This window comes from Cibotium barometz, chromosome 24 (assembly GCF_041138505.1).
Source record: "Cibotium barometz isolate CiBa-2024 chromosome 24, ASM4113850v1, whole genome shotgun sequence".
NCBI classification, from domain to species: Eukaryota; Viridiplantae; Streptophyta; class Polypodiopsida; order Cyatheales; family Cibotiaceae; genus Cibotium; species Cibotium barometz.
The window spans coordinates 45,579,682-45,723,860 of record NC_141069.1 but is presented as its reverse complement, the minus strand read 5'-3'; the positions used below and the strand labels follow the sequence as shown (position 1 = coordinate 45,723,860).

At 42.1% G+C, this 144,179-nt stretch overlaps 1 protein-coding gene across 4 annotated transcripts; it reads left to right on the top strand.

Moving 5' to 3' along the window:
- Positions 1 to 38,943: 38,943 nt before the first annotated feature.
- Positions 38,944 to 119,683, top strand: LOC147625363 (RNA-binding (RRM/RBD/RNP motifs) family protein). Of its 4 annotated transcripts, none has more exons than XM_086818689.1 (12): positions 38,968 to 39,182; positions 40,478 to 40,978; positions 41,937 to 42,038; positions 42,203 to 42,348; positions 115,379 to 115,488; positions 115,607 to 115,691; positions 115,918 to 116,002; positions 118,502 to 118,555; positions 118,891 to 118,959; positions 119,064 to 119,129; positions 119,218 to 119,286; positions 119,395 to 119,683. In XM_086818689.1, exons 3-12 carry the CDS (start codon positions 42,027 to 42,029, stop codon positions 119,533 to 119,535), a joined length of 837 nt encoding a protein of 278 aa, XP_086674815.1. In that variant the 5' UTR covers positions 38,968 to 39,182; positions 40,478 to 40,978; positions 41,937 to 42,026; the 3' UTR covers positions 119,536 to 119,683. The 4 variants fall into 4 exon arrangements, with proteins under 4 accessions (XP_086674813.1, XP_086674815.1, XP_086674816.1 ...); XM_086818690.1 differs by having other exon boundaries at positions 39,041 to 39,182; positions 40,569 to 40,978; XM_086818687.1 differs by lacking the exon at positions 40,478 to 40,978 and having other exon boundaries at positions 38,944 to 39,182.
- Positions 119,684 to 144,179: the final 24,496 nt, after the last annotated feature.

Below are 144,179 nucleotides of genomic sequence, written 5' to 3'. Positions count from 1 at the left end.
CAAGCATGTGCATCTCCCATATGGCCAACTGTCACCTCTCTAAACTTTGCAGATTGGAGAGGTAACACTTGCACTATATGAGCCTGCCAAGAGGATTCACCATCCTTCTTAGCATCACTAGAACTACATCCAACTTTAGCACTCAAGCCACCCTGCTATGCCCTGCCTCAAAGTAGTGAAAGCACATATTTTCTTTCTTTGATTTCTTGTACAACTGTTGTTTTTGGAGTTTTGTAGGGTTTTTCTCTCTTTTTTTTGTGGTTTTTTAGACCAACATGTCCCTTATTACCTCGAAAGAATTTTCTTTAAAATTTTGTATCCCCAATCCTGTTTTTTATCTGCTTTCATCTGCCTTCAACCAGATTTTGACCTACGAGATATATCATCTAATATCTAAGCATATTTTATTACCTCATCAAAATCCTTAGGCTATACATAAATCTCGTAATGTGGGTCAAGACCTCACATGAACCCGCGAAGAGTTTAACTTCAACACTATTTCTTGATAGTTCGAGATAAAAACTCTTTGTGGCATGCTATCTCGAACTCTACCCAAGTACGAGGGTGTATGACAATATCGACTAAACTCATCCACCATTTTATGCTTTACCCTATCAAGAACAAACTTGCCTTGATGGGCCTCACATTCTCTGGCATATGCATGAGGTTATGTAAGTCTGACCACTTCTATAAGAAAATGTTAATTGCATCTTTGTTGTGTTCCTTTTTCTCTCTCCCCAAATCTTGACGTTTTGAGATCCTTGAAGATCCGAGTAGACGCTAGAACAAACTCTATGGACTGCTGCCCTATGGATATCCCAACCTCTTGCTCTGGTGAGAAGTAAAATGTACTCTTCTCTGCAAGGGCGTAGGTGTAACCTCTATGGGGATGCCTATTAATTGATTTCAAGATATTTGGAGGTGCCTTTTATTTTTATCATCTACCAGGATTAATGTGTTTAATCAAGTTGTGTGGTGCTGGTATGATGTCTTCTAGGATTAATGTGTTTAATCAGCCAATATGATATGGTCAGGATTAATTTATTTAATTAGCTATGTACACTAACTAATATTATTATGGATGGAGGCAATGATTGAGTAGTAGATTATGTGTTAATCTCGGATGGAACATGTTGTGGACCACTATGGGATATTTTGGAAGACATGTGAACACCGTTTATGGTTTTATATTTTGGCATTAATATTATTGTAAGACAAGCCTCATATCTTCGTAATATTTTTGTAAGGCTAAGGCCTCATATCTTTGTACATATCAAATAGTATTTTATACTTTTGGTAGGCCCAAGAATTTTAATTGTAGCTTGCTATATTTTTGTAGAGCTTTTATGCTTAAAAAACTCAAAAGAACTTGTGCTTTGTTTTTGAAAGTTATCTTTTTGAAAAGTAAGCTTTTTCTAATACATATGAATATGGTGAGTGGTACAAGGGCCACACTCATCCCAGGGGAGATTCAACCCAATCTTATGTTGACGGCAACCTTCTATTCTCCATCTCACTTTGTTTATTTAATTTCAATTATCAAGGTGTATGATTTTAATTTGTGCAAATGTATGTTATGCTCTAACTTTTGTGTTGAGAATTAGAATTTATTTTCCCAAGGTCTTGAAGGTCCTGACAGTAGTATTAGAGCTTTGGGGATCACTCAACAAGAAGGATATTTGTATAAAAATTCAAAAACAAGGTTTACGTAATTTATTTAGTGTAAAGAAAGCCAAAGGTTTGATATTTGTGAATTACTAAAGCCTCAACAAATCAAAGGAGAATTATCATGGGAAAAAGAAAAGCTTGCAAAAGCTTGCAATAAGGGTTCAAGTACTTGGAAAAAGACAGGAGCTCTTAAAAATCCAAAAGGTTGGATGGTTTATGGAAATTTTGTGGACCATTGGATGAAGAACTAGATCAAGGGCTAGAGATTAATGCCACCTTTTCTTCAAAAACCACCTTTCAAACCAAAACCACCCTTCTTCTTGCAAAACCACTTTTCTCAATCTTCAACCCCTTAAAGATCAAGCAATATATATGTAATCAACAAGTCAAGAGATTCATCACCCTAATCTCAAAATTTCTAAACCTCTAAGTGTGACGATTTGCATATTCAAGGGCTTCTATTTTTTCTATCTCTGACGCTTTTTCTCTTGTAGCCCCAAGGGTTGCTTTGCGTTGCCACCGACTTCTCTCTTTAATTTTTTACACTTCCTTTTATTTTGGTGTTGGTCGCCAATTTTCTTTCTTTCTCTCTCCTTGCAATTATCACCGGCGAATTCCTTTTTCTTTCTCATTGTGTGTGCTGCTAGGCAGCCTTATTGCAAAAGCTTCAAAGCTTTGCATTAGGTGAAATATGGACTCTCATTTTTGTCCCTTAAGGATTTCCACACCTCCTCTCTCTAGAAAAATGGGCTCATGGTGAAATTTTTACAAATCAACTCAAAAGTGAGTAGTTTGGACATTTGGAATCTACTCTTCGAGACCTTTCCAATGATATATAGTATGATAAGCAATTTTGAATATTCAAGAAGTCCCCAAATTGGTGATGACATGGCATGTGACATTTGGAATCTACTCATCGAGACCTTTCCAATGATATATAGCATGATAAGCAATTTTGAATATTCAAGAAGTCCCCAAATTGGGTTACATGCCACATCATCACCAATTTGGGAACTTCTTGAATATTCAAAATTGCTTATCATGCTATATATCATTGGAAAGGTCTCGAAAAGTAGATTCCAAATGTCCAAACTCCGCTCACTTTTGAGTAGCATGCCATGTCATCACCAATTTGGGGACTTCTTGAATATTCAAAATTGCTTATCATGCTATATATCATTGGGAAGAGTAGATTCCAAATGTCCAAACTCCGCTCACTTTTGAGTTGATTTACAAAAATTTCACCATGAGCCCATTTTTCTACAGAGAGGACGTGTGGGAATCCATTTTTTCCTAATTTTTTTTAAAAAAATTAGAGCATTTTTATGGTTAAAAATATATTTTTTATATATTTTTGTGGGTTTTTCCGTGGGTATACAATCAAATTTCTGTCGATTTTCTGTTGAAATTCAGTAGGGGGCAGCATGTTGATGCATGGAATGCTCTCCCCTGTGTGCGTGGGATCCTCTTCGTCTCTCAATTCTGAATTTTCCTCTCGTGTGTATAAACCTCTCTTAAAAAACATATTTTTTTATTAATATTAATCATAATTATGATTTAAATATGATTAAAAAAGATTAATTAAAAGTTAATCCTTTTTCTTGATTAAGATTAACAGAGAAGGAGAGGGAGTGAGAAGGAGGGATTGAGAAGAGTGGAAGAGAGGAGAGAGGGGAGAGGAGAGGGCTCCTCCCTCTCCATCATTCTCACGACTGCAACACGGGGGGGGGGCTACTCTGCGCTGGGCGAAAATCCCCACCCCCCCAAAACGTTTTTTTTTTTAAGTTTTTTTTTTAAAGCTTAGTTAAAAGGTTCTTTTTATTTTTACCTCTTGGTGGTATGGGACACCAAGGTTAAGGTATATGGTACTCCATTATATTTCATGTGTGTAACCCTTGGGCTGAGGGGTGGTTGGGTGGTAGACTTTATGCTTGATTTATGCATGTTTATGCATGTTGATTATCAATACGAGGTGAAGAAGTGCAAAGTTAAAACGGCTGAGGATGCTATTCAGGCTGCTCAGGTTTTTCATAAGATAATGGTTGGCGCCAATTCATCAAAACTAGCATCAAGTGAAAAGAAACCCACGTTCACTTATTCAAACAATGGACAAAAAAGGAAATCGGTTTTCACACCAAAACCAAAAAATGGTGACAATGCCAGCAAAGTTTGTAAGGAAAAACTCACATGCTTTAAGGGCAAAGAGAAAGGGCATACAAAGAAATTTTGTCCTTTGAATGAAGCTACAACAACTTCGGCGCCTGGTCAAAAGGCAGCACCGAAAAAGTTTATTCCAAAGAAATATGTATACATTACAGAACTTCAAGGTAAATTCTCTGAAGTTAATGTTTCACATCTTGAAGAAACCCAATGTTCAGATTGTACTTTCAATAAAGACGTTTATGGTCCAAACGAATTATTTCGAGTTTATGGATCTGTGAAAGGACATCAGGTTCATATTTTGTTTGATCCTGGTAGTACTCACAATTTTGTTGATAATATTGTGGTACAGAGGATGAAGCTAGAAACCATGCAGAATGATCACATGTACAAGATTAGGATGGCTGGAGGATAAGTCCAATTTTGGGACAAGAAGGTGTCAAAATTACCATTAGACATCCAATTGTACTCAGATAGGCTTGATTTCCATGTCATGAGCTTGTGTCATGTGGATATAATTTTGGGAATGGAATGGTTTCATAGCAAAAATAAGAATTTTTCTATTGATTGGGTCAAACATTTGATGTCTTTCCATCACAATGGAAGCCTTGTAACTCTTAAAGGAAACATTGTTGTACCCAAGGAAACTTTTATAAAAAATGAGCTGGAATTAATGGAAGATATTAAATTTAACTATAACATTTTTTAGTTGGTTATGGATCCAGTGTCTTCGTGTATTCATTTTGATGCAAACACTGTTTCTTTAGATGTTTGGGAAAGTAAAGTGTTAAGTTCCATTAAAAGGAGGTAGCCAAACAATTAGCTGAATATTTGAGGATGGGTCAAATTAGACCAAGTAAGTCTCCTTAGGGTGCACCAGTTCTCTTGGTTAAGAAAAAGAATCAAGGTACCTGGAGGATGTGTATTGATTATAAATGTCTTAACAAGTTTACAATTAAAAATAGACACCCATTACCTAGATCATATGATCTTATTGATAGGTTGCATGGAGCTAAGTATTTTACAAAGCTTGACTTGTGAACTGGTTATCATCTGATCCGTATAGCAAAGGAAGATGTTCCTAAAATTGCTTTTAGGACAAGATATGGCCATTATGAATTTTTAGTGTTACCCTTTGGTCTCACTAATGCACCAGCAACTTTTCAATAGATGATGAATGATATACTTTGAGATCTGTTAGGAAACTGTGTGGTAGTTTTCTTAAATGATATTTTGATATACAGTAAAACTTTGGATGAGCATGAGAGTCATCTTAAAGAGGTTCTAGGAAGGCTTAGGAAGAAAAACCTGTATTGTAAATTATCTAAGTGTAATTTCTTTAAAAAGGAATTGTTATATTTAGGTCATAAGATCTCTCAAGATGGCTTGAGTATAGATTTGGATCGGATCCAAAAGGTTTTGGAATGGCCAGTTCCGCGTACGGTCAAACAGCTAAGATCTTTCTTAGGTTTTGTGGTATCAAAAATCTGTTAAGGATTATTCAAAGTTGACTTTACCTTTTACCAATCTTCTTAAAGGTAAAAATAAAAAGTCCAATTCTCCAATTGGTTGGAATGATAAGCTACAGGAAGCTTTCAAAATTTTGAAAAATAAAGTTCGAGATGCTCCTGTGTTAGCTTTGCCAGATCCTAGCAAACCTTACATTGTTGAGTGATGCTCGTGATTTTGCAATAGGCGCAGCTTTATTCCAGGACGGGAAACCTGTGGCCTTCGAGAGTAAGAAACTCAATGATGCACAGACTAGGTACCCAGTTCAGGAGAAAGAGTTGTATGCAATCATTTATGCTTTAAAGGCATGGAGACAGTATCTTTACGGGTCTCAGTTTATGGTCTTGACAGATCATCAATCTTTACAGTATATTTGTGATCAATCGGACTTAAAAGGTAGAAAATCCAGATGGACTGAGTTGATGTAGGATTTCGATTTTATGATTAAATACAAAAAGGGTAGCTTAAATCGCATTGCTGATGCATTGAGTCGAATTGGTGAAGTTAATGAACTTTTCTTCACTGAGATTACTTCTAACTTGTATGATTCACTCAGGGAAAGATGCAGTACAAATATATTCTTTGGAAAATATTAGAATTTGGCAAAATCAGGTTCCAACTCTGAAGTAGATCAAAACCTGGTGAAAGGAAAAGCCAACCAATTTTTTCTTCAAAATGGTCTTTTATTCCAAAATGATAAGGTTTGCGTGCCGGATGTGCCGAAAATTAAGTTAAGGATCCTATTTGAGTGCCATGACGCACCATCGACAGGACATCCTAGCATACAGCGTACCTTGGCTTTAGTTAGAAGGACATTTTATTGGCCAAAAATGAAAGATTTTATAAAGAGTTATGTGGTCCGATGTCATCAATGTCAAATAAATAAGGCTGAACACCTTAAAACTGTTGGGTTATTACATCCTTTGGATATTCCGTCCAGAAAGTGGGAAAGTATTTCCATGGATTTCATTACGGGACTTCCACATACCAGCAGGGGTCACGATGCCATTTGGGTAGTCGTGGTGGATAGATTGACAAAGATGGCTAGGTTTATACCCAGAAAAATAACAGTTAAAGCTTTGGGATTGGCGTACCAATTTGTCGAGCAACTGTTTAGACTATATGGTCTACCTTATGATATTGTGAGTGATCGAGACTCTAAGTTCATGGCTAATTTTTGGCTGGAAGTTTTTAAGAAATTGGAAACAACTTTAAGTATGAGTTCCTTTGATCATCCGCATTCTGATGGGCAAACAAAGCGGGTGAATGAGGTTGTAGAGGATATGCTTCGTGCATATGTCTATCAAATTGGGAAAAGTATCTTCCACTTATGGAATTTGCCTATAACACTTCTAAACATACGGCTATAGGTTTTAGTCCGTTCATGCTTATGTATGGGTATCAACCCACAGCACCTATTGATGTCGGTCTTAAGGACATTGAGCTTGATGCATCGAGGGATTTCTTGCGTGATATGCAAGAAATACTGATCGAAGCTCAGGATTCTATCAGGAGTGCTCAAGATAGAGCACGGTTTTATGCTGATAGAGGATGCTCATCTCAGTCTTTTGAACCAGGAGCATTGGTTTATTTAAAAGTTCCTAAAGACTCTCAGACTTTATCAATGGAAAAATGCTCGAAATTATCTCCTAGATTTTGTGGTCCATTTTGACTTATACATCAAATTGGCATGGTTGTGTATGAACTAAAACTGCCTCCACATGTTAGAGTTCATCCAGTCTTTCATGTCAGTAGATTGAAAGAGAAGCTAGGAGGTGAGGATAACACAATTACTCCTCAAGAACTCGTTGAAGTCGAAGATATATCTTATGTTCCACACGAACCTGAAAAGGTACTTGAATTCAAGGAAAGGAAACTTCGTAGTCGACTAATCCTTGAGGTTAAAATTTTGTGAAAAGATAGAGAAATAGAGGATTCGACTTGGGAGTCGGTTGAGAATGTTTAGCGTAGATTTCCTTCTTTTCATTGCAAGAAGGCAATGTTTTGAGAGAGGGGAAGTATGTTATGTGCACATTATATGTGCATATACTAGGAGGCTAACCCACATTAGGCTTATCAGCATGGGAGCATGAGAACAAGCTCTAGTGGAGCATGGGTTAGGACTAACTTTAAGGGTTAAGGTTAGGGTCAGGCATCCAAGGGTCACTGGGGTGCTAACAGCAAAAGTAGCACTTCTTGCTCGGGGCATGGTCCCTCACTCGGGGCCTCGCCTACATATATCCTAACAAGAGACTAATCCCTCAGTTCTTTCCAAAACCAAACCCGAAAAAACTTCCCTTGCCCGAAAAGCACGGGCGATTCCTCCAGGATATTTTTACTCTAACGTAGTCAAGAGCCTTAACTAACTGAACTGATCTGACCAAACCCGTAAGTCCCATAGTCAGATCAAGAAAAAGACTTGCACTTGGATCATAGAGACCAACGCTTTTTTCCTCATTGAGAGGCACAGCCGTTGATTCTTTTCCATAGAACAATTTTTATATGGGATTTACTTCATCTATCGTACCATAATGGAATTGAGTCTCATTTTAGGGATCCATCAGTCCAGCCTCACCCAATCCAGTCCCGTGGGTTAGCCAACCGTCCAACCACTGTAGTGATGGGATCCATTTAAGAATTTGGTTAGGTTTTATCCCGGGTACCAGGGAAAAGAGTTCCTTGGCTCCCTAGTCGGATATTCGTGCAAACTTAGAACTAGTCACACCACTTACACACCCAATATGAAATTGCCTTTTTCACAGATTTAGCTGTCTTTAAAACAATCTTTTAATGAAACGATAGTATCACTGATCATAAAACTCCAAAATATCCGGTTGAATCCTAATTTCTAATTTTTCCTTCATCGGTGTACCTATGGCATCATTGGTAACCAAAATGCTCACCACACCTGTTGTCCACTCAGGAGCCTTTTCGATAGTTCCTAGCTCATAGTACCCAGCAATATTTTCACTTATAAAAATCAAAATGGAATCTCCGTTGAAGATAAGCAAGATCAACTAACAGATCCATATAAAAGAGCCATGGAGTCGTCCATTGAGGACGAGTCCATTGAGGACCAGCAAGGTCAATCAACCAGATCCATGCCCAAATTCAAAAAACAACTCTTACTCCTTGTTCTAATATCTTCCCCGACGCACGTGTGGGTATCTTTGGCACCCTAGAGCCCGATCACCGTATGGTCAACACCCTCTAGGATCCTTTCGCAGGTCACCTAGCGCTTCACTCATAGGCCGCTTCCTTGGTCCCTCATCTACCATACCGAAAGCTCACCATTTAAATCGATCCGAGGGGCTGGTCAAGACCTCGGCCGACCTTGCTACGTGAGACGTCCTCCATTCTCAGCTGTTGCAACTTTATCAGTTAGGTCTCCACGACCTCATTCACAAGACGATCAAAATGCTTCCCCAGCATTCTTGACATAAAACAGTCATTTAAAAACAGGTCATAAATACAATTTCTATTAACGAACTCTCATCTTTCCACATTGTTCCACATCAATCCTCATTATTTAATCCACATCCATTTCATATGTATTCCCATTCTCATCCAATCACATCATTTTCATCTCATCACATCTTTTCTTATTTATCCTCATCAGATCTCATCCACTCGCATATCTACCCATATCCACATCTCATCACATCACATTCATTCACATCTCATCCATTCACATCACATCACATTCATTCACATCTATCCCGTTTCACATCACATCACATATCATCCATTCACATCTATCCCAATTTACATCACATCACATCTCATTCATTCACATCTATCCCAAGTTACATCACATCACATCTCATTCATTCACATCCTGATTCACATCACATCACATCTCATCCATTCACATCTATCCCAATTTACATCACATCACATTTATTCACATCACATATCATCCATTCACATCTATCCCAATTTACATCACATCACATCTCATTCATTCACATCCTGATTCACATCACATCACATCTCATCCATTCACATCCCATATCATTCATTCACATCCCGATTCACATGACATCACATCTCATTCATTCACATCACCATCCCATCACATACATTCTATCCACATAATATCATATCACATCTATCCACATCATATCTCATTCATACATATCTCATCTCATTCATCCACATCCATCCAATCGTTCGCATATGTACAACTACCCACATCTATCTATACATTCATATCTATCACTTCACATCCACATATATTCATGTCACATCACATCTCTTTACATCACATCACATTCTTTCACATACACATCCACATCCATTCTTTCACATACACATCCACATCTATTCTTTCACATACACATTCACATCCATTCTTCACATACACATTCACATCCATTTTCATCACATACACATCCACATCCATTCTTCATATACACATTCACATCCGTTCTTTCACATACATCCACATCCATTCCTTCACATACACATGCACATCCATTCTTCACATACACATTCACATCCATTCTTCACATACGCATTCACATCCATTTTCATCACACACATCCACATCCATTCTTCACATACACATTCACATCCATTTTCATCACATACACATCCACATCCATTCTTCACATACACATTTACATCCATTTTCATCACATACACATCCACATCCATTCTTCACATACACGTTCATATCCATTCTTTTACATACATCCACATCCATTCTTTCACATACACATCTACATCCATTCTTTCACATACACATTCACATCCATTCTTCACATACACATTCACATCCATTTTCATCACATACACATCCACATCCATTCTTCACGTACACATTCACATCCATTTTCATCAGGTACACATCCACATCCCATATCATTCATTTACATCCCGATTCACATGACATCACATCTCATCCATTCATTCACATCATGTTTCACATCACATTACATCTCATCCATTCATTCACATCTATCAAATTCACATGACATCTCATCACATCTATTCACATCACATCTCATCTCTCCATTCTGGCGTAAGACAGTCCTGTAAGAAAACAGGGTTTCTAAGCAAGTTTTTAGTTTGATTTTCTTTTGAATACAAGGAGTATTTCTTGAATCAGCATCCCCAAAACTTCTTGATCGAAAATTCTGAATTTCATACCAGAATTCCTCGAATTCTATAACCTTGATCCACATATCAATTTAAAGGGTCTCAAACTTAGTTTCAGATTTGGCTGAGTTTTGAGTGTATTTTTCTAAACTGGTCACACCTTCTTTCCTCGAAACAAACGAAAGAGTTTAGTCTTGGTCATAGTTTCGAGAACACTTTTGTAATAAAAAAAACTCCTTTATGCATCTTTCTATGCATAGAAATCAAATTTAATAAGAATAACACTTTTGTAATTTAAAAAAATCCTTTATGCATCTTTCTATGCATCGAAATAAAATTTAATATGAATAACACTTTTGTAATTAAAAAAATTCCTTTATGCATCTTTTTATGCATAGAAATCAAATTTTAATAATTAATATCAGTGATATCCATGCATATTCATAGGTGAATATGTACATGGAGTAATTAGAATATTTCTTTTAGATGCAAAAATGGTGGGAATTACTCTTTTGGAATAACATAAAAAAAACTTTCTTTTTCACAAAATTCTGGAAAATTTTGTCCTAGAACCTCCTTTGTATGGCTGAAAATTTCTCATTTTTATCTTTCTTTATTTAACTTAATTAACCCAATTTAGAATTATAGCACTCTAATCTACATAATTTTCTAAATTCAAGAGAGTAAACAATAAGAAGAGTTTAATGAATCACATAGTTAATCTTTCTAGGATTGAAAAAGATTGGAATGTAAAGAAGAGAAGGGGGTGGCCTTTTTATCAAAGGCATAGCATTTGAATTTAATTCAACATTTGCAAAACATAAAAATCAAGAAAACCATAGATTTTTCATTGAAAATTTGTAAACAAAGTAAGAAAATTAGCTTAAATAGAGCTTGTAAGCTCTCCTTTGGCTTGAGGGATTGAGGGTTCTACTCTTATTTGAAGCAATAGTGGCCACCAATTCACTTTGGAGAGGATTAGGCCAAAAACAATTGAATTATTAAAAAATTCAATGTAGATGGCTCAGAGGACAGGAGTAGTGTAACAGTGCATAAATACCATTAAGCTTTTACAAAGGGGGAGGCTTCTATTTATAGGAAAAAGTGAGCCTCTAACCAAGCAAACTGATTCTAGAATTTTCCAGATCAGTTTGGTCAATTCTTGACCATTTTTGGGTCAGTTCAGCTTACTTTTTGGATCTAGTTTTGAAATAGGAGAGAGGAGAGATGAAAATATATCATTTTATTGATTAAAAATTGGGGGTAATGATGAGAAAAAGGCGCCTACTGCATGAGGGGAGATCCCCACACTGAGGTGTCAGAATTCAGTTTTTTTTAATTTCTTTTCTTTGGTCCTTAGTCCACTCTTCATCTTATGTGAGCATTTACTCATTTTTGGGGGGTTTTTCTTTTATTCTTCAATTTATCTCCTCCCTACACTTGGATTGATCCAATTGGCCCATAGGAACCTTAATTGGACCATAATCTAAAAATTTATGAAAATCTGGACCCTTAGGCTAAGGTCCTTTATACCTATTTTCAATTAATTCCAATTGCACATTGGAAAGTTCTTTTTGAATTTCTGTTTCGGGGGAAACCATTTTAGACACTAGGAGGATTTTTTATATCCAAAAATGTCTCAATTTTGAATTACCTCCCTCTAGACATTTTCTCTCTCCAAGCCAAAACAAGATCTTTCTTTTATTTTAGAGAGGGGAATAATTATAAAATCAGAAGGGGAGGTTCTTACACCTGCACAACTCAAAAGCTGGAGGGAGGAATCTTACATCCTACCCCACTTAAAAAACGCGAGATGTCCTCATCTTGCAAACTAGAGGACAACTCTTTCCCTTAAGATCCAACTGATTCCGGGATTCCTTATAGTCTGGTGAACCCAAGAGAATCCTAGGATAAAGATCCCTTATATAGAACGCATCATCAGATAACAATTCATTCAAATCATATCATTCATATCTTTAACACAATAATGGTCCATTAGACCAAAATTTCCATCTGAACAGTCCTCCATGGGAATTTCAATTATACAGATTTTTAATTTGTCATCCCTTAACCTGATCCACTGGGTCAAGTATTAACAGTAGCAATCTGTCAGCATAATCCACTAATCTCATAGTGATTTGCTGAAGTCATTATCGTCATTCTAGTTACGAACATCATCACAGGGACTCGTCCCATTCATCCTCATTGTGGTTTTGCTCAGCTTATTGCTTTTCAACCAAAATTCAAGAATCATCGTTTTTCAATCAAAATCCAAATCAACTCATCAGTTCTCAACCAGAGTTTTAAAATCATATCAACCACATTCGAATTCATCATCTGGATAGCATTTATGCTTATAATTTCAAGGTCTTAGATTTACTCGTACATACTGCCAGTAAAGAGCTACAATTATACCCTCGGTATATACGGGTAGTCACGGTCCTTGGAACTATAAGGTAAATACCATCATGTCTAGGCCTCAAGCAAGTCAGGGATTCCATGCAATTGCGGTACTTCTATCTGAAGACCCAATTACTAAATTATGAATTTCGATCTGAATATCAATTTATATGAATTTCATCACACATTTCTAACTTTTTACTACTTCATAAATTTTTGACATTTTTGGCTTCTCGATTGATCCACTTTAGCCAATTCGCTCTGATACCAGCTGAGAGATCCCTGTCTCCCCACCGTGCAATGAATTCTGGGGTGCTAGCAGCGGACGTAGCACTTCTTACGTGGGGCAGGGTCCCTCACTCGGGGCCTCGCCCACGTATATCCGGATAAGAGACTAATCCCTCGGTTCTTCCAAAACCGAACCCAGAAAAACTTCCCTCGCCCGGAAAGCACGGGCGATTCCTCCAAGATATTTTTACTCTAGCGTAGTCAAGAGCCTTAGCTAACTAAAGTGATCTGACCGAACCCGTAAGTCCCATAACCAGATCAAGGAAAAGACTTGCACTTGGATCATAGAGACCAACGCTTTTTTCCTCATTGAGAGGCACAGCCGTTGATTCTTTTCCATAGAACAATTTTTATCCGGGATTTACTTCATCTATCGTACCATAACGGAATTGAGTCTCATTTTAGGGATCCATCACTCCAGCCTAACCGTCCAGTCCCGTGGGTTAGCCAACTGCCCAACCACTGTAGTGATGGGATCCATTTAAGAATTTGGTTAGGTTTTGTCCCGGGTACCAGGGAAAAGAGTTCCCAGGCCCCCCAGCCGGATATTCATGCAAACTTAGAACTAGTCACACCAGTTACACACCCAATATGAAATTGCCTTTTTCACAGATTCATAAAATAATCTTTTAATGAAACTACAGTATCACTGATCATAAACCTCCAAAATATCCGGTTGAATCCTAATTTTCAATTTTTCCTTCATCGGTGTACCTATGGCATCATTGGGCAAAAACCAGAACGCTCACCACCTGTCCACTTAGGGGCCTTTTCGATAGTTCCTAGCTCATAGTACCCGGTAATATTTTCACTTATAAAAATCAAAATGGAATCTCTGTTGAAGATCAGCAAGATCAACCAACAGATCCATATAAAAGAGCCATGGAATCATCCATTGAGGACCATTAAGGTCAATCAACCAGATCCATGCCCGAATTCAGAAAACAACTCTTACTCCTTGTTCCAATATCTTTCCCAACGCACGTGTGGGTATCTTCGGCGACCCAGAGCCCGAGCACCGTATGGTCAGCACCCTCTAGGATCCTTGGCGTAGGTCACCTAGTGCTTCGCTCATAGGCCGCTTCCTTGGTCCCTCATCCACCGTACCAGAAGCTCACCATTTAAATCGAACCGAGGCTGGTCAAGACCTCGGCCGACCTTGCTACACGAGACGTCCTCCATTGACTCTCTGTCAGCTATTACAACTTTATTAGTTAGGTCTCCACGACCTCATTCGCAAGACGATCAGAATGCTTCCCCAGCATTCTTGACATAAAACAGTCATTTAAAAATAGGTCATAAATACAGTTTCTATAACAAACTCTCGTCTTTCCACATTAATCCACATTTTTTAATCCACATCCATTTCATATGTATTCCCATTCTCATCCAATCACATCATTTTCATCTCAGCACATCTTTCCTCATTTATCCTCATCAAATCTCATCCACTCACATCTACCCATATCTATATCCACATCTCATCTCATCACATCACATTCATTCACATCTCATCACATCTCATCCATTCACATCACATCACATCACATTCATTCACATCTATCCCGTTTCACATCACATTACATCACATTCATTCACATCACATATCATCCATTCACATTTATCCCAATTTACATCACATACATTTCACATCACATCTCATTCATTCACATCCCGATTCACATCACATCACATCTCATCCATTCACATCCCATATCATTCATTCACATCTTCATTCACATGACATCACATCTCATTCATTTCCATCACCATCCCATCACATACATTCTATCCACATAACATCACATCACATCTATCCACATCATATCTCATTCATACACATCTCATCTCATTCATCCACATCCATCCAATTGTTCACATGTACGACTACCCACATCTATCTATACATTCATATTTATCACTTCACATCCACATATATTCATGTCACATCACATCTCTTTACATCACATCACATTCTTTCACATACACATCCACATCCATTCTTTCACATACACATCCACATCCATTCTTTCACATACATCCACATCCATTCTTCACATACACATACATCCACATCCATTCTTTCACATACATCCACATCCATTCTTCACATACACATTCACATCCATTCTTCACATACACATTCACATCCATTCTTCACATTTACATTCACATCCATTTTTATCACATACACATCCACATCCATTCTTCACATACACATTCACATACACATTCACATCCATTTTCATCACATACACATCCACGTCCATTCTTCACATACACATTCACATCCATTCTTTCACATACATCCACATCCATTCTTTCACATACACATACACATCCACATCCATTCACATACACATCCACATCCATTCTTCACATACACATTCACATCCATTCTTCACATACACATTCACATCCATTTTCATCACATACACATCCACATCCATTCTTCACATACACATTCACATCCATTTTCATCACATACACATCCACATCCATTCTTCACATACACATTCACATCCATTCTTCACATACACATCCACATCCATTCTTCACATACACATTCACATCCATTCTTCACATCCATTTTCATCACATACACATCCACATCCATTCTTCACATACACATTCACATCCATTTTCATCACATACACATCCACATCCCATATCATTCATTTACATCTCGATTTACATGACATCACATCTCATCCATTCATTCACATCCCGTTTCACATCACATTACATCTCATCCATTCATTCACATCTATCTGATTCACATGACATCTAATCACATCTATTCACATCACATCTTATCACATCTATTCACATCACATCTCATCCCTCCATTCTGGCATAAGATAGTCCTTTAAGAAAACAGGGTTTCTAAGCAAGTTTTCAGTTTGATTTTCTTTTGAATACAAGGAGTATTTCTTGAATCAGTATCCCCAAAACTTCTTGATCGAAATTCTGAATTTCATACCAGAATTCCTCGAATTCTATAACCTTGATCCACAGATCACTTTGAAGAGTCTCAAACTTAGTTTCAGATTTGGCAGAGTTTTGAGTGTATTTTTCTAAATTGGTCACACCTTCTTTCCTCAAAACTGATGAAAGAGTTTGGTCTTGGTCATAGTCTGATTCAAGGTTCGAGTCGGATAAGATTTTTCTTGAACTATCTTTCTCGAAAAGGTTTGATAATTCAGTTACTATTTTACTGAATTTCTTTCTTTGAATATTCACTTAACTGATTTCTAAATTAGTTACGAATTCCAATGAGGAATAAATTAATCATTTATCTGAATATTTCGATCTCGATAGATTTCTTGAATTTTCTTTTTACAATCCGTGTGAATATAAAACGATAGAAATTTCTCTCTTAGAGTATTTAATTATTCATTTATCAAATACTCATAGAATTTAGGCGAATTCTAATTTTGATATAAAAAATCTTTATGCATCTATTTATGCATAAAAATCAACTTCAATGGGAATAACACTTTTATATAAAATAAAAATCCTTTTATGCATCTATTTATGCATAGAATCAAATTTAATAGGAATAACACTTTTAAAATAAAAAAATTTCTTTATGCATCTATTTAGGCATAAAAATTAAATTTTTAAAAGAATAACGCTTTTATAATAAAAAATTTTCTTTTATGCATCTTTCTATGCATAAAAATCAAATTTAATAAGAATAACACTTTTATAATAAAAAAATTCCTTTATGCATCTTTCTATGCATAAAAATCAATTTAATAAGAATAACACTTTTATAATAAACAAAATTCCTTTATGCATCTTTCTATGCATAGAAATCAAATTTAATAAGAATAACACTTTTATAATAAAAAATTCCTTTATGCATCTTTCTATTCATAGAAATCAAATTTAATAAGAATAACACTTTTGTAATAAAAAAATTCTCTCATGCATCTTTCTATGCATAGAAATCAAATTTAATAAGAATAACACTTTTGTAATAAAAAAAATTCCTTTATGCATCTTTCTATGCATAGAAATAAAATTTAATAAGAATAACACTTTTGTAATAAAAAAATTCCTTTATGCATCTTTCTATGCATAGAAATCAAATTTAATAAGAATAACACTTTTGTAATAAAAAAAATTCTTTCATGCATCTTTCTATGCATAGAAATCAAACTTAATAAGAATAACACTTCTGTAATAAAAAAATTTCCTTTATGCATCTTTCTATGCATAGAAATAAAATTTAATAATAATAACACTTCTGTAATTAAAAAAATCCTTTATGCATCTTTCTATGCATAGAAATAAAATTTAATAAGAATAACACTTTTGTAATTAAAAAAAATTCCTTTATACATCTTTCTATGCATAGAAATCAAATTTAATAAGAATAACACTTTTGTAAAAAAAAATCCTTTATGCATCTTTCTATGCATAGAAATCAAATTTAATAATAATAACACTTTTATAATTTAAAAAAAATCCTTTATGCATCTTTCTATGCATAGAAATTAAATTTAATAAGAATAACACTTTTGTAATAAAAAAAATCCTTGATGCATCTTTCTATGCATAGAAATTAAATTTTAATAATTAATATCAGTGATATCCATGCATATTCATAGGTGAATATGTACATGGAGTAATTAGAATATTTCTTTTAGATGCAAAAATGGTGGGAATTACTCTTTTGGAATAACATAAAAATAAACTTTCTTTTTCATAAAATTTTAAAAAATTTTGCCATAACCTCCTTTGTATGGCTGACCATTTCTCATTTTTATCTTTCTTTATTTAACTTAATTAATCCAATTTAGAATTATAGCACTCTAATCTACATAATTTTCTAAATTCAAGAGAGCAAACAATAAGAAGAGTTTAATTAATCACATAGTTAATCTTTCTAGGATTGAGAAAGGTTGGAATGTAAAGAAGAGAAGGGGTGGCCTTTTTATCAAAGGCATAGCATTTAGATTTAATTCAACATTTGCAAAACATAAAAATCAAGAAAACCATAGATTTTTTATTAAAAATTCGTAAACAAAGTAAGAAAATTAGCTTACATAGAGCTTGTAAGCTTTCCTTTGGCTTGAGGGATTGAGGGTTCTACTCTTGTTTGAAGCAAGAGTGGCCACCAATTCACTTTGGAGAGGACTAGGCCAAAAATAATTGAATTATTAAAAAATTTAATGTAGATGGCTCAGGACAGGAGTAGAGTAATAGTGTATAAACACCATTAAGCTTTTACAAAGGGGGAGACTTCTATTTATAGGAAAAATTGAGCCTCTAACCAAGCAAACTGATTCTAGAATTTTCCAGATCAGTTTGGTCAATTTTTTTCCATTTTTGGGTCAGTTCAGCTTACTTTTTGGATCTAGTTTTGAAATAGGAGAGAGGAAAGATGAAAATATATCATTTTATTGATTAAAAATTAGGGGTAATGATGAGAAAAAGGCGCCTACTGCATGAGGGGAGATCCCCACACTGAGGTGTCAAAATTCAGTTTTTTTTAATTCTTTTCTTTGGTCCTTAGTCCACTCTTCATCTTATGTGAGCATTTACTCATTTTTGGGGGGGTTTTCTTTTATTCTTCAATTTATCTCCTCCCTACAATCGGATTGATCCAATTGGCCCATAGGGACCTTAATTGGACCATAATCTAAAATTTTTAAAAATCTGGACCCTTAGGCTAAGGTCCTTTATACCTATTTTCAATTAATTCCAATTGCACATTGGAAAGTTCTTTTTGAATTTCTGTTTCGGGGGAAAGCATTTTAGACACTAGGAGGATTTTTATATCCAAAAATATCTCAATTTTGAATTAGCGCCCTCTAGACATTTTCTCTCTCCAGGCCAAAACAGGGTAAAACAGGATCTTTCTTTTATTTCAGAGAGGAGAATAATTATAAGATCAGAAGGGGAGGTTCTTACACCTACACACCTCAAAAGCTAGAGGGAAGGATCTTACAATGAGTTTATGCCTGATTTATGCATGTTTATGTTGAGATATCGCTCATCTCTAGTGAGGCGGTGGACACTGATGACCCGCCTAGGGGATAGGCCCCACACTTACACCACTGGCATGGTTGGTGAGATCATGGGTGATATGCGGCCAGTGGGATGACAAGCTGTGTGTGACAGCCTCATAGTTATAGCGCCAGCTCATTTAGTTGGGTTCACACTATAGAGAACCCTAGTATGTATTTGGTTGAGTACCTTTCATATGGTGTGTACTCTTATCTTTGTATATAGTGTGTTGAGTGTTGAGTGAAGAAGAAGAAGATTTTTCAGCCTCTCACCTTGTGTGTTCTCTATTAGGATTTGTTGAGTGTGTGTGTGCTTGTAAGAGCTCAAGCTCTCTTCTCCCCTGCATCTTTTCATGGTATGAGATCCTGGTTCATGCTAAGGGCTGAGCTGCAAGCAAGAGAAGTACAGGAAGCGGTACGAGGGTAAGAGCTTCAACTACTCTTCCCTCTTTGTGTTGGTGACTACACCCTTGTCAGGAGCTCTACAGGAAGCACCGGCAAACGATCTCTGATTGAGGAGCTTTCTTCATCACGGGAGTAAAGCTATAGGGCAACTATACTGTCTTAGCGGACAAAATTTTAGGGCCAAAAACGCGTTTCGGGCGCGTCAGGACCTCCGTTTTTCAGAAAGCATGCGATTTCGAGCACTGTGGGTAAGTCATTGATTCTCTGGCAGAACTCTGTTTTAAGAACTGCAGAAAGACAGATTGGTTGTGCAGACACTGTGTGTGCTACAAGGAGGTCAACAGTTGCCATTGGGTGTATGTATGCACATTGAGGTCATTGGTTTGTGACATTTGAGTGTACTACAGTACCGCTGCAAAAAATACAGCAGTTTGTGCAGTTTGTGTAGGACAAACCAGAGTGCTATTTCTAGTAAATTTGTGTGTTTGGCAAGATGTCAAATGATGGCATAAACCAGATTGTTGCTGAGAAGCTTGATAAGAACAACTTCCATGCTTGGAGGTTCAGGCTGACAAATTTCCTGATGGGAAAGGGCTACTAGGACTATATAGAAGGTGAGCATAAAGAGGCACCGGAGATACCGGACATCAATCCGACTGCTGCAGATGTGAAAGAGTTCAAGGATTGGAACCAAGGAGCCAGAAAAGTTATGTATTGGCTCTCTATCAGTATGCAGGACACCATTATTGGGCACATACAGGATACCAAGTCTCCCAAGGAGACGTGGGACACCTCGGTAAAACTCTATGAAATGAATACCAAGGCACGAAAGATACAGTTGAAGAATGAACTTCATATTGTGGAGAAAAAGAGTATGTCTGTGAATGACTATGCATTGAAGATAAAGGGTATTTGTGGAATCCTTTGCATATATTGGTGTTTCAGTAGATGATGATGATGATAAGGTAGAAGTCTATCTATGTGGTCTCGGGCCACAATACAAGGCATTCAAGATGTCTATTCAAACTCGAGAAAACATTCCCAATTTTACAGATTTGGTGTCTATGTTGATTATAGAAGAGAAGAGCTTGGGTGAAGACAAACAGTCTTCACAAAACAAAAATAGTTCAGAGCAACAAGCCTTCTACACAAGTTCAGGAAGAGGACGAGGTAGAGGAGGCCGTGGACACGGCCAAGGAGGTGGCCAAACAGGTAATCAGAATTACGGCCAGCAGCAGCAGCAACAACAGTCCCAGAATTCACAACAACAACAACATGCAAGTGGAAGAGGCCAATTCAAAGGCAGGGGGAGTCAAAGAGGTCGTGGAAATTAGCAAAGGCAGTACAATGATACACGTGGATGATTTTATTATGGTAAGCCTCCACATGTGCAGGCAAATTGTTATAAGAAGCAGGCTGACATGCAAAATGGAAAATTGCAGCAAAACAACTATGCATCCTCGAGCAGCCGTAATGTGGTCCAAGATATTGAGATGTGGCACAAACATATTGGGCATGTGAACATACAAAAGTTGAAGAATATGCAATCAAAAGGCATAGTTGGTAGGCTGCCCAGATTCAAATATGATGGGAGTATGCATGTATGTGATGCTTTTGCCAGTTTGGAAAGCAAGCAAGGTTGCCATTCCCTAGAGAAGGCAACATGAGCAGCAGGCCACTTGAGATTGTTCACAATGATGTATGGGGGCCTACACAAAGCACATCCATTAGTGGCAGCAGGTACTATGTAACCTTTATTGATGATTATATCATGATGACTTGGATCTATTTTCGTAAAGAGAAGAGCGAAGTGTTAGTAAAGCTCATGGATTTCAAAGCATTTGTAGAAAAGCAATATGGTTGTTGGATCAAATGCTTGAGGAAAGATGGAGGTGTTGAATACACCTCACATGCATTTGAGGACTTCTTGAGAAAGAATGGCATTAGAAGGAAGCTTTCATGATGCAGGTACACACCTCAGCAAAATGATGTTGCTGAGAGAAAAAACAGGGTCATTTGGTGATGTGGCTAGGGCAATGCTGAATGAGAAGAGCATGCCAAACTTTTATTGGGCAAAAGCATGCGCCACAACAGTGTATTTGCTTAACAAGACACCTATAGTTACCATACACGAAAGTACACCAGAGATACATCTTATTGGATATAGGCCAGACATTGGGCATCTAAACGTGTTTGGTAGCATTGCTTATGTGCATGTGCCAGATGAGAAGAGGAAGAAACTTGATCCAAAGGCAGAAAAGTGCATCTTTGTTGGGTATGCACAAGATTGCAAAGCATACAAATGTTACAATCCAAATACTAGGCAAGTGCTCATTTCACGAGATGTGGTGTTTGATGAGCTTGCTAGTTGGTACAAAAAGCAAAAGATGAGGATGCCATTGCAGTGATGATGATATCAGTTCATGTGGACTTGCCACCACAAGCAAGTTCTACTTCTATGTATGGGCCACAAAAGTCAAGTGGTAGTAGTGTACGTCCATGGGGTCAGGGCATTTGAGGCATGATAGTGGAAGCACTAGTAGTAGTGCTATGGACAAGGAAAGAAGAAATTTAAAGGTATTGGCATTACAGGATATGAGTCATCTAGCTTAGAGAGTTTGGATGGAGAACTTGGCATACCAGGATATGAGTCATCTAGCTTAGAGAGTTTAGATGAAGAACTTGGCATACCAGTCTTACGCACACTAGGTGTGCAAAGCAAGAAAGATATGTACCTCCACATGCTAGAGTGACAGGTGTACAGAGTGATCCACAGGCTTTACAAAGATCACATAGAGTCAGGTATCCAGTTGACAAGTTGACATACCATGGTTTTGCTATGCAATGTGTATATATGACATTTTTGGTAAAGCATGTGGAACCTACATGCTATGCAGAAGCTATTGGAAAGCATGTACAAGAAAAGGAATTGGATGAGGAGATAGACGCATTGGTTCATAATGATACTTGGGATTTGGTTGCCTTACCACACAAGACAAGAATGTCATTGGCTATAAATGGGTTTATGAGGTGAAATGCAAGTCATATGGCTCGATTGAGCGTCATAAAGCACGACTGGTTGTTGCTAAGGGTAATGCATAGACGCAAGGCTTGGATTATGATGAGACATTTAGTCCAGTGGCAAAGATGGGAACTGTGAAGTTAGTTATTTCCATGGTTGCAGCAAATGGTTGGGAAATGCATCAAATGGATGTCAAGAATGCATTTCTAAATGGTGATTTGCAAGATGAAGTTTTTATGGAGCGGCCACAAGGTCATGTATGCAAGTTGAAGAAAACACTTTATGGGCTGAAACAAGCACCTCGTGCTTGGAGTGATAAGATAGGCCGATATCTTCTCTCTATTAGGTTTCAGGTTTCTATGGAAGATTCTTCACTGTATGTGAAGAAGACACATCATGGGATTGTTGTGGTTGTCATCTATGTGGATGACTTGATTCTAACAGGTGATCATGCTACAGATATTATGCATGTCAAGAAGGCATTGAGTGGGTAGTTTGATATGAAAGACTTGGGTGATTTGAGGTATTTTCTTGGCATTGAAGTGGTCAAAGATCATGGAGGAATATGGCTAGTCCAACATCAATACACATTGGATATGTTGGCTAGATATGGGATGACTAGGTGTAAACCCATGAGTACACCCTTGTGGAGCAAAATGTGAAGTTGAGGGCTAATTTTGGTGAAGAGTTAGAGGATCCATCTATGTACAGGAAAATGGTTGGCAGCCTTATTTACATGGCTATTACACGACCAGACTTGAGTTATGTTGTGGGGCTAGTGAGTCAGTTTATGCAAAGCCCTAGGAAGTCTCATTTGGATACAGTGAGACAAATCATGTGTTATGTAAAGACCACTGCACATTATGGTCTTCTTTATGAGCATGGTAAAGGCTTAGATGTATATGGCTACATAGATGCACATTGGGCAAGTAGCTTTTATGAGACAACAGATCAACTAGTGGTTATGCCTTTACATTTGGGAGTGCCATGGTGAGTTGGAGTAGCAAGAAGCAACTCACTGTTGCGTTATCTAGTATAGAGGCTGAGTACAAAGGAGCAACCATAGCTGCATGTGAAGGCATATAGTTAAAGAAACGCCTAGCTGATTTGGGTGAGCTTATTGAGGGCAAGGTTTTCATACACTGTGACAACATGAGCAGCATACAGATGGCCAATAATCTAGTTTTTCATGTGCGGACCAAACATATAGAGGTCCGCTATCACTTTGTCAAGGAGAAAGTGTTGGATGGTACATTGGATTTGAAGTATGTGAAGACTGAAGAGCAGGTTGCCGACATATTTACGAAGCCACTTGGGAGAGAAATTTTGACTACTTCCGTACCATGTTGGGAGTACATGTGATAAGCTTGAGGGGGAGTGTTGATCGCCCAACCTCATCTTCATCTATGGCTATACGTCATGAGCTTGAGAGGGACTATTGAGATTACAAGCTCGATGATAGCTGGAGCCATGCACGATATGTGCTAGCATGGTAGACAGTAGCATGTGTGTGACAATAAATGGCCGCGTCTAGCTGGCCACATCGTGTGGACATTAGATAGGGTTATTTGGTGTGTGAACACAGCACATGTAGTGTGTGGTGTGTAGTCTTCTTCCATTATCTATAGATGACCCCATGGCTCCCTCTATACAGAGACTAAACACACCTCACTAATTGTCGACCGACTGGAGATACACTATTGCATCCAGGCACAGAAATCAACCTCCTTAATAAGGATGTGCTTAGTGATGCAGATCCTAATGATAGATTCAAGGTTGATGTCTGGGAGGAGCAGGAGCTCTCACACGAGTCTATTTTGTAACTTTTTTCCAGGACCCAAACCTAAGAATAAAATCAAAATGGAATTTTGACCCTCCTTAGGAGTTTGCACCACCTTTTAGCCTCAAATTTGGCCACTCCTATTACTAGTGTTGCATCTCCTATACCTGTGCAAAGAAGAGTACGGTTTACTTCTTCTCGGCGCAGGAGGTTGGGACTTCCATTGGGCGATAGTCCGTAGAGTCTACCAAGCAACCCATAGCGTCTCTTCAGATCTTCAAGGATCTCAAAGCATCGAGATTTGGGGGAGAGGAAAAGAAACGCAACAAAGACGTAGTCAACATTTTCTTATACAAAAGTGGTCAGACTTACATAACCTCAAGAATATGCTAGAGGATGTGAGGCCCATCGAGGCAAGCTTGTCCTTGATGGGCAAAGCATATAAATGGTGGATGAGTTTGGCTAATAGTGCCAGATGCCCTCGTACTTGGTTGAGACATCATTCTGCAAAGAGTTTTTACCAGTTAATAAATGGCTTTCAAGTTAAAATGAGTTGAAAGGTAGGAAAGCTTGGTAGGCAAAGATCCTACAAGAGTTTAACCTTTAACTTCGTTACCAAAGAGGTAAGTTTAATATAGTAGCGGATGCACTGAGCCGCATGCCAATGGTGAATGACCTAAGCTTTACCATATTCAAGAACAAGTTTTTGGATTCACTACGTGGTTTGTGTAAGTACGATCCATCTTATTTAGAGCGGTGGTGCGTAGATGAAGATCATGCACTAATCATGTATTAAAATTTTATTAATCATTTGTAGTCTATCATGCAGCTAGATTTTATGTGCAAGTGTGTACAAGATTATTTTATATACGAGTGTGCACAAGATTATTTTATGTGCGAATGTGTATAAGATTATTCTAAGTGCATGTGTGCACAAGTAGTTATGTGTATAGACCCATTAGTATTTATCATTGGGCAAAGGTTTTGTCGTGTGTGAACCTTAGAAACTTTTGACAAGGTTATTTATATGTAAAGAAAAATCCCAAAAGTGGAAAAGGTGCTATTATTGGCTCCAAGGGCTAAAAATAGGAATATGACGTAAATACCGCATGTGGGAGGAGAAGCCACACATTGGGGGGGCGATTGTGCCCAATGGTTGTGTCTTGTGTGGTGAAGTATTTTTCCATTCAAGTGTTCACGTTCATCTCCTCTATGCTTGTATTATGAGAATTTTCTAGATCATTAGATCTGACACTAGACCAAGGGCTCCTAATTTATGTCACCTTCTTATCTAAAACCACTCTACATAACCAAAAACCACCCTTCTTTATGAAAAATGGTTTTCCAAATTCTTAGCCTCTCCCAAATCCAACCATATGGATGGAATTAGCAAGGCTTGGGTTCAATTGTTGGATTGCTAATCCGGTAAGGGAGTTAGATTTCTATAATGGACGGCTATGGTGGGCTCTCAAGCACATTGAAGGAAAAAGGGAGAAATTGCTTTTTGAGCTCTTTTACATTTAATTAAGCTTAGGATTAAAGATTAACTAAATTGGAATCTCAATTTTACAAAAGAGAGAATCAAAGTTTTAAAATGTTTCTCTCCTCTCTTCATCGATTCGGGCGGCAAAAATTCCAAGTACATAGGCATGTTTTTTTCTCTTTTTCTCTACATAGCACTGCCGACCATTTTACTATAGCTATGGAAGAGCTTTAGTTTAAAGCTTTAGCTTATAAAGATTATTTTAAAAAAAGCTTATATTTTAGTTTTGCATTGGCCACCATCTGGCCTCTTATTATTCTCTCTTTCCTCTCTATTTTGTGCTACCATCGGGAGGGTTCTTCCTATCAAAACAATCTATGATTAGCTAAGCTATAATAGCTACTAGTAGCTAATAGTATAGCTATTCTAAGCTATAAAGCTTAGCTTCTAAAGTTACAGGGCTTATAAGCCTTGTTATTAAATCTCTTTTAAAAAAATCCCTCATTCATGCCAAAGTTTAAAGCTCATGAAACCAAATTTAAGTCTCCCAAAGCCTCAAGAATAATTTTTATCTAAGTTATTTATTTATTTTAACTTCACTTATGTAATCATAAGTTAAGACCTTCTAAATCTAAGAGATGGTGGAATAACTAGGAAAGAATTTCCATTGTGCAACTTTAAGATAAAAAAATTTAGAGGCTTTCTCTTAGACTTATGTGTTAATTGAAAAATTATGACCATATGGTTGTATGTTCAAGTTTAAGAGACACATGCCCTATATACCTTATGAAGGTACTTATACATGGCTTAATGGAATTAAGCCATGAACTTTATCCATTATGTATAAGTATTCTAACTATCACACATGAGTTTAGCTGGAGATAAGTTAAATTACATCCACTTCAAGTTTTCAATTTAAATACGAAATTTTTTCTTTTAGGCTCAGTATTAAGATTTTAGAAATTTTCTCGTGAGTCACTTCCTTCTCCTTTCAGCAAGAGTTTGTAAGACATCCTTTTTCATTATGTCTTAGTGCCTACTTCTTTTACTTACATGTGAATTCTTATGGAAATTTATTAGCACAAAGTTTATTACCGGAATCATTTCTTTAAAAGTCATAGTCTAAGTCCTACCTAGTTTAGAGACCTTCTTTATGACCTTTCTCAAGCAATGTCATTTGATGTTAGCTCACCTATGGCCTTGGATTTTAAATCTTGATACTAAAAGAGAGAGTTACAATAAAATATTTAAACTCATGTCATTTGACGTTAGCTCACCTATGGCCTTGGATTTTAAATCTTGATACTAAAAGAGAGAGTTACAGTGAAATATTTAAACTTATGTTTTTATTTTATCAACTTAATCAAGCATGCTGGATTGATAGTAGTCATTCATTATTGTATATTTATATCATGTGTTAAATTTTGGATGTATTAAAAGTTATTCAGTCTATTGTCCATACATGTAGTATAACCTAACATCAAATCAAAGAACTCCCAATTGAGACATAAATAGATGTAAGAGACTACACCAACAAAAGCAAAGATCCTAATGGATTCTTTATCCTAAAAATTAGGAAGTTCTAATAGCCAAAATTCTTTTGTTTGTAGCACTATGATTCACACATCTCCACATGACCCTTATCCACCCTTGGAACTCTTATGACTCATGTTAAAGTGTAGCCGATTAGCTTATTTATCCGAACGAAATGCCACTCTATTTTAGCAGAAAACTTAACGAATTCAAGAAAATAAATACTTATAGCTCCATTAATAACAAAAAGTCCAAGAAATGTGTCAATACATGTTACAGATGTCGTCAAGAAGGACATTATGCTAAAGACTGTCCGACAAAAAAGAAGAACAAGTTCATATCTACATGACAAACATCTCAAGCGAGAGAGTATCATCATCAATACACTATCAAACAATGGAGGTATATATTCACTTCTTTTCGCAAACAATTTACATTTGTTTTTGCATTTGCTTTATCATTTCTACAACCTAAAGACCTAAATAGAAAACCAAAGATTCAACATTAAGATTAGGTCAAATTAGGAAAATGAATAAATATTTAGATTCCATGATGATAAGTCTACCAAGACATTCAAGAAAATAACTTGAATTTTCTTTAAAACCATCTCAACCTTTAGAATAAGATTTAGAAAAGAAATTCATTTACATCTCACTCATTTCTCATTTCATAAGTAAGAATAGACTTTAACATGCATACTCTAAATACTTTTCACACTTTAGACATTAATTTATATCATCAATGATTTCCTTGAGGACATGCAAGATATGCTAAAAGGAACAAGAGGCAACATTTGTTAGTGCACAAGGTCGTGCAAAAACGTATACTGAGAGCCACAGAGAAGTGACCTTTGAAGAGGGTGACTTTAATTTCTTGAAAGTCTATGCGAAGTTGGATAACTCTCAAGATGGGAAAGTGTCAAAAGCTTTCTCCTAAATATTGCGGTCCGTTTAAAATCCTTAAGAAGATTGGCAGCATAACATACAAACTTGAGTTGCCGGAGAACTCTTGAGTACATCTTGTTTTTCATGTCAATAGAATACAAAAAACAATTGATCATTAGGATAATGTAGTTACTCCTAACGTTTTGGTGGAGCTTATTGAACCATAGTTTCTTTCACATGAACCTGAGAGGATTCTTGGATTTAGAGATCGGAACACGAGGCATACTGTGTACCAAGAGGCACTTGTCAAGTGGAAGGACAGAGATGAAGAACTGTCCACGTGGGAACGATTAAGTACACTTATCAAAAACAATTCTCAGTTTGTTTTCGCAGACGAATACTCTTCTTAAGAGGGAGGTAATGTCATGTAGCTTATATCCGGCTACATAGGTCTCAATTGGACATGGAGCGCGATCGTCTCGGAGTGCAATCGGTGATGGTGTCTAGGGTTCAGGGGGGGTGAGGCACCTAGGTCAGATATTGCAGGGCGATTGGGCAAGTGGGGGCATCTATGGGCAGGTAGGCCACTATATAAGCCTGATAGTGTGGATACTTATCCACATTCCTCTAAGGCTAGGTGGTGAACAAGAGCCCTCCTCTCCTTCCTCATTTTGGTGGCTTCCTATGAGCAATGTAACTGAGTTAGAGAGAGAGAGAGATGGGCAGGTAGGCCACTATATAAGCCTGATAGTGTGGATACTTATCCACATTCCTCTAAGGCTAGGTGGTGAACAAGAGCCCTCCTCTCCTTCCTCATTTTGGTGGCTTCCAATGGGCAATGTAACAGAGTTAGAGAGAGAGAGAGAGAGAGAGAGAGAGAGAGAGAGAGAATTAAAGAGAGAGAGTGAGAGTGAGGTAGAGAGAGAGTTATTAAGAGTTACTGAGAGAGAGAGATATAGAGAGAGAGTTAGAGAGGGTGAGAGAGTTAGATACTATACTATACTATACTGCTACTACACTTAAGAGAGATTGAGTTAGAGGGTTAACAAGTTAGAGAGAGAGATGGAGAGAGTTAGAGAGAGAGTTATATGGAGAGAGAGAGAGAGAGAGAGAGAGAGAGAGAGAGAGAGAGAGAGAGCGAGTTGGCCAGTTTGAGAGAAGTAGAGAGAGTAGAGAGTTAAAGAGAGATAGAGAGTGAGTGAGAGTGAGATAGTGAGAGATACTATACTATACTATACTACTACTACACTTGAGAGAGATTGAGTTAGAGGGTTAACAAGTTAGAGAGAGAGAGATGGAGAGAGTTAGAGAGAGAGTTATATGGAGAGAGAGAGAGAGAGAGAGAGAGCGAGAGCGAGAGCGAGTTGGCCAGTTTGAGAGAAGTAGAGAGAGTAGAGAGTTAAAGAGAGATAGAGAGTGAGTGAGAGTGAGATAGAGAGAGAGTTACAAAGAGTTCAAAAGAGAGAGTTGGAAAAAGGTAAATAAAGTAAGTAAGAGAGAAAGAGTGTGAGTGAGAGTGAGGTAGAGAGAGAGAGAGTTACATACATAGAGAGAGAGAGAGAGAGAGAGAGAGAGAGAGAGAGAGCGACTTGGCCAGTTTGAGAGAAGTAGAGAGAGTAAGAGAGCTTAAGAGAGTTAAAGAGAGATAGAGAGTGAGTGAGAGTGAGACAGAGAGAGAGTTACAAAGAGTTCAAAAGAGAGAGTTGGAAAAAGGTAAATAAATAAAGTAAGAGAGAAAGAGTGTGAGTGAGAGTGAGGTAGAGAGAGAGAGTTATAGAGAGTAAGAATGAGAAGAGAGTTACATACAGAGAGAGAGAGAGAGAGAGAGAGAGAGAGAGAGAGAGAGAGAGTTTTAGAAACAGCACAGACTTAGAGAGAGAGAGAGAGAGAGAGAGTGAAAAAGAGAGATGATTTTTAAAAAAAATATTTTGTTGTATTAATGATCCTTTTAAAGGGGAAAAAAAGAGAGAAGAAGGAAGAGAAAGAAAAATATTTTGTTATATTAATGATCCTTTTAAAGGGGGAAAAAAGAGAGAAGAAGGAAGAGAAAGAAAAAGAGAGGAGAGAGACAATAGAATTAGTATAAACAAAATGATAAAAGAGGAAAAATAAAAGAGAGCGAGAGAGAAGGGCAATCACCGAAAGGTGGGTCTAGGCCACTCGTGTAGGGAAAGTGGAAGTACTACACGAGGGGAAAGGAGAGTCTCTCTCCATAGGATTTTTATGGATTTTTAAAGGGTCATGGACATGCCATAGTTACAAAAAGGATTTAGAAGGAAAAGGAAAAAACATAGGGCAAGAGAAACAAGGTGAGGAATCACAATGGCTTGCCTTATTATTGTGTAGGAATAAGAATAGATAGCATAAGCCTGCTGCCTTACCATTTCTTCCTCGGGGTTTGAAGAAAGGGAGAACCTTTCTTCCTCTGCAGAAATGAGTGTGCCATGGCTATCCTGCTCTGTGAGTTTGTGAGCAGGAGGTGAAAAGCTCGGAGGTGCTAAAGCTATGGGTGGGCTTTTTGTAGCAGAGACTGTATTAGAGCTCTCTCATCACATGAGTCAGAAGAGGCTCTGAAAATTCTACAGTAAAGAAGAGAGTTAAAAAGAAAGGGAGAACCTTTCTTCCTCTGCAGGCATGAGTGTGCCATGGCTATCTAGCTCTGTGAATTTGTGACCGGGAGGTGAAAAGCTCAGAGGTGCTAAAGCTATAGTTGGGCTTTCTGTAGCAGAGACTGTATTAGAGCTCTCTCATCATGAATCAGAAGAGGCTCTAAAAATTCTACAGTAAAGGAGGGACTCCACTATGGAATCTTCAGTGAGCTATCATGGGCACGTTCTTTTGTAAGAGGAGAAAGGGATGTCCATGCATGCACAATTGTTGCATGCATAGCAGAGGGCTAGGCAACACCCTCTGTAGAAAATGCTATGCATGCCTCAGAGGAGAGGGCTATAGCAGCAGCAAAGCCAGCTGAGCAAAGGCAAGAGCAAGTAGCCGCAGACAGGCGGGCAGTAAACAAGTGTGGCAGTACAGGCGGCAAAGCAAATAGGCCATTGTACCACCAATACCCGCCTCGGACTGGCGGGGCAGTAGTGGAAACCTAGAGATATGAGGAGGAGGGCATTACTGGCCTAAACATAGCCTAAACATAGCAAGAAAGACTACACACTGCCACAGTCAAAAGGGGTAGTAACCGGGGTAACGCAGTCTAAGCTGGAGTCGTGTGATAATATGCATAGTGTTGAAATGTCAAGCTCGTATACAGCTGGAGGATAGCACATGGGTGCTGACAGAGTGACAGTATGGTAGATAGATACCGTGTGGTGTGTTTATGACCGCGTCCAGCTGGTCATGTGTGGTGTGGACATTACATTAGGTTTACTTTGTAGTGTGGACATAACACTATGTTGTGTTCTCCTTTGTGTGTGTGAGAGAGATGGTGACTATGGCTTCTCTCCTTCTTTATGATTGATGGATATGGATTAGGGTTTGCTTCTCTTGTGTGTGTTTCATCCTGCTTCTGTTTTTTATCATGGTATCAGAGCCAAGAGCTCATTAGCTGTGTTGTGAGAGTGAGTGAGAGAAGAGGGAAGAAGAAGAAAAAGCTGTGAAGGAAGCCATTGGAGCTTGGAGCAAAGGAGAAGCTGTGGAGCACACACCGGCATCAGATCTGAGAGCTAAGGACCATTGGTAAGTGTAGCAAGACCCCCTCTGCGGATTGCAGGTATCAAAGAGCAAGTTCAGTGAAGATTGAAGTGCATAAAGCAAGCAGAAAATTTCTGGTTTTGAAGCTTTCATGGAAGCTTGTGAAGGAATGTATTTTGACAAAAGTATTGGTGCAAATACAAAGGAAACACAGAGGTTCTCATGTATTGTGAAAGAGCACATGTATTAGCAACACTGGAGCAAACCATTGCATGAAAATTGATGCATTACAGGCAATTTGTGAAGAAAAAAATTCTGGTTTTTTGGACTCTATAAAAAACAGAGAACATATGCCCGGTGGAGGATCGATTGCGGAAGCTAGAGGAAGAATTGAGCCAAACCCTTCAAGCACATGTTAGTTTAGGTCATTGCTAAGGTGCTGATGATGTCAATGAGCATTTGCCCTTCTTCTACAGCCCTCAGGAGCAGGCGGCGCATAAAGAAGCAGATACTTGGACAGTTTGCAATGATTAATGTCTAATTCACTCATTTGGACACCAAATTAGATGCTTTAAAGCTTGGAGTACTTAGCAAAAGTGTGATAGAGAGCTAGATAACATTTGGGGCAGCTCACTTGATGTATTTGGAGCTCATTGAACTCAATTAGCAGAGGTTTGCAGGTTTGCAGAAAGTCTGTCCAGAAACAGAGCATTTTTAATCAAGGCATTAATCCTTGTATATATCAAATTGGCCTAATTCCTTTGGTACAAGTAGAGTCCTATGAGTTGCTAAACTTTTGATTCAAAAAGTTTTGAATTTGGATGAGATTTGAAGGAGATAGAGCACTTTTAGTGAGAGGTGGTACCTGATAGATGCAGAAAAAAAAAGCAAACCAGGGAGCTACAAAAATTGGTGGTTCTCATTCATCTTGAAGAATTTGATCAAACCCTTCTAGGATATGTTGGAGCAATGTGTTGGGAAGCCAATTCAAGTTGAATCATTGAATTTGGACAAGATTTGAAGGATTTAGAGCATAATCTTGACTGGTTACTGGCGAGAAATTACTGGCGAGAAAAAAACCAGAAATTTTTTTGTGAAGGAGTATCATTTGGTTTCAACTTTGATCGAGTGTACATTGTTGATGCATCATTGTGGGATGTTAATGCACACAATTTGCAAGCATTTGATGTGATTTGGAGAGATTTGAAGCTTTACAGGTCCGGCATACAACTTGTCAAAGGGGTACATCTACTATATTTTTTGCAACAATGGGAGATGGTCCGATACAGATTGTTGGAGAGAAGCTTGATCGCACTAACTTTCAAGTGTGGAAGTTTCGAATGAAGAGTTTTTTGAAAGGCAAAGGTTTATGGAGTCTCGTCTCGGAGGAAGACCCGGAGCCATACCTACCTCCTCAACCAAATAATGCTCAGTTACTGGCTCACAAGCAATGGGTAGAGCGGTCTTCGAAGGTGTTGCATTATTTTTCCATATGTGTAACAGATGCCTTGCTTATTCACATCCAAGATGCAGATACACCGAAAGAAGCATGGGGTATATTGTGCCGAATGTATGAGACAGACACTGGTGCAAGGAAGATACAACTAAAGCAACAGATTCACAGTGTAACACGAAGGAATCGGAGTATACATGAGTATGTTCAGGAAATCAAGGGTTATGCAGATTCCTTGTCATCAATCCATGCCCCAATGGATGATGATGATTTGGTTGCTCTCACATTGCGTGGTTTAGGCAAAGAATACAAATCTTTTGACACTTCCATCTCAGTAAGGTTGGGAGGAATGCCAGACTTTAATGAGCTTGTGTCATTGCTCATTGTGGAAGAATTGAAGCTTGGTCTTGGTGGTATGAGTGTTACAGGTGGTGCATCCTCGTCAAGCAATGATGAGCATGCAAGGAATCAGGTTTTTTACTCATCTAGAGGCTTTTGAGGCAGGGGGAGATTTACCCCTCGAGGCCGTGGAGGACGTGGTTGGAATGACAGGTCTACTCAATCGCAATCAAATCAGAATTTTCAGAATTCACAGTCATCATTTGGATCACGTGGAGGTCGTGGATTTCAATCCCATAGGGGGAGATTTGGAACAGGTGCTCGTGGTAGAGGACGATGGCAAGGTCCTCAACAAAATTTGAATGGGATTGAATGTCACTATTGTGGCAAACTTGGACATATGGCAAAAGATTGTTATAAAAAGCAAAATGATGTCAGGAATGGAAGACCACAACATGGAAATTATGCATCTACCAGTAACAATGATGGGAGTTCAAATCATCTTTTTGCAATGAAGCACGTTATGGGGACAATGGATTCTCAGAATGCAAGAGATGAGTCATGGTATATGGATTCAGGTGCCTCAAACCACATGACATGTCATGGTGAGTGGTTTGAGAAGATGCAACCATTGGATACAAATGGTTATGTGGTCACAGGAGATGATACTCAGCATCTTATAACACATGTTGGCAGTGTGCCTTTGAGGATGCATGATGGAAATGTGAAGAATATGTCAGAAGTGTTATATGTACCATCCATCACAAAGAATTTGGCATCAGTAGGCCAAATGGTTGAGCAGGGATTACAAGTAAGATTCAATGAGAATGGCTGTTTTGTGGAAGACTTTAAGCATGGCTGTAGATTGATTGCCAAGGGCAAGAAGGAAGGAAGGTTGTTCAAATTGGATGCAGGCATACCAGAATTGAGCTCAGCCATGTTTTCAAAGAGCAATGGGATTGTGCAGGACATTGACATGTGGCACAAGAGGATTGGACATGTCAATATACAGAGATTAAAGAACATGCAAACAAGAGACATTGTCAGTGGATTGCCTCGATTTAAATATGATGGACATATGCATGTTTGTGAAGCCTGTCAGTTTGGAAAGCAGGCAAGGTTGAGGTTTCCTAGAGAAGGAAACATGAGTAATAGACCACTTGAGATAGTGCACAGTGATGTATGGGGCCCAGCACAAAACCCATCTATCAAAGGAAGTCTATACTATGTGATATTTATAGATGACTTCAGCAGGATGACATGGATATATTTTTTGAGAGAGAAGAGTGAAGTGCTGGAAAAATTCATGGATTTCAAAGCTCTTGTAGAAAAACAATATGGCTGTTGGATTAAGTGTCTGAGAACAGATGGAGGTGGTGAATACACCTCAAAAGCTTTTGAGCATTTCTTGCGGAAGCATGGGATAAGGAGACAGTTGACATGCAGGTATACACCTCAGCAGAATGGTGTGGCTGAGAGAAAGAATCGAGTCATATGTGAAGTGGCAAGGGCAATGCTCAATGAAAAGAGCATGCCAGATTACTATTGGGCAGAAGCATGTGCTACTGCAGTGTATATCCTGAACAAAACACCTACAGCAGCCATTCATGGAAGCACGCCAGAGATGCGGCTTACAGGTTACAGGCCAGACATTGGACATCTCAAAGTCTTTGGATGCGTAGCTTATGTCCATGTGCCTGATGAAAGAAGACGGAAGTTGGATCCTAAGGCAGAGAAATGTGTATTTGTTGGATATGCACAGGATCGAAAGGCCTACAAATGTTATAACCCTCAAACTAGACAAGTAGTCATCTCACGTGATGTGGTGTTTGATGAGCTTGCTAGTTGGTACAAAGCAAGAGATGAGGGAGTCATTGACACACTTGAGGCTAATGTGCCTGTGAACTTGCCATCACAAGCAAGTTCTAGTTCTACTACTATGTCTGGGCTAGCAGCAGAAGCTGAGAGTAGCAGTGTACGTCCATGGTCAGGACGTTTGAGGCATGGGAGTGTGAGCACTGGGAGTAGTGCTATGGATAAAGGCAAGAAGAAAGTCGAAGGAATTGGGATCACAGGTTATGAGTCATCTAGTTCTGAGAGCTTGGATGAGGAGCTCGGCATACCTGTTTTACGCACACCTGGTGCTAGGCAGGACAGATATGTGCCACCACATGCTAGAGTTACAGGTGTACAGAGTGACCCGCATGCATTGCGGAGATCCCAGAGAGTCAAATATCCAGTTGAAAGATTGACATATAGAGATTTTGCTATGCACTATGCATACATGACATCTATGGTAAAGCATGTGGAGCCTACATGCTATACAGAGGCTATTGGAGAGCATGTATGGGAGAAAGCCATGGATGAAGAGATGGATGCTTTGGACAAAAATGATACATGGGAATTGGCTGAGTTACCTCAAGGAAAGAATGCAATTGGTTGCAAATGGGTGTATAAGGTAAAGTGCAAGTCAGATGGCAGCCTAGAGAGACATAAGGCAAGGCTGGTTGCTAAAGGATATGCACAAACTTATGGTCTTGATTATGATGAAACTTTCAGCCCAGTGGCTAAGATGGCTACAGTGAGGTCTATCATTGCACTAGCAGCACAAAAAGGTTGGGCTTTACATCAAATGGATGTAAAAAATGCTTTCTTGAATGGTGAACTACAAGAAGAGGTGTACATGGAACAGCTAGAAGGATATGTACATCCAAAATATCCGACTTTTGTTTGCAGGTTAAAGAAAGCAATCTATGGTTTGAAGCAAGCACCTCGTGCTTGGAGTGACAAGATCAGCAGATATCTTGTCAGTATTGGATTTGTGGTTGGAAATGCAGACTCTTCACTTTATGTGAAGAAGACACATGATGGTATCGTGATGATAGTCATTTATGTTGATGATTTGATTATCACAGGTGATTGTGGGAAAGGCATTGATGAGGTTAAGGCCTCTTTATGCAAAGAATTTGATATGAAAGACCTTGGTGATTGAAGGTTCTTTCTTGGCATTGAGGTGATTAGAACAAGCAAGGGTATATGGTTGGTGCAAAGGCAATATGCACTTGACATGCTGGCAAAGTATGGTATGACAGCATGCAAACCAATGTTGACACCATTAGAGCAAAACATGAAGCTTAGGGCTGATTTGGGTGATGAGCTTGATGATATCACCATGTACATGAAAATGGTTGGTAGTCTTATCTACATGACCATTACGAGGCCAGATCTCAGTTATGCAGTTGGTTTGGTGAGTCAGTTTATGCAGAGTCCTCGTAAACCTCACTTGGATGCTGTGAGACGGATTCTGAGATATGTCAAAACTACCGTGCATTATGGTCTTTTCTATGAGGCAGGAAAAGACATGCATGTCTATGGATATACAGATGCAGATTGGGCCGGTAGTGCATATGACAGGAGGTCTACCAGTGGCTATGTTTTCAGCCTTGGTAGTGGAGCTGTGAGTTGGAGCAGTAAAAAGCAACCTACAGTTGCTTTATCTACCACAGAGGCAGAGTATCGTGGAGCAGCCATAGCTGCATGTGAGGCTATGTGGTTGAAGAAGTTGCTAGATGATGTCAGGTTACAGAGTGATATGAGAGTTGTCATTCATTGTGACAACATGAGTAGTATTCAGCTTGCTAGCAACCCAGTTTATCATGCCAGGACCAAACATATTGAGGTCCACTATCACTTCATCAGAGAGAAAGTGCTAGATGGGCATGTTGATTTGACATATGTGCAGACAGATGAGCAGGTTGCAGATATCTTTACCAAAGCACTTGGTAAGGATAAGTTCGAGTATTTCCGTACTAGATTGGGAGTCCTAGAGATGGACATGTCGAGCTTGAGGGGGAGTGTTGAAATGTCAAGCTCGTATACAGCTGGAGGATAGCACATGGGTGCTGACAGAGTGACAGTATGGTAGATAGATATCGTGTGGTGTGTTTATGACCGCGTCCAGCTGGTCATGTGTGGTGTGGACATTACATTAGGTTTACTTTGTAGTGTGGACATAACACTATGTTGTGTTCTCCTTTGTGTGTGTGAGAGAGATGGTGACTATGGCTTCTCTCCTTCTTTATGATTAATGGATATGGATTAGGGTTTGCTTCTCTTGTGTGTGTTTCATCCTGCTTCTGTTTTTTATCACATAGTGCCAACAAAAGAGACGTGCATAGCTTCTTCTGCTGCCGAGAACTAGGGTTAAGAGCAGAGCACGCGGGGAATATCGCACACACATGAGAGCTTTGCTGCTGCACGCACACTAGTAGCAAACAAGCCCCTACCAACCAAAGATTCGAAGTGTGCATTGCCTACTCGCGTAGCAAAGCACCTGCGGCAATGATCTCTCTGAGGTGCATCACCTAAATCTAGTTGCAACACTCTTAAAGGTTGGCACCTTGCTGCCTACTCTCACAACACTAGCAGCAAGCACGCTTGCATCAGCAATGATCTCGATTCTCAAGAGAAATCCTATGAGGCGCACCACCTACTCAAGCACTCTTGAAGCCTCACGCCTATTGGGACCAATCTCAAAGACTAGCACCTACTCGTAACACTAGCACAGCTACCAAGAGATTGGAAAGGAACAAAAGCGTTGCCGACGAATTGAAGCGAGGCAATTAAAATAGCAACTCGACAACGGGAGATGTAACGCATAGCGACGATGAACTAATAAAGCAGGTGTTGACGTAGATTTCATTTTTTATTATTTAAACAATAATATAATTAAAAAAGTAACGAGAGGACTAGAGAGAGTTTTTGAAATTTGGTTATATGGATGTTAGGCCCATAACTCATAAAAGGTAAAGGTGCATTAACTCATAGAAAGCAAAGGTGCATTGACTCATAGAAAGCAACGATTGATGAGCAGCAGGGCAACCTCTCATACACAATGCTAAGGCCAAAATAAAAAATAATATAATTAAAAAAATACCAATAGCGAAATGAACGAGAGGACTAGAGAGAGTTTTTGAAATTTGGCTATTTAGAGGATGTCAGGCCCGTAACTCATGAAAGGCAAAGGTGCGAAAGCAAAGGTACATTAACTCATAGAAATCAATGGTTCATGGGCAGCAAGGCAACCCCTCATACACAATGCTAAGGCCTTTGCCATAGTCAATGGTAAGTAGGCAACAAGGCAAAAGTAATATACACAATGCTAAAGCCTTTGCCCTAGGCTGGCAAAAAGAAAATCAAAAATAGAAAGACTAAGAGATTTTATAATGTTCAAAAAAAAGAAAAGGCACAGTTTTTTATAAGCTCTAAGGGTGTCTTCGCTATCCTGCTGTTAGATACAGTTAACAGTTCGAGGGCACAGTTGGAACAGCAAAGCCTATGTGAAGGTTGCTTTCACAGTTTGCTTTCGGGCTGTTTGGCGGCATGACGATGGACGATGAGAGCTCCATCTACGTGGGCGGCTTGGCGTTCGACACAACAGAGGGTGCCCTGCGGGAAAAATTCGAACAGTTTGGCTCCATCGTGACTGTGAAGGTCTTTACCCTCCTCTACCATTGTCATTTCCATCGATTCCACACGCACACGCACACGCACACCTCCTTCTCTGAATTTTGGGTGGAGATTTTTAGGCCATTTATTCGTCTAGCTATCTGAAGCAACCAATCAAGGTTACCCCATTTACACAGTAGATGATGATCCGAGGAGAAACGATGATGATAACCATGTGCTGCCGCACGCGCATGCATACCTATATATGTAGACACGTCATAGATTTACACACACGCACACACACAAAAACACATGTATACAGAGTAGAGACATGCTCTGTCGTCAAGCTCAAATCCAAAAATATTCAAGGGGGTTTAATCCACAGAGTTCATTTAGAAGAAGAAGTTAGAAATGTGGGAAAAGTGTATCTAAAATTAAATTGTCTGGAGATTAGGGCAAGCCTTCTGATTAAGATTTGTTTTCTAAATAGTGTATCTTTTTCAAGACAAAGTGTGTCACGATAATTTTAAGCTTGGCCTTTGAGAGCTTCATGATCCTTATACACATGTGCGTGTGTATGTGTCTCTATCCTAAGTGTGTATCTTCTCTAAGATAAACGAGGATCATGACCCCTATACATGTATGTATGTATGTACCTGCATATGTAGGTATGTATGTATGTGTGTATTCTCCTCTAGGATAAAGCGTGACACTTTAATTCTAAGCTCAGCCTCTTTGAGGATCATCACCCTTATGTATGTATGTGTATGTACTACGTGTGTATATTCTTGGCCCTTACGAAGGTCATGACACTTATATATAGTGTGAGACTGTATTTTTTAGCTAAGGATCATGGCACTTATACCAGTACACATGTATGTATGTATAAGGTTTTACATGTCGTTGGGGTTGCTTGTTATGTGTAGGTAGGTTCACTAAGTTGTTTTGATTTAATGTGAAGGTTTTATGTCTTTTGTTGTAGGTAGGAATATTTATCTTTGTTGAGTTGAAGGTATTGAGCAGGTCTTATCATTAGTGCTCGCTTTTGTAAAGTTTGGTTACCTTTATGAACATGTTTACCATTACTCAAAACAAAGGTCTCGTGCAGGTCACAATAGCATATACATTTGTAAAGGCTGCTTCCTGTAGTTAGGTTTGCTAAGTTTGGTTACTTTCATAAAATTACCTTTTGGACGCGGTGCATGAGGCCGTTCTGTATGGTCCTACTTCTTTGAGACATAAGAGTTGCACTTGTTCCCATAGTCAGATATGGAACTTGCAGTCTTTTTTGTTCTTTCTTTTCTCAGAAGATATACAGGGAAGTATTGCATTACTGACAGGGTGACAAAGTTCAATCTAAACAAGATCATTATTCTAAGAAGAGCTCCCCACTGCATATTGACATATGGGATATATGGTGGAGGCTTTCAGATCGAGCTCCTGGAATATCACTTGCAGCGAGCCATTACTTGATGAATATATTGCTCGGAACTCTCAAGTGTATTTGGTGTTGTGCCTCGTTCAAATATGGAGTGCTATTCACTTGTATTATGCGGGATATGTGGGATTTGTCAGACTTCTAGATTCTATGCCCATATCAAGGTATGTGGGCTATTTGGTTTTCTCAATCGAGCTTATCAGAAGGAAGGCAGCTTAATTCCTATGAGTACTTGGCTTCGGCTCTATCGATATATTGAGTTAGCTCGGCGGATCTTCTCCATATTTCATCTTCTTTGTGTCTCATTATATCTCATGTTTGCGCTTGTAATATGGGATTCATATCTTGGTCTCATCTTATTCAGCACTATTTCGGTAGTGTTTTTCGGCACTAGATTGTTCTGGTGAGTTTTTCTTCTTGGGGTACAGCTCAAGTGCAAAATTTTAAATTCTTTGATGGTTTTAGGGTAGCTTTATGGTTATAAAGATTTTCGGCAATTGGCGCTAGCTAATTATATAGCTGTAGTACCCTCAACAAAAGGGCATTTATCCTGCTAATTTATTTTCTTTCAGAAAGTTTGCTGTGTTGCAAAGTGACTTAGTGAGAGCGTGTTGTGGGATCTCCTTGCTTTTGTATGTTTGATTTCATGGAATTTTTTTTTTGGAATGTTCTTTGAGGTGAAGAATATATCACCACCAGCTAGGTGGGATTATATATGTGTGTGCATGGGTGTGTAAGATGGACAGTGAGGTGCTAGGCATGCTGTACTAGGGAGGGCAATGGTGGTGTATAAAGAGGCGACTTTGTGCCATTTGGGCCCACTGTTGTTTTTTTTTTTTGAATGAGGCCAAACCAATTTTAACTCAACTTGGGCATTTACTTTTTGCGCCTCCCCCCCCCCCCTCTCGTTTGGGGGGGATGCTTTTTTTACTTTTTTGTTTTGCAAGTGGAGCCTGCCCTGCCTTTTTCCAAAAGGTGTGTGTGTTCTTGTAAGTGTGCGTGCGCGTGTCTGTGTGTGTACATGCATGTGTGTGTGTGTGTGTGTGGGTATTTAATCCAACCTTTCCACTAAGAGTCAGACAATCAGGAGCCCAACTTTCCCAAAGTTCTAGAGATTAGGCTTTTGCTTTAATGATTAAACATATCAGTTGCTATATGTCTAAACCTCACATACATGAATATTATGCTCATTGTAATGTTTGATCCCTTTAGATCAGGTTTGCTCTTACCAGTTGTCTAGTTCGAAAGCTCCATCTGAGCTGGTAAATTAGGAGTCAATCAGCTAGGATTGTGTTTAAAAGCACTTTCGAAGGCTTCTAAGGTTTCTCTTTTGTTCATATTTTTGTGCATGAGGGGATCAGATTATTGTTGATCGTGATTCTGGCAATTCACGTGGGTATGGCTTTGTTACTTTCACCAATCCCCGTGCAGCAACCAAGGCTATTAACGGCATGGATGGTGGGGTAGGTGATGTTCGCTTTTGATGCTCATCTATGCAAACCGATGATGGGTTGTTTATGGTTCTTTGTTAATGACAACCAAAAAGTGTAGTTGTTTGGCATTTGTGCTTTTGATCACATATGCCATTTGTTTTTCCACTAACTTGCATTTGAGTTTATGTGGACAGTCCTTGGAAGGCAGGACAATTAGAGTAAATGAGGTTACGAACAAAAATGGGAGAAGTTTCGGACGTGATAATGGGCGTGACATTGCTTTCAGAGACAGAGGCAGGGGCAGGGATAATCGCGATTTTCGAAACAGGGACAGAAGTGGGTAGGTCATCCTCCTCCTTGTGTGCTCATGTTCCTACGTTTTTGTATTGGTAATGCACTGTAGCACGTGGAAGACCTGTAGATGAATCATTAACTTGATTAGAGCAAAAATTGAGCACTTAACTTGACGATTTTGTATGCACAAATGAAAGAGAAATTGGGTCCCAAATAACCCAGGGCATGTACACAAGCAAAGGGCTGGATGGTAAAGATCTGAGATATAAAATGCAAGGCTGGAGCACCCTTTATAGGGAATATGGGCTTTTCCCTGCTGGCGGACTGGACACTTGGGCTGGCCGACTTGTAAAAGAGGACAAATATTCTCATGTATGATGCATTTTACACTTATGGCCTCTTCTAGCATAGGCGCTTATACATGGACACGTATGGCCTTCGGCTTGCCTTTGGCCTGGCCAATGGGCTGTCTACAGCCCATGGCATCAAATGATCACCATAAACCCTGAAGTATATACAGGCTCCTCTACCTAGACCTATGACACTGATGCCCGTACACCTTGTTGCAAGCCTACTGAGTGCCCAGAACATCAATACATCATTCAAGAGGGTTGGTGTGCGGGACAAACACGACTTGACGTGTGTGGGATGTTCACACATGACCCTGACATTCTTGTGTTGGCACACTTGCTTACATGTCCCGGAAAAGGCTCACAAGGGACTAGGTGACCAACTTTATATGTATTCTGACAGATGATTGAGTTTATAATAATATCTGTAATAAATTTCCAGTTACCTATTTTAATATTGATTACTTCAATACAAAACATGAATAATTCTCCCATTAATCAATTGAGCTTGGTGAGGCTCATGAAATTAATTCAAAGTCTAGGCTTTAGGAATAAAGATCTAAGACTTTACCTTAGGGCAACCGCAAAAGCAAAATTATGTTTTGAACTCAAGACTTGCATGTTTATAACTAAACACCCAACTGCTATGATAAATGCTCCTATGTCATGTGCACTCTCCGGAGTGTGATGTGGACATGCTTCTATCCATTGGCCAACTCAGAGGTTGAGTACGTGGACGGATTCATGTGTTTGTAAGGGCTATTGTGCCAGATCATTGTAATATTGTCCAGGCGCCCAATGAGCAGCCCGGTTTGAACAAAGTTATTAGGTTATTGTTTGAACACACTTAGTTGGGCATTATTATTAGGGTTGGTAGAGTCCATAGCTAACTCACCAACATTAGACACTATAAATAGGAGTCTAGGCCTTAGTCATATTAATTCATTGATCAGTCAGTCATCATTGAGTCATTGAGAATTCACGAGGAGTGCTACCATTTTGTATCTCTATTTAGTATTGTATATATTTCATGCTAGTAATACATGGTAGATTAGGTTCTCTCTCTCTATTATGTATTGAGCATGAAGAAAAAGTATTTTGGGCATTGGTTTAAGTCTTTGAGTAGGCGTTAATCACAATCAATCAATTCATAAACACGCTTCCGCAAGCACCTATGTACAATGATATTGGAGCATTAGGTTTTGACGGAAGAAAAGTTGCAATCTCTCACAAGGGTGTGGAGATCCATCGTGAAGAGTCATCAAGTGAGTTTGAAACTTGTCTCTCCAAATCCATCGCGGAGGAGGATGAGATGAGCGATTTAGCAGTGGTGTCTACCATGCTAATTGAGTATCCAAAGGGAGAGGGGCTAGTTCTAGTGCCCACAGTTCACGAGGAGGCAGCAATGGAGACATCATTGCAGACAATAGGTCCTGTAGCTATGCTATTGGAGTTCGAACTAGTGTGCAGAGTATAGAGTAAGTTTGCCATAAGATCTGTACCTGGTTGAAGCGGTGGAGTATCATTTGCACTGGTGCTCCAAGTTAAGTAGGAGGGGATGTCACGTGCACTCTCCTGAGTGTGACGTGGACATGCTTCTATCCATCGGCCAACTCAGAGGTTGAGTATGTGGTTGGATTCATGTGTTTGTAAGGGCTATTGTGCTAGATCATTGTAATATTGTCAAGGCACCCAATGAGCATCGTAGTGTGAATAGAGTTATTGGGTTATTCTGTGAACACACTAAGTTGGACATTATTATTAGGGTTGGTAGAGTTGGTAGCCAACTCACCAACATTAGACACTATAAATAGGAGTCTAGGCCTTAGTCATATTAAGTCATTGATTGGTTAGTCATCATTGAGTCATTGATAACTCATGAGTAGTGCTACCATTGAGTATCTCTATTGAGCATTGTATATACTTCATGTTAGTAATACATGGTAGATTAGGTCATCTCTTTCTATTATGTATTGAGCATGAAGAAGAAGGAATTTGTTGTCCATGGGTGTGTAAATCGCAATCAATCAATTCATAAATATGCTTCCGCAAGCAATTTGACCCCCATCATCCTATGTGTGCTTTTGATAGACAAAGCAATGACTGATATGTAGCCTACCCTTCTCATGCTGATAAGTATTGTGCAGCTCTTTGATACTAAAAAGCGTTACTCGATGTGCAACCCATTGATACCTAAAAGTGTTGGCTATGAACAAGGGTCCTCTATTACTGAATAAAGAAGGATGGTCAAAACGTGGTCAATTCTAGCTAGAAATGACTTCGTAACTACATTAAGCATATTTGAACTGCTTCAATATGGTTAATAAGTGCTGGTCAAATCCTAGTCAATGCTGGTCAAACCCGGTCCTAATCCCAAAGAATCTTTCCCTGCCAAGTCAATCTCCACGGATGTTGCCAACACCCAAATTGATTTGGAGATGCATTTTTCCCAATTGTTGCAATTAGCCTTTTAATATATGGAGGAGAAGGTATAAATTGCTTGCACGAGAGAGTTTGAACCTCCCAATCACCTCTGAGCAAATCTCTCTATCACACTCTCACACTTTCTCACTCACATAGCAAATCTTATGTTATGTGCAAGACGTGCAAGTTGATCCCAGGACTAACAAGCTAAAGAACTAGCTTAGAATCATATTAGGAGCATAGGTTGCTGGTATGGGCAGGGAAAAGGATTGGTGGTGGACAAGAGAGGCTGTCAACGAGCGCACTAATGAGAAGAAGACCTGTTGGTGGCAGCAAGATTACATGTTTTTTTGTCCAGGACCTGGCCGACAGCAGTCGGCCAGTCCACTAGGAATATCCAAGGCCTATTTAAGGCAAGTTTGCTCAATGTTTTGATTCATTCAGTCCCTTCCTTGGGATTGGGTCCTAGACTAGGTATTAGATTATTAGATTAGGTTTTCTACCGTTTCATGAAGGCACCAAGTGCTGCAAGATTGTACATCCTTTTTGTACCATATGAATATATTGAATACTCAGCTCTCTCTCTCGCTCTTCTCTATCTTTTGGATGCGTTTTGCATCAGCATGTTCAAGGATGGTGTTTAGGGTTGAAAGAAGACTCCGAGAGCTTCCGCATGTGACATCTTATATGGAGACTTATGTGTGGTATCTGTATACACAAATCCACGGATTCTTGTGAATCCAAGAAATCTATAAATCATAGATAATGTCTACATAGGTGCCTTGTAATATGACACCTTACCTTAGGGTTGACATGGAACAACAAGGTAGCGGTAGGTGAGATGTGTGCTGTCAGTTCACGCAGTCATTGTCGGGTAGTAGGTCGTGAGTGGGTCGGCCAGTAGGAATGTGCGTGTAGGCTAGGCGTGGTGTGGTCAGGTAGGTCATGAGCAGCCCACACATATGAAATGCGGCTTTTATTGCAAGTCGTGTCACCGAAATCCGGCCTAGGGGACTAAGATCTTCAACACACTTTTGCATGGCCATCAATCAACTTAAAAGCTTAAAACATAAACCATAGAATATTGACAATAAAACATGTGCATAAGACACTACATTGGGACTGGAATGGCCGGCCCCCCTTTGACGGAATTCTCTATTCCCCGGGAGAAGATGTATAACAAAGGATGCGGGTGCTCCAGCACCAGAATTTTCCAAGTACAAAAGATAAATAATCGTGTCCACGCACATTGCTTTCCACAAAAAGCAACTTTCAGCCTCATATCCAAGCTTTGTCGGCACTTGTAGGCTCACTCCATGGACACCCTTGGTCTTCTCATGAACCCTACTAGCTGCCCACACTGTTTACATGCTGAAAACAGTCCTAAAAACAGCAAAAAACAGCCTTCAACGGTCTTCCAGGTGTCTGTAGAATCTTTCCCTTTGTGTATATGCACTGTATGCAATTAGGGTTTGCTGTCCACACAGCCCAAGCGCTGAAAATCAGTCCCAAAACATAAAACACAGCCCTCAACAAGCTTCCAAGAATTGTTGACAGTTGTCTTTCCATACATGTGTCTGGGTATCTCTGTAGCAACCCTTCCAGCCTCGGGATGTTGTAAAAGCAAGTCGACCAGCCCTGAAGAGCCTAAATCAGCAGTCAACCAGCTCCAGAGAGAGAGAAGAACAAGTCGACCAGCCTTGAGTATGCATATATGCAGCAAATCAGCCAAGAAATCAACAATTCTCGTGGCAGAATTGCTCCAAAATGAGAAATTAGCCCCAAAAACTGACAATTCTTGCGGTAGAAGTGCTCTGAATACACCACAAAGTAGTAAACCAGCGTTGGAAACGCAGCTGGCATCAAGAACCAAGCTCTGGAAACAGTAGAGAAGAAGTCGCCCAACTTTGTAGAGCCATTAAAAGCACACATTGAGTGCCAGACAAGCCAGGGTTTGTTTCTTTTAGCTAGGCACCCTCCAAAAGAGGTCTCCAAACCCAGAATAGCAGAACGTTTTTCCATAAGGGGGCCTGTCCGGGTGCCCATAATTGAGTTTTGGCCTCGGTACATTAAAATAAGTCCACCTTGGTGTGTATTCACTTATAAATTATTAACTGTTGGCCGCCCAACTTCAATAAGTGTTTACACAAACTTATAAACCTTATAAACCATATAAATGATTAAGTCCTTGGAATCCAAGACTTCAAACCATAATTCTAGCGTGTCCATGCTAGCATAATTCACCCTAAAGCTCCTGCTTTAGTTTGTGACCATCCATAGTTCTTCCAGGTCTTGTATGAAATCCACATATACTGTGTAAGAGCCATGTATGAGAAAATCCACGATCCATGAGTTCCAGAGTGTGTGGCAACCCATCATAACCTCGATAAATTCCCCGTTCACATCCTTTGTGTGTAATAAGTCCGGGCTCATCGGACATTGTCCAAAACATGAGGGTGGACCAATTGGTGACATGTGGGCACCTATGCATGGGACTTTTAATAAAAGTTGTGCTGTTTTTATTATTCATAGGTGGACCTATGTAAAGAGAACAGGTTGACTAGCAACCCCCCCTCCTTATATATACGTGCGCAGAAAATTCGTCACTGTCATATGCATTTCTCAGTGTTAGAATTCACAGAGCATTCCTGTGTAGGCGAACCAAGCCCAATCACCGCGCTGACAATTGAGATCTTGCACGCTTCTTGGTAACCCTCGGCTACCGCGTGGCTACTTGATCTCGTGTCTAATAAGTGACTCCAAGTCACTTATATAGTAATAACCTTGCTATAAGTGTTTATAAAGCTTTCCTGCTCTATTTATAAGCTTTTAGCCATTACAGTGTTCTACACCCACTATTGGGCACTGATGACGTTAGTGGGGATGTTGTAGTATCGAGTCCATAATGGAGTTGATAGTTATATAGACTTGTGGGTTGACTACCATGAGTATATAACATGCACGTTCCTAAAAGGTGAATTTGGGCATGTTCCTGGTGTCATGTGCAAGCAATGCCGTGAACATTCCCAGTCGACTGGCCGACCAGCAGTTGGCAAGCATCCCAATACTCCAAAGGGCCTATAAAAGGCACATGTGTTCTCCCATAAGGAGTGGGTCCTTATGGTCACTAGACTAGGACTGTTTTGGTGATGTTCACCTTTTCAAGAAGGCAGCCAAGGGCTGTAGATTGTAGGTACCTTTTTGTACCATCAGAAATATACTGAATTTCCAGCCATATCTCTCTCTCTCTACTCTCCATTTTGTCTACGTTATGCATCAGCATATTCTCAGTGGTGTTTAGGGCTGAAAGAAGACTCCCAGAGCTTCTGCGTGTTACATTGGTATCAGAGCATAGGCTCAACAAAGCTAAACACTGATTCAGTCCCATATGATGGTGTATAGGTCCAAGGTACAGGAAAGTACACGGGTACGAAGTCCAAGGCAAGGAACACAGGAACGGGAAGAGCTCCCAGGAGGTTTGTTGGTGGTGTTCCACAAAGCCAGAGGGGATGGCAGTCCTGTGAGCCAGATAGGTTCTCGGGCAACGGTCCCAAGGGAGGATTGTCCTCCAAGGGGTGATGTGAGAGTGCCAGACTCATTTCTCAGGAATGAAGACCAACAGAGTGAGGGCAAGAATGGATTGGGGACTGGATGGAACAGATGCATAGATATTATTCAGAGTCAGAGTGGTTTTGGAGACCGGGCCGGGATTTTAGTGGAAAGGGTTGCCAGAGTTGGATGGATGACAGAGGGACTCCGAGAATAGAGTGGGATGGTGACAGTCATCCAAGGAACAAGTTGGAAGCCCGTCATCAAGTTTAGCAGAGGGGGATGTCATGTGCAAGCATTGCCATGAACATTCCCAAAGCTAATCCAGAAGGGGCAACCAACCACCAGGTACGGATTGTAGAGGGGAACATCCCCAAAACAGCCTTCCGTCCAGAACGGGCCCACTCTGAATTTGTGGTCATGCCATTTGGTTTGACGAACGCCCCAACTACATTTAACCGCATGATGATGCGTATTTTCCGGGAGTTGATTGGAGAGTGTGTGTTCATATTTCTGGACGACATACTCATATTTTCAGCTACAGTTGAGCAGCATGACATTGATGTGGAGAAAGTCCTTAAGTTGCTGGAAAGCAACGAGCTCTATGTCAATGTAAAGAAGTCAAAATTTTATCTGTTCCAGGTACATTACTTGGGATATATAATTAGTGCTGAAGGCATTCGACTTGATCTGGCTAAAGTGGCCGAGATTGTTAACTGGGAAGTACCTCAGACCGCTTATGACATTAGATCATTTGTGGGTATATGCCAAGCATATTCCACCCACATTGACAAGTTTTCTGATCTCTCGGCAGATCTCACCGATCTGCTAAAGGGAGTGAAAACAAGAAGGCAAAAGATTCGAATGACTCCACGAGCGTTGGAGGCATTCCAGAACCTCAAGGTGGCTTTGTCAGAAGCGCCTTGTTTAGTCCTTGCCTCGTGGGACGAACCATTTCAAGTGATCACCGATGTGAGTAACATTGCAACAGAATGGTCATCCAATAGCTTATATGTCTCGTAAGTTACTACCCGCCGAAAAGAACTACTCAGTCTATGATCGTGAACTCCTAGCAGTTATACAGGCCTTGAAACATTGGAAACATTTCCTGTATGGTCGTGACTTCGAGGTTCGCACTTACCATCAGGCATTGCGCTGGATTCAGACGATGCCAAGTGCACAGTGGAGTGATCGACAACACCGCTGGAGTTAGATATTCCAGCAGTTCGGTGGTATGATTGAGTACCTTCCAGGAAAGGCCAATCCAGTGGCCGATGCTTTGAGCAGGAAGGGACAAGTATCTACGATTCAGACCACTAGACTTGACCTTGTTGGTACAGGACTAGAGGACATGAAGCACACGTACGCGGGTTCCGAGGAATTCGGTACTCAGTGGGAACAGGCGTTGGATGCCACAGGACCATGCCATTTTCTGATACACGATGGTTGGCTTTTCTACAAAGGCCGACTATGTGTCATGAAGTCATTCCGGGCAGCTCTTCTCCATGATGTCTATGACGCCATTACAGGTGGTCATAGGGGCATGAATTCGACTCTGGCGAAATTAGAACGGCAATACTATTGGCCAAAGATGAGGCGGGATGTGTTTACATATGTACAACGCTGTGACATTTGTCAAAAGGTGAAAGCTCCTCGTGGAAAGAAGATAGGGTTGTTACAGCCCTTGCCAATTCCTGAGGGTCCTTTCCAGGACATTTCGATGGACTTTGTCACAAATCTGCCTCCCAGCCCGAGTAAGCGTAATACGCAGTGCTTAACTATTGTTGATAGGTTTAGCAAATTTGTTATGCTTATTCCTTGCAGGGCCAATGTGACCGCCGAGGATGTTGCCTAGCTATTCATTCGGCATTGGTACCGATTGGCGGGATTCCTAGAACCATAGTGTCAGACCGAGATGCCAAGTTTACCAGTCATTTTTGGAGGGCATTGTTTGATAATTTTGGTACTAAGCTGAATTTTTCCAGTGCATTCCACCCACAGACAGATGGCCAGACAGAGATATACAACCAGTTGGCCTTCGATGTGCTGAAGCGTTATGTCCACGATCAGCAAGGTAAGTGGGAATCGTTTTTGTCTTTAGTTCAAGCTGTTTTGAATGACTCTTTTTCTTCAACTATTGGCAGGACTCCATATGAGGCAGCGTTTGGAAGACCTTTCCAGTTGTTGTTAACCAGGACTTCGTCTTCAGTACCAGAGACGAACAGAGTGACGGAGTCTTACGAGGAGATCCTAGAGTCAGTTAAAGACAGATTGGCTAAAGCGCAAGAGGCCTACACTCGACAGGCCAATAAAGACCGAAGGGATATGAAGTTTTCAGAAGGAGATTGGGTTTATCTTCGGATAATGAAGCAAAGATTGAAACAGGTGGGCAAGCGATGCCCAAAGTTGTCTTTCAGGAGCTTCGGACCATTTCCCATCCGGAAAAAGATTAATGAGGTGTCTATGCAGTTAAAGCTACCTCCGAGTTGGACTATGCACGATGTATTTCATGTTAGTTGGTTAAAGCCATATGCAGGTCCACCCCCTTCAGAGGTCAAAGACGAAGCGGAACCAGACATTGTTGATGAAGCAGAAGTAATGGTTCCAGAACAGATCCTTCTGCACCGTTTCAAGCATGGCTCAGGCCGCAGACTACGACAATTCCTCACGAAGTTTCAGGAACGAGGAACTCATGAAGCGGTATGGCTCGACAAAGAATTTTTCGAAGACTATCCGGCATTATTGACGGATTATTTGGAGGCTATGCAGCTTCCGTCAAGTTAAGCAGAAGGGGATGTCACGTGCATCCCGCACTTGGATGCCATGTAGACATTTCTGTACAGAAGGTGCAGGACTTGGGATGGTGAACTGGTCCCATGTGAGCCCAGTCCGGGACGAGTCAGCCAGGGATCCATCTCAGATGTCCGAGGTCAGGTGTGCATTGTCCTGCACAGGAGTCTAAGGTCAGGTGTGCACTGTCCTGCACATGAAACAGTGCCAGTCCGCGCTGTGAGTCTCCCTCTAGAATGATGTCAGTGGTTCTGTGTATCTGGTATGGTACCGGATGCCAAATCACTGAGTAGATTATGTTTAGGACAAGGGGCCAGCCCATAGGGCTACCTCGGAGCTTAGTATGGGCATGGGAATGGTGTGAAACCATCCCCATGAGGGCCAGGAAGGCCCAGGCTGGACCCACCAGCCATGGAAGGGTTGTGGGACAGCCTTAGGGCAAAGATAAGGCTATTTTCAGGAGCATACAGCCTTTAAATGGCTGTAGGGCATGTATGGGGCAGCCCATACAGGCTGCCCAGCCTTGGGATTGTGGACAAAAGTTGTGTCTAGCCAATCAGAAGCAGGCGCATCACTTTCAGCCTGTTAGGAAAAAAAGGCAGTATTTTTTGGGATTTAATTCAGCATTTATTGTTGAATTTTCACCAGTCGTGGGACATAGCCTGTTTTTCAGCTGGCCGACTGCTCCTGAGGAGGAGTATAAATAGTGGAGGCCATAATCCCATCATTCATCTCATTTTTCACCAAGTGCTCAAGCAAACCAAGGGGCCAAGACAGCCAAGGGCTTGCTAACGCAAAGGGGTGAAGGATTCAGGTCAAGGGCAGGATTTTCCAGCCAAGAAAAGGTCAAGTTTTCTGTATTTGTTTTCAGATTTACATCATTCTAATAAAGCAAATACACCATCCGTGGTGGGGGCCCTACAGAGGGTAATTGGGACCCAATACTGTGTCCTCTCCATCTCCCCCTTCTCTCTCTATTTTCTGCACATCTTCTTTTAGTTTGTGCGTTAATTTCCGTCGCGAAAAGAGTGCTGATTTCTGAGTTTTGAAGTACCGATCCTTCTCCGAAGCTTCCGCATATTACACGTGATCATCTTGGTGTTGAAGTTTCTTTGGCAATGTATTGATTTGGGGCGGCTTGGTTTCTTGGTTTGGCTTGTCGGGACATTTTACAACCGTGTGTCCCTTCTTCCCACATTGGAAACACTTTCCTTCCTTGAGTATCATTCTCTTCAAGTTGCTTCTGGGACTTCTTTTGGAAGAGTGGAGGCTTATCCCCACTCCTATCCTTCTTCTCTTGTGGGTCGTTCTTTAATTGAGATCTTGCTTTGAACTGTTGGAATACGCAGCGGATATTAGACTAACAACTGAGAGCCACAACGTAGCAAGACACCACGATGAAGATGAGCAAACACAAGAGAACCACCAGCCTGAAAACGCAGGACTGTGTGGAAGAACAAACGCAGAAGAGAGAGTGAGAAGCTGTATGGTTTCTACTCTATATGCAAGATCTGGTACAATACCCAATGACCAAAAGGTGCGGGCAGGGGTGGTATTTAGACCACCCCCCTATGCTGGTTGGCCAGCTATAAACCAGCCGACAGCAGCCATGAGTCCACGACTAGGAAAAGTCCTCCAGTCGGCCAGCATACCAAGTCGGCCAGGACACATCTAGGCCAGAACTGATAGCCCCCCCACGACCAGTAAAATAGGAAAAATATGGGGGGATGGGAAAAAGGTACACGGCGGGCACACCTACTGTTACATGCGGAAGCTCTGAGATGCTTCTTTCAGCCCTAAACACCATCTAGAACATGCTGATGTGAAAACGCAGACAGAAGGGAGAGTAGAGAGAGAGAGAGCTGGAAATTCAGTATTTCATATGGTACAAAAAGGTACATAGCTCCTTGCAGCCATAGGCTGCCCTGAAAAGGTAGAAAAATACCTAACAAACTCCTAGTACTATGACCCAGCCAACAAGGGGCTGAATGGTCACAACAATGAGCACCTAAGCCTTATATAGACTGGAGATTATCTGATAGACTGGCCGACTGCTGGTCGGCTAGGTCCTGGACAAATAAATCACATAAATGCTACAGCCGACAGGAATATTCCTTGTCCCTGTGCACATGACATCCCGCTGTGCTAAACTTGATGACGAGATTCCAATCTGCTTCTTGGATGACTGTCATCATCCCATTCTATTCCCGGAGTCCCTCTACCTCTGATCCTCAAAGTGTATCACCCGTGTGAGTGGTCTGAATCCCTCTCGAAAGAGGCGGTGGAATCTCCCTTGTATCTCATAGTAAGCCGGGCAATTGAACATATAATGGACCTCATCCTCTATTGCTCCTGTGATGCATATTGTGCATGTCCTCTCCTCATATGGGATATCCTCAGCTCTACTAGTCTCTACTCAACATCAAGAATCAAGATCTGGATTTCATCATCAATAATGGCAACTACTCAATAATGGCACTCACAGTGATCACAAAAAGTATGAATCCTGAGTTGATACAAAAAAAGTAAACAGAAGTCTAAAATACACAAAGTAAAGCATACTGAAGCCTGATAGATGCAATCTTGCATGAATGATGACAAATAGTAAACTAGAGGAGCTTGATAGCCCCAAATACTAGAGTCCTCAATATGGAGTGTGGGCACTGCCAACTGGGCACTCAATCCTCAACATCCTCGATGTCCTCATCAGTAGTCTCCTCAGTAGACTCAATGTCACTCTCAGAAGAGGATGATGCTGGCTCGGTTGCCGCACTCGTCTGAGTTGCTGCACTAGTACTAGCACCTCTTGATAATGCTACTGTAGATGCTCGTGTGCCATGAGCAGGTGCCATCAACTCCTCATACAACATGGCATATATGTCGCACTCCTCATGAGAAATCTCTAGGACATCTTTCATCTTCTCAATGTTGATTTTATCGACATTGACCTAGCGAGGCTCTATCGGATTACCCAATTGCTTAATTAGGCGGAGATTGCAATGGCAATACACCAAGCGCTCCAATTGAGCAGTAGACAACCTGTTCCTTTTCTTTGTATGAGGGCCCATGTGCTCCAGTTCCTCTCAACAGGACCCGAATTGCAATCCTGTGAGAGGACTCAAAATGGCGAGGCGTTTCTGCCATTAAAATACAGAAACTTTGTAACTATAGTGTACTAAAGTCTAAGTATAATCATCATTGATCAATGTATTATATAAATAACAGACTTGTCTTTTAGAGTTGTACTCACCAAGTGAGGGCTACTGATCCCATACTTCTCCCACCATGAGATTGGCTGAAGCTGTGTCTCGCACATGCATGCAGTCTGTCTACCAAATGCGTGAGTGGCATTCCGATACACTAGCCGCTCATCCTCCAAGCGTCTCATGAGCTCCACGTCTCCTCCTGTCCATTTCTAAATGTAATCTTGCCATTCATCTTCCAACTCTTCATTAATATACTGCGCCTCACTACGCTAGAGAGGGTGCAATATGTGGGCAACCGCGTGGATTGGTCTATGGAACCAATCCCAGTGGTCATTCCAAACCCGTCAAATGTCCTCAACCCTAAAAATTAGTCATGAATGATCAAAGCTATTAGCTCACTCCTATAGGCTACGATAGATCATAGTACGATACAAGAAGGCAACTAGTTGGAAGTTCAGTACCTCTCATCTGTCAAGAGAGTGCATCGGTTAAGAGTCTCCATTCAATCTGCGGGAACTCATCCTCTAGCATTCGTCCCATAGAGACATAGTTGCTACCATTATCAGTGTGACCACCTGCACTGTTTTGTGTGCCTATCTCGATGATAGCCTCGCGGAGGCGTGACCATATAAATGCTCTTGTCACCATTGTCCCAGGCATAGATGCATCAATGGCATGCAAAAACATAGTGCCCTTGCAAGAGGACACTAAAATATTGTACACATTCCTCTTGCGTATATCTGACCACCCGTCACATAACAATGTGCAACCATACTTGCTCCAAGTGGCTTTTAATGGCTCCATCTCCACCTCCACTGCTTGTTGCTCTCTTCTGAGCTCTTTAGTGCGCAAGGTCTCATAGGAGGGTCCCTCCCACTCACATCCAATGTGGCTGATTGCCCTCATGGCCTTTTTCCATCGTGGTGTGCGCACAATGTGAAAAGACAAAGCACATTGGATGAAAAGCCTAGTGAGTTCCCTAGTTGCATCTTTAATTGCCTGCTTTTGCATGCTTGCTTGAATGCTTGCTCTCTTTAGAGAGGCTTTGGGTGTTGCATGCAAAGGGGTTCGTGTTGCCGTGGGAGTGGAACTACCAGCACCCCCAAATCCTGCTTGGCTCTGTGCATCTTCCTCTGAACCCAACTGTGTTCTCTTTGATGCATCACATGTATCCTCACTAGCCCCAATATCCTCAAGCATAGGCTCACGACCGTGTCCTGCAAGTTGCCGTCTTTTCCATTCTTGTAGCTTGGCTTTGATGTTTGCAAGCACAAGTTTGCATGCACCAATGCCTTCCTCGGTTAAACTTGTGAAATGGGCCTTAACACAGATTATGGACCCTCTTGAGTAAACCCCGCAAAACTTGCATTTCCACTTTTGTGTGCTTGAACCACCATATTTAGATACAGGAGTGACATGGGCCCACATGGCATCCTTAGTGCGAGGCATCTTGACAAAAGCATGGCTGGATTGGGACCCTGGCATGAAAACCCCCAAATTTCAAAATTTGTGTGTTTTTTACAAAATCGAAGAAAAAAAAGCACAAATCAACACAACCAACCTGAGAGATGGCGGGCACGGAACCTCGGAAGTGCGGGAGGAGCTGGTAGGAGCTGATTTGTGCAAGCCAAGAGCTCCTTCAATTAGTTTTCCAATCGCTTGTAGAAGTTTTTTTTCTTCGAAAAACGTGCTCTCTGGATAGAAAACGTTGAAAATCGTAGGTTTTCCCAGGCAACATGAAAGAAACGTGTAAACGTTTCGTTTCATTCAGATGGAATGAAACATGTTTCATTGCAACTATGCTCTCTGGATAGAAAACGTTGAAAATCGTAGGTTTTCCCAGGCAACATGAAAGAAACGCGTAAACGTTTCATTTCATTCAGATGGAATGAAACATGTTTCATTGCAACTATGCTCACATGGGACTAGTTTCCATGCCAGCTTCTACACCTTGTTCAGAAATGTCCGCGTGGCATCCAAGTGCGGGATGCACATGACAATTTAAAAACAACCTAGGGCTACCGCCTAGCTACATGCAAATCCTAACACACATGAGTTTTTGGCTATGCCATTTGGGCTAACCAATGCTCCAGCGACATTTATGATGCTGATGGACAGCATTTTCTTTCTTTTTCTCCTTCTCGAGCTTTTTCTTGCACTCATTTATGTAGTGCCTTGGTTTCCGACAATAGTGACACTTGCCTTTCTTTTTAGGCTTATCACCTTCTTTCTCTGCATCCTTAACTGCGGATTCTGATTTTGGCTTATAGCCCCACCATGCGAAGAAGCTTTATCTTTGCCTTTCTGACTGGCAACAACAAAAGCTTGGTCACCAACTCGCATAATAGATATGTTTTGCCTAGAGTGCCCTTCTAGCAAGAGTACTGAAACCAGCTCGGCGAAGGAACCGACCTCAGATAAGAAGGGGAAGCAACACGTGGTCACCTGGCAAGAACATCATAAAATCTAGATGGGAGTGTCCGATTGGGTGGAATAGCAGTAGGCCAAAGAGGCGCTACGAAAAAAGGAGCTGGAAAAGCTCCTTTTTCGTAGGCCAAAGAGGCGCTACGAAAAAAGGAGCTGGAAAAGCTCATGCAGAGCTATCGCGACAAGAATCACAATTCACTGTCCTAGAGATGAACACGTAAGAGGATGGCAAATATCCTAGCTATAGTGGAGATGCAATGGCCAAACTAAGGTGCAGAGACACCATGGCCCAGAAGGATGTGCTGAAGCACAGCAACGGGTAGCTTACCCATGTAGGCTCACAAAAGCACTATAGAGAACCCGGGTATGTATTGGTTGAGTACCTTTCATATTATGTGTACTCTTATTCTTGTATATGGTGTGTTGAGTGTTGAGTAGAGAAGAAGAAGATTTTCAGCCTCTCACCTTGTGTGTTCTCTATTAGGGTTTTGTGAGTGTGTGTGTGTGCTTGCAAGAGCTCAAGCTCTCTTCCCCCCTGCATCTTTTCATGGTATCAGAGCCTGGTTCGTGCTAAGGGCTGAGCTGCAAGCAAGAGAACCACAGGAAGCGGTACGAGGGTAAGAGCTTCAACTACTCTTCCCTATTTGTGTTGGTGACTACACCCTTGTCAAGAGCTCTACGGGAGGCACCGGCAATGATCTCTGATTGAGGAGCTTTCTTCGCGGGAGTAAAGCTATAGGGCAACTATATTGTCCTATCGGGTAGAATTTTCTGGGCCGAAAACGCGTTTCGGGCGCGTCTAGACCTCCGTTTTTCAGAAAGCAGGCGATTTCGAGCACTGCGGGTAAGTCATCGATTCTCTGCAGAACTCTGTTTTAAGAACTGCAGGAAGACAGATTGACTGTGCAGACACTGTGGGTGCTGCAAAGAGGTCTACAGTTGCCATTGGGTGTATGTATGCACATTGAAGGCACTGGTTGTGACATTTGAGAGTACTACAGTACCGCTGCAGAAAATACAGCATTTGTGCAAGAAAAACCAGAGTGCAGTTTCTGGTAAAATTGTGTGTTTGGCAAGATGTCTAATGATGGCATAACACAAATTGTGGCTGAGAAGCTGGATAAGAATTGAGGTTCAGGTTGACAAATTTCCTGATGGGAAAAGGCTATTGGGACTACATAGAAGGTGAGCATGAAGAGGCACCAGAGATACCGGATATAAATCCGACTACTGCAGATGTGAAAGAGTTTAAAGACTGGAACCAAGGAGCCAGGAAGGTTATGTATTGGCTTTCCATTAGTATACAGGACACCATGATTGGGCACATTCAGGATGCCAAGTCCCCCAAGGAGGCGTGGGACACCTTGGTAAAGCTTTATGAAACAAATACCAAGGCACGTAAGATACAGTTGAAGAATGAACTTCATACTGTGGAGAAAAAGAGCATGTCTATGAATGATTATGCGTTGAAGATAAAGGGTATTGTGGTGTGTCAGTAGATGATGATGATAAGGTGGAGGTCTGTCTACGTGGTCTCGGGCCACAATACAAGGTGTTCAAGACGTCTATTCAGACTCGGGAAAACATTCCCAACTTTACAGATTTGGTGTCTATGCTGATTATCGAAGAGAAGAGCTTGGATGAAGACCAACAGTCTTCACAAAGCAAAAACAGTTCAGAGCAATAGGCCTTCTACACGAGTTCAGGAAGAGGACGAGGTAGAGGAGGCCGTGGACGCGGTCAAGGAGGTGGCCGAACAGGCAATCAGAATTATGTCCAGCAGCAGCAGCAACAACAACAGTCCCAGAATCAACAACAACAACAACAACACGCAGGTGGAAGAGGCAAATTCAGAGGCAGGGGGAGTCAAAGAGGCCGTGGAAATTAGCAAAGGTAATATAATGATGCACATGAATGCTATTATTGTGGTAAGCCTGGACATGTGCAGGCAGAATGTTATAAGAAGCAAGCTGACATGCAGAATGGGAAAGTGCAGCAAAACAACTATGCATCCTCGAGCAGAAATAATGAGGATAATGAAAGGTTGTTTGTTATGCAGCATGTCGTGAATGCCAGGTCTGAAAATGTTGATGCAGCACAAAAAGATAATGTATGGTATGTGGATTCAAGCGCTTCGAACCACATGACAAGTCATGGAGAGTGGTTCAAGGAGATGAAAAACCCGAAAAGACCAGGTTTTGTGGAAACAGGGGATGACACTGCTCATCCAATTGCCCACGTTGGAGATGTTCCATTGTCTATGCAGGATGGCAAAGTGAAGTACCTTGCAGATGTACTTCATGTACCGAACATAACAAAGAATCTAGTTTCAGTTGGCCAGATGATTGAGCAGGGTTTGCAGGTTCGGTTTAACCCTGATGGATGTTATGTTGAAGATTTTAAAGACAAGTGTAGGTTGGTTGCAGAAGGCAACAGAGTGGGCAGAATGTTTACATTAAATGTAGACATGCCTGAAATGAGTGCTGCGATGTTTGCAAATGGTTCAGGAATTGTTGCAGACACAGACATTTGGCATAAAAGGATTGGACATGTGAATGTGCAGAGATTGAAGTCTATGCAGACTAAAGGAATTGTGACAGGGCTGCCAAAATTTAAAGTGGAAGGTATGCAGAAAATATATGAAGCATGCCAATTTGGGAAGCAAACAAAGCATGTGTTTCCACGTAACAGATATGTGAGCAGAAATGCACTAGATATTGTGCATTCAGATGTATGGGGTCCTACAAAGACCATATCTATGGGAGGCTGCAGGTATTATGTGACTTTCATTGATGACCACACAAGGAAAGTGTGGGTATATTTCATGAAAGAGAAGAGTGAGGTGTTCACTCACTTTCAAAATTTCAGAGTTTTGGTTGAAAAGCAAACAGGGAAATATGTAAAGTGGGGAGAGTACTTCTCCAATGAGTTCTCTGAATTTTTGAAGAAGAATGGTATTCGGAGACAGTTTACATGCAAATACACTCCGCAGCAAAATGGAGTTGCTGAGCGGAAAAACAGGCACATTGCTGAGATTACGCGGGCATGATGGAAGAGAAAAATATGCCGCATAGCTATTGGGTTGAGGCTGTTTCTACATCAGTATACATCATGAACAGGACTCCAACTGCAGCCATATATGATGTAACTCCAGAGGAGAGGTTTACTGGCAGAAAATCAGATTTGTCTCATCTGAAAGTCTTTGGATGCATTGCATATGTGCATGTGCCAGATGAGCTGAGAACTAAGCTAGATTCGAAAGCTAAAAATGTGTGTTTATTGGATATTCCCTTGAGCAAAAGGGATACAGGTGTTATAACCTTGCTACACGTGAGTTGAGGGTAAGCAAGGATGTTGTTTTTGATGAGATGAGCAGCTGGTATGCTGCTGAAAAAGAAGCTGTTGGGGCTGATGTGAGTGGAAGTGTGGTTGCACAGAATGCAGGTCAGGAATCACAGTCTTTGAGTGGACCAGGAGAGTCCTCATCTAGTGGGTCTATTGATAGACCATGGAGTGGCAGGCTGCGTCATAATACCAGCCCTGCAAATGTGATTACTACATCACGTAAAGGAAAAGAGAAAGTGGTTGAGCCCCTTGGTATGCCTGACATTTCTACAGGACATTCTCATGTTGATGGAGAGTCTAGTGGCTCATATATGAGCCTTGATGAGGAGCTTGGGATCCCAGCTATGAGAACACCTGGTGTAAAGAAGGCTATGGAAGCCATGAATGAGAAGCTGCAAAGATCTGGGAGAGTGAAAAATCCTGTGCAGAGATTTACCTATGATGGTTATGTGGCACATCACTATGCATATATGGCAAAGGTTGTGCAGGTTGTTGAGCCCACATGCATTGATGAGGCTGTTGAAAATGTGTATTGGGAGAAAGCCATGGATGAGGAGATGGATGCACTATATGGAAATGAAACTTGGGATTTAGTGCAATTGCCTGAAGGCAAGAAAGCCATTGGATGCAAGTGGGTGTACAAAGTTAAACATAACAGTGATGGAAGCATAAACAGGTACAAGGCTAGATTGGTAGCCAAAGGATATGCGTAGACATATGGGATTGATTATGAGGAAACTTTCAGCCCAGTTGCCAAGATGGCAACAGTGAGAGTTGTGATAGCAGTGGTTGCGTCAAAGTAATGGTCTTTACATCAGATGGATGTAAAGAATGCATTCTTGCATGGGGATTTGCAAGAAGAGGTGTATATGGTGCAGCCACCTGGTTATGAGGATGTGGGTCACCCCGAGCATGTTTGTAGGTTGAAGAAAGCCTTGTATGGCTTAAAGCAAGCACCAAGAGCATGGTCTGACAAGATTTCTGAATATCTTGTCACTTATGGCTTTCATGTAGCCAATGCAGATTTCTCATTGTATTATGTGAGACATGGTGATAGAGGAGTTGTGCTTGTTGTCATCTATGTGGATGACTTAATCATTACGGGGGACCATGATGCAGAGATCTTTGATGTAAAGATCTTGCTAAGACAAAAGTTTGAGATGAAGGATCTGGGGGAGCTCAGATATTTCTTGGGCATTGAGGTGATTGGGTCACCACATGGTATTGGATTACTGCAGAGACAGTATGGCTTGGACATGTTGTCCAAGTACGGTATGACAGGCTGTAAGCCTATTTCTGTGCCATTGGATCAGAATGGCAAGTTGAGTGCAGATTCAGGAGAGATCTTGGAGGATCCTACTATGTATAGGCGCATAGTAGGAAGTTTGATCTACATGATGATCACCAGACCAGATTTGAGCTATGCTGTTGGGTTGGTGAGTCAGTTTATGCAGGTTCCACGGAAACCGCATTTGGATGCAGTGAGACACATACTGAGGTATGTGAAGTCTACTTTGCATTGTGGACTATTCTATGAGACTGGAACAGAGATATGTGTACATGGGTACACAGATGCTGATTGGGCTGGTAGTATTTCAGATAGAAGATCTACCAGTGGATTCATGTTTTCTTTGGGGAGTGCTGTGGTGACTTGGAGCAGCAAGAAGCAGCCTACGGTTGCTCTATCGAGTACAGAGGCCGAGTACAGAGGAGCTGCTATGGCAGCATGTGAGGTAGCTTGGTTGAGAAAGCTACTTGCAGATTTGGGTCTATCAGTGGATAGACAAGTTGTCATTTTCTGTGACAACATTAGAAGTATACAATTGGCCAGGAACCTAGTCTTTCATGCTCGTACGAAGCACATAGAGGTCCACTACCACTTTGTCAGAGAGAAGGTCTTGGCAGGAGACCTTGACCTTGTTTATGTCAGCACAGAGGATCAGGTAGCTGACATCTTCACCAAAGCATTGGGTACAGAGAAGCTCCGCAGATTCAGGGCTTCGCTTGGTGTACATGAGATGGAGTTGAGCTCGAGGGGGAGTGTTGAGATATCAAGCTCGTCTAGTGAGGCGGTGGACACTGACCCGCCTAGGGGATAGGCCCCACACTTACACCACAGGCATGGTTGGTGAGATCTTGGGTGATATGCGGCCAGTGGGATGACAGGCTGTGTGACAACCACTCTAGAGAGAACTGGCATAGTTATAGCGCCAGCTCATTTAGTCGGGTTCACACTATAGAGAACCCGAGTATGTATTGGTTGAGTACCTTTCATATTATGTGTACTCTTATTCTTGTATATGGTATGTTGAGTGTTGAGTAGAGAAGAAGAAGATTTTCAGCCTCTCACCTTGTGTGTTCTCTATTAGGGTTTTGTGAGTGTGTGTGTGTGCTTGCAAGAGCTCAAGCTCTCTTCCCCCCTGCATCTTTCAGAACCCATCTCAACCAAAAGTAGCCAAAGGTGTGTGTGCTTGCAAGAGCTCAAGCTCTCTTCCCCCCTGCATCTTTTCAGAACCCATCTCAACCAAAAGTAGCCAAAGGTGTCAACATGCTAGTAGCCAAAGGTTTTGTGAGTGTGTGTGTGTGCTTGCAAGAGCTCAAGCTCTCTTCCCCCCTGCATCTTTTCAGAACCCATCCCAACCAAAAGTAGCCAAAGGTGTCAACATGCTAGAAGGACTGGATATGGATGAAGAAGAGAAAAAGAAGAGAAATACCTCCAGCAAAATGCCAATATGATCAGCTTGTTTGAGGTTGATGGGATCAGCATCATGAAGGGGTACCACCCAACCTGGAATCACCGGAATGAGGCATAAGAGACTTAGCAGGCCCATGAATTTTATGAGAAGGATTGGTAGATGATGACAGTGTACAAAGCCTCCAACAAATTATTGCGACAGAGAAGGCCTTTGAAAGGGACCTAAAGCAGTCCAAATGGGTCAAGATAGATGAGCTGATCAAAATGAATCTGGGTACAAAGGTAGACCCAAAGCTTGTCCGAGTCAATGCTAAATTGGATACTGCATTCCGGGAGGAGTTTTGGGGAATGCTCACTTCCTTCAAGGATGTATTTGCATGGAGCTACACTGAGATGAAAGGGATTGACCCCCAATTATACCAGCATCAGACCAATTAGAGGGAGGAAATAGTTCCAATCTGGCAACAAAGATATCAGATGAACCTGAACTATGCAAAAAGGGTGAAGGAGCTGGATAAGCTTTTACATGCCGGATTTATATATCCGATTGATCGAGCAACATGGGAGAAATCCAAGGGTTTGCATGGAAGATAGGAGAAGAAGATATCGTGAGAGCACAAAGCAAGAGCTTGAACATTGTAATGCAGAACGGGTTCAATTGATGTGGCTATCTTCGATCGTGATTATCCCCAAGAAAAATCAAAAGCTCAGGGTATGTGTGGACTACAAGAAGCTCGAAACCATATCAGACCCCTTCCCTCTACCGTCTCACAAACTCCCTATTGGATGCAGGCCGGCCATGAAATGTATTAATCTTGAATGGATTTAGTGGCTACAATTAGGTCTAGATGGCACTCAAGGATTGAGAGAAGACAACATTCATCACCAAATGGGATGCCTTCGCATCCAATGTGATGACCTTTGGGTTAAAGAATGCTTCAGCAATATTTCAGCAGTAGATGGTTCAAGAAATATTTTTGCAGAGCATTTGACAAGATTTATACGTGTGTTCATTGATGACTTCAGTGTCTTTTGGAAATCATGCCAACACTTAATGCACCTAGAGTTATGCTTGTCAAAATGTAGTGGTTCCAGACTAAGCCTAAACCTTGCAAAATGTGCATTTTACATCCAAAGCGGTACGCTCCTTGGCCACAAAGTATCTTAGGAAGGCATTGCAGTAGACCCAACAAAGGTGGAAGTGATTCGGAAATCTTTGGTTCCAATAAGTTTAAAGGAGCTGAGAAGGTTTTTGGGGCAAGTTCAATGGCATAGTGGAATGCTCTGATACTACCTAGCACAGGTAGCACGGCCATTCAACCAACAAAGCTAGCACATGTAAAGATGTCAACTAAAGGACACCAATTTAGAATGATCGGAGGAATGCTACATCATATTCAGGCGCCTCAAGGTGAACGAAGTCCAAGCACCCAATTGGGAATTGTTATTTCACTTATTCATGGATGCATCAGGGAGTGTCCTGATAACATAGAAAAGGTGGTTTTGTCCAGTTTACTATGCCAGCCAGAGATTATCAGATGTAGAGTGGAACTAATCCACCACCTAAAGGGAGACACTCAAGATGATCTACTCAGTTAGCAAGGTATGCCACTACCTGCTAGGGCAACAAATTTACTTTTCATGTGGATCACTCTGCGTTACTCTACCTAGTGGGGGGGAGATTGGCAAGAAAAATGGCTTGGTGGATGCTGATCCTATAGGAGTTCGATTTTATCATCGTTCACACACTAGGATCTAGCCATACAGTGGTGGATTACTCTTTCTGACTAGGAGACTAGGAAAGCCCCAATCGGAGGGCTGATGATTTACCAGATGTGAAGCTATTTGGAGCATAGGCAATCATGGCAATCCCTTCAACTTGGTACGATGAAATGTTGTAGTTTGTAGCCATGGGTATGATGGAGGATAACCTTTCTTAGAACCAAAGAACCTTTCTTAAAACCAAAGGAAGTAGTTAGATATCCAAAGCTGAAATTTCAAAGTGATAGTAGGACAACTGTATAAGAGGGGCATCTCGACCACATTCTCCATCTCGGTGCATCCCACCTCATGAACAGGAGGTTGTCCTCCGAGAAGCCCATCAGGGGATTAGCACAGTGGGGAAGTGACGTGGAGGAAGGTACTCCAAGCTGGTACTAGGAGATGCCTACAGATTGGCCAAGCAATGTGACATCTTCCAAAGGCTTGGCCAACCTACTTTGACAGAGATTAGATGCCTCACAACCCGATCCTTATGCTGGAGCCATTCCAAAAATGGGGGTTCAACTTTGTGGGTCCATTCAGGCCGCTAGCCCACCACCAATATATTCTGGTGGCCAACGGACTACTATGCCAAGTGGGTGGAAGCTAGAGCTCTTAAGGACAATACAAATAAGTTCACGGCAGCCAAGTTTCTCTATGAGATGAACAACGGGCAGGTTTGAATGTCCAATTGAGCTAGTCACACTGACTAGGGAAAGCATTTTGTGAATCACTTCATCTACCAAATGGTCATCCAGCACTTGATCATCCATAAGAATTCCACCGTCTATTATCACAGCCATCACTGTTTCTCTCACAAACCCACCTACTATTGCATCTCCTATTCTCACAACACATCGCTCTACCCACTTCAACATCTCACAGACATAGGCACCATGGTGACCTTTGACCCCTTCACCCACATCGCCACATATTTTGAAGGTGTACAAGCATGGCTGGTAAATACAGGGCTAGTAGAGTTCATGAACATGCCATGGCACATAATCCTAGTACACCATGTAGCCAAGAAGTTGTTAAATTGCTGAGGGGGAGCACCATAATCATGCTGCGAGGGGTGGAGACGCAATTTACCAAAATTTCGGTAGCAGAAAGGCTTAAGCTGCCCAGTTAAGGCCTCATCGAGATCTCCCTAGTGTAGCACAAGATTGCTACTTCAAGGAGAGAGTAAATGGAGAACATAGGCTAGCAACAAATAACCATAGTGCCACAAAGATAGCCTGCTATACAAAATGTTCTTAGATATGCTCTGGCTCTATAGAACAAGACACAACATATATCTGCACGGACGGGTTGGATAAGGAAAGATGAAAAGAGAAAATATGTAAACTAGGCATCTCTATGTTTCACAAAGTTGCTGAAAGAAGTGGGTCGCCTAGTAAAAAGCAACACCCACACCAAGGTGGGGCAACTACTCACAGTCCACTTCTCATTTGGCACACGACAAGCTGTAGGCAAATCCGCCGATGGAAGTAGAGGTGAAGGAGGAACAACAAAAAAGTGCCAAACCCTGCTGAGATGGCCAACTTGGAATGAACGGTCTCCTAGACCTCCGACAAAGGGAGAATCGGATAGCCATGACCTCATTATTCAAGAAAAATCTTGTTTTGGCCTTCCTCTTCTCCAAGGAAAAGAAGCAAAGGGTGCTGACGGGAGATTTTGAACTTTAAGAAGATGGCACCTCAACTGGGCCAAATCTCTCCAACCGAATTAGTGGTCGTCTCCAGCCCACCAATGGAGCCCTCCAAGCCACCCTAGACAATCAACTTCCCAATGGTAAGAAGATATGCAAAGTACCTATCTCGCTATTTTGAGGTAGAAGATCCATTGGGGACAAAGAAAGCAGAATCCTGAGAACACTCTGACTCAAAGAAATAGTCACAAGGCTCAAGCAAGAGAACACGACCCTCCGACAAACAAGTGGCGGAGACCCATCAGGAAATTGAAAATGCAAAGGAGGAGGGATTAAAAGCAGCCAATGTCTTTACAGGCTTCATGGACTTTGTCAAAGATGGATTAAAAGTAGCCAATGTCTTTACAGGCTTCATGGACTTTGTCAAAGATGGATTAAAAGCAGCCAATGTCTTTATAGGCTTCATGGACTTTGTCAAAAAAGGAGCACTTTATGGAGCGGACTTGGGTCATCTTCCTCAAGGCCCAACTCAAGTCTTACACCGCCACCTCCTCTAGCACCATCCAGGTTTATACGGAGAGACTGTTCAAGCTATCTGACACCTTACAAGAAGATGTGATCGCCTAATGGGATATTTGTTGAAATATACAAGTGAATAGGGTGTGTGCGGGAACAAGCCCTTCGCTAGAGGCTATAAAAGAGAATGTGTAAATGTGAGAGAACCTGTGAAAAGGTGAGAAGAATCTACTGGGAGAGGATAAAGGGTAGCATGAGGAGATTTAGGAGGTGTGGAGATATTCTGGGAGAGGTGGAGTGAATCAAGGAGAAATCAGTGGGATTAGATGCTTGGATGTAAACTCTATAAATTAAGGCATTGGCCTAATGAGAACTTGCTGGTTTTTGATTATCCATGCCTACATTAAGCTATTAATTAATTGCTCACTAATCACATCTAATCTCTTTGTTAATGATGTTGATTCTAGCATTTGATCCACCATAGCTCATCACATTGCTGTAATTTTAACATGGTATAAGAGCCTAGCCTAGAATCCATCAATTTGTGAGCCCATTATCTTGCTAGTCACCTGGCTAATTAGGATTAGTAGAAAATTAATATTTTCACCTCTTTTTCAACTAACTTCTGCACCACCGGAGGAGCTCCCTCTCCTTGTAGGCTCAACATTAGCTCAAATGCTTCTAGTCCAACATAGCTAACTCAGTGGCGCTCTAGCCAAGTGAATCAGCGCAGCAAATCGCTGACCACAGCTCCCGATTTTTGCAAATTTGTAGGCGCCATTTTTTTTAAGAAAAAATGAGATCTTGTCTTCTCCATTTGCAGTGGGTCTAATTCCTCTTAGCCCCAGGGGTTTTCAAGCATGCTCTACAAGCTGGTGAAGTCAGAATTTGATTTGATCAAGTCTATAGTGAGATCCAAGCTCTTCATCAAATCTGCAGGTGACTTTGGTAAAACAGAGATTAAGCATTCAATGTTTGGTCAAATCTTGTGTTTCTTGGCTTAATCCTCTACTTATGTAACCACCTAGACACAAGACTACCCTAAGCTTTGATACCACTATAACATGAATGAGGAAGCTTTTTGGCACAGAGACAAGGGCAAAGAGCCCTAGGCCAGGTAGGCTTTAGAAGGAACCACTCTACTCTAGATTATATCTTTACTCTTCGAGTCACTACTGTAACTATTTGGCCCTCCTAGCTCTTTTCACATGATGATACACACTCGACGGGTTGATGAAAGCATGGGAACATGGACCATTATGTTGGCACAAGGAAAAAGCACCAATTTTGGTCAAAAAGCAAGGAAAAGCAAAAAAGTCAAATTGAGTTGACCACGAGCCAAGGGCACCATTGGAAAGAGGAGACTGAGCCGGATCAAAAAGCTAAAAGCCTCTCTTCCAAAAAGCAGCTCTAGTCCCAAAAAACAAAGTCCTGAAGCTAGAAAAGCAATAATTCAAGTACTTTGGCAAAAGATGAGCAATATTTTATTATTATTAAAGTACTAAAGCAAAAAGTATTGCTTTTGGCAAAAAGCAAGGCCCTCCCCAAGTATAAAAGAAGCTAGAGCTCTCTTGTTTGGGTATCAAGTGTGGAGACTCCCAAACAAGGAGATCATCATCTTCAACCTCACCACCCTCTCCATCCGCCGGGTCAAGGGCTGCGCCTCCATCACTGCCGGACTCACATCTCTTGATGTGGGCATTTGGAAGGCCTTAGGCCACCCAAGAGGGGCTAGGAAGGCCCCAAGCCTTGCCCACCAGCCTTTGGAGGGTCTGGGCAGGCTGTAGGCCAGCCCAAGGGGCTTGGCTAGGCAGCTGACAGGCCCTAGGAGCCTTGCCCAGCCAGTTGGTCAAGCATGGGGACTGGCCATGCAGTCTGCGCAGGGCTGCCCAGCAGCCAGGAACATGTGCAGGGTGGCCGGCCAGCCCACCTCCTACACCATCTATAGGAGATAGGAGTCCCATCTGACATGGTTTGGACGAGTCCGTCCACCGGACGAGTGAGAGCCCTAGGAGGTACATCACAGGAAATTTCCAGCACTATTGGGGTGAAACACGGCTGCCCTCTATCACCCACTCTTTTCGGCCTCTACATTGATGAGATCTTGAGCTTCATTGAGGGATTAGGCGAGGCTGGTCCCACACTGGCAGGCATATTAATCCCCATATTACTTTATGCAGATGACATCGTCGTCCTCTCAGACACAGGTGAGGGGCTTCAGAGACAATTGGATGCCTTACAGGACTTTTGCACTCAACAGGACCTCTCTGTTAACCTTGGTAAAACCAAGGTAATGGTCTTCGATACCTCTTGCCCCTACACATCCAAATTGAGCTTCACATATAGAGGGGATCTTGGGGAGATTGTCTCATCCTATGTCTACCTTTGTGTCACTTTCAGTGGCCCATGCTTCACCATGCTTCCCATAGCACATGCCAGAGTGACACGGGGATATGCAGCCTTGAGCTTACTTGAGCGGTAGTGCTTCCAGCCACATTTCTAGGAACCTAGGGCGAAGGGATGGCTTTTTGACACCCTCGTCACTCCAGCCTTGATGTATGGAGCAGCCTTCTGGGGGGCAGATTTATCATATTAGGATTGGGAGCGAGTTGAGAGGCCCCAGGTCATGATGTTCTCCCATATGATCCACAGCAAACCATCAGTCCCACACTAGATTATCCAGGCAGAGTTTGCTGCAGCCCCGATGGAAGTGGATGCACTCTTCCAGACAGTTACATATCTCCATTGCATCAGTCACATGGATCCCCACAGGTACCCGAGGCTTGCCTTGGAGTCCTCAAGACAGCTAGCAGTCGAGGGCCACTCTAGAGTATGGTATGCACTAGTTTCCACTTGGTCATCAGTATATGGGCTCCGCATGGACCGCCTACCCCCCCCTTCAGTACAGTTTGGACTCTCCTTTTCTCTGGCTCTCTCACGAGGATACCAACCTGGTTATCCGGTTAGATCTTCTTAGCCTCTACACCCATTGCACATGGATCACACCTCTAGAGCTCCCCATGAAGATGCACTTCTACAGAGATCACTTTCTCACACTCACTGAGGATGGATTCATCCAGCAGCTGGGCTACTTGAGTGTTCACATGTCCCTTGCCATGCGGATTGCGATTGGCCAGATACGGGTTTCATCCCACCGCCTTAGAGTGGAGACAGGTAGAGTTGAGTGCATCTTCAGAGTGGAGAAGCTCATACGGAGACCCAGAGAGGAGAGGATCTGTCGATTATGCCACACAGAGGTTGAGACGGAGGAGCATTACATATGCCGCTGCCCAGTATACTATGGGATCCGTGGAGGTTTCACTATCTATTTCGTGAGGGATTTGGTCCACTGTCTAGGATCATTGACTTCCAGGACTAGTGTTACCTAGGCCTTTTCCTGCTTGAGCTCCGCAGACACAGGGACACCTTCTTGAGAGGGCTTCGACCCTAGCCACCCCGTCCCCTCCCTTGCGAGCCAACCATCACCAGTTTCTTCCAGACCCAGGAGGTGGAGGACACCGATATAGTGGATCTTGTGGACCCTCCTTGAGCTGATCCGGACCTACCTCGCCCAAGAGGAGTTACCTCGGACCAAGCCTCCGCACTCCAGCGTGCCCGACACCCCCGGCCGTCGGCCACGATCACCTCATCAACTTTGGATCGAGGACATGCTCCACCGCCATCAAGCTACCTTTCCACGTGACATAGCTGAGGGAGACCTCTCGACCATACTCCTTAGCACCATGCTTGATATTTTGGAGAGTGGTATACCATCTACTCGGAGCGAATGCTGCTCTCATGTTTCTATGTTCTTAGTATTCCATGGTGAGTTTCCATGGACAGTTTTGTATCACCCCAACGAGATAGCTATGTTCTTAGTATTCCATGATGAATTTCCATGGACAGTTTTGTATCACCCCAGTGAGATAGTTATGTTTATGTTTTCTTTCTATTTTATTTTCCATTCCATGATGAGATATGCTATGGACATTATTGTATCACTTTGGTCTCATAGGCCCATTGGGTCTTTAGTAGACGCTTAATATATCTTTCTTTCTTTCTTTCTTTCTCTCTCAACTGAGATGCGACAAGAGATGGAAGCCTGGAAGGACGCATGCCTGGTTGCATGCATGGAGAAATGTATGGAATTATGCAAGGAAGAGATCCACAAGCGTGGCAAAGAGGAAGGAGAAATAGCTACACAAGAAGCCCTTGCTCTAGAGATTACCTAGTTGCGAGATGCCAATGCCAAACTTGAGGTGGAACTAGAGAAGGCTAGGAAGGCAATCACAACAGAGATTCAAGAGGCCAAATCAGGATTCTGGGAGGAGCATGCAAGCCTCCGAAAAGACATGGAAGTAACCAAAGAAGAGGTTGGAGAAACCTCCAAATGGGTTGAGGTTGTGAAAAAGCAAAAAACAGTCCACACCCTGAATGCCACAACCATCATGACAGCCATGCTTGAGGAAGCGAAGCGTCGCCAATCTAGGGCTCTACATGTGCGAGTAACAGGCTTGCAAGGGGGCAACTCACCCAAAGAGGACGGTGAGACTTTATGTAGACAGATGGGCCTCACTGACACCCCTTTTGTAGATGCTTGGCGAGCCGGGAAGGACTTGACGAGGGAGAGGCCTCTAATGCTCAAGTTCAAAGATACGGAGTCCCGTTTGGCTTTCTTGAAGAAGAGGGCCACCCAGTGAACCACCAAAATATACCTTGGAGATGACCTCACCCCCCTATAGGTGGAACACAGGAAAGCCGGGATGGTTCAGGTTATGGAAGCCCGCAAGGCAAGAAAATGGGCTGTTTATTGTGATGATCGAGTCATCATCATGGATAAATGTCCCACATGACGGTGCGGGGCCTATGAGACCATAGATGCATTGAGGATGGGAGTATGGAATTGCAATGGAACTCTATGGTCAGACACATGAGGCTTTATAGAGACTTACACAGATAGGGATATTATCTTCTACACAGAAACGCATCAAAGTCCTGAGAGAGGGCTACCCAAAGTGGAGGGTTAGACAGGGGAATTAGCTTTCAGAGGACAAACACGCACCACTTGGCTTGGGAGGAGTGGCATGCTTGTTTCACCTCTCATTTGAGAGGCATGCTCACAATGGTTAGACACGATTAGGAGGCTTGTTTTATTTGGATGCGATTAGCCAGGCCTGGCTTGAGAGTGATGCATATTGCAGTATGCTACTTCCCACCAGAGAAATCAGAATATGCATGCAGGTTGACACCGAAAGGGGAGACTCCCTATACGCCATTATTTGCAGACATTGCAGAGTTCTCCCAGCAAGGAGAGGTCCTCCTATTAGGGGACTTTAATGCACGAACAAAAGGGGAACAAATGCAGCCATATGGCTTCCAAGGAGATGCCATTATGTTGTCAGAAATTGACTTGGTTGAGATGGGCCTCTAGAGGGCCAACCAAGATATGGGGAATGCAACATCATATGCTAAACACTTCTTGGAGATGGGGGCTATGCATGAGCTGGTTATATATAATGGATTGTCCAGATGGCCATGGTCGGACAGCCTTAATCTTTTCTGCATGGGGGAGGCACTAGTACAGTGGATTACCTCATGGGATCTCCCGCTCTTATGCCACACATCTCAGACTTCACCATCCCTCCTCCTCTCATACTAGCTGACCACGCATTACTTTCTGTAACGATCTCATGCCCCATCTTACCGCCCACACCCACACCCCCTGTCACCACCTTCACCCGGATTCATTTCCATCATGATCTCGACCACATCTATGAGGACCACCTCTCCCGCCACATTTCAGCTCTCGACTTATCCCTCCCTATCTCGACCATCACATCCCAACTTTCCTCCATCATCCATGACTCCGCCCACGCTAGCTTCCCCTACACTACATGCTCCACAGCAAGTTTGCCAGTGGGATCCCAACCCCAGAATGGATGGTATGATGAAGAGTGCAAAACCACTAGGCTTCGTGAAACCGGCCTTCAGAAATTTGATGGGCGGTGAAACAAACACTCGCACACAAAACACTTCAACACCCTTGAGGACCTGGAAAAGGAAAACAAATAGGGGGAGCTAGAGTGCTCCTGCAAATAGTACAAGGACACTGATTGGCCCCAAAACGCAGTGGCGCCCCTTGCGATATTTCTTTACTTGATCAAATTTGAGTACAAAGTACAACTTGTAGAATCCTCCACCAATAGGATGCCTTATAGTTTCACCCAGGACTTCCAAATAAGAACTCTCGTTATTACAACACAGCATACCATGGAGAAGGCATACCTGTCCAACACCTAGGTCCTTGCTTGAAAAGGTCTTCTCCATCTCTACCATGGATCTCTCAAACCCTTTCCCAAACGGCAGTAGGACTGTACCAAACCATATGTCCTTTCCTACAGTCTCAGCTTGCATGTAACCTCGAGAAGACTACAACTTGTTCGCATGAATCCAAAGACATGTTCTCCACATGAAACCAAAGACTTGTTTCTACCTGAAACCAAAGACCTGTATCCCATAAACCATAGGCCTGTTTCCTCGAAACCAAAGTCCTGTTTCCTCTCGAAAAATCCAGAGAGACACCATCCAAGCACGGTGCCAAAACCCAGCTTGTTTTCCATAGCACCAAGCGAGAGAAAAATGGAGAACCTGTAAGCAAATCCTTGGAACATATATAAGTTCAACACGAAGAGAAATCACACCATCTCTCCCATGAACATCGTCCTGTGTATCTGTAGCTTGTTCTCTTGTTTCAGAGTCTCTCATACTTCCATGGTACACAAAAGAGAAAACACACCAGGCTCTTATGATGAGAGAGAGAGAGAGAGAGAGAGAGAGAGAGAGAGAGAGAGGTTTCTGTAACGGGAGGCGGACGCGTGTATTGGAATCGTATAAATGTGAACAAGATTCTGAGCACTTAACACTTGAGCATTACAACCACAAAGCTGAAAATGACAGTACACCACATAAAGGGGCCGATGATAGGCTGACCCCCCCCCCCCTTAGGTTATATTACCAAAAGAGTCTGCAAAGTACAAGATTACGGGTGCCTGGGGATTCACCACCAGCCTGCACCTGATTCTTCCAAATACATTATGAATGAATACATTTCAAACAAGAGAATCTGTAGGTACGCCCTACACACAGGTACATCCGCCCTGCACAAGCCTCTTCACAGGTACATCCGCCCTACACAAGAGTATCACAGTCCTCACAGGTACTCCGCCCTGAACAAGATGTAAATGGATCTTTAGGCCCTGTTTCCACGCGAGAAACTGATCCAAAAACCTGTGTTCTCCGCGAGCAAGTGTCCCCAATGCTTGCCCTAAGCACCTGCTATACCAGGAATCCTTGAGACACATCCATGCTCACATATTCCATTGCTGTCCGGCCTGTTTTGTGCAATAACCAGTCCAAAACAGCAACTTTTTGTCGCGAGAAATCCACCTGTAAAGGGTCCTACAGCCCTGTGGAGGTCCCTAGAGCTGTCCTGTACTGTCCAAGTTGACTTTGGACACCTGTAACCAGCCCAAAACTCGCAATAACCAGAAATTGCAGGTCGGAAATTTACCAACCAGCCCTTTAGAAGAGTGTGGGGATCGTTGTCCAAGCTTGTGTGAGTCCGGGAAGCAAGCAACCAGCCCTGTAGCAACTCCCAAAGCTCCAACCAGCTCTCCAATATGTTGAATAATGAATAAAACAGCCCAAGAGGGCCTCTTGAGGGAGGCGCCTTTTTCCAGTGCCACCTAAGGGACCTGGTGGGTACACATACTGGCTGACATGTGTCCCCATAAGGTGTCCAGGTAGGTGTCCAGCCAATAGTGCTCCATTTGTCCTGTTTGTATAAGTTTAGGTCCAACCAAATGGGAAATGGCCATAAGCTGTTCGGACTTCATTAATTTTGGTCCAACCAAATGCGAACGCATTATAAGTTGTCCGGCCACTTATTAATGAGTGTGGACCTGCAAACCAATAAACCTTAGTAGTAAATGAAGTAAGCTGTAAATTGAGTGTGGACGCACTTACCACCTGCAAAACCCATAAGCCCACAGTTTTAGGCCCAAACAGGAGTGCACACACGTGTCCACAAGGTGCCCGGGCGTCCCCGGTCCCTCGGACTTCACAAGACAAAATAACAAACATTGTCCAGGCAGCAAGACAATGTCACACAAAGTAAAATAAAGTTATGGCATGCATCATTTATGCATTGTGCACATGTAAAATTGGAGAACCACCTATCATCATTCTTCTACTTGAAAATATTCCGCCTGCCATCATAACACACCATGTGTGCATGGCCGGAATCCACACGGGCACCGCCCGAAAGTCCACAAATGTCCTGCCATGTCCTTGGACTCATATGCATCCATTCATATGATCCATACACATGCCCAGGTATAATACATACATGCATCCGCATGTTTCTAGGCCTGACACGCATCCGCATGTCCCTGGAATATAGGGGTTTGTGACATCCCCCCGGCTTCTAATCAGTTGACCACAACTGAAAAGCCTCGAGATAGGCCTTCAAAAGATCTGGGTTATCCTCGAAGTAGGCCTCATCCATCCATTTCGCATCCAAAGCTGAATAATTCTTGAACTTCACAAGGTACCTACGAACAAGTTTGCCTCCCGCAAGCTTTCGTTCCTTGTGAAAAACAATCTCTTCAGGTTGAAGAATCTCTTCCAGCTCATCCACCTCGGGTGGGTCTTCCAAAACCGGCTCAAACGGTGTCGGTCCCACATAAGGCCTCAATAGGCTCGCATGAAAAGCATTATGCATGTTCCAATGATCTGGGAGTACAAGCCGAAATGCAACATCATTGATCTTCTCCAAGATCTGAAAAGGTCCATAGTACCTGTTGGAAAGCTTAGGGTACTTTCCCTCTTTCCCTGGCCTCTTCCGAAGGCGTGCCTTTTCAAATTTCAGCAAGACCCAATCACCTTGTTTGAATTGTACATCCCTTCTATGCTTATCAGCTGCCTTTTTATTCTTGGTTTGAGACCTCTCTATGGCTGTCCGTACCTGTGCAAATGCAGTATCCAAGTTTCTGACATACTCATCTGCTGCAAAAATCTCATCCTTTGTACGAAGGATGGGTGGTAGTACCACCTTGCCATAGATAATCTCAAAGGGCGCCTTGCCCGTAGAAGTATGTACCGTATTGTTGTAGGCAAACTCCACAAGTGGTAAATATTTCTCCCAATCCGATTTGCGGTCGGATACATAAGATTTTAGCAAGTCGAGGACGGCTGAATTTGCTATTTCACTTTGCCCATGTGTCTGTGGATGGTAAGCTGATGAGAAGTTCAGCTTTGTACCCATATTGTCAAACAATGCGCGCCAAAATAAGCTTGTGGTTCTAGGATCTCTATCCCCCACAATAGATTTAGGCATGCCATGGTGTTTGAATATCTGTGCCAAAAACATCCTAGCCATATGATCTGGCTTTATTGTCTTGCGCACGGGAATGAAATGTGCCTGCTTGCTAAACCTGTCAATGATGGTCCAAATAGCATCATTTCCCTGTGGCGTCCTTGGCAAATCCATAATGAAATCCATAGCAATGCTTTGCCATGGTTCATTTGGTATAGGCAAAGGCTGAAGCAATCCAGGTGCTTTATGTCGATCAAACTTGACCTTTTGACATACCATACATTCACGTACATATGCTTCAATATCCTTGCGAATATCTGGCCAAAAGAAATACCTCTCCAAAGCTTGTGCTGTGGCCAAAATGCCTCTATGACCTGCATATGGAGGAGCATGGCACTCATCCATAACCTTATGGCGAAGGTTCTTTACCACACACATACGATTTTGCATCATGAGATATCCATCTCTTATGACATAAGATGGGACAGCAATACCCTCTTGCAAATCAGCCCATACATGTGCAAAATCCTCATCCAGATGATAAGTATTACGCATATCCGATAAGTCCTCATGGTAATAGCATGAACCTGTGGTCGTCTAGATAAGGCATCTGCCACCACATTCTTTTTCCCTGGAGTGTGTAAAATCTGAAAATGAAACATTGAGAGGAAATTTGCCCATCTCATGTGCTTCTCTGAGAGCTTACTTTGAGTCAAAAAGTATCTCAAACTTTGATGATCAGTTTTGACCATAAAATCAGCCCCTAAAAGATAGTGTTTCCAAATAGTAAGGGCATGAATTACAGCCAACAACTCCTTCTCATAAACCTGTAAGTGAAGCTCTGCATGTTGCAAGCGTCTGCTCTCATAGGCAATGGCATGTCCTTCTTGGTTCAAAACAGCCTTTATGCAGTCCCCACATGCATCACATTCCACCACAAAAGGTTTGTGCAAATCCGGAATAATGAGTACCGGTTCCGAGATGATTGCACTCTTCAACTTTTGAAAGGCATCTCTCTCTTCTTGTGTCCATTTAAAGATTGCTTTCTTCTTCGTTAACTCATGTAACGGAGCGGCAATGAAAGCAAAATGCTTGACGAACCTCCTGTAGTAAGCACATAAACCAAGGAAGCTCCTCACTTCATGGACTGATTTCAGCTCTGGCCATTCTTGCATGGCTTGTATCTTTGCGGGATCCATGCGCACACCATCCTTTGATACAATGTGACCAAGATAGTGAATCTTTGGGAGGAAGAATTCACTCTTTTTTGCATTTATGTAGAGCTGATTTTTGTTAAGCTCTTTAAACACAATAGCCAGGTGCTCACGATGTTGGGCTTCATTCTTTGAGAATACAATAATGTCATCAAAGAATATACCCGTGAACTTTCTATGCTTTTTGAACACCCTGTCCATCATCCTGTTGAAGGTAGCTGGTGCATTTGTAAGGCCAAAAGGTACTACCAAAAACTCATAAAGACCAAAGGCTGTCCTAAATGCAGTCTTGTGTACATCTTGAGGTGCCACTCTCACTTGATGATACCCACTCTTGAGGTCTATTCGGCTGAAACATGCCGAACCTTCAAGCTTGTCCAAGATGTCATCAATACGCGGAATGGGAAACCGATTCTTGATGGTTATCTTATTGAGGGCACGGTAATCAACACACATCCTATAAGTACCATCCTTCTTTTGAACAAGAAGTACCGGCGAGCAATATGGCGAGGAATTAGGCCGAATTAAACCCTTTTCCAAAAGTTCATTCACCTGTGCCATAATCTCTTCTTGTTGACTAGCACTCACCCTGTATGGTGGCCTATTAGGTGGAGAGCTACCGGGAATTAGATCTATGCAATGATCTTCCGGCCTCTCGGGTGGCAACCTTGCTGGCAAAGCATTCGCAAAACAATCTTTGAACTCATTCAAAAAGTTAAGCTTGTCTTGATCTAATGTACTAACATCAACACTAGAATGTTCAATGGTATCACGTACAAAAACCAAGTAAGAACAAGCTGATTTCTTTATTGCCTTATTAATTTGTACATGGCTTACAATAGGTATGGTACTTCCATTAGTACCAGCATCTATAGAGTGCTCACGGCTTCTATGTACAAAGCTGATTTTCTTCTCTTTGTAAGCCTTAATAGGCTCTAAACGGTGATGCCAGGGCATCCCCAACAAAACATCACAACCTGTAAGAGGAGCCACTAAAAAGTTCTCATGGTCGAGGTAGTCCTGTATTTGTACACGGAGCTTACCAATGACCGGAGTTACATCAATCTGTTTGCCCTCAAAGGCGGCATTTGCATTCATTTGCATTCCCATGTCTTCCACATTGAGACCTATGGCGGCAGCCATCTGTACGGATATAAAGTTATCTGTGGAAGCATCATCAAAAAGGAACAAAGCGGGCTGATCCTTCAATTTGCCCCAAGCTTTGCATATGACTCTACTCTTGGGCTCATGCCTTGTATTACCCTGCACATCGGGTACAACATTCACAAGAGGCTTTTCCACATTAGGCTCAGCATTCTTAGGGTTCTGTGGGCATTTAGGATATATATGATCTTTACTGCCACACTTAAAGCATTTTCCAGCCTTCCTGTACTCTTCCAATTGCTGTTTTGAGAGCCCAAAATTGTGGCGTTTATCCCCCGGCTTCTTTTCGGAGTCATCCTTTGCATCTCGGCCATCTTTGGGAGCATTCTTAGGTGGTTGTCCACCCTTTTTTTGGTCATAACCAGCCCTGAATTTGCTCTTGTTTTGACCTGCAAATGGCTTATTTGTAGGTGCTTTTATGTGCAAGTTCTCCGCAATCATGGCTGAGTGTATAAGCTCTTGTATGGTCTTATTTGGGTACACTCCCAAGCTTTGTTGGATGATGTGATGGAGCCCCGATTCAAACTTTCTCTTCTTCTCGTCCTCTCCAATCTTCATGAAGGGAGTAACCTTGAGAAGGACTTTCCAAAACTTTGCTATGTATGAAGCAACGGACTCTCCCTCATCTTGGGACAGCGAATCCCACTCCTTGCGTACATCCTTTGCAAAGTTTGGTGGTAAGAATTGATCATAAAACTGAATTTTGAAAGAAGACCAAGTTGGGGCAGCACTTCCATCAAGTATTTTTGCAAGCCACCAATCACTTGCCGTATCCTTGAGATGCATTCCCACATGCCTGAGCATAGACTTTTCCGAAAAGTCTTCATTGCAAAAAGCTATCTCAAACTGTCTAATGAAAGCAAGTGCTTTGGTAGAGTCCATCCGTCCCTGAAAGTTTTCAAACTTTACATCCTTGTCACCGGACTTGAACTCTCGAGGCTTCTTCCTTCTATATGCATCCCTATGTACATCCTGTTCATCTGCATGATGATGATGCCGTGATGAAGATTCACGATCCCTCTTCGTTCTCTCTTGAGCCACACTCTCCAAATGAGTGGAAAGCTCAACACGAGAACGGATATGTCTTCTTGGAGCAAAGCGGGAATGAGTAGAGGATCCCTCATCCTTACTCTTCTCTTGACCTGCATCAAGCCTAGCACCAGGGACTCTTGTCCTTTCAGCATTTGGCACTTGCTGTGCTCTTCCTGCTTGTTGTGCATCATGTGCACCATCACGGGCAGCCATGAGGGGTGGCTTCTTGAAAGCCAAACTACCATCTGCTTCGGTATATACATCACCCTTAACCATTAGGTATGCAAGTGCAAGCTCTCGGGGTTTCTCAACATCCATTTCCTTTGCAATTGCTTCAAAAGTGACTTCATGGACCGAGGCCTTTGCCTTCGCAGCCAACACCCTTTGTACATCCGGGTCATTTTTCAATGACCTAAGCTCTTCGGTTTCAGCCCTATAGCGTCGCACTTGACGCCTCAAAGATTCCAAATCAGAATGCAGTGTCATGAGTACCTGCATCTCCATAGACATCATTGCCTGCAGCATCTTTTGCATCCCTTGTACCACGAAATTCACGGTCCTGTGTGTTCTCCACACTGTCAGAAATGTGGCTGTCCATGACACTCAAATCAGGTCACCACTTATGATTTCAAGCCTCAGACCGTTTTCCAACGAGGGGAAAAACTGAGCTCTGATACCAATGTAACGGGAGGCGGACGCGTGTATTGGAATCGTATAAATGTGAACAAGATTCTGAGCACTTAACACTTGAGCATTACAACCACAAAGCTGAAAATGACAGTACACCACATAAAGGGGCCGATGATAGGCTGACCCCCCCCTTAGGTTATATTACCAAAAGAGTCTGCAAAGTACAAGATTATGGGTGCCTGGGGATTCACCACCAGCCTGCACCTGATTCTTCCAAATACATTATGAATGAATACATTTCAAATAAGAGAATCTGTAGGTTCATCCGCCCTACACACAGGTACATCCGCCCTGCACTAGCCTCTTCACAGGTACATCCGCCTTGCACAAGAGTATCACAGTCCTCACAGGTACTCCGCCCTGAACAAGATGTAAATGGATCTTTAGGCCCTGTTTCCACGCGAGAAACTGATCCAGAAACCTGTGTTCTCCGCGAGCAAGTGTCCCCAATGCTTGCCCTAAGCACCTGCTATACCAGGAATCCTTGAGACACATCCATGCTCACATATTCCATTGCTGTCCGGCCTGTTTTGTGCAATAACCAGTCCAAAACAGCAACTTTCTGTCGCGAGAAATCCACCTGTAAAGGGTCCTACAGCCCTGTGGAGGTCCCTAGAGCTGTCCTGTACTGTCCAAGTTGACTTTGGACACCTGTAACCAGCCCAAAACTCGCAATAACCAGAAATTGCAGGTCGGAAATTTACCAACCAGCCCTTTAGAAGAGTGTGGGGATCGTTGTCCAAGCTTGTGTGAGTCCGGGAAGCAAGCAACCAGCCCTGTAGCAACTCCCAAAGCTCCAACCAGCTCTCCAATATGTTGAATAATGAATAAAACAGCCCAAGAGGGCCTCTTGAGGGAGGCGCCTTTTTCCAGTGCCACCTAAGGGACCTGGTGGGTACACATACTGGCTGACATGTGTCCCCATAAGGTGTCCAGGTAGGTGTCCAGCCAATAGTGCTCCATTTGTCCTGTTTGTATAAGTTTAGGTCCAACCAAATGGGAAATGGCCATAAGCTGTTCGGACTTCATTAATTTTGGTCCAACCAAATGCGAACGCATTATAAGTTGTCCGGCCACTTATTAATGAGTGTGGACCTGCAAACCAATAAACCTTAGTAGTAAATGAAGTAAGCTGTAAATTGAGTGTGGACGCACTTACCACCTGCAAAACCCATAAGCCCACAGTTTTAGGCCCAAACAGGAGTGCACACACGTGTCCACAAGGTGCCCGGGCGTCCCCGGTCCCTCGGACTTCACAAGACAAAATAACAAACATTGTCCAGGCAGCAAGACAATGTCACACAAAGTAAAATAAAGTTATGGCATGCATCATTTATGCATTGTGCACATGTAAAATTGGAGAACCACCTATCATCATTCTTGTACTTGAAAATATTCCGCCTGCCATCATAACACACCATGTGTGCATGGCCGGAATCCACACGGGCATAGCCCGGAAGTCCACAAATGTCCTGCCATGTCCTTGGACTCATATGCATCCACTCATATGATCCATACACATGCCCAGGTATAATACATACATGCATCCGCATGTTTCTAGGCCTGACACGCATCCGCATGTCCCTAGAATATAGGGGTTTGTGACAGTTTCTGCCCTGTGCCTCTTTCCGAGGGAGAGAAGGCGTGAGAAAATCCTTCACCTGCTCTGTCCACCTCCTATAGCCCTCTGTGTGCCTGCGCATGAAAGAACTTTGCAGCCTGCCACTTGCAGAGAGAGAGAGAGAGAAAACAGCCCAACCCTCGTGCCGTCCAGCTTGCTCCCCGTCTTGCAGCCCAACAGTCGCCAGACAGAGAGAGAGAAAAGCACGTATTGCTGTCAATTCAGTCCGCCTCTTGTCCTGCAGTTCTACTGTAGCCAACCACTCTCAGAGAGCATGGACAACCCCTGTGCGCCTGTAGGCCAACCCGCCTGTGTGCCAAGCGAGAAGGAGAGAGAGCGAAACTCTACCTGCATCCCTGTGCGCCAACTGTGCGCTTCTGCCTGTCCCACAGTCCGCCTGCAATCCAGCGTAAGTAGCCCGACCAGAAAATGGAACCGTGTAACTCCAGCTCGACTCTAGCAAGAGTCCACGTGCTGTTCAGCCCGTCCAAAACCACGCGTATTTGCTGCAGCCCTGGGTGTCGCTTGTGCTCTTTGGCGACCTGCTATCCAAGGAGAAGCGCGCCACACACCACACGACTCCACCACCCTTCGCTTTATAACAAGGATGCGATTCAGCCTGCTTTTCTCCAAAAAAAAAAACAAAAGCTAATAGTAAAAACGCATCCTTCCAAAAGTAATATTATTTTAAGTCATCAAAGGTTATAAAACCTTATAAACTTAAAAATCCTTTTGTCCCCCTTCACACTTGGGCTGGCCACACATGGGTTTCCTTTTCAAATCCAAACAGATGCCATTCATACTGTCCATCCCGTGCTCGTGCCCGTGCCCGTGCCCACCTGCATATTGTCCAGAGAAAAACACAGGGTCGTAACATACCCCTCTCTTGAAAAATAGCAAGCGTCCTTGATTGCAACACAGTAAGGCATCGTATGAGCAAAGATTCCCCATATGACAAAAGCAATGCCCCTCCAGTGCTTCTGGGTGATGAAACAATCATCCTGGACAAAAAGGCAACACTCTCACATCAAAGTGACAAACAACTCTTGCTTGTTCCTTGAGAACCTGTAGCAAAAGTCAAACCAAGTGGAAACATGTAACCTGTGTTAGCCAAAAACAATATCATGCATCATTCTACATATGACAAACATATGCATGACACATATATGAATTCGTAAATTATGCTCCTCAAGATGCACTACCTACTCCAAAATAACAGTCTAAGGGTTGCTTGCAAGCCTTACACCCATGGGCATCCCGCAGGACCCATGATTGATGGTACAACATGAGCATATGAAAGCACTCAATGCATCCAAACAATACATCCACTAAGTACTTCCCACATATGTCTAATGGCCATCCCGCAGGAGTCACACTAGTGGTGCATCCATGCACATAATAAAGCATTTGATGTATCATACCAATATACATGCCTCGCACGACACAATCTATTACCAATTGTATTCTTAATGGTACCAGGATCCAATGGCACCAGAATACAATAATACCTCAGAAAGTGTATGCATAGAGTTTGATCCATATATCCATGAACCAAACCAACTCTAGGACTGCTCGCAAGGCTTATGCCCTTCATAGAGTCTCGAAGTGTTAGCTCAGGTTGCCGCAGACTTTGAGCTCAACCAAACCATTCCATTCCATTCCATTCCATTCCAAAGGAAACCAACTCCACAAATAGCATCATCTCAATATCCAATTGACCGATCCTATGGTCAAGAACAGCCAGAACCATATGACAAAGATCAATGTCCCAGTCTTCCTCAGTCATACTTTAGTTCCAAAGGCAAAAACCGTAAGTGTAGACAGAGTTATCCATAGTTGCAGTTATAGTTCATGGCGCGGCCGATTGTGAACCATACCCAATTTTACCATCTCATCTGACTAGTACACAATATCATAGAAGTCCCATAAGCAGATGTACTGTCAGCCTCAGTACACCTGTACAACACCTTCCTGCTTGAAAAGGTCTTCTCCATCTCTACCATGGATCCCTCAAACCCTTTCCCAAATGGCAGTAGGACTGCACCAAACCATATGTCCTTCCCTACAGTCTCAGCTTGCATGTAACCTCGAGAAGACTACAACATGTTCGCATGAATCCAAAGACATGTTCTCCACATGAAACCAAAGACCTGTTTCTACCTAAAACCAAAGACCTGTATCCCATAAACCATAGGCCTGTTTCCTCGAAACCAAAGTCCTGTTTCCTCTCGAAAAATCCACAGAGACACCATCCAAGCACGGTGCCAAAACCTAGGTTGTTTTCCGTAGCACCAAGGGAGAGAAAAATAGAGAACCTGTAAGCAAATCCCTGAACACATATAAGTTCAACACGAAGAGAAATCACACCATCTCTCCCATGAACATCGTCCTGTGTATCTGTAGCTTGTTCTCATGTTTCAGAGTCTCTCATACTTCCATGGTACACAAAAGAGAAAACACACTAGGCCCTTGTGATGAAAGAGAGGGAGAGAGAGAAAAGAAAGGTTTCTGCCCTGTGCCTCTTTCCGAGGGAGAGAAGGCGTGAGAAAATCCTTCACCTGCTCTATCCACCTCCTATAGCCCTCTGTGTGCCTGCGCATGAAAGAACTCTGCAGCTTGCCACTTGCAGAGAGAGAAAGAGAGAAAACAGCCCAACCCTCGTGCCGTCCAGCCTGCCCCCCCGTCCCGCAGCCCAGCAGTCACCAGACAGAGAGAGAGAAAAGCACGTATTGCTGTCAATTGAGGCCGCCTCCTGTCCTGCAGTTCTACTGTAGCCAACCTTTCTCAGAGAGCATGGACAACCCCTGTGCGCCTGTAGGCCAACCCGCCTGTGTGCCAAGCGAGGAGGAGAGAGAGAGCGAAACTCTGCCTGCATCTCTGTGTGCCACCTGTGCGCTTTTGCCTCTCCCACAGGCTGCCTGCAATCCAGCGTAAGTAGCCCGACCAGAAAAGGGAACCGTGTAGCTCCAGCTCGACTCTAGCAAGAGTCCACGTGCTGTTCAGCCCCTCCAAAACCACACGTATTTGCTGCAGCCCTGGGTATCGCTTGTGCTCTCTGGCGACTTGCTATCCAAGGAGAAGCGTGCCACACACCACACGACTCCACCACCCTTCGCTTTATAACAAGGATGCGATTCAACCTGCTTTTCTCCAAAAAAAAAAAACAAAAGCTAATATCAAAAATGCATCCTTCCAAAAATAATATTATTTTAAGTCATCAAAGGTTATAAAACCGTGTAAACTTAAAAACCTTTTTGTCCCCCTTCACACGGGCTGGCCACACATGGTTTTCCTTTTCAAATCCAAACAGATGCCATTCATACTGTCCATCCCGTGCTCGTGCCCGTGCCCGTGCCCACCTGCATATTGTCCAGAGAAAAACACAGGGTCGTAACACTTCGTCTCTTATGTGAGAGGGAACATGGGCTGATTTCAGCACATACACATCTTGTGTACGTTCACTCGCCGAAGGAAACGGGCATTTCTCGCCAGACGAGAACAAGAGTTATACTAGCTCTTTCTGCGCGGGGACAACCCAGAAGCTTGGCACATTCTAGAAGAAAAAAGAGCACCTACACCTGTCACAGATCCTAGTCTTTTGGTAGCCTATGCACGACAACTATATGATGTGCCAAACCAGCCTATACAACAAATGTCACACATCTGTAGGCCTACATCATCTTATCTCTTTGATTCTCCCAATGTCACTAGGGCTCTTAAAAAGCTACATAATGGGAGAGCAAAAGATCTTGAGGATCTACGTGCGGAACATTTTGGTCACGGGCACCACGTGTTGGCTCCCATTCTTGCTAGTCTTTTTAACAGAGCACTCTGTGAAGGCTTCCCACCCTCCTGGACTACGGACACCATTGTCCCCATCCAGAAAGAAGGAGATCCCATGGACCCTCTATGGGGCATTACTAGAGGACATGATGAGCTCTTGTCCACGCTGGACCATATTTTTACTCTACAGGCTATCATAGAGGAGGCGAGGTCAAAGAGACGTGTATTGCTGCTTTGTGGATTTCCGCAAAGCCTGTGACTCCGTCCCTCGATCTCATTTGATAGGACGCTTGCAAGAGCTCCAGTTCTCGCATGAGATGATATGGGGTGTGATGACACTATATGATGCAGTACTCGGTCGAGTACGTGCACCTGGTGGGACCTCAGGAGATATATGTAGCACTATTGGGGTTAAGTAGGGTTGCCCACTCTCACCTACACTCTTTGGCCTATACATTGATGAGATTGCAATATTTGTGGATAGTTTCGAAGGTAGAGGTTCACCATTGGCTTAGACATTAATGTCCATATTTTTATATGATGACTACAATGTCTTGATCTCAGATTCAGCCGAGGGTTTACAGAAACACTTGTAGACTGTAACTATTTGGCCCTCCTAGCTCTTTTCACACGATGGAACCCTTGCTTGGACACCGGACAGGTGGAAGAAGGCTTGGGGATGGGGACTATTAGGTTTGCTCAAGAAAAAGCACCAGTCTTGGTGAAAAAGCAAAAAGTCAAATTGAGTTGACCAGGAGCGAGGGATACCACAAGCAAGAGGAGACTGAGCCGGACCAACAAGCTAAAAGCCCCTTTTTTTCAAAAAGCAGCTCCAGGGCCAAAAAGAAAGGTCTTGAAGTTAGAAAAGCAAAGTTAAAGAACTTTGACAAAAGTTGAGTAATATTGTTTTATTAAAAAGCAAAAGGGAAAAGCAAAGAGTAAAAGGCAAAAGCAAAAGCATGGATAAGCTTTTTGGCAAAAAGCAAGGCCCTCTTCAAGTATAAAATAAGCATGAACCTCTCCTTTCTCTTCATCGTTGAAGGTTGGAGCTAACTATCACCATCTTCATGAGCAAGATCATGGAAGTGTGCAAGAAGATCGTCAACACCATCATCACTGGCTGCTTCTCGCACTCCTATATACCTGAGCCACCTACACCACCTGGCTCTACCGCCAGATTGTGCCAACCAGCACCTGGTTGATCTAGACTTGGATTTGGACTTGCACTTGGATCTGGATTTGGATATTGGATCTGGTACTGGCCCGGTGAGAGATTCTTGTGGGTCATCCCCGTAGCGTACTCGGCATCAGAGATCTTGTGCCTCGACAAAGACATCAACATCGACTTGGGTTGCTACATTGGCATATTTGTTTGCTTTTGTATTCATTGTTGTATTGATCCTAGTTGGCGTGCCCGTGGATTGTTCTTGAATAAATTTTTGAAAGGGGGTGGGGCCTGTTTCCCGCTCGGTGTGGTGTACTGTGCAATGCTAGAAGATCATCATCATCGTCGTCAACGCCATCATCACCGGCTCTACTACTCGTACTCCTAAGACTGCACCAACCAACACCTGGTTGCGCCGCCTGTTCCATAGCCCATTAGCATTGTTGTGCGCTTCCGTTTTGGTGCCAGTGTTGCCTGTTAACAACGCCACTATTGGTCTGCACCTGAACTGTCGCCTGAGCACTGCTACTTGAAATGCCAGCTGCTGCTGCCTGAATCTGTTATTGTGCGCCGCCCACAAGCAGCCTACGTTAGCCACCACCTATTGACAGCAGCACGATTGTTGCCGCCGCCTACACCATCTACTCAGCATCTCTAGCGCCGTCAAAACACGAGTTGACAGAGCCGCCGCCGCCAAGTTTTCCAGCCATTGACTATAGTGCTGCCTACCTAAATTGATTGCTGCCTACCTAAATCTGGATTTGGATATTGGATTTGGTACTGGCCCGGTGAGAGATTCTTGTGGGTCATCCCCGTGGTGTACTCGGCATTAGAGATCTTGTGCCTCGACAAAGACATCAACATTGACTTGGGTTGCTACATCGGCATATTTGTTTGCTTTTGTATTCATTGTTGTATTGATCCTAGTTGGCGTGCCCGTGGATTGTTCTTGAATAAATTTTTGAAAGGGGGTGGGGCCTGTTTCCCGGGCAGCGTGGTGTACTGTGCAATGCGAGAAGATCATCATCGTCGTCGTCAATGCCATCATCACCGGCTCTACTACTCGTACTCCTAAGACTGCACCAGCCAACACCTGGTTGCGCCGCCTGTTCCATAGCCCATTAGCATTGTTGTGCGCTTCCGTTTTGGTGCCAGTGTTGCTTGTTAACAACGCCACTACTGGTCTGCACCTGAACTGTCGCCCGAGCACTACTACTTGAAATGCCAGCTGCTGCTGCCTGAACCTGTTATTGTGTGCTGCCCACAAGCAGCCTACGTCAGCCACCACCTATTGAAAGCAGCACGATTGTTTCCGCCGCCTACACCATCTACTCAGCATCTCTAGCGCCGTTAAAACACCAGCTGACAGAGCCGCTGCCGCCAAGTTTTGCTGCCATTGACTATAGTGCTGCCTACCTAAATTGATTGCTGCCGTACATCTGCAGTACGATTGCTTTGCTGATTTGTACCTTCTACAAACTATTGCACTCGCAACCGCGGTCTTTAACCGGTTATACCCCTTTGAGAGGTCTCTCTTTGTGGACTATTTCTACTCCAAATCGAGCATTGAGTTTGCTACTAAAACTTCGTCATCTTCACGAATCCCCTAAGTCCCTTGCTTTCAAGCTTGGGGATTACTTGGACTTGGACTTGAACCTGGACCTGGGCCTGGGCCTGGGCCTGGATTTGGATCTGGTACTAGCTCGGTGAGAGATTCTTGTGGGTCATCCCCGTGGTGTGCTCAGCATCAGAGATCTTGTGTCTCGACATCGACTTGGGTTTCTACATCGGCATATTTGTTTGCTTTTGTATTCATTGTTGTATTGATCCTGGCCGGTGTGTCCATGGATTGTTCTTGAATAAGTTCTTGAAAGGGGACGGGGCCTGTTCCCCACTCAATGTGGTGTATTGCGCAAAGTTCCCTGAACCCTCCTCTCTCTCTCTCTCCTCTCTCTTTATTTATATCACTTGGATACGTGGCAGAATCTGTCATGGCATGCCCCGCTAGGCTTACATAGATAGGGCCAAGCCTTTCCCCTTACGCCGTTTCGGACAGCCCATCTGCGCCACCCTTTTCTACCAGTGCCGCCGCTAATTCGCCACCTATCGCCGGCTGTCTTTGCTGCTCTGTGCCGCCTACAACCACCTTGCTCCGCCTACTATGTCTTCTGCCAGCAGCGCCGCCAGAGCCCCCCTTGACTCCCGGTAGAAACTTAGCAAGCGATCCATAATTCCACCTCCCAGTACACGAGCTCCACTACCGTCTATGGATTCATCTTGGTGTTCACTTTTTCGAGGAGCTTTTCTAAGGTTTTACTATAGCTTGGACATTAAGTATATTTCTAGACATCATTGAGACTTGGGATTTGATTCAGATTCTCGATATTGGTACTAGCCCCGTGAGAGATTCTTGTGGGTCATCCTTATGGTCTCAACATCGACTTCGACCCGGATTTCTACATCGACATATTTGTTTGATTTTGTATTCACTGATTGTATTGGTCTTGGCTGGAAAAGCCCGTGGATTATTCGTGAGTAAATTCCTGAAAGGGGGCGGGGTATGTTCCCCACTCAGTGTGGTGTACTGTGCAAGTTCCCTATTCCTTTCTCTCTCTTCCATCTCTCTCTATATCTTGCTCTTGGACACGTGGTTGAATCTGTCACGGCATGCCCTGCTGGGCTTACAGTGGTATCAGAGCAAGGATATCTCTTGAGGGAATCTTTCTTGGGGTGACAGAGCCATGTCGAGAGCAGAGAGAGACCAAGGGCTGGATGAAGGGAACAACTATGAGGACGATACAAGACTTCAAGATGGGAACCTAGGCCGTTTATCTATTTCTCATGAGACCACAACCATGACATGGGCAGAGTACCGAGTTTTTTAGCAGTTTAGACAGTTTCTCCAAGACGAAGAATTCCTTGCTTGGAGAGCCAAGAAGGAACAAGAGCATAGAAGGGCTCGGAGGTTTGAAGATTTCATCAAGGATCAGGCTATCCCTAGGTCTGCTCTCTCGGATGCAGTATCATTGGGTCAAGTAAGGGAAAAGAAGGCAAAGGAGCCTTCAACCGGCAAAGTGGACTTCAAGCCGGGAGAGAAGAGCGTCAAGTTCGATGCTTTTTATGGAAAGCAGGACACACAAAAAGCCTTATCCTTCATCAAGCAGTTTGATGCCGATTTTGAAGGCGAAGACTTCTACGAAAAGTCCAAACTTCGTATGGTTCGTATGCATATGAAGGATGCCGCCTTGAATTGGTGGCTAAAGGTGGTACAAGAGGGGAGCGAGCCAAAGACATGGACCGATTTCAAGACCATGTTCAACAAGACGTTCCTACCCGCAAACTTTCAAGCGGATGTATAGAAAGAATTGGATGAGGTAAAGCAAAAATTCGATGGGAATGTGGCAACTTACCTTAACAACTTTTTAGCGGTCTCATTAAAGTTTACTTCTTATACTCCTGTTCCACCACTAATGGAAATGCGTAAGTTTGTGAATGGATTGCAACCTAAGCTTATGCAAGCAGTGCACATGGCTGGACCAAAAACCTTGGAGGAAGCACAAGACAAAGCCCTACAAGCCGAGGCCTTGCTCATGCTGAAGGAGATAGCACATGCGGAAGCATAAACAGTAAACATATGAGAGAGTGCAAAGGAGATAGAGAGAGTTGGACAAGATCACCTTTTATAACAGCAGTAAAGCTTTACAATGGCAATGGACAGCAATTGGATGTTGAACTATGTGCAAGGGAAATGGATGAAGGAGTGAATAATGGGAAACTCCTTATATAGTGCATGAGTGAGCTGGCTGACTGCCTCTAGAGCTGGCCGATTGGCCCTGGACAAATAATTAGGAGAAAATCCAATAAAATCCCAGATAAATAGTAAAGCCCCAAAACACTGAGATGCACAATTCTAACACCCCCTCTGCAACTCATAGTGTGCAAGAGTCGAAGGAAGATAAGTCGATGAAGATGCAGCCATGGACCCTCCAACATCGCGAATACTAGAATCACCTCGGAGAGAGCACACACCAATCTGTTTCCTCGAAACAAGATGCCACCACGAACAGCAAGGAACTTTGCTTGGCCACGAATTCCTACACAAGTGTGCAGTGAACTCCAAGAATAGATGATGAGCTGCTGGACATACCGCACCCATAATCCCCAACAGTGGACGGAACACATCACGTCCCCAAAGCCTTGAACAATGAACTTGGAACAGATCCAGTTCATAATCTCTGTTGTACCAAAGATAACCATGTCCTGCCAGATGTCTAATGCTTGGAACTCCGAATCACGGTCCCCATGCACTAGTAGGTAGAGCTGTAATCAGGCCCCTTTCTCGCCCACAAGCCTCTTCTGGCTGGAAGTACATGGGGGGAAACTGCATGTGTACTAGAGAAGCACACCATCCGGGGTCTCTTGAGCCGGAAGCGCCTTGGGAGCCCTAGAAGTGGTACTAGAATCTGTATCACTATCCCGTGTTGTGTCTTTGCCTTTTCTTTGAGATGAAGCCTTGCCCTTGGTTTTGTCCTTCTTTTTGGACAAACAATCCTTCGAGAGATGTCCTATTTTCCCGCAAGAGAAACGACGACTCCGACCTTTCTTTTGAACTGGCCTGCAGCAAACAGTCGGCTGGCTGGACCTGAAAACGCAGCACTGTTGGGGAAACAAAGCCGCTGTTGTCACAGATCTGCAGTCGGGAGAGATGTGGAGAAAAAATGCAAAGCAAAAGGAGGGAAAGGTGGGCAGATTTGCAGAGTTTGGAGCAGCCTGGACCTAAGTGAATGATACCATGAAGGAGATAGCATAGGCGGAAGCATAAACAGGAAACATATGAGAGAGTGCAAAGGAGACAGAGAGTTGGACAAGATCACCCTTTATAACAACAATAAAGCTTTACAATGGCAATGGCCCGCAACTGGATGTTGAACCGTGTGCAAGGGAAATGGATGAAGGAGTGAATAATGGGGAACTCCTTATATAGTGCATGAGTGAGCTGGCTGGCTGGCTGACTGGCCCTAGACAAATAATTAGGAGAAAATCCAATAAAATCCTAGATAAATAGTAAAGCCCCAAAACAGTGAGATGCACAATTCTAACACACGCCTTAGATGGTGGGCAAAACAAAGAACGACAATCGAGATCCATCCCAAAAGAAGAGGTTACATTAGTAGTCAGCTCCTATCTGTACCATAGTTCTCACAAAGGGCCTTTGTTCTGGGTGTGCACGCCATGTACCTTTTCTCATTTTCCCCATCCCCCCATATGTTCCCTATTTTATTGGTCGTGGGGGGGCTGTCAGTTCTGGCCGCATGGATGTGTATTGGCTGACTTGGTATGTTGGCCAACTGGAGGACTTTTCCTAGTCGTGGACTCCTGGCTGCTATCAGCTGGTTTATAGTTGGCCGACCAACATATGGGGGTAAATACCACCCTTGCCCCACACCTTTTTTTGGTCATTGGGTATTGTACCGGATCTTGTATATAGAGCAGAGTTCATACAGCTTCTCACTCTCTCTCTTCTGCGTTTGTTCTTCCACACAGTCCTGCGTTTTCAGGCTGGTGGTTCTCTTGCATTTGCTTATCTTCATCGTGGTGTCTTGCTACGTTGTGCTCTCAGTTGTTTGTCTCATATCCACTGTGTATTCCAACATGCTATCAGAGCCCCAGGTTGCTTGAAGGTTGGAGACATTGGAGAGCTTGTGGGATTGTTTCTTGAAGACCTTGGAGAGCTTGCAGGAGATTTGAAGAGCTTGCGGGACTGCTGTTTTTTTGGTGCTGATTAGAGATCCTCTGGGCTGTTCGAGACTTGGAGATTGGGTAGAAGGCAGCCATCACCGTTGGACAGCCACCTTGCATATTAGCCTCTTCTTCATTTTTCCCACCCACCCTCCCTTCACAAGACCAAAGTAACCACCCCGAGATGGCAGACTTGCTTGAGATGGCTGAGAAGCACGTGAAGATCCCTACTCTCTCCACGTCCCCGGTGGATCGACAGTTGGACGGGACCAACTATGGCATCTAGAAGGTTATGGAGTCTGTATTGGAGTCTTATGACTTAGCTGATTTCATTATTGTTGGTGTTCCACGGCCAGAGTTGGAGGACGGGGAGCTGTTACCCTCTACTCGGAAAGAACGGGAGGCTCAGGCATAGTTGTGGGATCGTGTCAATGCCCGTGTGCGTTCTTTCATCTTCCTTAATTGCACACCACAGGTGATTGATCATATCAAACAGATGACGCTGGACAGAGGGATTTGGCAGCATTTGGCTTCTCTGTATAACATGGTATCACCCATGAAGCGGATTTCCTTGGAAGTGCAAATGCGGGTGATGGATCCTGCAAAGTCTTCGACGATGCGGGACCACATCAACAAGTTGTAGGCTCTTCAGTAGGAGGTTCTTCGGGCTGGGAAGGAGATCTTCAAAGGACATGGCCATCACTTTGCTGTCTCATCTGACTTCTCAGTACTCAGCATTTTACTCCTCTTTGATCACCAGTGCCAGGCTCAGCACCATCACATGGGAGGCTTCCAGGCACATGACTCCTTCTCGAGAGTTATTACAGGGTCTTCGAAGGCATGCAGGTCACATCCTGATTGGTGACGAGTCCACTATACCTATTCACAGTGAGGGCAGGTTAGAGATCGTTCCCAATGGCAGAAGGGGGAAGCATTCCTCCCAGGTTTCTTTTGTCCCATCTCTTGGTTTTCATCTGTTGTCAGTGCATGAGGTTTGCAAGATTGGTGTACGGGTGGAGTTTGAGGAGCATTTTGTTGCTCTCCGGGACAAAGCGACAGGCCAAGTTGTATGGGAGGTGGAGTGGAGAATGGGATCTAGAAACTCTCAGCACTCTCTCTTACAGGTTCTTAGTTAGGTGATGTGTGGCAGTTTCGTCATGACCACTTGAATGTGGATACGTTGCAACAGGCTTTTCGGGACCAGATGGTGGATGGCTTGCTAGATGTTGGCAACAGTAGGCAGGAACATTCTAGTTCTTGCGTTCGTCAGTCAGAGGAGCCTTTACAGGTGAACTATGCTCTGATGTCTCGTATCAGTTAAGACAAAGAGCCTCCTGCATTTGAGGAAGCTCTTTCCTAGGGGACTTGTAGGAAAGCCAAGCAAGTGGCAGACGGTGACTTGCAGCAGGAGGTGGATGTGTAGCCTCCAGGCTTTGAGGTTCCGGGTTCAGAGGGGGTGGTTTACAGGTTCCGGAAGGCCTTGTATGGTCTTCAGCAAGTTCCGAGGACTTGGCATACCAAAGTTACAGTTGATGACTCTTGTGAGTAGGTTGATGCCTGTTTGTTTCGGAAGCGGTTTGGTTCATTGATTTGGTTGCTGAACACCAGATTGGACTTGAGCTTCTCGGTGGGGCCGTTGAGCTCATTTTTGCGGACACCTTTGAAGGCTCATTAGAACACAGGATTGTAGATCTTGCGGTTTCTGCAGCATACGAAGGATCTTGGCCTCTTTTATGATACTAGAGGGGGAACGACGGATGGAGTCGGACTCCACGGTTGGAGTGACTCAGATTGGGGAGGAGATCCAGACACAAGGAGATTTACATCAGGCTACAGTTTTTCCCTTGGCTCAGGGGCTGTTTCATGGAGTATCAAGAGGCAGCCAACTATTGCCTTGTCGTCTAAAGAGGCAGAGTACCGGGCTGCCTGTGGTGCTGCTTGCGAGGTGGTGCGGTTGTAGAGGTTACTTGGCGAGATTGGGTTTTAATTGGCGCAACCCACGGTCATCCAGAGTCACTTTGTTCATGAGAAGTTTTTTGCTGATGACATCTTGCTAGAGTTTTGTTCGACGGAGGACAATGCAGCAGACCTCTTCACGAAGGCTCTACCTCAGGCAATGCTTTGGCAACACTCCAGCTCACTGGGGTTGGTTCCACATCCAAGAGCTGAGAGGGGGTGTTAGCAGTCATCTCCTGTCTGTACTGTAGCTCTCACAGAGGGCCTTTGTTGTGGGTGTCATGTGCACACACATATATATACATGCTTATCTCAGAGGCTAACCCTAAGGAGGCAACAAGATAAAGAAGAGAAGATCGGAACAGAGCCAGATTTTGGAGCATTTACTATGGAGTATCTTGTGGAGGGACACAGGGAATATTCCTGTCAGCTGCAGCATTTATGTGATTTATTTGTCCAAGAGCTGGTCCGCCAGCAATCGGCTAGTCCATGAGATAATCTCCAATCTATATAAGGCTTAGGTGCAAATTGTTGTGACTATTCAGCTCCTTGTTGGCTGGGTCATAGTACTAGGAGTTTGTTAGGTATTTTACTACCTTTTCAGGGCAGCCATAGCAAGGAGCTATGTACCTTTTTGTTCCATGTGAAATACTGAATTTCCAGCTCTCTCTCTCTCTCTCTCTCTCTCTCTCCATACATGTACTCCGATTTGTCTCATAGGCCGAGTTCGGTCTTTTGGAAGACGTTAATAAAATCTTTCTTTCTTTCTTTCTTTCTCTCTCTCTCTACTCTCCCTTTTGTTTGCGTTTTCGCATTAGCATGTTCTAGATAGTGTTTAGGGCTGAAAGAAGCATCTCAGAGCTTCCGCATGTATTAGAGCATCAGGCTCAGCAATGCTAAACCCTGATTCAGTCCCATATGAAGGTTTACAAGTCCAAGGTATAAGAAAGTGCACAAGTACGAAGCCCAAGGCAAGGAACACAAGACTGGGAAGAACTCCCAGGAGGTTGGTTGGTGGTGTTCCACAAAGCCCAAAGGGGATGGCAGTCCTGTGAGCCAGGAAAGGCTTTCGGGCAACGGTTCCAAGGGAGGATGATCCTCCAAGGGGTGGGGTGAGAGTGCCAGACTCATTTCTCAGGAATGAAGACCAAGATGGTATTCAGAGATAGGGCAGGAACGGATTGGAGACTGGATAGAACAGATGCATAGATCTTATTCAGAGTTAGGATGGATTTGGGGACTGGGCTGGGCATTCAGTGAAAAGGTTGCCAGAGTAGGAAGGATGATGCTTGGGCATGTACTTGATGGAGCTCAGACGACACAGGGATGTAGTGTTGAGGCATCATGCTGAGAGATAGCCCCGGCTCCGATAGGACACCTCACAGAGAGCCATCACAGATTTCTTTGTGGTACATACATCCACATCGAAATCCATTGCCCACAACAATTCCTCTACTACGACATCAGAGCCCACCACCCGTACCCACGCTCCAGCTCCCCAAAGGAGTTCTTAGTGAGAGAGCTCGATCCATTTTGCGAGCCAGACATCCCTAACCCAGAGCATCAGGACCCTCCACCACACAGAGACAGATTCATGAGGTTCTCCGCCGACATGTCACGCTCCCATCACAGAGGCTTGACATTCACTCCACCATCAGATCGGTTCTGGCCGAGGTGGGTATCGTCATTAGCTGATCACAGCATATCTCACTCTACACAGGATCATCTGCTAATCGCATGTACTGTTAGATGTTTTCGTATTACTTTTTATTTCAGTTTTCCATGTTTAGTATATCCATGGTACCATTGTATTACTTTTGGTCTCATAGGCCCTTGGGGTCTTCCGTAGACGTTAATATAACTCTCTCTCTCTCTCTCTCTCTCTCTCCATATCTTATGTTGTGCTTTATTTTCGTCATGAACGATTATGTGCATTGAAGTTACCGATCCTTCCACCGAGGTTCCGCATGTTACGTTAGTATCGGAGCCTTCTTCAAGTGTGAAGATTCAGCCAGAAAACCAAGAAAAAAGAAAGATTTTTTTTTCTCGCTGTGTGGTGGAGATTTTGGAATCAATAAAAGACAGTCTGGCTAAAGCGCAGGAGGCCTACACTTGACATGCCAACAAAGACCGAAAAGATGTGAAGTTCTGTGAAGGAGACTGGGTTTATCTTTGAATTATGAAGCAAAGACTGAAACAAATGGACAAGCGATGCCCAAAGTTATTGTTCAGGAGTTTCGGACCTTTTCCTATCTAGAGAAAGATCAATGAGGTTTCAATGAAGGTGAAGCTACCTCCGAGTTGGACTGTGCACAATGTGTTCCATGTCAGTTGGCTAAAACCATATGCAGGTCCAATCCCTTCATAAGTGAAAGACGAAGCGAAACTAAACATGGTTGATAAAGCTGTAGTGATGATTTCAGAACAGATCCTTTTTCACCGCTTCAAGCATCGCTCAAGCCGAAGACAAAGACAAAGACAGTTCCTTACGAAGTTTCAAGATCGAGGGACTCATGAAGCGGTATGACTTGGCAAAGAATTCTTTGAAGACTATCCGGCTTTATTGACGGACTATTTAGAGGCTATGTAGCTTTTGTTAAGTTAAGCAGAAGGGGATGTCACGTGCATCATGCACTGTCAAATCCCCACGGATCTTGTCAAAGAACGCTCCTGAAACACGACTCGAAACCTGCAAAACAAAGCCAAATAACGTGAAGGGGGTGCAGGCCTGACTCACCACCCAACCTTGACAGCCGTGGGCAAAAACCCACAACTCTTGAATGTCCCCACCGAGCCACGAGCTGAGCTAACTAGCAAGACGCACTGACCAATCTCTACCCCATGACGTCCCATACTGCCAAGGAGCTAACCTCACGGGCCTCGAGACTGCTGCCGACCTCGGCTGCATGAAGCAGGTGCACGTTTGCACTAGATCTAGGCTCTTGACCATAGAGCGCTCACAAAGACTCGCGAGACTCTATGAATAATTAACTAACCTTGGCCACCCTTTTATAGGCTCTCGGCCGGTCACCGGGCGTCCACATTTGGGCGCCCGTTTGTCCATACTTGGGTGCTTGCCTGTCAGTCTATATCCCTAGCCCAGCTTCCAATCAGCTTACCTAGTTCCAAGCTTCCCCAAGCCTCGAAGCTAGTCTTGTGTGCGTGTAGCACACGTACATACACTCTGTGGACATGACATACTCCCCTTCCTCGAAGAGTTCACTCTTGAGCTCAGTAAAAACCCAGGATAGTCCCTCTAAAGGGTAGTCAATGTCTCCCATGTAGTGTGCTCCTCAAAACGATCCTTCCACTTGATCTTGTATTCCGTGAGTAGCGTATTTCGCAATAGTCTTTCACGAAATCCAAGAATATTTTTCGATTCGTGTGGGACAAATGTCATATTCTCGACATCTATGATTTCTTTAGGAGTAACTAATTGGTCGGTTGCACCCAGTACTTAAGTCTACTGACATGAAATACGGGATGAACTTTCACATGAGAAGGCAAGTCCAGTTCATATGCAACTGAACCAATCCGGCGTGTAATCCCAAATGGTCCACAATATCTAGGGGATAATTTTGGAGATCGACCCGTCCGTAAAGTAGTCTCAGAATCTTTCGGAACTCGCAAATACACCATCGTTCCTTCAGAGAACTCTCTGGGTGAACGATATCTATTAGAATAAAATCTATCTCTGTCTTGAGCACCTCTAATAGATTCCTTTGCAACTTGTAACATTTCTTGCATATCTTGCAAAAAATTACGTGTTGCATCATGTTGAAGTCTTGAAACTCCCACGGTAACAGGTGATCTAGGTTGAAAACCGTACATAAGCATAAAAGGACTAAAACCTGTACTTGTATGCTTAGTACTATTATATGCAAATTCTAACATAGGAAGATAATCCTCCCATGAACTCTGTCTTTTGGAGACATATGCACGAAGCATATCCTCCAAAATCTGATTCACTCTTTCAGTCTCGCCATCAGATTGAGGATGATCTGAGAAACTCAAATTCAAAGTTATTTCCAACTTCTCAAAAACAAGCCTCCAAAAGTCACTTATAAACTTAGAGTCCCTATCACTGACTATGTTATGTGGTAACTCGTACAGTCTAAACAATTACTCGATAAACTACCTCGCTAATTGCGTAGCTGTAACGGTTCTCCGTGTCGGTAAAAATCTAGCCATTTTTCTCAAGCTATCTACCACAACCCAAATAGAATCGTGGCCTTGACGTGTTCTTGGCAATCCAATAATAAAATCCACGGAAATACTTTCCCATTTATTACTTGGGATTTGCAAAGGATGCAACATCCGAACCTATCTAAAGTATTCAGCTTTATTAGCTTGACAAACTTGATACTTGAGGACATAATCTTCTACATACCCTTTCATCTTTGGCCAATAAAAAGTGTGTTTCCACTAAAGCTAATGTCATGTGTATCCCAGGGTGTCTAGCAGAAGGGGTGTCGTGACACTCCTTAAGAATCTTGGACCTAATGTTCGGGACCTGTGGTACACAAATTTTGTCATTACGGAATAGTAAACCATTCCGAATCATCCATTGGCCTCCAGGCTGCTCAGTCACTTGGTCAATCAATGAGCTCCCGTCCTCGATCCTCTGCCAATATGGACCAAAATAACTATCGGTCCTACAAAGCCCTCTCAGTGACTGAAATAAATTAGTAGAAATCTTGGTGAACGACAAAGTATTCACCTCTCTGATCCGACTGAGCGCATCTGCTACACTATTCATGGATCGGATTTCAAAATCAAAATCTTGCATTAACTCAGCCTATCGAGCTTTTCTTTCTCTCAAATCATCGGCATCACACACATACTTGATTGACTGATGATCAATCAATACCACAAACTTGGAGCCATATAAATAATGCCTCCAAACCTCGAGAGCATGAGTGACAGCATAAAGCTCCTTCTCAAGGGTTGGCCAACGAGATTGAGTGTCGTCCAACTTTCTACTCTTGAAAGCAACAGGTCTACCATCTTGGAATAGAGCAGCCCCGATCGCATAGTCACTCGCGTCAATCTCAAGAACATAAGGCCGACTAGGATCGGGTAGTGTTAAGGTAGGTGTTTCCTTGACTTTATCTTTCAAAAGTCTGAAGGCCATATCCAGATCGTTATTCGAAGTGATAGGCTGATTCGACTTACGTCCATGACCTTTAGACAAGTCGGTCATCGACTTACGTCCACGACCTTTAAACAAGTCGGTCATGGTAGTGTGTACTCCTGCACAGATTTCTGAAGAAAAACAATAAAACCGAGAAAACAACAAAGTTGTCTCACTGTTTGCGGTATAGGCCAGGCCAGAACCTTCTGAACTCGGTCATACTCAATGCTCAACCCGTCTCTTGTGATCTTGTGTCCCAAGTAAATGATTTTTGTCATAAAAAACTCACATTTACTTAATTTAGTATACAGTCGATTTTGTCTTAAAATAGTCAAGATAATCGTGAGGTGTCTAACGTGATCCTCAAGAGTACGACTATATACTAAAATATCATCCAGGAACGCAACCACGAATTTTTTCAAATGTTCACGAAAAAGATCGTTCATCATTTGCTGGAAAGTGGCTGGAGCATTGGTTAACCCAAAAGGTAATACGAGAAACTCGTAATGGCCATACCTAGTCTGAAAGGCAGTTCTTTCGACGTGTCTTTCATGAATACGTATCTGGTGATAGCCAGTACTTAAATCTCTCTTTGTGAAATACTTTGCTTTGACTAATCGGTCAATCAGGTCATCTGATCTAGGGAGAGGATAACAATTCTTGATTGTCAGTTTGTTCAATCTCTTGTAATCTACACATTCTCCAGGTGTAGTCCTTCTTTCTCCTAAGTAACACAGGCGCACCCCAAGGTGATTTACTTGGACGGATCTGGTCCATCCTCAAATAATCTGCGAGTTGTTTGGCCAACTCATCTTCCTCAGCCTGGCTCATCCTGTAAGGTGGAATGCTAACAGGTTGAGCACCAGGGACCAGATCAATACGATGATCCACTACCCTTTCGGGTGGTAAGTCTGATGGCAGCTCCTTAGGAAATATATCTTGAAATGAATTAAGTAACTTCTTTAATTCTTTGCTTTCAAACACACTTAATTCATTGACAATCCATAGTAGATATGAGAAATGAAGAAAGTGAAATCAAGACACAGTGGAAAGCATTATACAGAGAAGAATCCATTATATTTCCAAAATCAACGTTATTTACAAGAGGTCCCTGAGAGGGATGGATACAATCACCTAAGATACAATACTGGGTATTTCTATGTTCAAAAGAAAAAGTATGACTAGACCAATCTATCTGGACCTGGAGGGTCTTAAACCACTCAATCCCTAATAACAAGTATACATGCTCTAGATGCATAACATAGCATATTCCAGAATATCTTCGTAGTCCTGAATCCGGATCGGTAGTTTCTCCACCTTTCGATCCCACACTTGCTGACCCGCAGGTAGGCATACCTTGTAGGTATGATCGCTAGGTGTTGTGTCTAGACCCAATCTCTGCATAAGTTTGTAATTAACAAAGTTGTGTGAGCTGCCAGGATCCAAAAGAATGTGGATTCTATGGCGATTCACTTCTCCATAAACTCGGAGAAGGTCATGCAAGCCAAAAACTTTAGAGTTGAATATACAATCAGAACATGAACTAGGGCGAGAAAGTATAGTGATTGAAGTACTTGTCAAAGACAACTGGTTGGTTGCCTTCGTCTGGGTCATGTGTTGGTCTTTGCACCCTTCTTCTTTGGACACTTGTGACGCATGTCCTTTTTCTTCGCAGATGAAGCAACGTCCCTCCTTCTTGAGCTTCAAAGCCTTGAGGAGACGGTTTTTCTTTGCTGGAGTCGAAGTAGAATTCTTCGAAGGTTGGTTCGAAGACTTTCCTTCTGTCGTGCTAGCCATCGGCGCGGAGAACTTTCTTTTGTGCTTGTTTCCCTGCTCGGTCACGGGTTTGGTTTTGGAAGAGACCTTTGTATCGTCATAAATACGAGCAGAATGAATGGCCTCGTGCAAAGTTTTGCATTTGTCGTTTTTGACCTGTAAACGATATGAGTCGGGTAAACCTGCTACGAAGAAACCCAAAAGAGTAGTAGAATCCATCTTCGTAGCTTTCATCTACAATTCTCTAAATTTCTGGAGGTAGACCTCATAAGTGAGGTTCTGTGAGGTCATGGTCAAATTGGCAAACTGAGCAACGATATCGTAGTCATCCTCCCTCTTGAGGAATTCTTTCTTGAAGACTTCTTCAAACTGTGCCCAGGTTGTTGGTTTAAGTTTGAGTTCTTTCCACCAAAGCAAAGCTTTGCTGAGAGGAAACCTGCTGCTAATTGAATCTTTTTGCCATCGTCATATGGATGAAACTGGAACTGGACCTGCTACTTATGTAGCCATGTGTCCACAATCTCCTTGGTACGTTGCTTTTGCTCACCCCTAAACTGTTCCGGAGTAATGTTGGGGCCTAAAGCAGATGCCAAGGTATCCATGCCCGAGAGAGTAGACAGGGTAGTGGTCAATAAAGAGAGAGAATTTTGTAAAGCCTGCATCTACGCGGCGACTCGTGTCTGATGTTTCGAGTAAGAAGCTTTGAAAGCAACTTTAAACCACTGAAAATCAGATTTAGTTACAAAATCTCCGAAAAGATCGCCATTGGCGGCCTCACTAGCCGGCAGGTCTTCACGTTCGGGTATGGGTTCCATCTCTGATTCTTGGGTCGACATCGTGAAGAGGACAAATGAGAGAAAATGTTGGTTAGAAGCAAGGAAGAGTGCTAGAGAGTACGAGGAGATGTGTGGCAAGATGTGCTTTATAGGCCTCCCCAAAAGCATGTTTTTTTTTGGTTGTTGCTTTTGTGTGTTTTTTTAAAATTTATTAACTTAAAAAAAAAACATGCTAGAGGGCTTTTATAAAGCCACACATAAAGCTTGTAAAAAGCACTCTTTAAAAAAGGACACACATAGGCCACACACATAAAGTCACATATAACCTTTAAAATGTTTTTTATTAAAAAAAAACACGCTCTTCGATTTATTGTTTTTAAAACCCCTCGATGTAGGTTCTAAAAAACAGAAAGCAATGCGTGTTTTTTTCTAAAAAAAACAAAGGTTAAAAAAAACATTAAAAAGCAGCTGCCCACTGCCCGCCACTTGTCGGCTGCAAGAAAACGAACGCCGACTAGCAGTGACGCCGCCCGAGTAAACGCCAACCTGCTCGCTACTCGTCGTTGACAATCTTTGCTACCAATTTCACTCACACAGGCTACGCAGCCTACACAGCCGATAAGCATTCTCTCCCTTGCTTTCTCCCGCAGCCCGCTGAGTCATACAATCGGTAGAATCTCTCCTCTCCTCTTCTCTCTTTCACTTGCTGATTCGTAGACGATTTCACTCATGCTTCTCTCCTTGCCAATAAAGCAACTCTTCACCTGCTAAGCAAAGCGACCCGTTCCAATACCTCTTCCTTTGACCTCGTTCTTCTCTACCTACCGACTTGCACGCTCTTTGAGGCATGCTCTGATACCACTATCAAATCCCCACGGATCTCCTCAAAGAACGCTCTTGAAACACGACTCGAAACCTGCATAACAAAGCCAAATAACGTGAAGGGGGTGTAGGCCCGACTCACCACCCAACCTTGACAGCCGTGGGCAAAAACCCACAAGTCTTGGTTGTCCCCACCGAGCCGTGAGCTGAGCTAACTAGCAAGACGTACCGACCAATCTCTACCCCATGACGTCCCATACTGCCAAGGAGCTACCCTCACGGGCCTCGAGACTGTTGCCGGCCTCGGCATGAAGCAGGTGCACGTCTGCACTAGATCCAGGTTGCTGACCATAGAGCTCTCATGAAGACTCGTGAGACTCTATGAGCAATTGACTAACTTTGGCCACCCTTTTATAGGCTCTTGGCCGGTCATCGTGTGTCCACACTTGGGCGCCCGCTCGTCCATACTTGGGTGCTCGCCCGACAGTCTATCCCTAGCCCAGCTCGCCAATCAGCCTGCCTAGCTCCAAGCTTCCCCAAGCCTCGAAGCTAGTCTTGTGTGCGTGTAGCACACGGTAGATACACTCTGTGCACATGACATGCGCTTGGATGCCATCTGAACAAGGTGCAGGGCCTGGAGTGGAAACTGGTCCCATGTGAGTCCAGTCCAAGACGAGTCAGCTAGGGTTCCACTCTATGCGTCGGAGGTTAGGTGTGCATTGTCCTGCACACGAAGTAGTGCCAGTCCGTATTGTGAGTCTCCCTCTGGAATGATGTTAGATGATCTGCGTGTTAGGTTTGCAACTGGACACGAGACATCTGTAGAAGCATGTAGACAGGGCCAGCCCTTAGGGCTACCCTAGGAAGGAGATGATATATCTCTTGATTTGGGCATTGGGAAGGCCTTAGGCCACCCAAGAGGGGATGGAAGGCCCCAGGCCTTGCCCACCAGCCTTTGGAGGGGGCAGGCTGTCGGCCAGCCCAAGGGGCCGGGCCGGTAGCCGATAGGCCCTTGGGGCCTTGCTCAGCCAGTCGGCCAAGCATGGGGACTGCCCATGCAATCTGCGCAGGGCTGCCCAGCAGCCACGAACATGCGCATGGTGGCGGGCTAGGGCAGCAATGTGAAAAGGATACCATAAATAGCATATATTGCATTTTGATCAGGTCGTGGGACTTTCAGAGCATATGAAAGGGGTATATAAATACCCAAGGTAGAATTCAGTCCTTCTATCTCATAATTCACAAAGGGTAGGTGTGTTCCAAGGGCCAAGACAGCCAAGGGGAGTGGTCCAGCCAAGGTGAAAAGTGCAGGTTAAGAACCAGTCTTTATTTACAGATTTACATCATTCTAATAAGGCAAATGCACCATTCGTGGTGGGGGTCCTACAGAGGGTATGCGGGACCCAATATTGTGTCCTCTTCTCCCTCTCTCTCTCTCTCTCTATATATATATATATATATATATATCTATATATATCTATATATATATATATATATATTTGCACATCTTCTTCTATGTTGTGCATTATTTTCGTCTTCTCCCTCTCTCTCTCTCTCTCTCTCTATATATATATATATATATATATATATATATATATATATATATATATATGCACATCTTCTTCTATGTTGTGCATTATTTTCGTCACAAACGGTTGCTGAATTCTGAGCATTTAAGTTACCGATTCTTCCACCAAGCTTCCGCATGTTACATAAATGTAGGTCCTTGCGTTAGGATTTTGCATAGCGATCTTGCATGTAGATAGTAGATCTTGGTGGTGCTAGGTCTTGGAGGTAGATCTTATTAGATATTAGTTTTACATATATTTTTTCTCTCTTTTGGGGAGAAAATCTGTAATTCTACTGGTTGGTGTGGAATGTTTGGTTGAACACAAAGGTAATCAATACACTTACCGCTTGTCCACATGCAACATAACCACGTCAATAGACAATTTCACACGCATGGTTCACGGGCAGGCGTCCCCTTACTCGAAACTACACATTGGTCAGGCAAGCATGAAAACAACATGCAAATTCAATTTGTAGGCAAGCACATAAAGATGCTATGCAATGCAACATTGGTATGGACAGTCTCTGTTCATGAGACACTACCAAAGAGATGTTTCCACGCAAGTACAAACCCATCAAGTCCCAACGGAAGATCATGTCCCCAGTATGACATGATAGGCGTCAACCCCACGCATAAGCATAAACAAACAGCTAGGGACGGTCCAATGCATACACAGTGAGAGAAAGCAAGGGTGGACCATTTGGGTGGCCAGATAGTGACACAATCTGTGTTTTTCTTCAAGAGAACATGTCCGTATTTTCTTCAAAGAGGGATAATTTGCAAGAGGCCAGCTTTTTTCTTCATGTAGGAGAGAATGACGAAGATTTGTGAAGGAGAATCTGTGTTTTTGTTTTTTTTGGAGGAGTAGCTGCGTTTTTCTTTAAGAAGAGATGTGTTTTTATCGTCATGGTAAGCTAATTAGCCTATTACAAGGCTATGTCCAAGGATAAGTCAAAGATTCAAGAGTAGAAAGTTAAGAATGAGATCGCTTGGTTGCACGAGATGGAAAAGCAAGGAATTAAGTGGCTCCTAGTGGAAGATATGTCCCCAGTATCACATGACATGCGTCAATCCCATGCATAAGTGTAAATCAACAGCCGTGGATGCCAGTCCAATGCATACACATAGTGAGAAAGCAAGGGTGGACCATTTGGATGGCCAAATGGTGACAAAATCTGTGTTTTTCTTCAAGGGAACAGGTCTGCATTCCTTTAAGGAGGGATAATTTGCAAGAGGCCAGATTTTTTCTTCATGTAGGAGAGAATGACGAAGCTATGTGAAGGTTAATCTTGGTTTTCGTTTTTTCTGAAGGAGTAGCAGCTGTGTTTTTCTTCAAGAAGAGGTGCGCGTTTTTATCGTCATGGTGAGCTAATTAGCCTATTTCAGGCTATGTCCAAGGACAAATCAAAGATTCAAGAGCAGAATGTCAAGAATGAGATCAATTACATGAGATGGAAAAGCAAGGAATTAAGTTGCTTGACTTCTATTGTCATGTGCATGCACATGGACATGCTCATCCCAGAACTAAGATTTAGGGCATGAGCAAGGCACACGAGGATCCCAAAAGGCATCTGGTGGGTGTAGGAACAGGTTGGCAATGTACTCCAGGAGCTACAGGGTTGGTCGGCAGCATATACATATTTTTATGTCTTTGCTGCTGGCCGACAGCAAGTTCGCCAGTTGGGGATTTCCCTTGAGGCCCATAAAAGGCTTTGCCAAGAATGTTTTTGATCATCCGACATCTTCTTGGTGTTAGGTCATAGAATAGGATAGGTAGGACAGTTTCCCAGCTTTTCATGGGCATGCCTAGGGCTGCCAAGAATGTGTACCTTTTTGTACATTATGAATATACAGAAAATACAGCTATCGCTCTCTCTTCTCTCCATCTCTTCTTTGCGTTTTGCATCAGGTTGTTCCTATGAAAGGTGTTTAGGGCTGAAAGAAGACACAGAGCTTCCGTGCATGTGACATTGGTATTAGCGCTTTAGGTTCAACAATGCTAAACATTGATTGTGTCGCAGATTGGCAGCCGTGTGAATCGGATGCCACTTGGGGCATACCAGGAAAGGCTTTCAAGACAACGGTTCCAAGGGATGATCAGGGTGCCATACTCAATACTCGGGAAAAGAAGACCAAAGAAAGTGTTCAGGGACAAGGCATGAAGGGCAAGGGGACAAAGTGGAACAGATGCATAGATCTTCATTAGATTTGCAGTGGAATTGGAGATGGGGCAAGGCTTTCAATGAAAAGGTTGCCAAGAAGAGAAGGAGCTCTGCCACGGCCCACGAGTTAATTAGCACCGGCAAGTTCGCCGTGAGGAATGTACCCCTGGCTCTGATACCATGTTTGTATTGGGCGCATGCATGTGGAGGCCATTGCCAGTGAGGTCCCTCCCTCCCATCTACCTCATATTCCATGCGCACCACATAAATGTGGAGGGATGAGAGAGGCCGAGTGTCCCTTTTTACATATATACTCACGATACCTAGACACAAACATTGCATGTGGGACTGTGCTAATCCACGTGGCACGACTAGGTCGACAGCTTCCAACAGGTATGTCAAATGGTGGAGGTCCCATGTATTGCTTTAGTCAGTTGACATCGAATACTAGATGCATAGTCCATTTGGGGTGTAACTGGAGTTTCATGTTGATGTCTTGATCTTCTTTTCTATGGGGAAGGGACCAAAGCTTCTAAATGTTAACTTAGGGCATCGCTATTTCACTTACTTGAGTCATTGCTTCATAATTCTGAGGTAGACCATGCACACGTCATCCTATCCCCAGAGAACCCATGGAGGTAGGATAAATATTTGAGCACCCGGATCCTAGATAGCCTCATTCAGGATTGCAGCAAGATAGAAGAGATTTGGGAGAGTCTGGATTTTCACACTGGTTCAATCGCAAGAGCTTTGGACGCAGGCTTGGAGAGATCAGTAGTTTATTACAGTAGGCTACACAAAGCAGACTGTTGGGATCAAGGTATTGCTTGTGTGTGTGTACCGCCTCGTACTTGGTACTTTCATTAAAATAATCAAGCAAACTATTGCATCATTGAGTTGTGTACTCCACTTCTCTCTAAAAGCTTTGTTCTCTTTATTCTCTCTCCATTTTTTGGACACACAGTTCTATGTCATGAAGATCTTTCAACCTCCATAGCTTAGGGCATTCAACATATGGTACAGAGCTCCAGGTTGATACTGCCGCGAGTTTTTTGTGATTGCATGCACATTGCACCACCTCAACATCTGCCACCTAGGCGCCCAATGCAGTGTTGCTCCATTTGCTCTCTTGCAACAATTGCCACCTAGTATGACTGCTTCTGCCTGTTAAACAACTACTCCTATACCTTGATTGTGGCAACTCTAAAGCCATGTAGATGTTGCGTTGATAGCCTGTTGGTCGTCTTTCAACACATCTGAGGTTGTGCCCAACAACAAACTAGACACGTTAGCTCTATGTGCCAACAACCGGCTCATAGAAGAGCAGCCGACTTGAAGAAAGGACATTTTGCATCGCCAGCACTTGTAGAAATCCTAGCAAAGGAGGTATTCATTAGAGAAAATTTGGGGCTTTTCAAAATTTCTACAAATCATACTTAATTAAATCATTAAATGTAAATCTCCCATCATTTCTCAAAATTGAGGACATATATCATATATCAAGCATTAAAGGGTTGCTACAACTTGCTACATCATCATTTCTAAAAACCCCCATGTTTGGAAACCCTAATTTCAAACAATCCTAATTTTTGAAAACCCTAAAAAGTCTGTTATCTTCTTTGCAACTATGAGCTCTCACATGTTCATAGACAAGTTTAATGGCCAAGGTTTCCACACTTGGCAAATGAAGATAATTTTTCTTTTGATGAAAAAAACCTGTGGGGTTTGGTGAAGAGCACTACCAATGCAACCTCTTCCTCCGATGTTGATTCAACCAATGAAGAAGATCCCAGAACACAACAAGATCGATTTAGAGTAGAGGGGGCATATGCCATCATTGCTCTTGGCTTAGGTGATGATTATTTGCATCATATTTTTGATCTAGAATCACCGGTTGAAGCTTGGGCAAAACTTGATTTGCTTTTCGGTGCCAGTGCTAAAAACTCAAAGCTATCTTTGAAAATCACTTTCTTTGAGTTGCAGCTGAAGACATGAGATTCTCTTGCTACACATGTCAACAAAATGAGGAGTCCCATGACTCAACTAGCTGGAGTTCAGTTTCTAGTAACTGAAGATGATGCCATGGCAGTGCTTCTCAAAAGCATGCGTGAGGAGTATGACAACCTAGTGACCACCTTGAGGAACATTCCTAATCCTACCTTGGAGGGAATCATTAGTTCTTTACAAGAAGAAGAAAAAAAGAAGAAACAAAGGTCAATAGAAGCTGTCACAGAACAGGACATTGTCAACCAAGCATAGGGGGTGGAATACATATGGTCGGTAGCATATTTATTAGTTGATGTCCATGGAACTGGTCGACAGCAGGTCGGTTAGTTGATTAGTTGATCCAGTAGCCTATAAAGGGCAACGTTGGTGTTCATTGTAATTATGTCACTCCACTTGAGGGTTTGGTCATGTATAGGATCCTTGAGGTCCAAAGTAGGTCTATGGTCTCATTTTGGAAGGCCAAAGGCCATAGGTTTTGTACAACTTTTATGTATTATATAATATAATGAAACTACTATTATCTCTCTCTCTTCTCTCCATCTTTTGCATCTATATTTTCCTATGAAAGGCATTTAGGGCTGAAAGTAGACACAGAGCATCCGCGCATGTAAGAAGAGAGGAGCATCCGTCGGAGCCTAGCCTCCTTGCAGCAGCTTCAAGAAGAGAGTATCCTAGTTGGTTGCACCCCGTACAAAGCTTACTTTCATTGAGGAGCGGAGTGTGTAGCACAAATACCATGCTAGAGCCTCCTTTTGGACCCAGGCGGGAGACATGTGACCAGTGATTTCTTTAAGATTTCAAGCCCACAGTGGCGGAGGGATGTCATCCACAGGTTGCGAGACTTGGATGGAGCCATAGTTTCGGATCCCCCTCCCAGGCCAAGCCATTGCCACAGATTTCCTCCTCTCAGGTGCTGGACGCGCGTGAGCGGGTTTGGCGGCACATGAGAGGTGGTCCCTCCTACTATCCAGCTTCCGGTCTTATTATTTCTTCCCAAAGTACCTATGACAAATGGGCTACCAGTTGGGATATTTTTAGAGATAAAGATTATGGGAGAATCGATCTCTTAGATTGGGACGTGTGGCAAGAAAGTGGATCAAAGTGAGACAAGTGGCCTCACACTTGTCATTATAGCCTTCTCCTACCATTTTAGCTCATGGGAGGCCCAAATCTATAAATCGGAGCCCTCTCTCTTCATTTGAAGGAGGCTCTCAGCCTCTACCACCGTTTCAGGCTACCCTAATGATGGCTACTCTCTTTCTCTCTCTCTTGAAGGCTGCCCATGAAGAATACCGGCTGTTGGGGACTGTTTTGAAGGCTTCCATCGCGACAAAATACTGAAGGCAAGGGTATTTAATCATTTTATTTTATAACCAGCCACCGTACCTGTTGTACCAGTCCTTGTACTTGTTGTACCTACTGTACCAGCCATTGTACCCTACTGTACTAGTCCTTGTGTACCCTGTTGTACCAGTCCTTGTACGTGTTGTACTAGCTACTGTTCTTGTTGTACTAGCCCTTGTACTTGCTGTACCAGCCACTGTATTGGCTGTACCAGCCACTGTATTTGCTGTACCAGCCAGTGTACCCACTGAAGAATCAGCACCCACACGGAGGTATATGGATTATGTTGTTGGCTCCACATTTATTCAGCCTGTGTTCCGGTTGAATTTTATGGTTGCCTCGTGTTTGGTTGTGTTATGGCATTTGTATATGGATAATCTGTCGTCTCTTGTGGGGAGAGTAAGGCCCTCAAAGCTTGTATATGATATTATTCTCCTGGGGGCCGGGGGGGGGGGAGGGGGGGGGTGCATTCCGGCCTCTATGCGGTGTCACATGTGCAAGCTCCACTCTTAGCATTGTGAATGTTTTGTGCAAAGTGATGATGGATATGTGTTAAGGCTGTGGCCGATTTTAGTGTTTAATTGCATTAATGGTCAAGTGTTTTGCGAAACCCTAGGGCAAGAAGTTACATTGGTATCAAAGCGTTGACTCTTTCACATGCTTGTGTGAAGACGACAAGGCATATGCAAAAGACAATTTGATTTATGGATTTTTAGAATCCATTTTGGAATCATGGAATTGGCTTTGTTGCTCGTATTCTCTTTAATATGGAATTGGCTATCTATGTTTGATTTATGGATCTTATTATCAAGTTCAAAGGCAACCGATATGGGGAAATATCTTTTGGCTGGCATGGTGGGTTCATAACTCTCATAGAAAATAAAAGCTAAGCATACTTTGAGTTTGCAAAGTTGGTGCTTTTGTTACTTATTATGGATGTTCACTTACCCTTGTATGCCTGTACAAGGAGAATAGTGTGGTGTTGTTTGCCTTCATATGGCAAAGTTGGTGTTGTTGTTTGCCTTGAGATGGTTTCAGGGAAACATTGTTTATGGCTCCCATTATTGGGATGGATTATGTTTTTGGTTTCCTTTATTTGGTATGCATTGGATTTATGGAACTCATGGTTATCTCATGGATCAAGGATTTCTATTGGCGGGCAAAAATGCTTGTAAAACTATTGGTGGCCAAAATGCCTATGGAGCACCAGGATATCTATGCCTCTGTGATTGATTCTTATCTTATGTTACGTACTTGAGCCCACCTCTCCTCCAAGGTGTGTGGTCAAAGCAACATGAAGTGTAAGTGGTAGAGTGGACATGATGCTTGGTTGGCAGGGGACTTATGTTTACGCCAAGGGTCATGTGGACTGACACCTTGTTGGCATGGAACCCAATGGAGAGTAGCATGCATTTGACGTCACCGGGGATTGGGGAACGAGTAATTGCTCCTTGGAGTTGGATTCGATTTGGAGTATGGATAGAGAAACATGATTATGATATGGACTTATGAAGACTTATTTAGTCTCGCCTATTTATTTGGGACATGGATTCTTTTAGTTATATTGGATTTTTGAGACTGTCTCGTCTCGCCCACTCAAGGGGAAATGCTTATATCTTGGATATATGGCTTGAAGCTTAAAGTTGCGGACAACTTTCAAGAAGTTGGGGAGGATTTCTACATGGGTTTAGATAAAACCTAAGATATTGTATTGTTTAAAAAAATTTCAGCTTCATCTAGTAGTCTAGAAAGTAGCTTAAATCTTTGGTTTTGGATAACCAACTTGTGTGACGAGTCAATAATGAACAATCTTTTTGGCTATTTTCCTTGTGCATGTCTATGCAGGATTAAAGTTATCACAAGGGCTTAAAGCCAAATCCTAAAGTATTATTCAATATGTTATGCTTTGTTCTATTGGAGGATCCTAAAGTATTATTCAATATATTATGCTTTGTTCTATTGGAAGAATGTTCTATCGAAATGAATTTTTAATATCAAAGATTCTCTATATGGCCAAGTGGAGCTGTTTTATGTAGTGGATTTGTTTTGACTCAGTTATTTTTCTCATACCTTGGCTATATCTATAGTATTTGTTAGACTATTTCCCTTGCGAAGTGGCTTGGGTGTATGGTTGTGAGACTGGATATTGACCTAAGAGTTCCACTCAAGCAAGGGTTGCATGAGACTGGGTAATACTCCGAGAGGTTCCATAACCAGTGTTATCCTTCACTGATGTGATCAGTGAGTACTTGCCTAGCTCTTTCTTTGCAGAGTGTGATAGATGTCCACCTGGGAGTTAACTGGTAAATAGTCGCTGTTTATGGTTGGATGGCCTTCATTTGAGGACTCTAGTATGACTAGATCCGGGCTCATCCTTTTGGATGAGAACAACCTTGCTTTCCCGCAAGAGAGCCATCACAGTTGCGGTCAATTGCTTAAAAAGGCCGGGAAGATGTCACCAGCCTAGACATTTCCCAGTATGAAAGGGGTCTGGTGGACTTCAAGAAGTCCAAATATTCGGAAAGAACAATTTTTGGGATAGGGCGATTATCCTGGAATACAAAGGATCACACTCCTAAAATTTAGGAGAGTTTCTATTTTTGGCCCAACTCCGATGGAAATTTTGTTCGCATCATTACGTCTAGAATTGAGTAGATACCAAGATTTGCCAAAGTACCTATGACAAATGGGCTACCAGTTGGAGAGAAAGATTATGGGAGAACCCATCTCTTAGAATGGGACATGTGGCAAGAAAGTGGATCAAAGTGAGACAAGTGGCCTCACACTTGTCAAGCAAGTGGATCAAAGCGAGACATGTGGCCTCACACTTGTCATTATAGCCTTCTTTTGTCATTTTAGCTCGTGGGAGGTCCAAATCTATAAATTGGAGCCCTCTCTCTTCATTTGAAGGAGGCTCTCTTGCTGCACACTAGCCTCTACCACCGTTACAGGCTGCCCTAATGATGGTTACTCTCTTTCTCTCTCTCTTGAAGGCTGCCCATGAAGAATACCGGTTGTTGGGGACTGTTTTGGAGGCTTCCATTGAGACAGAATACTGAAGGCAAGGGTATTTAATCATTTTATTGTATTACCAACCATTGTACTTGTTGTACCAGCCCTTGTACTTGCTGTACCTATTGTTCTAGCCACTGTATCTTGTTGTACCAGCTCTTGTACTTGTTGTACTTGCTATACTTGCTGTACCAGCCACTGTACCTACTGTACCAACCCTTGTACTTGCTGTACCAGCCACTGTACTGGCTGTAGCAGCCACTGTTCTTGTTGTACCAGCCGTTGTACTGGCTGTACCAGCCACTGTACCTACTGTACAAGCCATTGTACTTGCTGTACCAGCCAATGTACTTGTTGTACAAGCTATTGTACCTACTGTACCAGCTATTGTACTTGTACTGGCTAAATGGAGAGCTGAACCTATTGTACCAACTCTATTACATGAAGACCCGTGGTTTTTGGGGAAGAATCAGTACCCACATGGAGGTATATGGATTATATTGTTGGATCGGCATTTATTCAGCATGTGTTCCGGCTGAATTTTATGGTTGCCTCGTTTGGCTGTGTTATGGCATTTGTATATGGATAATCCAGCATCTCCCGTGGGGAGAGTAAGGCCCTCAAAGTTTGTACATGATATTATTATCCTTGGGTGATAAAATACTCGGAGGGGGGGGGGGGGGTGCGGGGGAGGCACATTCCGGCCTCTATGCGGTGTCACATGTGCAAGCTCCACTTTCAGCATTTGTGAATGTTTTGTCCAGCTTTTATGTTTTGTGCAAAGTGATGATGGATGTGTGTTAAGGCTACGGCCGATTTTAGTGTTTAATTGCATTAATGATCAAGTGTTTTGCGAAACCCCGGGGCACCCCTGAAGTTACACCGCACCCCGGTTTTGGGAGGTCCTTGGTTGTAGACTATGAGATGGATCTTCATGGAGATCTAAGGCAGCCATGCAGGCGAGAATGTTACAAATGACAGACCGCAAGCCTAGCCTTTTTTGGCGTATACCCTTTGGATAGTTCCTGCATGAAATCAACTACCAAATATCTTTAATGCATGGTGCAACAATCGAAGGGTGCCGGGGCCTCACTGAACATGCACTGAACCAAGCATAAAGCTAAGGAAGATATGCAGGGAAGAATGTTACAAATGACAGACTGTAAGCCTTTTTTGGCCAAGTAGCGGCTTATACCGGAATATACCTTTCTTATCTTCTTCCACGCTTGGATAGTTATGGCAAAAAGAAACAACAAAGATATTATTGATGCTAGTCGCAATAACCTCAATAAGACTAGAATCGTTTCCTACATACCTAAGAGGAAGTTCCTCTTAGAAAGGAGTAAGAGAGGGGGGCTATACACCTCCTACGGAGCAGGTACGGAAACCCAGGTTGCAATAGAATAGAACTATAGAGAAGTAAGAAAAACCAACCAAGTGGGATATTATCAATATGCCCCTAGGATCAACTAATTAGAATCCCCTTTTGACATGGAGGGTACCCACTAGATATTTGAAAGAGCAGAGGAGGTTGTGAGCTTTAGACTGAGCTTGATTACCATGCTAAAAAGTTACCTTCTGAGACTGTGCACTAGAGATGCTCGACTCTTTTGGTTTTGCTTACATCACAAGGGCTGCTGACATGGCGTGCGGATTTGACGTACTGCTACTTACTTAACATATGACATGGTGGTCATCAACATGAAGCTCTCGATGAGCTTTACCCAATGGGGATGTTCACACGACAACAGTTTAGCATGGTTGAGAGTCATATTCAAAGAGATACAATGAAATATATTTAATAATGGTTTGATTTGCAATATGATTGGAATCACAAAGCAAAGCATTTAGCTGCACTTGAGAAACAAGTGGCATTTCACATGAAACGAAAGCTCATTTAATTCTGTTTGATGTCATGCTCCTAACTTTCTTAAAATGAATATAGACTTGAACTGCATGCGTTGTACTTGCAAGGCAAAAAATTTGTCAGCATTATTTGCATATTTTGTCTGGTAACAGCAACGCTCGCCAGTTCTCATCACCAAGGAATAGAAGGCTATCACCGGGAGCACTGCATTCCGACCGGGGTCGCTTGCCAACGCATCACCGCAGTCGTTCTCCTCAAGGAGGTAGGTGCATGGATGGGGCCGACTGAAAAAAAGCAAACTTGTCAGGCTAGTTGACCTCATGGTTTACTTTTTTAGAAACACTAGCTTGCCAAGCTGTTTGACATCAATGTAATTGCAGGTTATAGTCCATCGAGAAGCATGTCTCCAGCAGGTAGACGGGAAAACCATAGCTCCGCCTCGCCCTCACCACGAAGCTCTGATCGGTGGGTATGCATTTGCAAACTATGATTGGTTGCTACGAGTCTTTCAATCATAAATTGGAAGATGCTGGGCAACTATTTATGAGTTACAGTATTAACAGTATTGCAAATGTGCAATGGAATCATTGTATTGCTTTGAATGTGTGAAGTGCTAGTATGGCTAGTATGGTTTGGGACATTCCTGTTTACATGGTTAACAGGATACCCATGTTCACTTCTTGGGGTGCAGCTTACAAGGTACAGATGCTATGCCGGAAAGACAAACAAAGTCAGGCAGAAAAGCAGCTAAAGGAAGAGAAGAAGACCTGACAAAGGTACGATAATTTTTCAAAAGGTATTTCGAACACTAGGCAATAAATGAATGGATCATTCTGTATGCTACATGCTGCATTTAGTTGTCTAGGTTGGTGGTTGGGAAAGAGAGAAATGGGTCTTGATACTTCGGATATTTGCTACAACTGGAGCTACCCATGCACATGTAGGGGTATTTTAAACAAAACATAATAAAAAACCTCCATTTGCAAAAAAAAAGGCTTTTGTTTTTCAATACTGACTAGTAAATTAAATCTACAATCTACGGTCACACTTTTACACTTCCCTTATACATAGTAAGATGGAGGGTACAACTACCATGTATGTGAGACCCAGCTTTTAGCTTTTAGCTTTGTTGTGATGGGAGCGTTCTGTCTCATCTCTTAGGACCACATGTTCTCCATGAAACTCTAGAACCACAGCTATCAAAGCTTGGCATTGACAATATCTCAACTGGTTTCTCACATTTTTGCGCAGGAAGAGCTGTTGAGATGTTTGTATTCCAACATGCTAGCCAACGTTTTCCCAACGCTGTTGAGAACAATGTTGCAAACGTTTGCTGGGAAGTTTGGAATGGACAGGCCTTATTGGTTAGAATGCCACATTACATTTAGCTTGGCCTTGCGAAAATCATGTCCTGCCCTGATGTCATTGAAGAGATCCATTAAGTGTAATAACCATGCCATTGCTGTTGTGATCTGCCTTCAACCAACTCTACTAGTTGCTGCAATTTTGTGCATCTATGAGCTCGGTTTTGCTCATTGTTGATGGAACACAAACAACTCTACATGGCATGGCTTTAAAGGTGCTGCTCAAATGAAATTTAGATGTGTGACAATTGTCATCGAGTCTGCTCTATTCAGATACTATGGCAGAAGCATTTTACTCTAAACCACGTTTTATGCACTGAATGCTTTATATAACAAGAAAAACAAAGTGATGGACATGTAATGGGGGAAGCTACCTCCTTTTGGCACTGATGGGCATTTTCATAAGTCCAGCCCCTAACTGGGGCTGATTTTGGGATGCCCAGAAACCTGCACACATCTTGTCTATGCTGAAATCTGTGCCTTCTCTGCTATCCATGCATTGCTCCATAGCCTATCAGATCCCCCAGGATCACCTGATGCCCCCACAGGTCCCCAGACCAATCCCCACATCGAGTGATGAGCTGCCCACATCCCTTCAACACCCACCCCCCTAACACCACTGGACAGCCTCCTCTGTCACCCCCTAATCCTTCCCTCCTCGGGCTCGGTCCCCACCAATCATACAGAGGGAAGCACAACCTTCCTCCTTGAGGGCCTAGCAGCCATCCCCTCGCCTGCAAATAGTGGATCAAGAAGAGCTTGAAGGAGGGAACCATGCAATATGCTGTAGGAAAGAGCATGGCTAGTCCGACTAGCTCATAGATTTATTGTACAAGATGATCTAGGACAGCGATGTGGACCCCTCCAGGATCTCGAGAATAAAGGGTGTCTTTTCTTAGAACGAGTTGCATGTCTAAATCATGAAAACTTGTAATCAAGATCTATCGAGCATTGTATGATATTTTTCTTGGTTACACATAATAAGAGGTTCTGTGGAGTCGTATGTGGGTCTAACTTTTATGGAGTTGGAGTTGAGTTCGACCCCTCGCCTCCCCATCACCAGGTTTGCCCCAACTTTTTTCACCGGGGGAGTTCTACCCTAGTCATGGGGTTACTGGTGGACTATGCCTTCTTCCACCGTCTTGTAGTGGAGGTGGCAGAATTCTCGAAGGATTGGTGGTCTTCCATCGTCATGTACCATTCTTGCCCCATGCCTGCCTACGCCTGGGCAATGGTTTTCTCCTTCCCCCTTGAGTGTCACTCTGGGGACACTGGGGGATGAGGAAGGCATGACCAAGACCCTCCAGGATCAGCCTGTGTATCCCTCTCAGATGGTGGGCGACATCCACCACTTCCAGGGTATTGGATCTGGTCCTTAGTTTGAGAAGTGTGAAGGTCTTTGTTACTGGAGGACATGATTGTTGGGGTGTGACTTGGAGTGCAGTATGACCATACAATGCCTGATTGAACTACATGCAGAAGAGAAAAATAGGCGAGTGTCTTTCTTCCGAGACTGTGTGAGATATTCAGGTGAAAGTGTTTCACTCTTATTTGAAATTTTTACACTATTTTTTTTAAAACAACAATAACAGTCAAAACTGATGGATGTGCTGCCATCACATTTCCTTAGAATCGATGCTATTTGATGTTTTCAGTCAGTAGGTTATGTGTTCGAGAAGAAAGGTTTCATGCTCTTTCCTCCTGTTTTTAATTCTAAGAGTGGGTGTATACCTAGTTTGGTTTTGTCCCATTTTAAATCTCTTTCTGAGCATGAATGCAAGAACAGGTGTCATGCGTACAACTTGGAAATCACGAGTGCATGTTGTGAACATACCACAATGTGACACATTTCTTTTTTTAAAGATTCAAGTAGCTGGACGTTTTTTGACTTTCTCTGCCCATGTATTGCAGATGAAGGATGAATTGGAAAGAGCTAATCAAAGACGTGACGAGCTCAGGATAAGGGTACTGTAAAATAACTCTCTACTGCTTATGAAGGTTTGAAGGTAGTATGAGTTTTCAAAGAAGCTTAGTTGGCTAACTTTGCGCTAATATAGGTTAGTTGCCTTAAGTTGCATTTGGCATTAATTGCATTCACAGTTTAGTGGGGGCAGCATACTGTTGCCATTTTTGGACCATCTCACACGAATAGCCTCTTTTGTCCCTTGATAGATTAAGACTCGCATCATGGGCTGATTCATCTACAGAACCTGAACCCTAACTAATGACACATGCATATGAGAGTTGGAGCTGATGTGTGGGACATTTTTGGATGGTAAGACATTGAAATGTAAATGCAGGTTGCCAGTTTAGAAGAGGAAAATGCATCGAAAGAAAAGCAGATCATAGACCTACAGAACAAGTCCCAGGTTTGATATTAGAACCCTTATACAGAAAAGTAGCTGTTGCCTATGTTTTTGATGTAATGCCTTTAAACCGAAGGTGGTCATGAGAGGTGTTACTCTTTGAGCAGAAGTTGGAGGAAGCCTTTTCCAATGCTGTGGCTGCTGCTTCTCAGAAGCAGAATCAACTTAGAAAGGTAGTAGGAAGCTTATCACATTTACTTATACGTGCTCCAGTCTAAGATATAGTGCTCAATGCTACCTTTCTGTCTTGTGTTCTTCCAGCTTCAGAAGGCTTTTCTTCAAGTAAGGAACTATACAGAACGTCTGCAATGTAGCGAAAAGGAGTTGCAGGTATTGGCCTTCTTTTTCCATCATTTGCACATCGAGCTGCATTTTGTAGGAGCTTGGAAGATGGGATTGCTACTGGGAGCCTATATTCCTTGGTGATTGTTTGTGTAGGCTTTGATCGATGGTGCAGCTTTCGAAGTGAACGGTGCAGGCACTGAGCTTCATGAGAAACGTGGCAGCAATGCACGCTTGGAATCAGAGGACATGGAGTGGAAAGATGATGATGGAGGGCATATCAATATTGATGATTGAATAAACGTGCAACTTGAGTTGCCTCTTGTTTCCTGCTGGGCTGAGATGGATTATTTTTGTTTGAAAGGAACTGTACAGTGGTATCTTTTAAACTTCTGTTCTGGGTTTCTTTACTTTTGGTATCATCAAGAGTTATGAGGTATCTTTTGAAGTGTCCTCTAAAGTAGTTTTCTATGCATAGACGAACTCCGAGAAAGTTGGTTTGATAAAAACCGATAACACATGGGCTTGGTTAACGTACTAAACAACATAGCTTGCTTCACTCTTAAGATATGCATTGGAAAGAAGATGGTTTGTTTCTCACAACATGAGTTGATAGTAACAAAGAAAGATATATCATGTCTATTAAAGACCCAAAGGTCTCAGACTAAAAAAGTGTTACAAAAGCTCCATAAAATGACTAGCTGATGGAAAAGAAAACAAACTAGCTACCTATACTGATGTGAGTAAAGATTGGAGGGGCATCTCTTCCTATGTCTGAGCAGAGTCTACATATACTCTCCTCTTGAACATACCCTTTACCTTTAGATAAGTTTTCCTCTGTCTGATCAGAGTTTACATATGCTCTCCTCTTGAACATACCCTTTACTCCCCTTGTTTGCACTTTCAAGCATTGTGATGTAACTTGGATGTGCTTCATCACCATCCATATGAGTACATGTGTGAAGTTTTACATGGCTAGGGCAGTTCATAGCAAATGATTAGCACCATGATTAAGGCTATTTAAGGACTAGGCGAAATAAAACAATAATAAAGCTCTCATTTGTGGATAGGTAAATCCACATTTTATAGCTAAATTCAGGTTTATGTAGACACAAACAAGTGGTCCAAATCATCCTAATCATGTGGTTTATGTAGACTCATAAGTCGGTAACTTTTTGACCGATGTACTGGACTCTTCTACATGTTTTTCCTTTTATAATCACACTTTTACAAACAACCTTTGAACACATGATTTATATCGAAATCAATTCAACATTAGAAATTTTTATCAAACTCTCAATGTTGAGTTGGGTATGTCACATTGTTATGCCATAGGCCTTATGTTTAGCTGATTTCCTTGGCTTATCTTATGGTCATATTGCAGTCTAGAATACCTTTGACAGACCTAAAAAAAAAAGAGAAGCCCATCTTTGTTTGTTTGTTTTTTCCTGCTCCACCTTAAACCCTTAAACGTACATTCCTAGCCTTAGGGTAAGTCTTAAAAATAACACTTTTGAATCATTTGGTTTATTGGGGTTGATGATGTCCATACGTTCAATGTTGATGGGTAAGAATCTGATGCTTATGAAGATAGGTGGCGTAGATGAAAACACATAGATGGTATACAAGGTTATATTTGTACTTCAATATCCATTTATGTGAAGATCCACAATGTGAAACCTTGAAAACAATGGCATGTGAACCACTCTTTTAACGCCAATGAGAAAAAATACTAATGGGTAGGGTTTTGCCTTACTTTCAAAGTGAGAAAACAATGGAGAATCTAGGCGCACAATGGAGAATCCAGATATTGCTATCCTTGCGGCCGCTTGAAGTAGTAGAAGCATATTGAGGATGATGATGGGTGCCACCATGCGTTGTTAAGCTGTAGTTGTCTGTCGTTAAGCTTGAGACCTAGGTTTCCATGAAAGCTTAGAACTTGCATGTTGCTTTGCATTTGAGATGGAGTTTCCGCTAATGAAGGTGCCTGAGTTGCCGCGGTTGAGCATGGAGCTGAGCTAGCTAGCATCACAATCAAAGGATTTATTGTTTTGTTGCAGACCTGCAAGTGGCTCGGTTGAGCATGGAGCTGAGCTAGCTAGCATCACAATCAAAGGATTTATTGTTTTGTTGCAGACCTGCAAGTGGCTTTAAGGAGTTTTTGCAGGTCTTTTAAGGAGTTGAGGTTGTGGATGTTAAATATTAATAATGATTGATGTGGGAATGAACATGTGCTACGTGGTTGTGTAAACTAGCACCTAATAGCTTAGTTAACTTAGTATTCTAGGCTGTAGATAAAATGGTTCTAATGTGTGTGAACAACTCTTAGTGTGTGGGAATAGCCATTTACAAGGATTTACGTAAGCAATGATGTGTAAAGGTGACACCTCTTAGGGACACCTGAGATGATGCCTCTACATGTGGCGTGGTCTCTCCTATAAAAAGGACCATTATCATAATGCAAAGTATGCGTATTCTTCCCATCTAAATCTTATGTCGCATGGTCTCTCCCATTAAATCATAATGCAAAGTATGCCTAATCTATTCCATCTAAATCTTGTTAATCAAGTGCTAAGTCTTTTTAAATCTCCATCCGGGCCTAACAGTGGTATCAGAGCTATCCCGCCAGCTCTCCCCTTCTCTGCCCAGCTGTCGCGCCAGCACACGCCGTTTTGCTCCCAACTGTATGCGCTACCTCTGCCGGACCCCATCTCCATCCGTTAGTTTTCGCCACTGCGCGCCACCACCCCAACGTCCATCGCCGCGTGTTTGAGCTACCATTGGCGGTGGGCCTAGTGGACGTAGAGCCACCAACGCCCAGCTTCAGGGTGGCTCCGTCCGTTTTGCTGGCGGCGGTATCCTGGAGAGAACCAGCTCCGCCTACCCATCCAGTGTCTCCGTGCGTGCTCGCTCAGTCAATGGCCATTGGAGGTCAGGCATTCACGTCACAGTTTTTTTCTACAAGAGGTACTTTGGAATTCTTGTTTGGGCTTTCTCTCATAGATTTTTCATTTATCTTGTGCAGATTAGGCATCCATAGGCACTACATATATGTTGGAGCTTTGTTCTGCTCACTCAAGTATATATCCTGTTTTTTGGTGTACTTTGGTGATCGTATGTTTTAACTTGTCGTATCCTAGAGCTGTGTGTGCACACTCCTATTTTCTCTTGTGTTTCTTGTAATCTTTGAGTGTACAAAAGTTTTCATTCAAGGGGAGCTTTTTTGTTCATTGCACCTCATACTCCTTTGGGAAATTCGTTTTTGTGAGGATGTCGTAAAGAGCACTAGCTTCTCTCCCAACTACAACCTCTTCGGTAACATAAACTACAAGTGGAAGGAGGACCCAAACTACACCTCAAGTGGTGGCAAGAACTATAGCACATCCGCCTCCACTCGCGTTGAAGATGAAAGACGGTGGGATGCTTGTGATGCCCAAGCAATGGCCATGATCGCTCTTTCAGTCAAGCGATCCATTATTCCTCACATCCGATCCTGTAGCTGTGCAAGGGCTGCGTGGGTGGTCTTTGAGACCATGTTCTAGTCTCGTAAATAATGAAGCATGAGTCATGTACCTAATGCGGGGCTTGGACAACCTGACCATGAATGTGGTTCTAGAGTGTGTCATCATCAAGTAGTATCACTTTTATATTAGTGATGAGATTGCTTGCATGATACCCACATTTTTTATAGCACTACTTTCACTAGCATGATGAGTTTTTGAGGCATCCTAGGGGCCCATGTCGAGAGATGTGGATATGGTCAGATGTATGTAGGGGGCTCGATAGTTTTATTAGGATAGATGGAATTATTAGACTGACATCTAGGTCATATGGAACTTTTTTGAGACGGGGCACACGCGAAGGGTGAAATGTGCTTTTTGACATTACCAGCTTTGACAAGAGAGTGAGCGGTTCCTAGATGCATGACAAATGGTGGATTGGTCTTCTCAGCATTTGGTGACAAGTACATTCTCTTCCTCCCCCCTCGACGTGATGCCAAAATCGTTCTAGGATGTACTTTTTATGTGTAGATGGGAATGTGCAGATGGAAGCCACATTGACCACAGGGACCTCGATTGTGCCATAGTTGAGGGCACTCAACTACACTCCATCAGCAAACGACTGCACTCTATCAGTGACCCCCTAGGATCTTTAACACGGTGGCATGCATGCGTTTGTGGAGCATGCACTAATGGTGACTGGGATCATTACTGCATGAGAGATCACGTAGATCCTCGGTTTGATCATGTTTTGAGACTTGAGCTTCCTTATGACAAGCCTACCTCCTCCTTGAGTAATATGGGTGCTTTGTTTGATAGAAACATGTCATGCTATCATAGTTTTTATCAAACAAATCACCCATAACACTCGAGGAGGAGGGTGATGTATTTGATGTCATTGCTGAGGAGAGCAATGAGGAGGGGGTAGCCTACTATTTGTTAAGGTGCACTAGGCATCTCACTCAAGTGGTTGGCCAAGAAGAAGACCTCCACTTCATGTTAGCGCTTTTCTTGGATGATCATGAGAGAATTTTTAATAGCTTGAGAGTCATAGAGGGTACTGATGACTTGGCCCACTACATTTTGTCATTTTTGTACTAGTCTCTCTATAATGTACTTTTGTCATCTCTCTCTATAGTGTACTTTTTTTCTTATGCACACATTTGTCTGCTTTTCTTGTTTTTTTAATCTTGTGGCATATTCACGTGCATGTGTGCCTCGGGGGGTGCACTTCTAAAAAATCATATGTATCACGTGCGTTCAAGGGGCATTTAAAAAACCCCTTAACTAAAATGTTTCCCCCAATAAAATCACCCCTCTTTACTTATGAACTAACGGATTTTTTTTGAAGTTGAATTAAAATACCCCTCCTGTTATTGTAATCCTGTTAAAATTTTTCCAAAATTTGAATTAAAATACCCCTCTTTTGATCGCACGTGGTACACTAAATTTGTTTGAGGTGAACCCCCTGAGATGTCTGCACAAAATATGCACATGTGCACAAAATATGCACATGTGCACAAAATATGCACATGTGCATCTAAAATATGCATACTTTTGTGCATCTACTGTTCTTTTTTCTAATCTCTAGGCATATTTCTATGGACATGTATGTATACTTCCTCTCTATAGTGTACTTGTTTGCTTATGCACACATGTTTTCTTGTTCTTTATCTTCACGCATATTCACATGTATGCATTTCTCTCTCTATAGTGTACTTTGTTGCTTATGTACACATTTGTTTGCTTTCCATGTATACATACTTGGTTTTCATATGATGTCATCAAGGCATCCATGTGCTCGAAAAGTAGATTTTTTGGGGGGGTTGGAAGCTCTCTTGGAGGGTTTTCCTTTAAAACCTCAATTTTTCTCACTTGGTCGTTGATGGCCACCAAACATGGTGTGAGGGTGGATGGGCACCCATTTTCTCCTCGTATCAAGTTTGGTTGTTGCCATTTGATATAGTTAGGGCATGGTCATCTTGTATTGATAATGTTGAATAACTATTTTATAAAATGAATCCACAAGACAAGATAAATGGGTGAAAATTTATCTTGTATTAAGAAAACTTCAAGATTATAGGGGGGGCAGACATTTCATACAACTAAAAGTATTTTTGGATCTTCTTCCCACCGTAATACCACCTGCCTTAAATGTGAAGTCTAATGGTATGGCATCTAATAGAAATTCCAAGGACGTGCATACATCCCTAAATGTCCATTTTTCAATCATAGGTACAAATTGGTTGTCATCATCACTTAAGTTGATCATTAGGTGTCATACTGCCACAAATTGTTCCTCTGAATCCAATGGCATCCAAGTCTCTCTACTCTTTTTTCATCGTCTATACTCTAAGCTGATGTACAAGGTTTATCAAGAGATGTTGTATGCCATCACCATAGAATCAATGCAAGAATTACATTTTATAAAATCATCCCTATGGATAACTTCAGTCACTTTCCATTCTACTCCAACTGCATTATCCAAGTCAAACATAGATATATGTGTAGATAGCCACATTGATTGTCCTCTTCATGTTTGCTTCTAAGAAACATGCCACAAATACATGGAGACATATAAACCATGATAGCTTAATCCTCTTAGAAATCCTTCCTCCTTTCATATAATTTTGAATATCCAAGACAAAGTTGGATTTAAATGCTAATAGAGTACCTTTGTCTGGAAAATCCCAATCTAATGAATTTAGGTTTGGTATAGGAAAACTCTACAGTCTTCCATAAGCTTCTGGTCTTGCAAAGATAATATACTGATAAAAGACATATAGTGAGAGAGAACACACACATAAGAGCAAACCCCAATAGATTGATGTAACCCTAACCATAGAGGGAAGCCATATCCACACTCACATAATGCATAATAGAAGAAGGCTACACAAACACACACTACATGTGTTGTGTTCACACACCAAATAACCCTAAATAATTTCCACACACTTTGGCCAAGTGGATGCGGCCATTTATTGCCACACACATGCTACTGTCTACCATGCCAGCACATATCGTACCTGTCTCCAGCTGTCATCGAGCTTGTAATCTCAACAGCCCCTCTCAAGCTCATGATGTACAACCATAGATGAAGATGAGCTTGGGCTATCAACACTCCCCCTCAAGCTTATTGCATGTACTCTCAATATGGTACAGAAGTACTCAAACTTCTCTCTCCCAAGTGGCTTTGTAAATATGTCGGCAACTTGCTCTTCAGTCTTCACATATTTCAAATCCACTGTACCATCCAACACTTTCTCCCTGACAAAATGATAGTGGACCTCTATATGCTTGGTCCGTGCATGAAAAACTATATTATTTGCCAACTGTATGCTACTCATGTTGTCACAATGTATGACAACCTTGCTCTCAATAGGCTCACCCAAATCCACAAAGGAGTTTCTTTAAGCATACTCCTTCACATGCAACTATGGCTGCTCCTCTATATTGGATAAAGCAATAGTGGGGGCTGCTTCTTGCTACTCCAACTCACCACTGCACTCACAAATGTAAAGGCATAACTACTAGTAGATCTCCTGTCATAAGAGCTACCTGCCCAATCTGCATCTGTGTAGCCATATACATCTAAGCCTTTACCATGCTCATAAAGAAGACCATAATGTGCAGTGGTCTTTACATAATGCATGATCCGTCTCACTGTGTCCAAAAGAGGCTTCTTAGGGCTTTACATAAACTGACTCACTAGCCCACAACATAACTCAATTCTAGTCATGTAATAGTTATGTAAATGAGGTTATCAACCATTTTCTTGTACATAGATGGATCTTCTAACTCTTCACTAAAATCAGCTCTCAACTTCACATTTTGCTCCAAGGGTGTACTCATGGGTTTACACCCAGTCATCCCATATTTAGCCAATATATCCAATGCATATTGACACTGGACTAGCCATATTCCTACATGATCTTTGACCATTTCAATGCCAAGAAAATATCTTAAATCACCCAAGTCTTTCATATTAAACTGCTCACTCAATGCCATCTTGGCATGCATAATATCTGTAGCATGATCATCTGTTAGAATCAAGTCATCCACAAAGATGACAACCACAACAATCCCATGATTTGTCTTCTTCACATATAATGAAGAATCTACCATAGAAACCTGAAAACCAATAGAGATAAGATATCGGCTTATCTTATCACTCAAAGCATGAGGTGCTTATTTCAGCCCATAAAGTGCTTTCTTCAAAACCTGCATACATGAGTGGGGTACCTTGGGTGTACATAACCCTTTGGCTGCTCCATAAAGACTTCCTCTTGCAAATCATCATTTGAAATGCATTCTTGACATCCGTTTGATGCATTTCCTGACCATTTGCCATAGCCATGGCAATAATTGACCTCATAGTTTCCATTTTTGCTATAGGGTTGAATGTCTCATATCATTATCTAAGCCTTGGGTTTGTGCATAACCCTTAGCAACCAGCCATGCTTTATGACACTCAATCGAGCCATCTGACTTGCATTTCACATTATAAACCCATTTACAACTAATGACATTGTGGTAAGGCAACCAAATCCCAAGTATCATTATGAACCAATGCATCCGTCTCCTCATCCATTACCTTTTCCCATACATGCTTTCCAGTAGCTTTTGCATAGCATGTAGGTTCCACATGCTTTACCAAAGAGGTCATATATGCATAGTGCATAAAAAAATCATGGTATGTCAACCTGTCAAAACTGGATACCTGACTCTCTGTCATCTTTGCAAAGCTTGTGGATCACTTTGTACACCTCTCACTCTAGCATGTGGAGGTACATATCTCTCTTGCTTTCGCACCTAGTGTGCATAAGACTGGTATGCCAAGTTCCTCATCCAAACTCTCCGAACTAGATGACTCATATCTTGTAATGCCAATACCTTGAACTTTCTTCTTTCCTTTGTCCACAACATTACTACTAGTGCTTCCACTATCATACCTCAAACGTCCTAACCATGGACATAGACCATGGACATACACTGCTACCACTTGACTCTTGTGGCCCAGACAAAGAAGTAGAACTTTTTTGTGGCAAGTCCACATGTATATCATCATCACTGGGAATCATTGGCAACTTCATCTTTTGCTTTGTACCAACTAGCAAGCTCATCAAACACATCTCGTGAAATGAGAACTTGCCTAGTATCTGGATTGTAACATTTGTATGCTTTGGGTTCCTGTGCATACCCAACAAAGATGCACTTTTCTGCCTTTGGATCAAGCTTCTTCCTCTTCTCATCTGGCACATGCACACAAGCAATGCTACCAAACCTTTCAAATCCATGAACTTTGCTAACACTTCGCTCTTCTCTTTGAGAAAATAGATCAAGTGATCTTGCTATAATCATCAATGAAGGTTACATAGTACCTGCTACTACCACTAATGGATGGGCTTTGTGTAGGACCCCATACATCACTGTGAACAATCTCAAGTGGCCTGCTGCTCATGTTTCCTTCTCTAGGGAATGTCAATCTTGCTTGCTTTCCAAACTAGCAAGTATCACATACATACTCCCATCATATTTGAATCTAGGTAGCCCACCTTGCTTGCATATTCTTCAACTTCTATATGTTTACATGCCCAATACGTTTGTGCCACATCTCAATATCTTGGACCACATTACGACTTTTAGAAAACATAGCCGATTTTAACTCTGGAATACTTGCATCCAATTTTAATAACCTGCCTACCTTCTTGCCCTTGGCAATAACTCTACAACCATTCTTAAAGTCTTCAACGAAGCAACCATTCTCGTTGAATTGTACCTTTATCCCTTGCTCAACCATTTGACCAACAGAAGATAAAGTCTTTGTAATGGAAGGCACATACAAAACATCTGACATAGAGTTCACCTTGTCATTGTGCATCACCAATGGCACACTCCCAATATGAGTGATAGCATGTTGAGTGTCATCACCTATCTCCACATATCCTTTTTCATCCATTGGTTTTATGTGCTCAAACCACTCACCATGGCAAGTCATGTGATTTGACGCTTATGAATTCATATACCATGTATCATCACTGTCTCCATGTGTCATCATGGCACCCACTACATGCTTCATTGTGCAAACAAGTGATTTGCACTACCATCATGACTACTGGATGGAAAATTACCACCATGTACTCTACCCCCTCTCAAATCATTTTGTTTACGATAACAGTCACGAGCCATGTGACCAAACTTTCCACAATAGTGACATTCCACATACTGGCATAGATGATTGTTGGCCTTGCCAAAAATGATCTCTTCCATGAGCATTACCTCGACCTCTTTGAGGTGCACGAGCATTACCACGACCACCTCTAGTACCAAATGATGGCTGAAAATTCTATTGAGACTGTGGTGACCTATCCTACCAACCACGTCCACCTGTACGTCTTGATCAAATCAAGTGTAGAGAATATACATTGACATCCATACATCCTCCATGTTGCATATAAACATCATCCGATATCATTACATGCCAAACACTTGCTAAAAGTTATTCTCTGTTTTGATGTAAACCTGTAAATAGTGATTTACAGTCACTAATCCCACTCTAATCGCTTCAAATGAGATCCAAATTCAAGGCCCAAGAATTCAGTAGCTTTGTATCAATGTCCTATAACTCTGTATGCGAGGAATCAGCCCAATTGTGAAAGTGGAGAGAGTAATTAGTGTTTTAGTGCTGCTCTGTTCACTAATTACAGGTTAATCTCTTTGCTAATCTACTCCAAATCAGCTCCTTATTTCTCAATGCACTCAACCAAATGTTTTAAGATATTCTCCACATCAATGTTCACACATTTTCTAAGCTCCATGTGCATTCAACCACTCCATATGGCTCCAAGAGACATCACTAATTATAGGTTAATCTCTCTGCTAATCTACTCCAAATCAGCTCCTTATTTCTCAATGCACTCAACCAAATGTTGCAAGATATTCTCCACATCAATGTTCACACATTTTCTAAGCTCCATGTGCAACCACTCTATATGGCTCCAAGAGACTCCATATGGCTCCAAGAGACATCATCCATTTTCTAAGCTCCATGTGCATTCAACCACTCCATATGGGTCCAAGAGACAGCATCCATGTGAAGCTTCCAAAGCAGTGATTTTTCCTCTTGTTCAATGCATAGATTTGCTCCAAAATCAAGCTAGGTTTTGCGTATGAGTTGTTATTGCATTCACCAATGACACGTACATGTGTATCTTGAATTCCAAGATATGCCCCTTCCCCCAATGGTATTGTAGTAAGCCTCGTCTTTACCTTTTTATCCTATGAGGACCTTTGCATAATGGTTGCATGGTCACCCAATCATTTAACTTGAAGTTTATACCTTTTCACACACCCTGATCATCTTTAACATCATGAAGGATGCATGATGAAATGGCATTAGGAGTGTGCCTCAGGTTAGACTATTGTCCCGACATTGTTTGATGATGAATAGAGGAGAGGATGATGTAAAAACATGACAAGAAAGAAGTGCAACCCGAAGTAGACTAGGGAATTTGAAGTGTATTTACTCAAATGTACACTCATTTTGGGAGAAACCTAAAATTCAAAATTTTATTTTTTGAAGTACTAACATTTGATACGTTGGGGTAGGCCCTTGAAGTTGGAACCCCTAGAAATAGCTACACTGTATTACATTAAAGTGGTGTATCCCACTAAAATAGCCAAAACTAGTGAAGTTAGTGAAAAGTAGATATAACACCCAATGTCATATTTATGATTGAATATCGTGTTTCAATTGGTATAAAGCCTAATCCAAATCCGGTAAAATAGATGGCATAGTATTGGGTCCCAAATACCCCCACTGAAGGGCTTCCCTACAAGCATAAGTATTTTCTTATATTAACTCTTTGGATAACTATTGTACAATGTTTTAGAGTAAGGGAAAATGCCTGATGGTATTCTTCAATCGTCCGGTTATCCTGCTTCAGTTCCAAGAACTCATTCATTTTGGTTTCCAGGAAGCCTGGAGGACAGAACCTCTTCCTGAGGTAAGCCCGAAGGAGGAGACAGAACCTCTTCCTGAGAGGTAAGCTTTAAGATTTGACCAGGTCTGGGTATTTCGATCGAGACGGTTTGTCTCGCAATGGTTCCTCCATGCGACCTTGGCCGTTTCCACAATTTTCAATCTTGCAAGAGCCATCTTGCTCTTCTTGTTTTATAATCGGTTACATCAAAATACTCTTCCATTGCCTCAATCCATTTTCCACTACTTCTCCTAATTGTTTGCCTTCAAAGGGACCAAGTTGGGATTGGTGCAGGGCTTTACGAACGTCCGGATCTAACTCTTCATCATCGATAAGAGGATCCGGCTGCTACCACAGCCCGCGCGCCTCATGATTCTGACAAAATGATATTTTTGTCAACTTAACTTTGTCATCAGATTTATGACTATTTAATTTTTAAGAATTATTTCTTAAACAAATAAATATTCCATCATAATTCTTGAAAACAAGATTCACTTTGATAATTTTATTAACCAATATTCACAACCATGAAAACAATTTGGAATCTTTTGCAAAACATCATTTATTATCAAAAGTTTTTGATATATACATAGAGCATCTCGGCTCCAAAAGTCATCGCCTCAGTCGCATACGCATAAAAAGGCGATACTATGATGGAGACATGCTATGATATACATGATTCATCTCACTGATAATGGTGCTGTAATTCTTCTCCTAGGAATAAAGCAGCTAAGAAGTCTAAAAATACAACAAGAAATTCTAAAATTTGGGGGTGAGTGATTATAGAGTTGTACATAATGAATAACTCCTAGCCTTATCAAGATCATGGCTAGCGAGATATTCTGTCCGAGTCTCTGTCGTTGATTGGTATTGACGCGAATACTTCGCCCTCCAGAGAACCACATATGCTGACATCACTCTACTGGATCAGGAAAGTATAGATCCTCATAGACGAGCGAGTCTCACTCTGCTTCCTTGGGTTGTAGCGGAGTTGATGAGATTTTCGAAGGTAAAGGCGATCATATCCTGACTCTGGGAGAGTCCAGGAATGCTAGACAGATTTGGGGTATCCATCTAAAATCCAGTTCAATTTATGAGTTTTCAATTTATGAAGTTCATTTCAAACATAATCTTAACAAGTGAAAACATTATTTCCCAGATTTTCGAAGGTAAAGGCGATCATATCCTGGCTCTGGGGAGAGTCCAGGAATGCTAGACAGATTTGGGGTATCCATCTAAAATCCAGTTCAATTTATGAGTTTTCAATTTATGAAGTTCATTTCAAACATAATCTTAACAAGTGAAAATATTATTTCCCAGATTTACTTTAAAATTTTAGGCAATTTCTGCTGCTATTTCGTAAGTTTACAACAGCGCTTTGATACCAGCTCTAAGACCCCTCTACCCTCTCCGCGCACCGAATTTTTGGTTGCCAGCAGGCAGCGGAAGTAGCTTCCTCTTGCGTGGGTCAAGGTTTCCCACTCGGGGCCTCGCCCTCCAATATCCGGACACGAGACTAATCTGGTAGTCATTCCAAAACCGAAACAGGGAAAATTTTCCTTGCCTGGAAAACGGGGACGATTCTACCTTTTTTATTTTCTTAACGAATTAACGAATTTTCTAATGGGGAGACTAAACTATTTCACTTGATTAAACCAGGTAGAAGGAAAACTATCACTGACTTAGTTTGAAGAAATCAACGCTTTTTTCCTAACCGAAATCACACACAATCGTTGATCTAATCAGTTGAGGAAATCAACGCTTTTTTCCTAACCGAAGTCAGGCACAACCATTGATCTACTCATTTGAGAAATTCTTCAGGTTTATTTAACTACTCGAATTCTAAGCGTATTCTTATTATTTTAATTTAATTATTAAAACTCCACTGATTCCAGCCTACCGGCCCATGGGTTACCCAACCACTGGAATCGGTAGAACCAGACAATTACTCACCCACCCATAATTGAATGCCTCTTAACTTTTGCTTTCGAATATAGACATGCACACACTCCTCTTTAAAAATTTAACATATAAAATAATCCATTGGCAAACAGTTACTGGTTACAGATGTCATAACTCAAAAATTCCATCAAGTCCCTTGTTTCTCAAAAAATAGTATCACTCTGGACTCTCCGTTGAGACCAACTGGTCAGTAACGAGATCCAGTAATAACAGATTACAATAATCATTTCGTTCATCATACATATCTTCCATGACATACGCATGGGTGTCATATGCAACGCGAGCCCCTGCATCTCCTGGTCAGAACCCTCCAGGATTCTCCTTAGGTGTCCTAGGGACCGCTTCGTCGGCCCTCGCCCATCGTACCAGAAGCGCACCATTTTTCAACCATACTGAGGCTGGTCAAGACCTAGGCAGGCTTTGCTGCGTGAGCCGTCCTTTGAACACTCCCCGTCAGCTATTGCAAACCGAACTTCCCTTAGAAAAACATATACCAATGCTCCCTCTAGCATTCTGGCGTAAGACAATCCATTAAGAAAATAGGGTTTCTAAGCAAGTTTTCAGGTTGATTTTCTTTTGAATACAAGGAGTATTTCTTAAATCAGTATCCCCAAAACTTCTTGATCGGAATTCAGAATTTCATACCAAAATTCCTCAAATTCTATAATCTTGATCCACAGATCAATTCGAAGGGCCTCAAACTTAGTTTCAGATTTGGCGAGAGTTTTAGGTGTATTTTTCTAAACTGGTCACACTTTCTTTCCTCGAACCTGACGAAAGAGTTTGGTCTTGGTCATAGTCTGATTCAAGGTTCGAGTCGGATAAGATTTTTCTTGAATTATCTTTCTCGAAAAGGTTTAGTAATTCAGTTACTATTTTACTGAATTTCTTTCTTTGAATATTCACTTAATTGATTTCTAAAGTAATTACGAATTCCAATGAGGAATAAATTAATCATTTATCAAAATATTTCGATCTCAATAGATTTCTTGATATTTTTTTCAATTCATGTGAATATAAAATGATAGAAATTTCTCTCTTAGAGTATTTAATTATTCATTTATCAAATACTCATAGAATTTAAAAGAATTCTAATTTTGATATAAAAATTCTTTATGTATCTATTTATGCATAAAAATCAACTTCAATGGGAATAATACTTAAAAAAAATCCTTTTATGCATCTATTAATGCATAGAATCAAATTTAATAAGAATAACACTTTTAAAATAAAAGAATGTCTTTATGCATAAAAATTATTTTTTATAAGAATAACGCTTTTATAATTAAAAAAATTCATTCATGCATCTTTCTATGTATAAAAATCAAATTTAATAAGTATAACACTTTTGTAATAAAAACAATTTTCTTTATGCATCTTTCTATGCATAGAAATCAATTCTAATAAGAATAACACTTTTGTAATTAAAAAAATTCCTTTATGCATCTTTCTATACATAGAAATCAATTTTAATAAGAATAACACTTTTATAATAAAAAAATTCTTTTATGCATCTTTCTATGCATAGAAATAATTTAATAATTAATATCAGTGATATCCATGCATATTCATAGGTGAATATGTACATGGAGTAATTAAAATATTTCTTTTGGATGCAAAAATGGTGGGAATTAGTCTTTTGGAATAACATAAAAACAAATTTCTTTTTCACAAAATTTTGAAAAATTTTGCCATAACCTCCTTTGTATGGCCGACCATTTCTCATTTTTATCTTTCTTCACTTAACTTAACTAACCCAATTTAGAATTATAGAGCTCTAATCTACACAATTTTCTAAATTCAAGAGAGTAAACAATAAGAAGAGTTTAATTAATCATTAGTTAATCTTTCTAAGATTAAGAAAGGTTGGAATGTAAAGAAGAGAAGGGGGTGGCCTTTTCATTAAAGGCATAGCATTTGAATTTAATTCAATCATTTGCAAAACATAAAATCAAGAAAACCGTAGACTTTTCATTAAAACTCGTAAACAAAGTAAGAAAATTACCTTACATGGAGCTTGTAAGATCTCCTTTGGCTTGAGGGATTGAGGGATCTCTACATCTAACCCCACCCATACCAACACATGCCCATACCATCGATCAGATGCCCATGGAAGATATGCTAAAGAGGGTCTCTTTCAACTCAAATGGAGCAAAATACGAGAACATCAGGGATGAAGTGTATAAAAAATCTTGCAGAGAAATGTCAATGCTCATGCAAGTCAAGCTAGTAGTGGATATGTATAACAGGGTCCCCCTCAATCGAATAGCAAAAGTCCATGAGGAAAAACAAGAGTACTGGGCTTGGTACATCCACCAAGAGATGGAGAATTACTTAAAGTCACACCAATCCAAGGTGTGTAATCCATATCTACTCACCAAAGTACTTAGTCATGCAGCGAATCTTTCCATTCCCCAAGACACTTAGGAGATAGGGATATCTCAGATGGAAGGATCCTTGGAACCCTCTACACACATTTCAAAAGAACTACAGTAGTAGGGGTAGGCGGTCTTAAAGGAGACAAAGGAGCTCATTCAAGAACTCAAGGGAGGTAAGAAATCAAAGAAAGGTAAAAAGATACGAGGCAACCTACAACAATTGGAATCCAAAACGTAGCGTATGGAAGAAGAGGTGGCACAGGATATTGCATCATTTCAATAGGTTTTGAAGCAAAAGGAGACCAAAGATAAAGAGAATGTCAGCTTGCCCCCATAAGCAATTCTAGAGTCCACACATCAAACACTCCCTTCCAACCCTATTCAAATGGTATTCACAAACTTTTACCACTCTGCGACTGTAATCTCAAATTAGCCCACCTCTACGAAAATTGGTGCAACACAAGCTCTAGCAGCGCAACAAGTGCCACAAAAGGATGAGGGCAAAAGGAATGAAGAGGCCACCCCAGCACACCCAGAATCTCAAGAAGCTCAAGAAGCTGAGAAGAGGAAGAGACGCAATGAGACCACGAGTCCAAGTAAGAGAAGGAGATTGGACGCTGAGGGATCGCTCTTGTAAAATCTCGACGCTCATCACTTTCTTGAAGAAACCATGGAAGGCCTCGATATGTTGCTGGTGGACCAAACAAAAGGCTCGGCCTCCACAAGTGCAAATCTTTGGACCCAAGAGCAAAGAGTATGGAGAAGTCACTTTGCTTACCACTCACATGCCATGAAAGGAATGCTATGCCATGGAAACAAGTCCAAGAGTCTACAAACCAAGTGAAAGCACATAAGGACCAGATAGCTGTGTAGATGCCACACATAGGGAAGTGATCCTAAAGAGCTTAAAGGTAGCAGAGGAACAAGAGGCAAGACTGCAACCTTGGACGGTAATAACAAATTCATCAGCAAGACCATAGTCCATACCACCAAAGAAAATGAGGAGCTCCAAGGCAAGATTATAGCAAGCCAACTATAAAAGGAAGTGGCATATACCAAGGAGAAGGAAGCACAATATACAAGGAAACTAAAGGAGGCACATGCCACATTCCAAGAAAAGGAAGATGGAAATACAGGAAAAATGAAAACACTCACTAAAGCAATTACTCAAGAAGAAAATAGAGTGGTAAGGCTTCAGCCAGAAAGAGAGTAGATGAACAAAGCGCATGCTAAGAAACTAAAGGCCCTCAATGAGGTGATCTCACTGCAAAGTCCCAAGAGATAGATCATATGCTGGTGAGCCATCAATAGGTGCTTGAGAACATGCACCAGTTGTTGACTGCAAGCCAAAGCTTGGTAGAGGAGCGGAAAGACTACTTGAAGAAGCTAATGTTCAGGCCACAGCTTCCATGATTGCAGTAGAGGAAGCAGATAGAAGATATGCAGAACTGGTTGTTGCTCGAGATGTGCGGGAAGCCACCATCTCCACACTCCTCACCACCAAAGACTCAAGAATATAGGATCTGGAATGCCACCTCTCCCTCCAGCAAAGATCACAACAAACTGACCAACCAAATGAATTATGCTAACTCATCTAACGCGGAGATAGGTTTATTGCCAGTAATTCCTCGAGCCCCTCCTCGAACTCCAACATTTTTTTTATCCACAGTAACCCTCTCTCTTATTCAATATGAAATTAAATTAATTGAAGACCTCATTCAAGGAGACCTAACCCTCATTCACAAAAGTTCACAAAGGGATGCTGACCCAACCATCATAATGGGAATCCTATTGGGAGGGATATAGTTCTCACTGACCGAGTAGATATTTTCTTTTTTTCCTTACATCCCATAGTGCTAAACCTTTGTAGTTGGTGTTGGGTGCTACAATAGTCAAACATCTTGGATGAAAGTGTCCATAAACTCGACCTGTTTATCCCATATGATATCCCAATGACACCGACCAACTACGAGGTGGTTGCACGAAGTTACCAATGGGTTATGGATGGACTAACGTATATAATACCCATCAGCATCTAAATCTCTCCGAATCTACATTATATCATCCTTTTAGTATTATAAAACTTTATTGCAATATCCATAAACATTTGGAGGCTATGATCACTAATGTGATTTTTAATTTTGATAAAGAGCATATAGAATATTCTCACATAACCACCGATGATATAAGTGATCTCTAGGAGTTTATGTTAAGATATACATTAAGAACACTTAAGAAGGATGCAAGGGAAACATGATGCTTCTACCTAGAGATGATTGTGGTCGGTGGTGATGAAGTTGTGTGTAGTAGCAAGTAGGCATAGGTGCATACAATTGAAGATGAAAGCTTGAAAACTTGAAAATGGAAAAGAGTGAAAAAAGAAGAAGGGCTCACCTATTTATAGCTAGTGGAATCATAGTGGCTATAGGAGATTAATGCATGTGGCATGTGGCAACATCTTATTGGCCTTGGAATGTGGGCTGCCATGATCATGCCTACTACCATTGTTGTGATCATGTCAACTATGTCCGTGATCATGGCAGTGAATCACGGTGCCAATCACATCAAGTGAGATGCATCAAAATAATGTAATCAAGCATAAGCAATCATGCATCATGAGGGCTCAACATATTTCAGTTTTGATTCATTTTCTATGGCATGATTCTGTAAAGTTCATAATCACGATTGTGATTCATGTAAAATCATGGTGATATGACTCTAAGTTTATAGGCATGTGAGGTTCCATAATGAAATGATGCATTTTAGGAGTCATATATGGCTTCCAAGATGAATTTGGGCAAATTCTATGTGACATGATTTTGGGAATCAGAAATCTCACGGCCGTGCAGAATCATGGTGGATGAATTTGGTTGGATTGTGAGTGGAGTGGTTTAGAGAGGTTTGTTAGTAGTGTTAGTACTTAGTTAGCAAGTTAGTCCTTTGGAGCTTGTTTTGTAGGATTTTCATTGCATTTATTGACATGATTCTCCATTGGTTAAACCCAAGTATATCTAGATGAGGCTCTTGATGTAGAAGGGGTGTGTTGATATAACACTTATAGTTTTTCCATGGAACACATCAACTCTTGATCCATCCATTGAATTAGCTAGTCCATAGACTTTGAATGTGTCTTGTTTGGACATGTCTTCTTGTGTGTCTACTATGACAGCTTTGCCCTTCGAGCAAGAAATTGTGCAATTCACCTATTTACCCTAGTTTGATTGGCATCTTGTGTGACACGTTGGGAAGGTTTTTGTGGCTTCTTTTTAGGTTCTTGCTAGTCACAGCTTCAGTGGGCACCAATTTGTGTTGCCATTCCCACCTAATCCTAACCTTTTGACCAGGATTAGTGAGGTTATGTTTTTGACTTGGTTTCTTTTTGGGCACACCCACACCTTCTTTGTTACTTGGGTAGGGAGGGCTAATTTCCTAATAGGGATCCATTTTTGCTTTCTTTGTCCTTTCCAAGTCTTCCTAGTTGGCTTCTTTGATATAGTAGTTTAGGTGATTAATGGTGGTAGATGGTGAGGTTCTTACATAGAAGGCTCTACTTAATTACTTCGTTGTTTAGGTAACCCAAATCTTCCTATTCCCTTCATAGTATCCCTGGGCCCTTAGCACAGTTGTTTGGGAACCCAACATTAAAGAGCATGAGGCCTTTGTCTCTTAAAAGTTTATTGTGAGAGGTGAACCCTTGCTTTTTCTTGACACACTAGCCTCCTTTCTATGTGGAACTTGTGGCGTTTTTGGAGGAGGAAGGCATAATAACGTCCTAGGTGGTTTTGGCTATTTAGACTTTAGATTGTTGCTCAAGTCTAGGGAAGTCCACAATGGCAATATATATCTAGATCCCCCAAATGACATGTGTGTTCCATCCTTTGCTCCTAATCCACTTCGTAGCCCATAGCTAAGATCCAACTTTATCCAAGCAGCATTTCCTCTTCCAGCGCACCTGCTGTACAGGCATTACAAAAACCTTACATGGCCAAGAGTTATTTTTGGTGGAAGTATTAACTTTTAAACTTCCCAAGGTCTGTACTATTCCTGTATACACACTTTTAACTTCAACTTATGATAGTAAGTTGTGACTTGCCTCGAGTCAATCATCCCCTCCATAGAGAGTCCAACTTTGAGACGAGTAGGCTCTATCTCAAGGTTCTCTTCTTTGATTAGGGTGAGAGAAGCCATGTTTATGTGTAGTGTTAGCCCATTTTGTTTTTCTTTGGCTTTGGCTGGCCTTGCCTTAGTCTATTCTTGTACCTCTTTTCTGAGCCTCTCTTGTTTCTTTTTGCATGATTATTCCAACATCTCTTGGGTTAAGGGTCTATAGTGCTTTTTTAGTTTTCTACCATTTATGTAGCCTTACATCTTGACTCCATCAATGGTTTCAATAATGCGAGCAACACCTTGGAAGGTGAGCTTTTACTCTAAATGGCCCTAGCCCTTGGTATTTTAGTTTTTTCCTCTTGGAGGAACTAACTTCATACATAAGTACTAAGTCTCCTTCTTGTAGCTCTTTTGATTTTAGGTTTTGATCAAACCATTGTTTTTGCCTGAGCTTCTCTATTATCATCCCATGGAGAGAAACCACTCTAGTTTCATTGAGCTTTTCTAACTCAATAAATGTCTTAGCTAGAGCATTCTCCCTAAGATGTTCTCAGTTACTTTGCTCGCAAAATGTCCACCACCAATGATCCCACAATAAGCTTCTTCCAAAATAGTCAGGAACTCATCCTCCTTACATACTGTCTAAGCACATGATCTTTGCCTAGCTTATTCAGTTGACTAGCTATCAATTGGTAAGGTGCTCAAAATAGTGGATGTACTTATTGTATATATAAAAACGATGTGATTTCTGTGCTATTAAGATGCCTAAATCGTGTTCCCAATTTCTAGGTTAGAGTGTCCATAATTGCTAGTATGTGCATCTGATTCTTTGAATCATCAGGTTTAGGAATAGGTGCAAATTTTGACTCACATGAACTGTCATCCATCATACATTTATTACATGTTTGCAAAATGTTGATTGTAGTGGATTTGTTGTTGTGTTTGACTCATCTAAAAGAATATTTTGTGCAAGGAGATGTGTCACCACTCTCTCTCTTTCTCTCTCTCTCTCTCTCTCTCTCTCTCTCTCTCACACACACACACACACACACACACACACACACACACACACGCTTCTCCTCCGAATCGGAATCACTCTCTGAATCATCATCTGTTGAGATGGTAGTGTCGTCTTCCTCACTGGAAGATTCCAAAATGCTTTTACTATTTCTTCTTTCTCTTGACTTCTTAGTCTTTCGTTTAGCCTTCACCCCCGACACTTTGGTGTATTAGAGTTATGGCATAGTTATTAGTGCTAGCTCATGTACAGTCAAGTTCACACTACAGATTGACCATTGTATGTTATGAGAATATTTTCCCTTATATTATGTGCTCTTATTTCCTTATTTTATGATTGGAAGAGAAAAGAATAAAAGAAAATTCAACCATCCATCTCTCTTGTGTGCAATGTGTTTGCTTGCAAAAGAGCTCAGGGCCATTATCTCCCTCACATTATTCTTAAGGTATCACATCAATAGTTTGCGTACAGAGTTCAAGGGGTAAGCAAGAGGCATGTTCTCTCAAGAACCCATCAAATGCATGTGAGGTATACTCACCACCATCTGTCCTCAAACATTTAATCTAGTGACCATATTGTTTTTCCACCAATGCTTTGAACTCTTTAAACTTGCCCAATACTTTACTTTTATCTTTCAAGAAGTAAATCCATGTCATCTTGTTGACATAATCAATATATGTAATGTAGTACAAGCTCCCATTTATTGATTGGGTTTGAGTGATTCTGAATCCAGATCCCAGCTAGAAGTCATATCCAGACAAGTAAGTACTTAACATAGACTAGGAATCAAATAGACTTATACAGTACAAAAAATGGAGAATTACACAGACAAATCATTGTATCACTAGAGTGAAGGCTTAGCCCAAAGTACAATGTTGTAGCTCTCCCAGTTGTCCATGTCTACTCTCTTGTCTATCCCGTATATCTTGGATAGTTCCCCTTTCCTCTTTTACATCTGCCTGGGTACTATCCATTTGGCAAGATTAGCTACAAAGTTGTTACAAGAAAGAAGATTCGTGCCCAAGAGTTTGTTTCCCAACGGATACACTGACGACAAGGCTGGGGCAAGGGCCGAGCGGCTGGGATGCTCCCCCAACACCTGGCGATCACGATGGACATTGCACCATTAGCGAAGCCCACAATGACTTATTATCCTTGTTGTCCAGAACCACTTCATTATTGAAAATTTAAAACAAAAATTTGTATCCAAAATCTTGATGCCAACTCTAAGGCTTCTTCCAACCCCCTTCATCCGGTTCTCCCTCCGTGGTGCGAGGCCTCCTTAGACAAACTTTATGGGCTTGTCCTAGGCATACTTGGGCTTGTAAGCCCTCTTCTTGCTACTCACCCAGGCATGCCCTGAAAATAGGGTTACCAATACCAACTCAGTACGATTGGGCAGATCGTTTTATCGAAGTGAATGAGAACTCGTTCTTCACACACTTTATGCGTAAAGACACAAAGGTGTTTTTAATGTGGGCATGCGATTATTTTGATGTATATGTATGGAGTTGTGCATTGCTTGCAAATGTATGGTGATGTTTTAATCTAGCTGTTCCTATAGTGCAGAGGTCCATTTCAAGTGTAATTGGCCGAGTTGTGTAAGAGTGTAGATCTTTATTCTCCAAAAGGGAAGCCAATGTTCTTCAAAGAGACTTGCAAGATTTCTGGAAGACCTGCCCACAATACAATAAGTCTAAACAATCCTGTTGGATGATAGTTAGTATAAGTGTTCGCTCAACAAAAGAGAAACTTACCACATATTGCCAAAGTTTAGGTCCATGTGTCTAGTGCGCTTACAGAGGTTCTTACTCATGCATGTCACACATTGGATTTGGGAGTGCCTCTTGAGTCATGATCGGATGTACCTTGCTAGCAAAGATGTCTTGTAGAGGAGGATGAGGAATTGCAAAAAGAGGTTAACTTCATCCAAATTAGGTTCAATGAAGGGCACACACTGGTGTATTATAATGATTTCATCTCCATGCAGGCCATGGAACAAGAACAGGTTGAATGCACATGGAGGGAGAAATTTGCAGGTCCGATGTAAGATTCATCTCTCGAGATTTTGAGGTGTTAAGGTGTAAGAACCTCCCCTTCTATTCTTGTAATCATTCCCCTCTCTGAAATGGAAGAAAGATCTTGTTTTACCCTGTTTTGGCCTAGAGAGAGAAAATATCTAGAGAGAGATAATCCAAAATTGAGATATCTTTGGATATAAAAATCCTCCTAGTGTCTAAAATGGATTCCCCTAAAACAGAAGTTCAAAATGAACTTTTCAATGTGCATTAGGAATTAATAAAAAATTGTATAAGCCTAAGGGTCTACATTTTCAAAAAATTTTGGATTATGGTCCAATTAAGGTTCCAATGGGCCAATTGGATTAATCCAAGTGTTGGGATGAGATAAATCCAAAAGAATAAAAGAAAATACCAAAAAATGAGTAAATTCTCACATAAGATGAAGAGTTGACTGAGTGCAAGGTTTATTAGTTAAAAATTATGAGATATTACTAAAAAATGAGATATTTTGGAATAATGATGTATTTTTGACACCTTGGTAAGGAAAGGGGGACTCTTGTGGTAGGCACCTCTTTCACATGTGTGGAAGGGTTTTTAATTCAAAAAAATTGTGATATTTTTCTCTCTCCTCTCTCTCTTGGATCAAACCAAATTAAAAAGGGAGCTAAACTGGTCCAAATCTTATCCAAATTGAGTCAAACTGAACCTGGAAAATTCTAGAACCTAGTTGGACTTGGTTAGTGGCCTCCCTCACCTATAAATAGACCCTCAATCATTTGTACTTAAATATTGGAGCTATACCATGCCAGTTTTATATTAAAATAATCATATTTTCTTAAATTTTTCTCTCTCTTGGGAGCTTGGAGCGCTCTCTCTCTACAACAACTCTTGGAGTTGCTCTTCTCCTCTTAGTGGACCAATTGATTGGTCGGGGGCTTCACTGCAATTAGAGAATCAAGCCAAACTTGGAGGTAAAAATTATTTTTATGGTTTTTTTCTAATTTTCTCAATGACTTTCTTCTTCTCAACCCCTCTCAAGCTTGAGAAGCTTTCTAAATGACTTTCTTCTTCTCAACCCCTCTCAAGCTTGAGAAGCTTTCTAAATGAATGCTTCAATTCAAATCAAGCTTTCCCTTAAAGTCTTAATGTTTAATTAAGAGAAAGTTAACCTTTATGCTTAAATTATAATGCTTTCTTTAAGTAAATCTCTCTCTCTAAAAGAATAGCCATCTTTATGGCTAAATCCCTTGAAAAAGGATGCTTCTCAATGATACTCTCTTAATTCAAAGCTAAACTCTAGGCTTGATAAGCTATAGAGATTAAGAAAATGATATTTTCATGATTTTGTGCTATTAAAATAATGGTAAATTCTTTTAGATTATTTATGAGTAGTTGAAAACTACTCTAATTCATTCTAAATGAGAAATGGATTATCCTAACAATTTGGGAAAAGAGGAATGTTGAAATTAGCTTAATCTAGTGAGATAATCATAGTTATATTTCATTTTATGGTTAAAATTATTTATATTTAATTTTATGTTAAAATTAGCTTAATCTAGTGGGATGATCATAGTTATATTTAATTTTATGGTTAAAATTAGCTTAATATAGTAAGATAATCATAGTTATATTTAATTTTATGGTTAAAATTATGATTTAAATTCATAGTTTGATTTTAAGCATAAAAGAGAAACTATTATCATATTTTTATTACAAGCTTTTATTCTTTTAGAAAAAAAATTAAGAATTATCAGTAATAGCAGCGAAGTTATGTAAATTTTTTAGAAAATAATACATATCTTATTTTTATGCATAATGCTAAAAGAGGACTTCCTACCATATTCTAGGATTGGACATCCTATGCAAAAAGAATAATTTTCATCAAATTCATGAGATTTTTTTTTTGGTAATTATGCATAACTAATTGATTATGAGAAAAGAGTAATTTTTGGTAAATTTATTTTTATGCAAAA

What these genes read in the sequence shown, in the direction of transcription:
- LOC147625363 (XM_086818687.1), top strand. Translation starts at nt 39,072, where the DNA reads ATGACGATGGACGATGAGAGCTCCATCTACGTGGGCGGCTTGGCGTTC. An exon ending in CAGTCGTTCTCCTCAAGGAG is followed by an intron (nt 115,489 to 115,606) that starts GTAGGTGCATGG and finishes ATGTAATTGCAG; the next exon opens with GTTATAGTCCATCGAGAAGC. An exon ending in GTGACGAGCTCAGGATAAGG is followed by an intron (nt 118,556 to 118,890) that starts GTACTGTAAAAT and finishes ATGTAAATGCAG; the next exon opens with GTTGCCAGTTTAGAAGAGGA.